Source organism: Oncorhynchus mykiss, chromosome 2 (assembly GCF_013265735.2).
Source record: "Oncorhynchus mykiss isolate Arlee chromosome 2, USDA_OmykA_1.1, whole genome shotgun sequence".
In the NCBI taxonomy this organism is placed as follows: Eukaryota; Metazoa; Chordata; class Actinopteri; order Salmoniformes; family Salmonidae; genus Oncorhynchus; species Oncorhynchus mykiss.
Window position 1 is genome coordinate 97,509,078 of NC_048566.1, and position 144,179 is coordinate 97,653,256.

At 44.9% G+C, this 144,179-nt stretch overlaps 3 protein-coding genes, 1 long non-coding RNA gene, 1 other non-coding gene and 5 pseudogenes across 14 annotated transcripts in view; 6 read left to right on the forward strand and 4 right to left on the reverse strand.

Moving 5' to 3' along the window:
- The first annotated feature begins 19,629 nt into the window (after positions 1-19,629).
- Positions 19,630-87,246, forward strand: LOC110500611 (LHFPL tetraspan subfamily member 3 protein). Of its 5 annotated transcripts, none has more exons than XM_036960168.1 (5): positions 19,630-20,401; positions 20,500-21,388; positions 81,454-81,690; positions 84,814-84,842; positions 86,633-87,246. In XM_036960168.1, exons 2-4 carry the CDS (start codon positions 20,956-20,958, stop codon positions 84,828-84,830), a joined length of 687 nt encoding a protein of 228 aa, XP_036816063.1. In that variant the 5' UTR covers positions 19,630-20,401; positions 20,500-20,955; the 3' UTR covers positions 84,831-84,842; positions 86,633-87,246. The 5 variants fall into 5 exon arrangements, with proteins under 5 accessions (XP_036816063.1, XP_036816058.1, XP_036816065.1 ...); XM_036960163.1 differs by having other exon boundaries at positions 19,630-19,914; positions 20,139-21,388; XM_036960170.1 differs by having other exon boundaries at positions 19,630-19,914.
- An 8,824-nt stretch (positions 87,247-96,070) lies between these two features.
- On the forward strand, positions 96,071-97,578 carry LOC110533938. The gene is made up of 2 exons (XR_002475063.2): positions 96,071-96,345; positions 96,506-97,578. It is a non-coding gene; the product is annotated as an uncharacterized LOC110533938 (long non-coding RNA).
- A 13,901-nt stretch (positions 97,579-111,479) lies between these two features.
- On the forward strand, positions 111,480-111,588 carry LOC118944222 (annotated as a pseudogene).
- Positions 111,589-112,928: 1,340 nt separating this feature from the next.
- LOC118944190 lies at positions 112,929-113,107 on the reverse strand (annotated as a pseudogene).
- A 3,596-nt stretch (positions 113,108-116,703) lies between these two features.
- Positions 116,704-116,820, reverse strand: LOC118944213 (annotated as a pseudogene).
- A 2,379-nt stretch (positions 116,821-119,199) lies between these two features.
- Positions 119,200-119,413, forward strand: LOC118944205 (annotated as a pseudogene).
- Positions 119,414-124,563: 5,150 nt separating this feature from the next.
- LOC110512361 (E3 ubiquitin/ISG15 ligase TRIM25) overlaps positions 124,564-144,179 on the forward strand; it is a 42,983-nt gene continuing 23,367 nt past the window's right edge. Inside the window, exons 1-7 of one of the 6 annotated variants that reach the window (XM_036960305.1) lie at positions 124,576-125,260; positions 126,018-126,943; positions 127,178-127,313; positions 127,533-127,628; positions 130,149-130,308; positions 130,439-130,510; positions 130,808-131,518. In XM_036960305.1, coding sequence (XP_036816200.1) covers positions 126,477-126,943; positions 127,178-127,313; positions 127,533-127,628; positions 130,149-130,166 — 717 coding nt within the window. In that variant the 5' untranslated portion in view covers positions 124,576-125,260; positions 126,018-126,476 and the 3' untranslated portion in view covers positions 130,167-130,308; positions 130,439-130,510; positions 130,808-131,518. Of the gene's footprint in view, positions 125,261-126,017; positions 126,944-127,177; positions 127,314-127,532; positions 127,629-130,148; positions 130,309-130,438; positions 130,511-130,807; positions 131,519-144,179 lie in introns of those variants that run through there. The other 5 variants (XM_036960309.1, XM_036960296.1, XM_036960310.1 and 2 more) reach the window with 5 other exon arrangements.
- On the forward strand, positions 137,338-137,436 carry LOC118944214 (annotated as a pseudogene).
- Positions 138,784-138,971, reverse strand: LOC118944196. Its single transcript, XR_005039512.1, has one exon. It is a non-coding gene; the product is annotated as a U2 spliceosomal RNA (small nuclear RNA).
- LOC118943865 overlaps positions 143,129-144,179 on the reverse strand; it is a 37,627-nt gene continuing 36,576 nt past the window's right edge. The window contains exon 2 of the mRNA XM_036960269.1: positions 143,129-143,528. Coding sequence (XP_036816164.1) covers positions 143,489-143,528 — 40 coding nt within the window. The 3' untranslated portion in view covers positions 143,129-143,488. The remainder of the gene's footprint in view (positions 143,529-144,179) is intronic.

Genomic DNA, 144,179 nt, shown 5'->3' on the forward strand with positions numbered 1-144,179 from the left:
GCAGGGGTTGCCCTTTTGGGACTATTCTATTAGTTCCATTTTGCCATGCAAGCTCAATCTTACGGTACTATTTGAATATTTCAACCTTGTCTGTTGTCTCCATCCTTTGTCTCATTGCTGTGAACCCAGTCTGTCTGTAATACCTGGGTTTCTGTCTGTTATACCTGGGTTTCTGTCTGTTGTACCTGGGTTTATGTCTGTTATACCTGGGTTTCTGTCTGTTGTACCTGGGTTTCTGTCTGTTATACCTGGGTTTCTGTCTGTTATACCTGGGTTTCTGTCTGTTATACCTGGGTTTCTGTCTGTTATACCTGGGTTTCTGTCTGTTATACCTGGGTTTCTGTCTGTAATACCTGGGTTTCTGTCTGTTATACCTGGGTTTCTGTCTGTTATACCTGGGTTTCTGTCTGTAATACCTGGGTTTCTGTCTGTTATACCTGGGTTTCTGTCTGTTATACCTGGGTTTCTGTCTGTAATACCTGGGTTTCTGTCTGTTATACCTGGGTTTCTGTCTGTTATACCTGGGTTTCTGTCTGTAATACCTGGGTTTCTGTCTGTAATACCTGGGTTTCTGTCTGTTATACCTGGGTTTCTGTCTGTAATACCTGGGTTTCTGTTTGTTATACCTGGGTTTCTGTCTGTAATACCTGGGTTTCTGTCTGTAATACCTGGGTTTCTGTCTGTTATACCTGGGTTTCTGTCTGTTATACCTGGGTTTCTGTCTGTTATACCTGGGTTTCTGTCTGTTGTACCTGGGTTTCTGTCTGTTATACCTGGGTTTCTGTCTGTTATACCTGGGTTTCTGTCTGTTATACCTGGGTTTCTGTCTGTTATACCTGGGTTTCTGTCTGTTATACCTGGGTTTCTGTCTGTTATACCTGGGTTTCTGTCTGTTATACCTGGGTTTCTGTCTGTAATACCTGGGTTTCTGTCTGTTATACCTGGGTTTCTGTCTGTTATACCTGGGTTTCTGTCTGTAATACCTGGGTTTCTGTCTGTAATACCTGGGTTTCTGTCTGTTATACCTGGGTTTCTGTCTGTAATACCTGGGTTTCTGTCTGTTATACCTGGGTTTCTGTCTGTAATACCTGGGTTTCTGTCTGTAATACCTGGGTTTCTGTCTGTTATACATGGGTTTCTGTCTGTAATACCTGGGTTTCTGTCTGTTATACCTGGGTTTCTGTCTGTAACACCTGGGTTTCTGTCTGTTATACCTGGGTTTCTGTCTGTAATACCTGGGTTTCTGTCTGTAATACCTGGGTTTCTGTCTGTAACACCTGGGTTTCTGTCTGTTATACCTGGGTTTCTGTCTGTTATACCTGGGTTTCTGTCTGTAATACCTGGGTTTCTGTCTGTAACACCTGGGTTTCTGTCTGTTATACCTGGGTTTCTGTCTGTTATACCTGGGTTTCTGTCTGTTATACCTGGGTTTCTGTCTGTTATACCTGGGTTTCTGTCTGTTATACCTGGGTTTCTGTCTGTAATACCTGGGTTTCTGTCTGTAACACCTGGGTTTCTGTCTGTTATACCTGGGTTTCTGTCTGTTATACCTGGGTTTCTGTCTGTTATACCTGGGTTTCTGTCTGTAATACCTGGGTTTCTGTCTGTTATACCTGGGTTTCTGTCTGTAATACCAAATGAAATCAAATCAAATGTATTTATATAGCCCTTCGTACATCAGCTGATATCTCAAAGTGCTGTGCAGAAACCCAGCCTAAAACCCCAAACAGCAAGCAATGCAGGTGTAGAAGCACGGGTCCCTGGGTTTCTGTCTGTAATTCCTGGGTTTCTGTCTGATATACCTGGGTTTCTGTCTGTAATACCTGGGTTTCTGTCTGTAATACCTGGGTTTCTGTCTGATATACCTGGGTTTCTGTCTGTTATACCTGGGTTTCTGTCTGTAACACCTGGGTTTCTGTCTGTAACACCTGGGTTTCTGTCTGTAATACCTGGGTTTCTGTCTGATTAGACCACTTTTCCTTAAACCTTGCTCCTATTCCTAGCAAGCTGTAGTGGGACAATCCCAGAAGTTGAATGAAGCCTGTCTCTTCAAGACAAAACAGCGGTGTAAGTTACTGACACGGCAGCTCTCTCTCTCCAGGAAGAAGGTTTCGTGCAAGACACAACATGGTTTAGACTAAAACAACATGGTTTAGACTACAACAACATGATTTAAAGTACACCTTTTCTATCGGTTTAAACCACAATTCCATTAATCATTCACTAAACCCTAAACCTCAACTAAATCTTCTAATGAATAATGTGGAAATTGAGCAGGTTGAGGAGACTAAACATCTCAGAGGAACCCTGGATTGTAAACTGTCATAGTCAAAACATGCTGCTAAGATCTCTTCACAAGCCCCAAGTCCAGAACAGACTACGGGAGGCGCACAGTACTACATAGAGACATGACTACATGGAACTCTATTCCACAGTACTACATAGAGACATGACTACATGGAACTCTATTCCACAGTAATACATAGAGCCATGACTACATGGAACTCTATTCCACAGTACTACATAGAGCCATGACTACATGGAACTCTATTCCACAGTACTACATAGAGCCATGACTACATGGAACTCTATTCCACAGTACTACATAGAGTCATGACTACATGGAACTCTATTCCACAGTACTACATAGAGCCATGACTACATGGAACTCTATTCCACAGTACTACATAGAGCCATGACTACATGGAACTCTATTCCACAGTACTACATAGAGACATGACTACATGGAACTCTATTCCACAGTACTACATAGAGACATGACTACATGGAACTCTATTCCACAGTACTACATAGAGACATGACTACATGGAACTCTATTCCACAGTACTACATAGAGCCATGACTACATGGAACTCTATTCCACAGTACTACATAGAGCCATGACTACATGGAACTCTATTCCACAGTACTACATAGAGCCATGACTACATGGAACTCTATTCCACAGTACTACATAGAGACATGACTACATGGAGCTCTATTCCACAGTACTACATAGAGACATGACTACATGGAACTCTATTCCACAGTACTACATAGAGCCATGACTACATGGAACTCTATTCCACAGTACTACATAGAGCCATGACAACATGGAACTCTATTCCACAGTACTACATAGAGCCATGACTACATGGAACTCTATTCCACAGTACTACATAGAGACATGACTACATGGAACTCTATTCCACAGTACTACATAGAGCCATGACTACATGGAACTCAATTCCACAGTACTACATAGAGCCGTGATTACATGGAACTCTATGCCTTGGCTAATGGGGATCCATAATAAACCCCAGGAAGAGTAGCTGCTGCCTTGGCGGGAACTAATGGGGATCCCTAATAAACCCCAGGAAGAGTAGCTGCTGCATTGGCTAATGGGGATCCCTAATAAACCTCAGGAAGAGTAGCTGCTGCCTTGGCTTATGGGGATCCATAATAAACCCCAGGAATAGTAGCTGCTGCCTTGGCTAATGGGGATCCCTAACAAACCCCAGGAATAGTAGCTGCTGCCTTGGCTAATGGGGATCCCTAATAAACCTCAGGAAGAGTAGCTGCTGCCTTGGCTTATGGGGATCCCTAATAAACCCCAGGAACAGTAGCTGCTGCCTTGGCTAATGGGGATCCCTAATAAACCCCAGGAACAGTAGCTGCTGCCTTGGCTAATGGGGATCGCTAATAAACCCCAGGAATAGTAGCTGCTGCCTTGGCTAATGGGGATCCCTAATTAAAACACAGATACATTTCATTCAGCTACTGACTGCAACACCAAAGCGGTGTTACTTTGTCTAGTTGCTGATGTTCTAAGAATTCTGATGTTCTATGAGAATGTGTCTGTGACATCATAATATACTCATGATGACACTGTGTTCCTCTGTAATTACTTACCTGATGTTTAGTTTATTTATTTAAAATGATGGACTGTCCCTGTTTGGAAATGTATCATTGTTGTATTTGTATTTTCTTTCACCTTTATTTAACCAGGTAGGCAAGTTAAGAACAAGTTCTCATTTACAATTGCGACCTGGCCAAGATAAAGCAAAGCAGTTCGACACATTCAACGACACAGATTTACACATGGAGTAAAACAAACATACAGTCAATAATGATGTGAGCAAATGAGGTGAGATAAGGGAGGTAAAGGCAAAAAAAGGCCATGGTGGCAAAGTAAATACAATATAGCAAGTAAAACACTGGAATGGTAGATTTGCAGTGGAAGAATGTGCAAAGTAGAAATAAAAATAATGGGGTGCAAAGGAGCAAAATAAATAAATAAATACAGTAGGGGGAGAGGTAGTTCTTTGAGTTAAATTATAGATGTGCTATGTACAGGTGCAGTAATCTGTGAGCTGCTCTGACAGCTGGTGCTTAAAGCTAGTGAGGGAGATAAGTGTTTCCAGTTTCGGAGATTTTTGTAGTTTGTTCCAGTCATTGGCAGCAGAGAACTGGAAGAAGAGGCGGCCAAAGGAAGAATTGGTTTTGGGGGTGACCAGTGAGATACACCTGCTGGTTCTAAATTTCTTGAATGTGGCTTATTTAAGATGGTGAGGAAGGCTTTATTTTTATTTTTTATGATTATAGTATTAAAATAAATATATATATATTATAGTGTTATCGTTGTAAATAAAGTGTTAGTATCTATGTATCAAATCCAGACAGTAAAATAAGAATCTCTAGATGATATGTCCTTTACTGGTCCTTAATCCAGAACATTCTCCAAGGTGGAGCTTGGGCTCTCTCTAGTGTGAGTCTTATACTGCCCCTAACTGGCGAACTAGGAGTACTGCACCTTTGTTAACAGAGCCTTCATAACAGGAGCAATAGCACCATCTAGAGAATCATTTGGGAGACTAGTTCCAGCACACAGTAACCCTTTGAGAGAGAGAGAGAGAGAGAGAGAGAGAGACAGAGACAGAGAGACTGAGGAAACAGAGAGACTGAGGAGGCAGAGAGAGAGAGAGACTGAGGAGACAGAGAGAGAGAGAGAGAGAGAGAGAGAGAGAGAGAGAGAGAGAGAGAGAGAGAGAGGAGACAGAGAGACTGAGGAGACAGAGAGAGAGAGAGAGACTGAGGAGACAGAGAGACAGAGAGAGAGAGAGAGACTGAGGAGACAGAGAGAGACAGAGAGAGGGAGAGAGAGAGAGAGAGAGAGTGACAGAGAGAGAGAGAGAGGGAGAGAGAGAGAGAGACAGAGAGACAGAGAGACAGAGAGAGAGAGAGAGACTGAGGAGACAGAGAGAGACAGAGAAAGAGAAAGAGAGAGAGACTGAGGAGACAGAGAGGGGAAACCTACACTGCTGCCCCCACTAGAGAATTAGATCTAATCAAAGTGTAGCATCATTCACTAAACACAGCACTCCAGTGTCTGCACAGAGATGACAGCACATGATCAACGTCACTTTGAGAGGCAGTAGCATCCTACACACTTCCCTAAGTCAGAAGTGGGATGGTAGGGGGGGTAGAAACCACAATGCTGTACAGGCTGTACTATCCTTCACCATACCATCACAATCACTCACAATATGTGCTGGGGTACACTGTGCAGATAATGACAATTTCGTTTTAGTACGTAGGTCTGCTTTTATTGTCATAATTCTTGCCCTGGAGGCAGAACAGAGTGATTGAGGTTTAAAATCAGATAGTGGAGCTAGTGACCAGGAATGCCTCCAGAACAAGATTAAACCACTAACCTTTAATACTGTCAGCTCTGTGATCTTTCTCCTGACACGTTAGTGGTTTAAGGTTCGGAAACAAGACGCCGCTGTGAATGTGAAAATTCCATACTCACAGAAACATCACTGCTGTTGAGGGTGAACAACTCCTGTACCCCCAGGTGGATGGCCCCTGGTGAAAGATCAGGTAACAGATTCTGCTTCATGGTCTGACATCAACATAACTAATCCGCACTTGTTGATATGGGGTCTAATATGTTTTTTTCAAAATACCTACCACATAGAGAGGCATGGATGGTCGATTATAGATTTTCTTTTTACATACATTTTAACCGATGTCATTACCATCAATCAAAATGGGGCCAGTGCCTTTGGCGTAGGCTAGCGAATTGTCGCCACCATTTGGTTCAGTTTGGTATAGCCTTTCCAACAAGGACAAGGTTTCCCTCGGGTTTGTTAAAACCCTTAACTAGGACTTAAGTCCTTTCCTAGTTACATCAAAAACACACAAAATGACAAAGAAATTCTAAGACCAAGGACAGATTATAATGACTAAGATAAACCTACTTACTCCGTTAGTCCATTTCGAAGTTCCCCTTTCATCATCAATGTAAGACCGAAGCAAAAACACATCGAACACAACATGCCTAACTAGTCAAATATCACCTGGCATGAGAGGCAAGTCAATAATGGCAGAAAAGAAAAGAGGCCTCACGGTAGCCAAAGATGTAATATCTCATAATATACAGTACCAGTATACCTACTCAATTAAGTTTTTATTTTACTATATTTTCTACATTGTAGAATAATAGTGAAGACATAAACACCATGAAATGACACATATGGAATCATGTAGTAACCAAAAAAGTGTTAAACTAATCAAAATGTGTTTTATACTTGAGATTCTTCAAAGTAGCCACCCCCCCCCTTTGCCTCGATGACAGCTTTGCACACTCTTGGCATTCTCTTAACCAGATTCACCTGGAATGCTTTTCCAACAGTCTTGAAGGACTTCCCACATATGCTGAGCAGTGCCCACTCCTACTATTTTAAAGTCAACAGCCTTCTGTCCCTGCTCTGGATGGAACGGGCCATCTTCATCTGAAACGTGGGAGTGGGCAGATTTCCTCGTCCTTCTCGACCAGCCGAGATTTTGGGCAGCTCCGTGGTAATAAATGTGACCGTTCCTGGTACAAAAACAATGTCTTATCCCGGATCTCGAGTAAATTACATTACTAAGCTGCACCCGAATGTACTACGTCAGGACATGGAAAAAGATTCTATTGTAGTCCATGTGGGTTTAAATGACATTATGAAGGGCAACTCTGAACAGTTGAAACTGGATTTGGGTTGGCGCCCCCCCCCCCCCCCCCCCCCCCCCTTGGGCTGTGCCGTGGCGGAGATCTTTGTGGGCTATACTCGGCCTTGTCTCAGGATGGTAAGTTGGTGGTTGAAGATATCCCTCTAGTGTGGGGGCTGTGCTTTGGCAAAGTGGGTGGGGTTATATCCTTCCTGTTTGGCCCTGTCCGGGGGTGTCCTCTGATGGGGCCACAGTGTCTCCTGACCCCTCCTGTCTCAGCCTCCAGTATTTATGCTGCAGTAGTTTATGTGTCGGAGGGCTAGGGTCAGTTTGTTATATCTGGAGTACTTCTCCTGTCTTATTCGGTGTCCTGTGTGAATTTAAGTGTGCTCTCTCTAATTCTCTCTTTCTTTCTCTCTCTCGGAGGACCTGAGCCCTGGGACCATGCCTCAGGACTACCTGACATGATGACTCCTTGCTGTCCCCAGTCCACCTGGCCGTGCTGCTGCTCCAGTTTCAACTGTTCTGCCTTATTATTATTGGACCATGCTGGTCATTTATGAACATTTGAACATCTTGGCCATGTTCTGTTATAATCTCCACCCGGCACAGCCAGAAGAGGACTGGCCACCCCACATAGCCTGGTTCCTCTCTAGGTTCCTTCCTAGGTTTTGGCCTTTCTAGGGAGTTTTTCCTGGCCACCGTGCTTCTACACCTGCGTTGCTTGCTGTTTGGGGTTTTAGGCTGGGTTTCTGTACAGCACTTTGAGATATCAGCTGATGTACGAAGGGCTATATAAATAAATTGGATTTTGATTTGATTTTAAAGAGCTGATTGACTCTCTGCTAGACACTAATAAAAGAAAACATTATATCTGGCCCTGGGCCTTTTCTGAATCTACTGGGCACTAATAAAGACCCATTATATCTGGCCCTGGGCCCTCTCTGAATCTACTAGACACTAATAAAGACCCATTATATCTGGCCCTGGGCCCTCTCTGAATCTACTAGACACTAATAAAGACCCATTATATCTGGCCCTGGGCCCTCTCTGAATCTACTAGACACTAATAAAGACCCATTATATCTGGCCCTTGGCCCTCTCTGAAACGTGGCCTCTCTGAAACGTGGCCTTGAAGGATGTAGCATGATTCTTTCTCTTCACAACTGGCTACGTGATTATTGCAGCTCAATGAGTGTAACCTTTGTTGACAATTTCAATACATTTTGGAAACAAAACACGTTTTTATAAGGAGGATGGGATCCACCCAAAATCATTTGGGTCCCTGGATCCTTTCACAGCATTATAAGGCTGCGTTGAGACAATGACTTATCAATGACCCAAGCACAGCTCAACTAATACCTACCATTGTGACGCTGAGCTGTCATAATGCTTCAACAAATGTACATTATCCCAGGGGCGTAGGCAGACACAATGTAAGTAACCTAATTTATGTCCCTCTTACTGCCCTGAATGCCTCTGCTAAATCCTACAGCTATTGTATGCAGTAATCATGTGTCTATGAACCAGAGTTATACTGTTAGTACTGAGGTGGTGTGCCCTAGGAGGAAGTCTACTGTGTGCAACTCACCCTGCACTAACATAAATAACATCAGCATGTCTACTTCTGCTAAGATTCCCAGTAAAGCAATGAAAACAAGTAAGCATCTCATAAAAGTGCTCAAATTAGCCCACGTTAACACATATAGCTTAAGAAACAATGTTCATGAAATCAATAATTTGCTAGTAACAGATGACGTTCATATTCTGACTATCCCTGAAACTCACTTAGATAATACTTTTTGATTATACAGTGGTAGCAATACATGGTTATAACATCTACAGAAAAGACAGAAATTCCAAAGGTGGAGGTGTTGCTGTTTTATATTATGTTATATATACATATATATATAACATAATATAAAACATATATATATATAAGTTATATGTTAGACTGTAAACTCTCCTTCCAGACTCACATTAAGCATCTCCAATCCAAAATTAAATCTAGAATCGGCTTCCTATTTCATAACAAAGCATCCTTCACTCATGCTGCCAAACATACCCTCGTAAAACTGACCATCCTATTGATCCTCGACTTCGGCGATGTCATTTATAAAATAGCCTCCAACACTCTACTCAACAAATTGGATGCAGTCTATCACAGTGCCATCCGTTTTGTCACCAACGCCCCATATACTACCCACCACTGCGACCTGTATTATTTCCTTACCTCCCTAATCTTACCTCATTTGCACACACTGTATATAGACCTTTCTATTGTGTTATTGACCTTATGTTTGTTTATTCCATGTGTAACTCCGTGTTGTTGTTTGTGTCGCACTGCTTTGCTTCATCTTGGACAGGTCGCAGTTGTAAATGAGAACTTGTTCTCAACTAGCCTACCTGTTTAAATAAAGGTAAAATAAATAAAAATGTTAATAAAAAAAGCAGGAATTCCCCAGGGTAGCTGTCTAGGCCCCTTAGTTTTTTCAAGCTTTACTAACGACATGCCACTGTCTTTGAGTAAAGCCAGTGTGTCTATGTCGGCGGACACCCATGCATACCCCACAAGACATGCCACCAGAGGTCTCTTCACAGTCCCCAAGTCCAAAACTGACTATGGGAGGAGCACAGTACTACATAGAGCCATGACTACATGGAACTCTATTCCACATCAAGTAACTGAAGTAAGCAGTAAAATTTGACTTAAAAAACATATACAAATACACCTTACGGAACAGCGGGGACTGTGAAGTAACACAAACATAGGTGCAAACACATACATATACGCGCACTATACACATAAGTACACATGGATTTTGCTGAGTAGATATGTGGTAGTGGTGGAGTAGGGTCCTGAGGGCTCACAGGTGTGAAATAATGTATGTGATATCAACAGAGAATGTATTGTAATGTTTTTAAAATTGTATAACTGCCTTAATTTCTCTCACTAGGCAGTAGTGGGCCTTTATGGATCTCACTAGGCAGTAGTGGGCCTTTATGGATCTCACTAGGCAGTAGTGGGCCTTTATTGATCTCACTAGGCAGTAGTGGGCCTTTATGGATCTCACTAGGCAGTAGTGGGCCTTTATGGATCTCACTAGGCAGTAGGGGGCCTTTATGGATCTCACTAGGCAGTAGGGGGCCTTTATGGATCTCACTAGGCAGTAGTGGGCCTTTATGGATCTCACTAGGCAGTAGGGGGCCTTTATGGATCTCACTAGGCAGTAGGGGGCCTTTATGGATCTCACTAGGCAGTAGTGGGCCTTTATGGATCTCACTAGGCAGTAGGGGGCCTTTATGGATCTCACTAGGCAGTAGTGGGCCTTTATGGATCTCAAATTGGGCAGTCTGTTTACATTAGCCTCTACAGAATACATCACACTGTAACTAGTTATCATGGGTGGACCTAGGCTAGACTGTGGTAATGCGGTTCTCCCTCTCGTTTGGACTGTAGATATTTTGTGGACTGGCCATAATAATGGTCCAATGAAACAATGTGAAAAGTATCAGATAATTCCAGCAGCTGGCATAAGTGTCTTTTTACATTGTTTATCTCTTCCTACACTACTAGATCAAAAGTATGTGGACACCTGCTCATCGAACATCTCACTCCAAAATCATGGGGATTAATATGGAGTTGGTCCCTCCTTTGCTGCTATAACAGCCTCCACTCTTCTGGGAAGGATTTCCACTAGAAATGGGAACATTGCTGCAGGGACTTGCTTCCATTCAGCCACAAGAGCATAGGCGACTAGAGAGGTCGGGCACTGATGTTGGGTGATGTTGGGTGATTAGGCCTGGCTGGAAGTTGGCGTTCCAATTCAAGTTGGCGTTCCAATTCATCCCATGGGTGTTTCGATGGGGCTGAGGTCAGGGCTGTGTGCAGGCCAGTCGAGTTCTTCCACACTGACCTTGACAAACCATTTCTGTATGGACCTCAATTACTGCACTGGGCCTTGTCATGCTGAAACAGGAAAGGGCCTTCCCCATATTTTCCATGTTTTTTCCACAAAGTTGGAAGCACAGATTCATCTAGAATGTCACTGTAGCGTTAAGATTTCCCTTCCCTGGAACTAAGGGGCCTAGCCCGAACCATGAAAAACAGCCCCGGGCCCTTATTCCTCCTCCACCAAACTTTACAGTTGGCACTGTAGTGTTCTCCTGGCATCAACCAAACTCAGATGCATCCGTTGGACTGCCAGATGGCGAAGCGTGATTCATCGCTCCAGACAATGCATTACCACTGCTCTGGAGTCCAATGTCGGCGAGCTTTACACCACTCCAGCCGACGCTTGGCGTTACATATGGTGATCATAGGCTTGTGTGCGGCTGCTCGGCCATGGAAACCCATTTCATGAAGTTGCCAACGAACAGTTCTTGTGCTGACGTTGCTTCCAGAGGCAGTTTGAAACTCGGTAGTGAGTGTTGCAACCGAGGAAATACCATTTTTACCGTTACGCGCTTCAGCACTCAGCGCTTGTGTGGACTTCACGACCGAGTCGTTGTTTTTTTTTTGTTTTTTTTTTTATTATTTATTGAATATTCAAAACATACAGTCAATATACTTGCAGTGAAGCCGCTCAACAACTACATCATACCAGTCATCCAACAGATTCCCATTCAGAGCGACACACAGAAGCATCCAGGGTCAATGCCCTGCTCCAGGGCACGTTGACAGATCTCCCACCAGGCCAAAAAACGTGACCCGAACCCTCCAAGATCCCCCCCACAGTTCCCCAATAGCTGTCCCTCAACCATTCGAGACCCCTCCCACAGAACCCCCCCCCCCCCCCCCAGGAATCAAAATAAAATGAAAAATCGAATTAATTCCATTCCCCACCCCCAAGAAACCCCCAATGCACCAACAACCAAGAGAACTAAAGAGAAAAAAGGAAAAGACAGAAACAGCAAACAACAATGCAAACTAAAATATAATAATAATACATTTAAAACAAAGGACATCAAGAACAACTGAAATCATAACAGCAATGCCAACTGTATATGTTTGTGTGCATGTCTGGTACTATTACATGTATGTGTGTGTTCTTGCATGTGTTTATTTGAATGAGAGTGTGTGTATATGCATGTGTACAAACACCTGCACGGCCTCAGCCTCAGGCAAACCGGCATTAGATTGTGTCGAGGAACAGATTTGGGGAAGGGTACCAAAACATTTCTGCGGCATTGAAGGTCCCCAACAACACAGTGGCATCATTCTTAAATGGAAGAAGTTTGGAACCAGCAAAACTCTTCCTTGAGATGGCCGCCCGGCCAAACTGATCAATTTGGGGAGAAGGGCTTTGGTCAGGGAGGTGATCAAGAACGCGATGGTCACTCTGACGGAGCTCTAGCGTTCCTCTGTGGATATGGGAGAACCTTCCAGAAGGACAACCATCTCTACACCACTCCACCAATCAGGCCTTAATGGTAGAGTGGCAAGACGGAAGCCACTCCTCAGTAAAAGGCACATGAAATCCCGCTTGGAGTTTGCCAAAGGCCACCTAAAGGACTATCAGACCATGTGAAATAAGATTCTTTAGCCTGAATGCCAAGCATCACATCTGGAGGAAACCTGGCATCATCCCTACGGTGAAGCGTGGTGGTGGCAGCAGCATCGTGCTGTGGGGATGTTTTTCAGGGACTGGGAGACTAGTCAGGACCAGTGGTGACCTGTCATTCAGGGCAGGTGGGGCAGCTAGAAAGCTCAGTGCTTTCTGTCGTGGTCTGGTAGCCAGCTGAAAATATGTATCGTAGGGGTTGGTAATGTTCTCTAGTTGCGCCGTCATTGGTTCAGTGTTCTGTCACTCGTGGGGACTCTACGTCACCGAAAAATCTACGGGAAGAGCTTGAAAAATTCAAGACCCTTGGGCGCTGCCATAGAGTTTCATTAGAAGTGCCCATCCAAGAAGGCTCATGATCATTGGCCACAGATAAAAATGATGTTAAATCACGTTATACAGTGCCTTGCGAAAGTATTCGGCCCCCTTGAACTTTGCGACCTTTTGCCACATTTCAGGCTTCAAACATAAAGATATAAAACTGTATTTTTTTGTGAAGAATCAACAACAAGTGGGACACAATCATGAAGTGGAACGACATTTATTGGATATTTCAAACTTTTTTAACAAATCAAAAACTGAAAAATTGGGCGTGCAAAATTATTCAGCCCCTTTACTTTCAGTGCAGCAAACTCTCTCCAGAAGTTCAGTGAGGATCTCTGAATGATCCAATGTTGACCTAAATGACTAATGATGATAAATACAATCCACCTGTGTGTAATCAAGTCTCCGTATAAATGCACCTGCACTGTGATAGTCTCAGAGGTCCGTTAAAAGCGCAGAGAGCATCATGAGCTCGAGCTGTTTTGCAAGGAGGAATGGGAAAAAATTTCAGTCTCTCGATGTGCAAAACTGATAGAGACATACCCCAAGCGACTTACAGCTGTAATCGCAGCAAAAGGTGGCGCTACAAAGTATTAACTTAAGGGGGCTGAATAATTTTGCACGCCCAATTTTTCAGTTTTTGATTTGTTAAAAAAGTTTGAAATATCCAATAAATGTCGTTCCACTTCATGATTGTGTCCCACTTGTTGTTGATTCTTCACAAAAAAATACAGTTTTATATCTTTATGTTTGAAGCCGGAAATGCGGCAAAAGGTCGCAAAGTTCAAGGGGGCCGAATACTTTCGCAAGGCACTGTATCTACCGTAGCTTTGATTGGACTGATCATGTCAACATCATACTTTCAAAATCTTAGCTAGCAAGCGAGCAGTCATCATCATGAATCAAGTCAACAATCTACTGGCAAATGATTTTTAATCCTTGTCATCTGAAGAGAAATTATGAAGAGAAATTATAGATAAACGTATCAGTGCTCATCGGTCAATGGACATAAACATTACAGAACAAGTTGGAAATTGCAAATTCAACAATGAGTGGTTTGGAAGGAATCTGTGGCTAACTGCAAGCATTGCAAAGCAATCACTAGTCTGCTATTCAGTGGAGTGGGTGTGTGGTCCAAGTCTGGGTTAAAGGGTTTATTTTCCAAGTTTTAAAGGATAAACATTCAACATTGGCCATGCTGTCAATCCAGCATGACTTCTGCCGCGCTCAAACAACTGGAAACTAGGAACAGGGAAACCTCAGATTTCAGTGAGTTCAAGACAACTGGGAACTCTGAAAAAGAACAAACTCAGACTGTGAAAATACGTGTTGAACAGTCATTCAACTCGGAATTGCAATTCGAAAATGCTGGCCTCTCTCTAGAGCTCCGACTTGAAGATCACTGATGTCATCATGATTCGAACCTTGTTTTTTTTTCCAGATTCCCAGTTGTCTTGAAAGCACCATAAATCCAGAGAAAGACAGAATTTGATGACAAAGTTTAATGACAAAATTTGCCCACGAAGGATTTGCCGCACCACCTTCCTGTTCAAGTGAGCACGGCACAACAAGGTGAGTCCAAAAATGTCTTGTATGCTGCTGCATTAATGATGTATTATGCTTACTAAACTGTTAGTAGCCTCACCCTAATAATTTGGTCATTTTTCCACTCATTATTTAGCCTACTGTTCTGACTTGGTGGTGCACATGTAACCTATAGCCTGTTTTAGATAAATGTCATCATTTAATATTTTAAGAGCTTTCATTGTCTGCTTATATGCCTGCTTTATTTATCCCACAGTTCTGACTTGGTGTACAGGGAGAATACTGTAAGAACGGCCCATGTTCTGAATTCTGTCGCTGTACATTTCAAATAACTGTATTGACTACATCCGCTCGCTCATTAATGTCTTAATCGAAATTACTGATTGCCTGAGTCCAAAAATGTCTTGTATGCTGCTGCATTAATGATGTATTATGCTTACTAAACTGTTAGTAGCCTCACCCTAATAATTTGGTCATTTTTCCACTCATTATTTAGCCTACTGTTCTGACTTGGTGGTGCACATGTAACCTATAGCCTGTTTTAGATAAATGTCATCATTTAATATTTTAAGAGCTTTCATTGTCTGCTTATATGCCTGCTTTATTTATCCCACAGTTCTGACTTGGTGTACAGGGAGAATACTGTAAGAACGGCCCATGTTCTGAATTCTGTCGCTGTACATTTCAAATAACTGTATTGACTACATCCGCTCGCTCATTAATGTCTTAATCGAAATTACTGATTGCCTCTTATCCACTCATCATTCCCTTATGCCATAGTTTGTACATCTCAATTGCCAGTAGAAACCACATTTGTTTAAGCAAGTCAGCCGTATCAGCTATGTTTTTTTTAAAAAGGCAATAAATGAGGCTGAAAAAACTGTTGCCAGACAAGGCTCCGCTGATAGCCAGGTGTAGCAGTGGTAAGGTGTTGGGACTCTGCTGTTGGGACAGCTTTATGTAGGCACTAACAGTTTGTGGGCACCGTTTGTCACCGTTATAGTGCAATTAATGTATTGTTTAGTATTGTGTTGTGTAGCTTTTTTAAAAATGTATTTCACCTTTATTTGTGTTGCTTTGTGTTGTGTAGTGGATTTGCTGGCATGCATCAACAACAACAAAAATAATGTGTTTACCCCACCAAGATTTACATGCTAAAATTGCCACTGGTCAGGATCAAAGGAAAGATGAATGGAGCAAAGTACAGAGAGATCTTCATGAAAACCTGCTCCAGAGCGCTCAGGACCTCAGACTGGCTGTAATCGCTGCCAAAGGTGCTTCAACAAAAGTACTGAGTACAGGGTCTGAATACTTATGTAAATGTGATATATCTGTTTTCAAGGATGATCAATGGATACAGGTAGAACCTGAGCTCAATTTTGAGTCACAATTCCTTTGACCTCATGACTTGGGTTTTTGCTCTGACATGCATTGTCAACTGTGATACCTTATGTAGACAGGTGTGTGCCTTTCCAAATCATGTCCAAACAATTTAATTTACCACAGGTGGACTCCAATCAAGTTGTAGAAACATCTCAAGGATAATCAATGGAAACAGGATGCACCTGAGCTCAATTTCGAGCCTCATAGCAAAGGGTCTGAATACTTATTTAAATAAGGTATTTCAGTTTTTTTTTCTCTAAAAAAAATATTTTTGCTTTATCATTATGGGGTATCGTGTTTAGATTGATGAGTGTGGGGAAAAATAATAAATTATATTTATTTTAGAATAAGACTGTAACGTAACAAAATGTGGAAAATGTCAAGGGGTCTGAATACTTTCCAAATGCCAGTGGTGGGAAAAGTACCCAACTGTCAAACTGTAGTAAACGTAAAGACACATTAATGTGAAGTTACTCAAGTGAAAGTTACCCAGTAAAATACTACTTGTGAAAAAGTCTAGAAGTAGTTGGTTTTAAATATACTTAAGTATCAAAAGTAGAAGTAAAAAGTATAAATCATCTCAAATTCCTTATATTAAGCAAAGCAGACGACGTCATTTTCTTGTTTAAAAAAAATGTACGGATAGCCAGGGGCACACTCCAACACTCAGATATTATTACAGACAGCCAGGGGCACACTCCAACACTCAGACATTATTACAGACAGCCAGGGGCAGACTCCAACACTCACACATTATTACAGACAGCCAGGGGCACACTCCAACACTCAGACATTATTACAGACAGCCAGGGGCAGACTCCAACACTCACACATTATTACAGACAGCCAGGGGCACACTCCAACACTCAGACATTATTACAGACAGCCAGGGGCACACTCCAACACTCAGACATTATTACAGACAGCCAGGGGCACACTCCAACACTCAGACATTATTACAGACAGCCAGGGGTACACTCAAACACTCAGACATTATTACAGACAGCCAGGGGCACACTCCAACACTCAGACATTATTACAGACAGCCAGGGGTACACTCCAACACTCAGACATTATTACAGACAGCCAGGGGTACACTCCAACACTCAGACATTATTACAGACAGCCAGGGGCACACTCCAACACTCACACATTATTACAGACAGCCAGGGGCAGACTCCAACACTCACACATTATTACAGACAGCCAGGGGCACACTCCAACACTCACACATTATTACAGACAGCCAGGGGCACACTCCAACACTCAGACATTATTACAGACAGCCAGGGGCAGACTCCAACACTCAGACATTATTACAGACAGCCAGGGGCACACTCCAACACTCAGACATTATTACAGACAGCCAGGGGTACACTCCAACACTCAGACATTATTACAGACAGCCAGGGGTACACTCCAACACTCAGACATTATTACAGACAGCCAGGGGCAGACTCCAACACTCACACATTATTAAAGACAGCCAGGGGCACACTCCAACACTCAGACATTATTACAGACAGCCAGGGGCAGACTCCAACACTCACACATTATTACAGACAGCCAGGGGCACACTCCAACACTCACACATTATTACAGACAGCCAGGGGCACACTCCAACACTCACACATTATTACAGACAGCCAGGGGCACACTCCAACACTCAGACATTATTACAGACAGCCAGGGGCACACTCCAACACTCACACATTATTACAGACAGCCAGGGGTACACTCCAACACTCAGACATTATTACAGACAGCCAGGGGCACACTCCAACACTCACACATTATTACAGACAGCCAGGGGCAGACTCCAACACTCACACATTATTACAGACAGCCAGGGGCACACTCCAACACTCAGACATTATTACAGACAGCCAGGGGCACACTCCAACACTCACACATTATTACAGACAGCCAGGGGCAGACTCCAACACTCACACATTATTACAGACAGCCAGGGGCAGACTCCAACACTCAGACATTATTACAGACAGCCAGGGGTACACTCCAACACTCAGACATTATTACAGACAGCCAGGGGCACACTCCAACACACACATTATTACAGACAGCCAGGGGCAGACTCCAACACTCACACATTATTACAGACAGCCAGGGGCACACTCCAACACTCAGACATTATTACAGACAGCCAGGGGCACACTCCAACACTCAGACATTATTACAGACAGCCAGGGGCACACTCCAACACTCAGACATTATTACAGACAGCCAGGGGCAGACTCCAACACTCAGACATTATTACAGACAGCCAGGGGCACACTCCAACACTCAGACATTATTACAGACAGCCAGGGGCACACTCCAACACTCACACATTATTTACAAAAGATGCATTTGTGTTTAGTGAGACCATAGGCAGTAGGGATGGCCACGTGTGCTCTTGATAAGTGCGTCAATTTCACAATTTTCCTGTCCTGCTAAGCGTTCAAAATGTAACGAGTACTTTTGGGTTGTCAGGGGAAAATGTATGAAGTAAAAAGTACAATATTTTCTTTAGAAATGTAGTGAAGCAAAAGTAAAAGTTGTCAAAAATATAAATAGTAAAGTACAGACAACCCCCCAAAAAAACGACTTACTTTAAAGTATTTTTTACTTAAGTACTTTAAACCACTGCCAAATACACTGTACATGGCTCTTCATTCAGCACCACGGAGAGCGCCAATCCTGTGCCTTAAAACACAGCATTAAACCCCCAAATCCATCAAATATTGTGTTTATACGTGTAATAATACCAGAGCAGCAGTTCTATATTAGCTACTCTGGTTCCATGGCTTAGTCCCAAACGGCACCCTAATTCTCTATATATAGTGCACTGCGTTTGATCAGATCCTTACCGGCCCCAGGTCAAACGTAGTGCACTATGTAGGTAACAATGTACCATTTGGGACACATTAGTGATCCGGGCTAAACCCTGGGTGATGAGTCATAATGGTGATGATGTAACAGGGGGCTAGTTTGTCAGAACCCTGTTTTATCCAGATTCAAATTATCCTCATCCTGTGTTGTGGATGCCCCCCCCATTCAAATGATCCTCTTCCTGTGTTTTGGATGCCCCCCCCCCCAATCCTCATCCTGTGTTGTGGATGCCCCCCCCCCCCCCCCATTCAAATGATCCTCTTCCTGTGTTGTGGATGCCCTCCCCCCCCCCCCCCCCCCCCATCCTCTTCCTGTGTTGTGGATGCCGATGCCCCCCCCCCCCCCCCCCATCCTCTTCCTGTGTTGTGGATGGATGCCCCCCCCCCCATCCTCTTCCTGTGTTGTGGATGCCGATGCCCCCCCCCCCCCATCCTCTTCCTGTGTTGTGGATGGATGCCCCCCCCCCATCCTCTTCCTGTGTAGTGGATGCCCCCCCCCCCCCCCTAAAAGCTTGTGGATGAAAGATTTTACAGTGACAATCACTGACCCAATTGTGTATGTTTACCACATCACTATGTGCAAAACCAATATGGGTTTGTGTGGGCTACTGCACAAACGATATAGTATTGTCTCTGTTGTATTCATACATGGTGAAATGTAGGTATGTTTGTTACATGTGAAGGTACTTTCTTTTTGAAGATTAAAGTTGCAGTCATCCAAACACAATATGGCCACACAGGTGAATAAGTCGCTCCAGTAATAATGGCCAATGATGTCTGTTTCATTCTAGTAAATTGGTATGTGGGAAGGTGCCTGTTTCCTCGTGCACCAGCATACTTGAATGTCCTTCCTCATCTAATCTGACATCCTCCTGTGAGGCGTTCAGTCCTGCACGACAGGTAGTCTACCATCTTTAACTCAGTCATAGAGACCGAGTGACCGGGAGAGGCGCGCCGCGTGCACTAACCGGACCACTGAATCTGAGAGGCCATTTTCGCCCCGACCGAGCCGCGTGAGCATTTGAAATTTGTTTTGCGATTATTGTACAGCCTCCATTTCGACGCGCAAGCTGTCAAGCGCAGATCATGTGATTGCGAGGATGTGGGCTTGTCTTGTCGTCCGGATCTGTCCGTAACCTACAGACGGTACCAAAGCCAGAACGCGAGGTTGTGGGATTGATGCAGCAGTGTTTGGACGGCTAGTCACGAATGTAGGGCTACACATCTCTTTGAAATTAATTGCTTGGATAGAATGTAACAGGCTATATTTAAACACCTCATGGGGCAGACAGATGCAATGTTGTTATAGGTTGAGAGAACTGAACATCGTCAGCGTTGACAAGCACACTGTCCGCTTCATCTGGTGCGGTTATTGAATCGTGTCTCTCCTCTTTTCACTCCTCCTCTCTTCCTCTTCTCCTCTCCTTTCTTTCAGCATCACTGACAGAGGCTGCTGATGCTGCCGTAGCTCGTGAAAATATTATCCTTAGCAAAATACCGGGACAGGGCTGTGTGTAATTTATCCCGGGCTAGATGCTGTGAATTATCTCGCAGGATTGTGATTTGGGTTTACGGGAGGGAATGCATCATAGACATTGTGTTTCGTTTGCTCCGGTTTGATTCTGTCGCTGTCGTCTACGTTGTTTAGGAAATTGGAGGCATAGCCTATTGCAGTCACTGCTGTTCTGTAAGCTATTGGTAGGCCAAAAAAATGTATATCGATTTAAATTTGATAATTTGTGAAATGTCATGTGTAATATCCGAATGACAATCTGATATTTGCTGTGTTTTTCAAGGAGGTATTCCGGGGACATACGCAAGTGACACGTGCCCAGAGAGCGATGTGTCTGACAGACCGGCATTCGTAGCCTACGAGAGAGGTGGGAGGGAATTATTTCTCACAGACACTAGTTCAGGAGTCGCCAAGTTCTCAGAGTTATCAGTTAGGCTAAATATAGGAGCGAGCTTGCAGATAAACGTTTTGACTATCCAGTGTATGCACCAGCATCGGGATGCGACGTCATGAGTTGAATATGCTGGCCAGATGTTGCCTTTGATGTGATTCATTCAATCTAGGCTAGGCCTACTGTTGGGTGCTTTTAACAGCAGAAATAACTACGGACTCCTGCATTTCTCAACTAATTAATTAGTCAGTTAATTATCCCTCCCGTTGCTTGTCTACCTAATTTAAATAAGCATATCTAGGCTACTTCATAATACCCGGACTGGGATACAACACAAACTGTGCTACAATGATTCCCGGATCGGCCGCGTCGATGCTCCCATCCATGTCGACGGATGACATTAAACTATACCAGCATAACTACGTCCGCAACTCCCGTGCCATCGGACTCCTGTGGGCCATTTTCACCATCCTGTTCGCCATCTTGAACGTGGTGATCTTCAGCCAGCCCTATTGGATCGGAGACGGCGTGGACACCCCTCAGGCCGGCTACTTCGGCCTCTTCCACTTCTGCACCGGGGACGGAATCCAGAGAGAGCTCGACTGCACAGGGACCTTCACAGAGTTCGCTCAGATCCCTTCCACCGCGTTCAAGGCCGCGTCGTTCTTCGTAGGAATGTCGATGATGTTGGTGATGGCTTGCATCGCTTCCTTCACTCTCTTCTTCCTGTTCTCCACCACCACCGTCTATAAGATCTGCGGCTGGATGCAGGGGGCCTCGGGTAAGTGATGACTGCCACTAGGACCTAGGCAGCTTGTTTTGAGTAATGTCTTGGAAGTAGGCCTAAACCTTCCCCACTGCATGGTTGGTGTATAGCCTTTTAGGTTAACTGTAGGACTACAAATGAACGGAATATGATCTATTACTTTTTACCTGGCCAGGTTAAGTGATCAAAAGTTAATACATATATTGTCATATTTCGTATTTGAGTTTTATTAGGGATTCCCATTAGCTGCTGCCAAGGTGTGCTGAAAGTCTGTCGTCAGTTCGTTTACTGTAAAATAGCATTGTATTTGGTCAAACTTTTTTTCCCCCAAAATATTACAAAGGTTTGGTAACAGGTTGATTGGTCGGGCTATTTGAGCCAGCAATGGGGACTTTACTATTCTTAGGTAGCGGAATGACTTTAGCTTCCCTCCAGGCCTGAGGGCACACACTTTCGTGTAGGCTTAAATTGAAGATCTGGCGAATAGGAGTGGCAATATATAATCCTCAGTAATTTTCCATCCAAGTTGTCAGACACCGTTGGCTAGTCATTGTTGATAGACGATCATTTTTTTCACCTCTTCCACACTCACTTTACGGAATTCAAAATTACAACGCTTGTCTTTCGTCATTTGGTCTGATATACTTAGATGTGTGGTGTCAATAATCAGTTTATTTTAGGGATCCTGAGTGGCACAGCGGTCTAAGACACTGATATCACAGAGCTAGAGGCGCGACTGCAGACCCGGGTTCGATCCCGGGCTGTATCGCAACCGGCCATGATCGGTAGTCTGATCACTAGGGCGGCGCCCAATTGGCCCAGAGTGTTGGGGTAGGCCGTCATTGTAAATCAGATGGATTTCTTAACGGACTTGCCTAGTTAAATAAAGACATCCAATAAAAAATAGTATCAGTGGTTGTTGCCGGCATGTCATGCCTAAGTTCGCCGGAAATCTGTAAAGTAGTTGGCAATATCAGAGGGTTTTGTGATGAATGAGCCATCTGATTCAAATGAATGATGGAGCTGAGTTTGCCTTTTTGCCCAAAACTTCATTTAAGGTGCTCCAAAGCTTTTTACTATCATTCTTTATGTCATTGATCTTTGTTTCATGGTGTGGTTTCTTCTTCCTCTTATTCAGATTAGTCACATGATTTCTCAATTTGCAGTACGTTTGCCAATCGGTTGTGCCGCCAGACTTATTTGCCATTCCTTTTGCCTCATCCCTCTCAACCATACCATTTTTCCATTTCTCATCAATCCTCAGGGGATTTAACAGTTTTTACAGTCATTTTCTTAATGGGTGCATGCTTATTAATAACTGGGATAAACAATTTCATAAATGTGTCAAGTGCAGGGTCTGGTTGCTCCTCATTACACACCACAGACCAACACATATTCTTTACATCATCAGCATAGGAATCACTACAGAACGTATTGTATGACCTTATTCACTATAATAGGCCCAGCCTTTGGAACTTTGGTTTAACTAGATATGGCTACTATATTGTGATCACTACATCCTATCAATTTGTATACTGGTTTAAAGCAAATGTCTGTGGTATTAGTAAAGATGGGATCGATACATGTTGATGATTTCATTCTTGTGCTGTTTGTAACTTCCCTGGTAGGTTGACTGATAACCTGAACCAGGTTGCAGGCATTGGTTACAGTTTGAAGCTTTTTCCTGAAAGCCAGTCAATATTTAAATCACCCAGAAAATATACCTCTGTTGATATAACATACATTATCAAGCATTTCACACGTTATCCAGATACTGTGTTAGCACTTGGTGGTCTATAGCAGCTTCCCACCAGAATGGGCTTTAGGTGAGGCAGATGAACCTGTAGCCATATTACTTCAACAGTATTTTAACATGAGATCGTCTCTAAGCTCTACAGTAATGTGGTTCTAAATATAAACAGCAACACCTCCACCTTTGGCATTTCTGTCTTTGCTGTAAACCTTGTATTGCTACTACTGTATAATCAAAAGTATTATCTAAATGAGTTTCAGAGATCAGTCAGAATATGAATGTCATCTGTTGCAAGCAAATTATTTAAATCACCCGGAAAAATATACCTACTTTTTAATATCAGTGTCTTAAATGCATGGTTCAAGTCAAGTGTTTGGTTTTAATTTTCCATGTTTCCCCTTGAAAGAAAGTGTTAGGAGTGCCCACTCCTGTCATAATCGGCAACGCTGGTTAGGAGCTGTCTAGTGTAATGCCAGCTGTAAGGTGGCAGACAGGTAGTGCTGAATGAATGGCCTTAAATAACAGTTGGTGCTGTCCATGGTGCTGAAATGACAGCTGTGTCACTTGCCTCCAGTCAATGGTGTTGAATGCATGGCCGTGCAGTTTGGCGCTGTCCACGGTGCTGAAATGACAGCTGTGTCACTTGCCTCCTGTCAATGGTGTTGAATGCATGGCCGTGCAGTTTGGCTCTGTCCACGGTGCTGAAATGACAGCTGTGTCACTTGCCTCCTGTCAATGGTGTTGAATGCATGGCCGAGCAGTTTGGTGCTGTCCACGGTGCTGAAATGACAGCTGTGTCACTTACCTCCTGTCAATGGTGTTGAATGCATGGCCGAGCAGTTTGGTGCTGTCCATTGGTGCTGAACCAATATGTTGCAATTCTGTTGTCGTGTCAGTTGACGCTGTCCGTGGTGCTGAAGAGACAGCAACGAAAGTATGGTATGTAAGTGAGGAGTTTGGAAAGTCATGTCAGCTGACGCTGTCTGTGGTGCTGAATTGGACTATTGGGGGGGGGGGGGGTCATGTTGTTGTCACAGGTGTATAAAGGTAAACCAGAACAAAAGAAGAAGATGTCTGGACATATCGCAGCATTATGAACATACAGTAGTGGGAGAGAAGAGAGAGAGAACTCTTCAGCTATATCTCAGGATCAGCTTTGTCTCTTGAAATAAAAAAATAAAAAATGGGTTTTGAACACTACACTTTTTTTCTCAGCTTTGTTCATTACGCAGCTATTTAGCCAGTAAAACTGACTCATTCTGATTGGCTCCACAGCGTGAACGCAATTACACAACCCCATGCCAGGCTTCCTTCCCTTCAATTGAACTCAATACTGGCAGGAGTCACCTGATTGAACATGAATACTAAATGGCTTACAGCGATCATTACCAGAACAGCCTTAGTACTTCCCACTGGCACAACAGTATAGCTACTTAAGCTATGTTCCAAATGGCAACTTGTTCCCTTTATAGTGCACTACTTTAGACCAGCAGCCCATGGGGCTCTATATAGGAATAAGGGTATGATTTGGGACTCACCCGTAGAGATGATTGTACACCATCAACATATCATTCCTTAGCATTGTAATGCTAATATGATACATTCTAAAAGTCGATTTTCTAGAACCCTCTATATCAGAGAAGATTCCATTCCTGGAATCTTCCATCTTCTCTTTCAAATCAATCTACACATGTAAACATTGCATCACAGACCGCAGCTGCTTCTATTTGGCCCTGTTCCTTTTCACACACACACACACACACACACACACACACACACACACACACACACACACACACACACACACACACACACACACACACACACACACACACACACACACACACACACACACACACACACACACACACACACGATGGTGAATGAGAGAACAGGCCTTTTCACCTCCATTACATTTAGCTCAAGGTTAAGTTGGGTTAGGTTGGGTCAGGTTAGGTTGGGTTAGGTAAGGTTAGATTGGGTCAGGTTAGGTTGGGTTAGGTTAGATTGGGTCAGGTTAGGTTGGGTCAGGTTGGGTTGGGTCAGGTTAGGTTGGGTTGGGTTAGGTTAGGTTAGGTTAGGTTAGGTTAGGTTAGATTGGGTCAGGTTAGGTTGGGTTAGGTTGGGTTGGGTTAGGTTAGGTTGGGTTGGGTTAGGTTGGGTTGGGTTGGGTTGGATTAGGTCAGGTTGGGTTGGGTTGGATTAGATTAGGTCAGGTTGGGTTGTGTTTGGTCAGGTTGGGTTGTGTTTGGTCAGGTTGGGTTGGGTTGGGTTAGATTAGGTCAGGTTGGGTTGGGTTAGATTAGGTCAGGTTGGGTTGGGTCAGGTTTGGTTAGATTAGGTCAGGTTTGGTTTGGTTTGGTTAGATTAGGTCAGGTTGGGTTAGGTTAGGTCAGGTTGGGTTGGGTTAGATTAGGTCAGGTTGGGTTGGGTTAGGTCAGGTTGGGTTGGGTTAGATTAGGTCAGGATTGGTTGGGTTAGGTTAGGTCAGGTTGGGTTGGGTTAGATTAGGTCAGGTTGGGTTGGGTTAGGTCAGGTTAGGTTGGGTTAGATTAGGTCAGGTTCGGTTAGATTAGATTAGGTCAGGTTGGGTTAGGTTAGGTCAGGTTGGGTTGGGTTGGGTTAGATTAGGTCAGGTGGGGTTGGGTTAGGTTAGGTCAGGTTGGGTTGGGTTAGAGTAGGTTGGGTTAGGTCAGGTTGGGTTGGGTTATATTAGGTTGGGTTATATTAGGTCAGGTTGGGTTAGATTAGGTCAGGTTAGGTTAGGTCGGGTTGGATTAGGTCAGGTCGGGTTAGATTAGGTCAGGTTGGGTTGGGTTAGATTAGGTCAGGTTTGGTTTGGTTCGGTTAGATTAGGTCAGGTTGGGTTAGATTAGGTCAGGTTTGGTTCGGTTAGATTAGATGAGGTCAGGTTGGGTTAGGTCAGGTTGGGTTGGATTAGGTCAGGTTGGGTTGGATTAGGTCAGGTTGGGTTGGGTTAGATTAGGTCAGGTAGGGTTGGGTTAGATTAGGTCAGGTTGGGTTAGGTCAGGTACGGTTAGATTAGGTCAGGTTTGGTTTGGTTAGATTAGGTCAGGTTGGGTTAGGTTAGGTCAGGTTGGGTTAGATTAGGTCAGGTTGGGCTAGGTCAGGTTGGGTTGGGTTAGATTAGGTCAGGATTGGTTGGGTTAGGTTAGGTCAGGTTGGGTTAGGTCAGGTTGGGTTGGGTTAGATTAGGTCAGGTTTGTTTGCTTTAGATTAGGTTGGGTCAGGTTTGGTTGTATTAGGTCAGGTTAGGTTGGGTTGGGTTAGGTTAGGTTGGGTTGGGTTAGGTTGGGTTGGGTTGGGTTGGATTAGGTCAGGTTGGGTTGGGTTGGATTAGATTAGGTCAGGTTGGGTTGTGTTTGGTCAGGTTGGGTTGTGTTTGGTCAGGTTGGGTTGGGTTGGGTTAGATTAGGTCAGGTTGGGTTGGGTTAGATTAGGTCAGGTTGGGTTGGGTCAGGTTTGGTTAGATTAGGTCAGGTTTGGTTTGGTTTGGTTAGATTAGGTCAGGTTGGGTTAGGTTAGGTCAGGTTGGGTTGGGTTAGATTAGGTCAGGTTGGGTTGGGTTAGGTCAGGTTGGGTTGGGTTAGATTAGGTCAGGATTGGTTGGGTTAGGTTAGGTCAGGTTGGGTTGGGTTAGATTAGGTCAGGTTGGGTTGGGTTAGGTCAGGTTGGGTTGGGTTAGATTAGGTTAGGTTCGGTTAGATTAGATTAGGTCAGGTTGGGTTAGGTTAGGTCAGGTTGGGTTGGGTTGGATTAGATTAGGTCAGGTGGGGTTGGGTTAGGTTAGGTCAGGTTGGGTTGGGTTAGAGTAGGTTGGGTTAGGTCAGGTTGGGTTGGGTTATATTAGGTTGGGTTATATTAGGTCAGGTTGGGTTAGATTAGGTCAGGTTAGGTCGGGTTGGGTTGGATTAGGTCAGGTCGGGTTAGATTAGGTCAGGTTGGGTTGGGTTAGATTAGGTCAGGTTTGGTTTGGTTCGGTTAGATTAGGTCAGGTTGGGTTAGATTAGGTCTGGTTTGGTTCGGTTAGATTAGATTAGGTCAGGTTGGGTTAGGTCAGGTTGGGTTGGATTAGGTCAGGTTGGGTTGGATTAGGTCAGGTTGGGTTGGGTTAGATTAGGTCAGGTAGGGTTGGGTTAGATTAGGTCAGGTTGGGTTAGGTCAGGTACGGTTAGATTAGGTCAGGTTTGGTTTGGTTAGATTAGGTCAGGTTGGGTTAGGTTAGGTCAGGTTGGGTTAGATTAGGTCAGTTTGGGCTAGGTCAGGTTGGGTTGGGTTAGATTAGGTCAGGATTGGTTGGGTTAGGTTAGGTCAGGTTGGGTTAGGTCAGGTTGGGTTGGGTTAGATTAGGTCAGGTTTGTTTGCTTTAGATTAGGTTGGGTCAGGTTTGGTTGTATTAGGTCAGGTTGGGTTGGGTTAGATTGGGTCAGGTTTGGTTCGGGTAGATTAGGGCAGGTTGAGTTAGATTAGGTCAGGTTGGGTTGGATTAGGTCAGGTTGGGTTAGATTAGGTTGGGTTGGGTTAGGTCAGGTTTGGTTTGGTTAGATTAGGTCAGGTTGTGTTTGGGTTAGGTTAGGTCAGGTTGGGTAGGGTTAGATTAGGTTGGGTTGGGTTAGATTAGGTCAGGTTTGTTTGCTCTAGATTAGGTTGGGTCAGGTTTGGTTATTTTAGGTCAGGTTGGGTTGGGTTAGATTGGCTCAGGTTTGGTTCGGGTAGATTAGGGCAGATTGAGTTAGGTTAGGTCAGGTTGGGTTGGATTAGGTCAGGTTGGGTTAGATTAGGTTGGGTTAGGTCAGGTTTGGTTAGATTAGGTCAGGTTGGGTTTGGGTTAGGTTAGGTCAGGTTGGGTAGGGTTAGATTAGGTCAGGTTCGGTTAGATTAGGTCAGGTTGGGTTAGGTCAGGTTTGGTTAGATTAGGTCAGGTTGGGTTAGGTTAGATCATGTTGGGTTGGGTTAGATTGGGTCAGGTTGGGTTAGGTTAGGTCGGGTTGGGTTGGGTTAGATTAGGTCAGGTTTGGTTTGGTTAGATTAGGTCAGGTTTGGTTTGGTTAGATTAGGTCAGGTTGGGTTTGGGTTAGGTTAGGTCAGGTTGGGTAGGTTTAGATTAGGTTGGGTTGGGTTAGATTAGGTCAGGTTTGTTTGCTTTAGATTAGGTTGTGTCAGGTTTGGTTATATTAGGTCAGGTTGGGTTGGGTTAGATTGGCTCAGGTTTGGTTCGGGTAGATTAGGGCAGGTTGAGTTAGGTTAGGTCAGGTTGGGTTGGATTAGGTCAGGTTGGATTAGGTTGGGTTGGGTTAGGTCAGGTTTGGTTTGGTTAGATTAGGTCAGGTTGGGTTTGGGTTAGGTTAGGTCAGGTTGGGTAGGGTTAGATTAGGTTGGGTTGGGTTAGATTAGGTCAGGTTTGTTTGCTTTAGATTAGGTTGGGTCAGGTTTGGTTATATTAGGTCAGGTTGGGTTGGGTTAGATTGGCTCAGGTTTGGTTCGGGTAGATTAGGGCAGGTTGAGTTAGGTTAGGTCAGGTTGGGTTGGATTAGGTCAGGTTGGTGTAGATTAGGTTGGGTTGGGTTAGGTCAGGTTGGGTTTGGGTTAGGTTAGGTTAGGTCATGTTGGGTTGGGTTAGATTGGGTCAGGTTGGGTTAGGTTAGGTTGGGTTGGGTTGGGTTAGATTAGGTCAGGTTTGGTTAGATCAGGTTTGGTCAGGTCAGGTTGGGTTTGATTAGGTCAGGTTGGGTTGGGTTAGATTAGGTCAGGTTTGGTTGAGTTAGGTTGGGTTAGATTAAGTCAGGTTGGGTTGGGTTAGGTCAGGTTGGTTGGGTTGGGTTAGGTCAGGTTTGGTTTGGTTAGATTAGGTCAGGTTGGGTTTGGGTTAGGTTAGGTCAGGTTGGGTAGGGTTAGATTAGGTTGGGTTGGGTTAGATTAGGTCAGGTTTGTTTGCTTTAGATTAGGTTGGGTCAGGTTTGGTTATATTACGTCAGGTTGGGTTGGGTTAGATTGGCTCAGGTTTGGTTCGGGTAGATTATTGCAGGTTGAGTTAGGTTAGGTCAGGTTGGGTTGGATTAGGTCAGGTTGGGTTAGATTAGGTTGGGTTGGGTTAGGTCTGGTTTGGTTTGGTTAGATTAGGTCAGGTTGGGTTTGGGTTAGGTTAGGTCAGGTTGGGTAGGGTTAGATTAGGTTGGGTTGGTTAGATTCGGTCAGGTTTGTTTGCTTTAGATTAGGTTGGGTCAGGTTTGGTTATATTAGGTCAGGTTGGGTTGGGTTAGATTGGGTCAGATTTGGTTTGCGTAGATTACGGCAGGTTGAGTTAGGTTAGGTCAGGTCGGGTTGGATTAAGTCAGGTTGGGTTAGGTCAGGTTTGGTTAGATTAGGTCAGGTTGGGTTTGGGTTAGGTTAGGTTAGGTCAGGTTGGGTAGGGTTAGATTAGGTCAGGTTCGGTTAGATTGGTTCTGGTTGGGTTAGGTCAGGTTTGGTTAGATTAGGTCAGGTTGGGTTAGGTTAGATCATGTTGGGTTGGGTTAGATTGGGTCAGGTTGGGTTAGGTTAGGTCGGGTTGGGTTGGGTTAGATTAGGTCAGGTTTGGTTAGATCATGTTTGGTCAGGTCAGGTTGGGTTTGATTAGGTCAGGTTGGGTTGGGTTAGATTAGGTCAGGTTTGATTAGGTCAGTTTGGGTTGGATTGGGTTAGATTAGGTCAGTTTTGGTTAGATTTGGTCAGGTTGGTTTGGGTTAGGTTAGGTCAGGTTGGGTTAGATTAGGTCAGGTTGCATTGGGTTAGATTAGGTCATGTCGGGTTCGGTTAGATTAGATTAGGTCAGGTTGTGTTGGGTTAGGTGAGGTTGGGTTGGGTTTGGTTGGGTTAGGTTCGGTCAGGTCGGGTTGGGTTAGATTAGGTAGGTTGGGTTAGGTTTGGTTGGGTTAGGTTATTTCAGGTCAGGTCGTATTGGGTTAGATTAGGTCAGGTTGGGTTAGATTAGGTCAGGTTTGGTTGGGGTAGGTTAGGTTAGGTCAGGTCGTATTGGGTTAGATTACGTCAGGTTTGGTTGGGTTAGGTTGGGTTGGGTTAGATTAAGTCAGGTTGGGTTGGGTTAGGTCAGGTTGGTTGGGTTTGGTTAGATTAGGTCAGGTTGGGTTAGATTAGGTCAGGTTTGGTTAAATTAGGTCAGGTCGGGTTGTGTTAGATTAGGACAGGTTGTTTTAGATTAGGTCAGGTTTGGTTTGGGTTAGGTCAGGTCGGGTTGTGTTAGATTAGGACAGGTTGTGTTAGATTAGGTCAGGTTTGGTTTTGGTTAGGTCAGGTCGGGTTGGGTTAGATTAGGTCAGGTTGGGTTGGGTTAGATTAGGTCAGTTTTCGTTGGGTTAGATTAGGTCAGGTTGGGTTGGTTTAGGTCAGGTTTGGTTATATCAGGTCTGGTTTTGTTAGGTTGGGTCAGGTCGGGTTAGATTAGGTCAGGTTGGGTTAGATTATGTCAGGTTGGGTTAGATTAGGTCAGGTTGGATTAGTTCGGTCAGGTTGGGTTAGATTATGTCAGGTTGGGTTAGATTAGGTCAGTTGGGTTAGATTAGGTCAGGTTGGGTTAGATTAGGTCAGGTTGGGTTAGATTAGGTCAGGTTGGGTTAGATTAGGTCAGGTTTGGTTGGGTTAGGTTGGGTCAGGTTGGGTTACATTAGGTCAGGTTGGTGTACATTAGGTCAGGTTGGGTTACATTAGGTGTGGTTTGGTTACATTAGGTGTGGTTTGGTTGGGTTACATTAGGTCAGGTTTGGTTACATTAGGTGTGGTTTGGTTGGGTTACATTAGGTCAGGTTGGGTTACATTAGGTCAGGTTGGGTTACATTAGGTCAGGTTGGGTTACATTAGGTGTGGTCAGGTTGGGTTACATTAGGTCAGGTTGGGTTACATTAGGTCAGGTTGGGTTACATTAGGTCAGGTTGGGTTACATTAGGTAAGGTTTGGTTGGATTACATTAGGTCAGGTTGGATTACATTAGGTCAGGTTTGGTTGGGTTACATTAGGTCAGGTTTGGTTGGATTACATTAGGTCAGGTTGGGTTACATTAGGTCAGGTTTGGTTGGATTACATTAGGTCAGGTTGGGTTACATTAGGTGTGGTTTGGTTGGGTTACATTAGGTGTGGTTTGGTTGGGTTACATTAGGTCAGGTTGGGTTACATTAGGTGTGGTCAGGTTGGGTTACATTAGGTCAGGTTGGGTTACATTAGGTGTGGTCAGGTTGGGTTACATTAGGTCAGGTTGGGTTACATTAGGTGTGGTTTGGTTGGGTTACATTAGGTGTGGTCAGGTTGGGTTACATTAGGTGTGGTCAGGTTGGGTTACATTAGGTCAGGTTGGGTTACATTAGGTCAGGTTGGGTTACATTAGGTCAGGTTGGGTTACAATAGGTGTGGTTTGGTTGGGTTACATTAGGTCAGGTTGGGTTACATTAGGTCAGGTTGGGTTACATTAGGTCAGGTTGGGTTACATTAGGTCAGGTTGGGTTACATTAGGTCAGGTTGGGTTTCATTAGGTCAGGTTGGGTTACATTAGGTCAGGTTGGGTTACATTAGGTCAGGTTGGGTTACATTAGGTCAGGTTGGGTTACATTAGGTCAGGTTGGGTTACATTAGGTCAGGTTGGGTTACATTAGGTCAGGTTGGGTTACATTAGGTCAGGTTGGGTTATATTAGGTCAGGTTGGGTTACATTAGGTCAGGTTGGGTTACATTAGGTCAGGTTGGGTTACATTAGGTCAGGTTGGGTTACATTAGGTCAGGTTGGGTTACATTAGGTCAGGTTGGGTTACATTAGGTCAGGTTGGGTTACATTAGGTCAGGTTGGGTTATATTAGGTCAGGTTGGGTTACATTAGGTCAGGTTGGGTTACATTAGGTGTGGTTTGGTTACATTAGGTGTGGTTTGGCTGGTGTAGTTTGGTGGAAATCATCCATCCGTTATTATGTAGAATTGATGTTGAATAATAACAAACTACATTTGTCAATCTGACTCCATGGTTACATGAATACATACAGCAAGCCCTGTGTGTCTCTGGAGGATCTAGTCTTGCATCACCTCTCAGTATGACTATAGTAAACATGTATCTATCTTACACTGTAATGCAATTATTAAAGAGGCTAGATACGAATAGCTAATCCTGGCGACCCAATGTTTTACGATTCATTTATTGAGGCAAGCAGTTTAGGGATGTCAAATTGGTACCCAAAGCATGTGCTCTGTGTATAGTGGAATTAACAACTATCAATAGACCTAGGAAATTACAGGCATGTAGTCAATCAAATAATTACTCTGTAAAAAGAGGAATGCATTTACTCAATTAAACTAATAGAATTTATTAGTCACGAAATAATTGACACTCAAACAATTCCGGTGTGCATTATATGCCTGATACATTCCAGAATAACACAGAGTGACTGTTACCAACAGGCTGATTTAAACGTGGTTACACGTGTCTTCAGAATAATGTCTAAGAGAAAACACAGTGTGTGTCTTATACACACAGGAGCTTGGTAGCAAGTTCTCAAAGTATCAGCCTTTTCACCGCCGGTTCACCAAATTCAAGCAACCCCCCCCCCCCCCCGCCCCCCCCCCCCCCCCCCCCCGACCCCCCGACCCCTGACCCCGACAGGCGGGAACATCACACCCAGATTCTAATCTAATCAACTCAATGTGAATGTTCTGACCAGACAGCAGGAATGTGTTTGATAAACCAGTCAACCCAACACACAGTTTCAATCCAGACAGCAGGAATGTGTTTGATAAACCAGTCAACCCAACACACAGTTTCAATCCAGACAGCAGGAATGTGTTTGATAAACCAGTCAACCCAACACACAGTTTCAATCCAGACAGCAGGAATGTGTTTGATAAACCAGTCAACCCAACACACAGTTTCAATCCAGACAGCAGGAATGTGTTTGATAAACCAGTCAACCCAACACACAGTTTCAATCCAGACAGCAGGAATGTGTTTGATAAACCAGTCAACCCAACACACAGTTTCAATCCAGACAGCAGGAATGTGTTTGATAACCCAGTCAACCCAACACACAGTTTCAATCCAGACAGCAGGAATGTGTTTGATAAACCAGTCAACCCAACACACAGTTTCAATCCAGACAGCAGGAATGTGTTTGATAAACCAGTCAACCCAACACACAGTTTCAATCCAGACAGCAGGAATGTGTTTGATAAACCAGTCAACCCAACACACAGTTTCAATCCAGACAGCAGGAATGTGTTTGATAAACCAGTCAACCCAACACACAGTTTCAATCCAGACAGCAGGAATGTGTTTGATAAACCAGTCAACCCAACACACAGTTTCAATCCAGACAGCAGGAATGTGTTTGATAAACCAGTCAACCCAACACAATCTGGACACTGTAAAAAAAATACATCAACCATAAAACACACAATGCAATAAAGACATCAAAATGTGCAGCTCCTTATAAACTCTTGAAACAAAACAAACATGACAATTTAATTGTCAAACAGTAACACAAATCATTACAGGTGATTATAGAAGACCAGTAATACAACCTTCTCAGATATGCCAAGAATATAGCAAGGTCATGCATGTTGGCTCACTATACTATATATGGCTGGTGTCAGTATAATGTACATAGCTTTCTACTGCATAAACATTTCTAGTAATCCCATGAAGACTCATCCATTTGCCTTTGGTCAGAGGGTGAGTGAGTCACTTTGAGCAATTCTTGTGTCTGTGTGTGGTTATGTGTGTCTGTGCATGGTTGTGTGTGTCTGTGTATGGTTGTGTGTGGTTGTGTGTGTCTGTGTGTGGTTGCGTGTGGTTGCGTGTGGTTGTGTGTGTCTGTGTGTGGTTGTGTGTGTCTGTGTGTGGTTGTGTGTGGTTGTGTGTGTCTAAATCAAATCAAATCAAATGTATTTATATAGCCCTTCTTACATCAGCTGATATCTCAAAGTGCTGTACAGACACCCAGGCTAAAACCCCAAACAGCAAGCAATGCAGGTAGGCCAGAACCAAGGAAGAAACCTAGAGAGGAACCAGGCTATGAGGGGTGGCCAGTCATCTTCTGGCTGTGCCGGGTGTCTGTGTGTGGTAGTGTGTGGTTGTATGTGTAGTGTGTGTGTGTGTGTGTGTGTGTGTGTGTGTGTGTGTGTGTATGTAGGTCTGGGCGATATGACCTAAAAATGATATCTCCATTTTTTCAAACTTATGGACGATTGATAATATGAATTTGAAAAGTATTCAGATCCCTTGATTTTTTTCCACATTTTGTTACGTTACAGCCTTATTTTAAAATGGTTCAAATTATTTTGTTTTCCTCATTAATATAAACACAAGTTTAACAAAAAGCACCAAAAGGTGGACTCAAATGAAGTTGTAGAAACATCTTAAGGATGATCAATGGAAACAGGAAGCACCTGAGCTCAATTTAGAGTCTCATAGCAAAGGGTCTGAATAAGGTATTTATGTTTTTAATTTTTGAATACACTTGGAAACATTTCTAAAAAACCTGTTTTTGCTTTGTCTGTATGGGTTATTGTGATGTCATTATGGGGTATTGTGATGTCATTATGGGGTATTGTGATGTCATTATGGGGTATTGTGATGTCATTATGGGGTATTGTGATGTCATTATGGGGTATTGTGATGTCATTATGGGGTACTGTGTGTAGATTGTTGCGGATTTGTATTTATTTAATCAATTTTAGAATAAGGCTGTAATGCATGTGAATGTGTGTCAGTTAACAGTCTGAGTATCTCACTGGATCTCGGAGGAGCATTTCTCTCTCGGTTGAAAGGGCAGCAAGAGAGGCTGCCAGGAAAACCCAGGGGAAACAAAGGCTGCGTCTTTAATCAGCGAGTAAAAAACACCAAGAGACATTATAGAAGGAGCTACTCAAAAATGTCCGCCATCCACAGGAGGTTGGTGGCACCTTAATTAGGGAGGATGTGCTGGTGGAATAGGTGGAAATATATCAAACACATGGTTTCCATGGCCTGCTGTGGACCTGTACTGACTTGTGTTTCCATGGCCTGCTATAGACCTGTACTGACTTGTGTTTCCATGGCCTGCTATAGACCTGTACTGACTTGTGTTTCCATGGCCTGCTATAGACCTGTACTGACTTGTGTTTCCATGGCCTGCTATAGACCTGTACTGACTTGTGTTTCCATGGCCTGATATAGACCTGTACTGACTTGTGTTTCCATGGCCTGCTGTAGACCTGTACTGACTTGTGTTTCCATGGCCTGCTATAGACCTGTACTGACTTGTGTTTCCATGGCCTGCTATAGACCTGTACCGACTTGTGTTTCCATGGCCTGCTATAGACCTGTACTGACTTGTGTTTCCATGGCCTGCTATAGACCTGTACTGACTTGTGTTTCCATGGCCTGCTATAGACCTGTACTGACTTGTGTTTCCATGGCCTGCTATAGACCTGTACTGACTTGTGTTTCCATGGCCTGCTATAGACCTGTACTGACTTGTGTTTCCATGGCCTGCTGTAGACCTGTACTGACTTGTGTTTCCATGGCCTGCTATAGACCTGTACTGACTTGTGTTTCCATGGCCTGCTATAGACCTGTACTGACTTGTGTTTCCATGGCCTGCTGTGGACCTGTACTGACTGGTGTTTCCATGGCCTGCTATAGCCCTGTACTGACTTGTGTTTCCATGGCCTGCTGTGGACCTGTACTGACTTGTGTTTCCATGGCCTGCTATAGACCTGTACTGACTTGTGTTTCCATGGCCTGCTATAGCCCTGTACTGACTGGTGTTTCCATGGCCTGCTATAGACTGACTGGTGTTTCCATGGCCTGCTATAGACCTGTACTGACTTGTGTTTCCATGGCCTGCTGTGGACCTGTACTGACTTGTGTTTCCATGGCCTGCTGTAGACCTGTACTGACTGGTGTTTCCATGGCCTGCTATAGACCTGTACTGACTTGTGTTTCCATGGCCTGCTATAGCCCTGTACTGACTGGTGTTTCCATGGCCTGCTATAGACCTGTACTGACTTGTGTTTCCATGGCCTGCTATAGACCTGTACTGACTTGTGTTTCCATGGCCTGCTATAGACCTGTACTGACTTGTGTTTCCATGGCCTGCTATAGACCTGTACTGACTTGTGTTTCCATGGCCTGCTATAGACCTGTACTGACTTGTGTTTCCATGGCCTGCTATAGCCCTGTACTGACTGGTGTTTCCATGGCCTGCTATTGACTGACTGGTGTTTCCATTGCCTGATATAGACTGACTTGTGTTTCCATGGCCTGCTATAGACCTGTACTGACTTGTGTTTCCATGGCCTGCTATAGCCCTGTACTGACTGGTGTTTCCATGGCCTGCTATAGACCTGTACTGACTTGTGTTTCCATGGCCTGCTATAGACCTGTACTGACTTGTGTTTCCATGGCCTGCTGTAGACCTGTACTGACTTGTGTTTCCATGGCCTGCTATAGCCCTGTACTGACTGGTGTTTCCATGGCCTGCTATTGACTGACTGGTGTTTCCATTGCCTGATATAGACTGACTTGTGTTTCCATGGCCTGCTATAGACCTGTACTGACTTGTGTTTCCATGGCCTGCTATAGACCTGTACTGACTTGTGTTTCCATGGCCTGCTGTAGACCTGTACTGACTTGTGTTTCCATGGCCTGCTATAGACCTGTACCGACTTGTGTTTCCATGGCCTGCTATAGACCTGTACTGACTTGTGTTTCCATGGCCTGCTATAGACCTGTACTGACTTGTGTTTCCATGGCCTGCTATAGACCTGTACTGACTTGTGTTTCCATGGCCTGCTATAGACCTGTACTGACTTGTGTTTCCATGGCCTGCTATAGACCTGTACTGACTTGTGTTTCCATGGCCTGCTATAGACCTGTACTGACTTGTGTTTCCATGGCCTGCTATAGACCTGTACCGACTTGTGTTTCCATGGCCTGATATAGACCTGTACTGACTTGTGTTTCCATGGCCTGCTATAGACCTGTACTGACTTGTGTTTCCATGGCCTGATATAGCCCTGTACTGACTTGTGTTTCCATGTGTTTGATGCCATTCCATTTGCTCCATTCTTCCCATTATTATGAGCCATCCTCCTCTGAGCAGCCTCCTCTGGGCAGCCTCCTCTGGGCAGCCTCCTCTGAGCAGCTTCCTCTGAGCAGCCTCCTCTGGGCAGCCTCCTCTGGGCAGCCTCCTCTGAGCTGCCTCCTCTGAGCTGCCTCCTCTGAGCTGCCTCCTCTGAGCTGCCTCCTCTGAGCAGCCTCCTCTGAGCAGCCTCCACTGAGCAGCCTCCTCTGCACACGTTTCTTGCAGAGGCGCTGAGGACATAGGCGCTCCTCTTCGGCAGTGTTCCATGGTATACTGAAACGTCAGTCATTTTTCGGTACTAGAATCTGTGTTACTTTCGGTACTTCTGTCAAATGTGTCCCACTGATCAAGCCTGTCCATCAGCACAGCCAATCCCTTATTATAGTGCAGCCTGCCTGCTCCACTAACTCAATGCTAGTCTAGGAGTCTGGGCTGCATCATGTTAACTCCACTAACACACTGCTAGCCTGGGAGTCTGGGCTGTATCATGTTAGCTCCACTAACTCACTGCTAGTCTGGGAGTCTGGGCTTCATCATGTTAACTCCACTAACTCACTGCTAGCCTGGGAGTCTGGGCTTCATCATGTTAGCTCCACTAACTCACTGCTAGCCTGGGAGTCTGGGCTGTATCATGTTAGCTCCACTAACTCACTGCTAGTCTGGGAGTCTGGGCTTCATCATGTTAACCCCACTAACTCACTGCTAGCCTGGGAGGCTGGGCTTCATCATGTTAGCTCCACTAACTCACTGCTAGTCTAGGAGTTTGGGCTGCATCATGTTAGCTTCACTAACTCACTGCTAGCCTGTACTGGGAGTCTGGGCTGTATCATGTTAGCTCCACTAACTCACTGCTAGTCTAGGAGTTTGGGCTTCATCATGTTAACTCCACTAACTCACTGCTAGTCTAGGAGTCTGGGCTGCATCATGTTAACTCCACTAACTCACTGCTAGCCTGGGAGTCTGGGCTGCATCATGTTAGCTCCACTAACTCACTGCTAGTCTGGGAGTTTGGGCTGCATCATGTTAGCTCCACTAACTCACTGCTAGCCTGTACTGGGAGTCTGGGCTGTATCATGTTAGCTCCACTAACTCACTGCTAGCCTTAGGGTCTGGGCTGTATCATGTTAGCTCCACTAACTCACTGCTAGCCTGGGAGTCTGGGCTGCATCATGCTAGCTCCACTAACTCACTGCTAGTCTATGAGTTTGGGCTTCATCATGTTAGCTCCACTAACTCACTGCTAGCCTGGGAGTCTGGGCTTCATCATGTTAGCTCCACTAACTCACTGCTAGTCTAGGAGTCTGGGCTGTATCATGTTAGCTCCACTAACTCACTGCTAGCCTGGGGGTCTGGGCTGTATCATGTTAGCTCCACTAACTCACTGCTAGCCTGGGAGTCTGGGTTGCATCATGTTAGCTCCACTAACTCACTGCTAGCCTGGGGGTCTGGGCTGTATCATGTTAGCTCCACTAACTCACTGCTAGCCTGGGAGTCTGGGCTGTATCATGTTAGCTCCACTAACTCACTGCTAGCCTGGGAGTCTGGGCTGCATCATGTCAGCTCCACTAACTCACTGCTAGCCTGGGAGTCTGGGCTGCATCATGTTAGCTCCGCTAACTCACTGCTAGCCTGTACTGGGAGTCTGGGCTGCATCATGTTAGCTCCGCTAACTCAGGGGTAGAGAGAGAAAGAGAGTGGTAGAGGGGTAGAGAGTGGTAGAGGGGTAGAGATTGGTAGAGGGGTAGAGGGAAAGAGAGTGGTAGAGGGTTAGATGGGGAGAGGGGTAGAGAGGGGGAGAGGGTTAGAGAGTGGTTGAGGGTTAGAGAGGGGAGAGGGGGAGAGAGGTAGAGAGGGTTAGAGAGGGGTAGAGAGTGGTAGAGAGTGGTAGAGGGTTAGAGAGTGGTAGAGGGTTAGAGACGGGTAGAGAGTGGTAGACGGGTAAGAGAGATGCTCCAGAGATCCATTTCCATTTCATCCACCAGTTGATGCTGATATGGCTATGGAGTTGGTAAGTGTGGAGTGTGTGTGGTGTGTGGACGGCCATGTGCATGCCTAAGTGTGTTTGTGGATTAGCATGCAGAAAGCAGGGTTGTGACTCCCGTTGATTTGATTGAAACAGGTTGAAGGTCAGAACAGACAGTTTCAGGCAGCACTAGACGATTTAAGAAGGAACTCCTGCAGAGAATACAGATTGCTTTTGCAATTATCCCCAAACTTCTCTTCCTTTCCATCTCTCGTTTTACTTAGCGACTAAATTCTCCTACTTGAGCAGGGGCTTTGTGTGCTTCAGATTTGGGGTTCTTCTGTAGTCAGAGCAGTGTCATGGTACTTCATAACTTCAACATTTCTCCTTTACCTTAGTGCCTGTGTCTCACTTCTGATTCACAGTCAAAATGATTCAAAACACAAAGCATGTTATTCAACCAGTGAATCAGATCAGGGAGATCTATGTTTTAATGGTATGTTATGTACAGGAGTAGACAGACACCCATCGAATAAAGCTTTCTACCTACTTCAGGTATCTCTCTCTCTATCTCCTTCTCTCATCCTCTCAATCTTTTCTGTATCCCCCCCCCCTCTCTCTCTGTGTCTTTCTCTACCTCCTCTCTCTCTCTTTCTCTCTCTCTCTCTCAATTCAATTCAAGGGGCTTTATTGGCATGGGAAACGTGTGTTAACATTGCCAAAGCAAGTGAAGTAGATAATATACAAAAGTGAAATAAACAATAAAAATGAACAGTAAACATTACACTCACAGAAGTTCCAAAAGTTTTCACAGAAGTTCTCTCTCCTGCTCTGTATAATGCTGTCTCTCTATAATAATAATGATCTCTCTCTGAGTCTCTATAATGCCCTCAGTCTGAGTCTCTATAATGCTCTCTGTCTGAGTCTCTTTAATGCTCTCTCTCTGAGTCTCTATAATGCTCTCTCTCTGAGTCTCTATAATGTTCTCTCTCTGAGTCTCTATAAGGCTCTCTCTCTGAGTCTCTATTAGGCTCTCTCTCTGAGTCTCAATAAGGCTCTCTCTCTGAGTCTCTATAAGGCTCTCTCTCTGAGTCTCTATAATGCTCTCTCTCTGAGTCTCTATAATGTTCTCTCTCTGAGTCTCTATAAGGCTCTCTCTCTGAGTCTCTATAAGGCTCTCTCTCTGAGTCTCTATTAGGCTCTCTCTCTCTGAGTCTCTATAAGGCTCTCTCTCTGAGTCTCTATAAGGCTCTCTCTCTGAGTCTCTATAAGGCTCTCTCTATGAGTCTCTATAAGGCTCTCTCTCTCTGAGTCTCTACAAGGCTCTCTCTCTGAGTCTCTATAAGGCTCTCTCTCTGAGTCTCTATTAGGCTCTCTCTCTCTGAGTCTCTATAAGGCTCTCTCTCTGAGTCTCTATAAGGCTCTCTCTCTGAGTCTCTATAAGGCTCTCTCTCTCTGAGTCTCTACAAGGCTCTCTCTCTGAGTCTCTATAAGGCTCTCTCTCTGAGTCTCTATAAGGCTATCTCTCTGAGTCTCTATAAGGCTCTCTCTCTGAGTCTCTATAAGGCTCTCTCTCTCTGAGTCTCTACAAGGCTCTCTCTCTGAGTCTCTACAAGGCTCTCTCTCTGAGTCTCTATAAGGCTCTCTCTCTGAGTCTCTATAAGGCTCTCTCTCTGAGTGTCTATAAGGCTCTCTCTCTGAGTCTCTACAAGGCTCTCTCTCTGAGTCTCTACAAGGCTCTCTCTCTGAGTCTCTATAAGGCTCTCTCTCTGAGTCTCTATTAGGCTCTCTCTCTCTGAGTCTCTATAAGGCTCTCTCTCTGAGTCTCTATAAGGCTCTCTCTCTGAGTCTCTATAAGGCTCTCTCTATGAGTCTCTATAAGGCTCTCTCTCTCTGAGTCTCTACAAGGCTCTCTCTCTGAGTCTCTATAAGGCTCTCTCTCTGAGTCTCTATTAGGCTCTCTCTCTCTGAGTCTCTATAAGGCTCTCTCTCTGAGTCTCTATAAGGCTCTCTCTCTGAGTCTCTATAAGGCTCTCTCTCTCTGAGTCTCTACAAGGCTCTCTCTCTGAGTCTCTATAAGGCTCTCTCTCTGAGTCTCTATAAGGCTATCTCTCTGAGTCTCTATAAGGCTCTCTCTCTGAGTCTCTATAAGGCTCTCTCTCTCTGAGTCTCTACAAGGCTCTCTCTCTGAGTCTCTATAAGGCTCTCTCTCTGAGTCTCTATAAGGCTCTCTCTCTGAGTGTCTATAAGGCTCTCTCTCTGAGTCTCTACAAGGCTCTCTCTCTGAGTCTCTACAAGGCTCTCTCTCTGAGTCTCTATAAGGCTCTCTCTCTGAGTCTCTACAAGGCTCTCTCTCTGAGTCTCTATAAGGCTCTCTCTCTCTGAGTCTCTACAAGGCTCTCTCTCTGAGTCTCTATAAGGCTCTCTCTCTGAGTCTCTACAAGGCTCTCTCTCTGTGCAAATAGTTCAAGTACAAAATAAATAAACATAAATATACGTTGTATTTGAAATGGTGTTTGTTCTTCACTGGTTGCCCTTTTCTTGTGGCAACAGGTCACACATCTTGCTGCTGTGATGGCACACTGTGGTATTTCACCCAGTAGATATGGGAGTTTTTCAAAATGTGATTTGTTTTCGAATTCTTTGTTGATCTGTGTAATCTGAGGGAAATATGTGTCTCTAATACGGTTATGCATTTGGCAGGATAGGAAGTGCAGCTCAGTTTCCACCTCATTTTGTGGGCAGTGTGCACATAGCCTGTCTTCTTCTCTTGAGAGCCATGTCTGCCTACGGCGGCCTTTCTCAATAGCAAGGCTATGCTCACTGAGTCTGTACATAGTCAAAGCTTTCCTTAATTTTGGGTCAGTCACAGTGGTCAGGTATTCTGTCGCTGTGTACTCTCTGTGTAGGGCCAAACAGCATTCTAGTTTGCTCTGTTTTTTTGTCAATTCTTTCTAATGTGTCAAGTAATTATCTTTTTGTTTTCTCATGATTTGATTGGGTCTAATTGTGTTGCTGTCCTGGGCTCTGTGGGGTGTGTTTGTGAACAGAGCCACAGGACCAGCTTGCTTATTTAGGGGACTCTTCTCCAGGTTCATCTCTCTGTGGGTGATGGCTTTGTTATGGAAGGTTTGGGAATCGCTTCCTTTTAGGTGGTTGTAGAATTTAACAGATATTTTCTGGATTTTGATCATTAGCGGGTATCGGCCTGATTCTGCTCTGCATGCATTATTTGGTGTTTTACATGGTACACAGAGGATATTTTTTTGCAGAATTCTGCATGCAGTCTCAATTTGGTGTTTGTCCCATTTTGTGAAATCTTGGTTGGTGAGCGGACCCCAGACCTCACAACCATAAAGGGCGATGGGTTCTATAACTGATTCAAGTATTTCATTCAGGTATCCCACCACCAGATGGGATGGCGTATCGCTGCAGAATGCTGTGGTAACCATGCTGGTTAAGTGGGCCTTAAATTCTAAATAAATCACAGACAGTGTCACCAGTAAAGCACCATCACACCACCTCCTCCAAGCTTCACTGTGGGAACCACACATGTGGAGATCATCTGTTCACCTAATCTGCGTCTCACAAAGACACGGCGGTTGGAACCAAACATTTTACATTTGGACTCATCAGACCAAAGGACAGATTTCCACCAGTCTGATGTCCATTTCTCATGTTTCTTGGCCCAAGCAAGTCTCTTCTTATTGGTGTCCTTTAGTAGTGGTTTCTTTGCAGCAATTCAACCATGAAGGCCCGATTCACACAGTCTCCTCTGAACAGTTGATTTTGAGATGTGTCTGTTACTTGAACTCTGAAGAAATGTATTTGGGCTGCAATCTGTGTAGAAGATGTAGGTGCTGCTGTCCTCCTTGGTTGGGGACAGAGGCCCCAGATCATCAGCAAACCGCAGACATTTGACATCAGATCCTAGTAGGGTGAGGCCGGGTGCTGCAGACTGTTGAGGTGCCCTCGCCAATTCGTTGAAATATATGTTGAAGAGGGTGGGGTTTAAGCTGCATCCCTGTGCAGTTAACTCTAATGAACTTATCCTCTGCAGCAGAGGGAACTCTGGGTCACACTCCAGCTCCCCTGCTCTCCATCTCCCCTGCTCTCCAGCGACCCTGCGACCCTGCTCCCCTGCTATCCAGCTCCCCTGCTATCCAGCTCCCCTGCTCCCCTGCTCCCCAGCTCCCCTACTCCCCACCTCCCCTACTCTCCAGCTCCCCTGCTATCCAGCTCCCCTGCTATCCAGCTCCCCTGCTCCCCTGCTCCCCAGCTCCCCTACTCTCCAGCTCCCCTACTCTCCAGCTCCCCTACTCTCCAGCTCCCCTACTCTCCAGCTCCCCTACTCTCCAGCTCCCCTACTCTCCAGCTTCCCTACTCTCCAGCTCCCCTGCTCCCCAGCTCCCCTACTCTCCAGCTCCCCTACTCTCCAGCTCCCCTACTCTCCAGCTCCCCTACTCTCCAGCTCCCCTACGCTCCAGCTCCCCTACGCTCCAGCTCTCCTACGCTCCAGCTCTCCTTACACCCAGCCCTCTGGTCCACAATGTTTCCCCTCTCTAAGAAATCAAAGGGTTCTCCTTTGCTCCTCACTGCAGCACTGCAGCCCTGCTGGGTTAGACAATCACCATGCTCTATTGAAAGAGGCCTGGCCATCCCCATCCTCTGTGGATTGAGGTGGTATACCGGGGCGGGGCTGAAGACGCATCTGAACCAGTTTATATATATATATATATATATATATATATATATATATATATATATATATATATATATATATATATATATATATATATATATATAGTGAGAGAGAGTGAGAGAGAGAATGCAGAAATACACTATGGAAAAAGAACGAACAGCACGTCAGAAATCAGCTCAGTGTAATTGAAGAATCCATAGACTAACTACTTCTGGGATAATTGGAAAACACTAAACAAACAACACAAAGAATTATCTACCCAAAAATGGAGATGTATGGACAAACCACTTCTCCAATCTTTTGGGCTCTATAACAAAGAACAAATAGCAAAAACATATACAGTTGAAGTCAGAAGTTTACATACACCTTAGCCACCTCAGTTTTTCACAGTTCTTGACATTTTATCCTTCCCTGTCTTAGGTAATTTAGGATCACCACTTTATTTTAAGAATGTGAAATGTCAGAATAATAGCAGAGAATGATTTATTTCAGCTTTTGTTTATTTCATCAAATTCCCAGTGGGTCAGAAGTTTACATACACTCATTTATAATTTGTTAGCATTGCCTTTTAATTGTTGCTTCAATATATCCATTTTCCTCTCTCATGATGCCATCTATTTTGTGAAGTGCACCAGTCCCTCCTGCAGCAAAGCACCCCCACAACATGATGCTGCCACCCCCATGCTTCACGGTTGGGATGGTGTTCTTCGACTTGCAAGCCTCCCCCTTTTTCCTCCACACATAACGATGGTCATTATGGCCAAACAGTTCTATTTTTGTTTTGTCAAACCAGAGGACATTTCTACAAAAAGTACAATCTTTGTCCCCATGTGCAGTTGCAAACCGTAGTCTGTCTTTTTTAGGGTGGTTTTGGAGCAGTGGCTTCTTCCTTGCTGAGCGGCCTTTCATGTTATGTCGATATAGGACTCGTTTTACTGTGGATAGATACTTGTATACCTGTTTCCTCCAGCATCTTCACAAGGTCCTTTGCTGTTGTTCTGGGATTGATTTTCACTTTTAGCACCAAAGTACGTTCATCTCTAGGAGACAGAACACGTATATTTTGCCCTTCACAAAATATATGGCATCATGAGGCGGGAAAATTACGTGGATATATTGAAGCAATATCTCAAGACATCAGTCAGGAAGTTAAAGCTTGGTCGCAAATGGGTCTTCCAAATGAACAATGACCTCAAGAATACTTCCAAAGTTGTGGCGAAATGGCTTAAGGACAACAATGTCAAGGTATTGGAGTAGCCATCACAAAGCCCTGACCTCAATCCTATAGAAATTGTCTGGGCAGAACTGAAATAGCATGCGAGCAAGGAGGCCTACAAACCTGACTCAGTTACACCAGCTCTGTCAGGAGGAATGGGACAAAATTCACCCAATTTATTGTGGGAAGCTTGTGGAAGGCTGCCCGAGACGTTTGACCCAAGTTAAACAATTTAAAGGCAATGCTACCAACTACTAATTGAGTGCATGTAAACTTCTGACCCACTGGGAATGTGATGAAAGAAATAAAAGCTGAAATAAATCACTCTGCTATTCTCTCTGACATTTCACATTCTTAAAATAAAGTGGTGATCCTAAATTACCTAAAACAGGGATTTTTTTACTAGGATTAAATGTCAGGAATTGTGAAAAACTGAGTTTAAATGTATTTGGCTAAGGTGTATGTAAACTTCCGACTTCAACTGTATATATAATTATACGTCCAAAAATGGATGGAGCAACTACAGATTGCACTTTAAGTCTATCAAAAGTGTGTCCAGTAGTACTATGGATGTTTTAATTTATTTATCAGCATTGTTGGGCTAGACTTAGAACATTGAGATATTAAATATATGATAGATCAGACGCATAGTATATAAAGGAGTGAGAAGTTAATGGTTCTATGTGGAAAGACAGAGTGGCTGTGGACGAGAGGGTGTCACAGGAGTGCGATAGGTGATACGAGAGGACATCTGTGGATTAGGCAAAGGAGGGGTTGAGGTCAGGAGGTCAGGTCAGATCCCCTGAAGGGAGAAATAATGGTTATATTATTCTGTTACCCTCTTCCTGTCGAACCATAAGATGTTAGGATTGGAGAGAAGGAGAAGTGTCCAAAGTGGAGTATATATACTTGTGATAGTGGGAACGTGTCTTTGTGTGAATTACAGCTGTAACGACCCTTTGGAAAGAATTAAACTTAATTAAAAGAATTAAACTTAGCTGGTGTCCGTGAGTTGTTTACTTTGAAAAATTAGAACCTAACAGCATAAATTCGAATGAGCAATAAAAGCCTCACTTTTATTCTATAGGCTGGGATCCTCACTATGCAGCTGTTATTCTATAGGCTGGGATCCTCACTATGCAGCTGTTATTCTATAGGCTCGGATCCACACTATGCAGCTGTTATTCTATAGGCTGGGATCCACACTATGCAGCTGTTATTCTATAGGCCCCGATCCTCACTATGCAGCTGTTACTCTATAGGCCCCGATCCTCACTATGCAGCTGTTATTCTATAGGCTGGGATCCTCACTATGCAGCTGTTATTCTATAGGCCCCAATCCTCACTATGCAGCTGTTATTCTATAGGCTGGGATCCTCACTATGCATCTGTTATTCTATAGGCTGGGATCCTCACTATGCAGCTGTTATTCCATAGGCTGGGATCCTCACTATGCAGCTGTTATTCTATAGGCTGGGATCCTCACAATGTAGCTGTTATTCTATAGGCTGGGATCCTCACTATGCAGCTGTTATTCCATAGGCTGGGATCCTCACTATGCAGCTGTTATTCTATAGGCTGGGATCCTCACTATACAGCTGTTATTCCATAGGCTGGGATCCTCACTATGCAGCTGTTATTCTATAGGCTGGGATCCTCACTATGCAGCTGCTATTCTATAGGCTGGGATCCTTACTATGCAGCTGTTATTCCATAGGCTGGGATCCTCACTATGCAGCTGTTATTCTATGGGCCCTGATCCTCACTATACAGATGTTATTCTATAGGCTGGGATCCTCACTATGCAGCTGTTATTCTATAGGCTGGGATCCACACTATACAGCTGTTATTCTATAGGCTGGGATCCTCACTATGCAGCTGTTATTCTATAGGCTGGGATCCTCACTATGCAGCTGTTATTCTATAGGCTGGGATCCACACTATACAGCTGTTATTCTATAGGCCCCGATCCTCACTATACAGCTGTTATTCTATAGGCTGGGATCCACACTATACAGCTGTTATTCTATAGGCTGGGATCCTCACTATGCAGCTGTTATTCTATAGGCTGGGATCCACACTGTTATTCTATAGGCTGGGATCCTCACTATGCAGCTGTTATTCTATAGGCTGGGATCCTCACTATGCAGCTGTTATTCTATAGGCTGGGATCCTCACTATGCAGCTGTTATTCTATAGGCCCCGATCCTCACTATACAGCTGTTATTCTATAGGCTGGGATCCTCACTATACAGCTGTTATTCTATAGGCTGGGATCCTCACTATACAGCTGTTATTCTATGGGCTGGGATCCTTACTATGCAGCTGTTATTCTATAGGCTGGGATCCTCACTATGCAGCTGTTATTCTATAGGCTGGGATCCTCACTATGCAGCTGTTATTCTATAGGCCCCGATCCTCACTATGCAGCTGTTACTCTATAGGCCCCGATCCTCACTATACAGCTGTTATTCTATAGGCTGGGATCCTCACTATGCAGCTGTTATTCTATAGGCTGGGATCCTCACTATGCAGCTGTTATTCTATAGGCCCCGATCCTCACTATGCAGCTGTTACTCTATAGGCCCCGATCCTCACTATACAGCTGTTATTCTATAGGCTGGGATCCTCACTATGCAGCTGTTATTCTATAGGCTGGGATCCACACTATACAGCTGTTATTCTATAGGCTGGGATCCTCACTATGCAGCTGTTATTCTATAGGCTGGGATCCTCACTATGCAGCTGTTATTCTATAGGCTGGGATCCACACTATACAGCTGTTATTCTATAGGCCCCGATCCTCACTATACAGCTGTTATTCTATAGGCTGGGATCCACACTATACAGCTGTTATTCTATAGGCTGGGATCCTCACTATGCAGCTGTTATTCTATAGGCTGGAATCCACACTGTTATTCTATAGGCTGGGATCCTTACTATGCAGCTGTTATTCTATAGGCTGGGATCCTCACTATGCAGCTGTTATTCTATAGGCTGGGATCCTCACTATGCAGCTGTTATTCTATAGGCTGGGATCCTCACTATACAGCTGTTATTCTATAGGCTGGGATCCTCACTATACAGCTGTTATTCTATAGGCTGGGATCCTTACTATGCAGCTGTTATTCTATAGGCTGGGATCCTCACTATGCAGCTGTTATTCTATAGGCTGGGATCCTCACTATGCAGCTGTTATTCTATAGGCTGGGATCCTCACTATGCAGCTGTTATTCTATAGGCTGGGATCCACACTATACAGCTGTTATTCTATAGGCCCCGATCCTCACTATACAGCTGTTATTCTATAGGCTGGGATCCACACTATACAGCTGTTATTCTATAGGCTGGGATCCTCACTATGCAGCTGTTATTCTATAGGCTGGGATCCACACTGTTATTCTATAGGCTGGGATCCTTACTATGCAGCTGTTATTCAATAGGCTGGGATCCTCACTATGCAGCTGTTATTCTATAGGCTGGGATCCTCACTATGCAGCTGTTATTCTATAGGCTGGGATCCTCACTATACAGCTGTTATTCTATAGGCTGGGATCCTCACTATACAGCTGTTATTCTATAGGCTGGGATCCTTACTATGCAGCTGTTATTCTATAGGCTGGGATCCTCACTATGCAGCTGTTATTCTATAGGCTGGGATCCTCACTATGCAGCTGTTATTCTATAGGCCCCGATCCTCACTATGCAGCTGTTACTCTATAGGCCCCGATCCTCACTATACAGCTGTTATTCTATAGGCTGGGATCCTCACTATGCAGCTGTTATTCTATAGGCTGGGATCCTCACTATGCAGCTGTTATTCTATAGGCCCCGATCCTCACTATGCAGCTGTTACTCTATAGGCCCCGATCCTCACTATACAGCTGTTATTCTATAGGCTGGGATCCTCACTATGCAGCTGTTATTCTATAGGCTGGGATCCACACTATACAGCTGTTATTCTATAGGCTGAGATCCTCACTATGCAGCTGTTATTCTATAGGCTGGGATCCTCACTATGCAGCTGTTATTCTATAGGCTGGGATCCTCACTATGCAGCTGTTATTCTATAGGCTGCGATCCTCACTATACAGCTGTTAATCTATAGGCTGGGATCCTCACTATGCAGCTGTTATTCTATAGGCTGGGATCCTCACTATGCAGCTGTTATTCTATAGGCCCCGATCCTCACTATGCAGCTGTTATTCTATAGGCTGGGATCCTCACTATACAGCTGTTATTCTATAGGCTGGGATCCTCACTATGCAGCTGTTATTCTATAGGCTGGGATCCTCACTATACAGCTGTTATTCTATAGGCTGGGATCCTCACTATGCAGCTGTTATTCTATAGGCTGGGATCCTCACTATGCAGCTGTTATTCTATAGGCTGGGATCCTCACTATACAGCTGTTATTCTATAGGCTGGGATCCTCACTATACAGCTGTTATTCTATAGGCTGGGATCCTCACTATGCAGCTGTTATTCTATAGGCTGGGATCCTCACTATGCAGCTGTTATTCTATAGGCCCCGATCCTCACTATACAGCTGTTATTCTATAGGCTGGGATCCTCACTATGCAGCTGTTATTCTATAGGCTGGGATCCTCACTATACAGCTGTTATTCTATAGGCCCCGATCCTCACTATGCAGCTGTTATTCTATAGGCTGGGATCCACACTATGCAGCTGTTATTCTATAGGCTGGGATCCTCACTATGCAGCTGTTATTCTATAGGCCCCGATCCTCACTATACAGCTGTTATTCTATAGGCTGGGATCCTCACTATGTAGCTGTTATTCTATAGGCTGGGATCCACACTATGCAGCTGTTATTCTATAGGCCCCGATCCTCACTATGCAGCTGTTGCAAGAGCGCATTTTTCACTGGCTGTCCACTGGTTTCAAAAACAATGATTGATAGGCAGTTTAAACTTCTCGAATTCAACCAATTATTGGGTTCAAATACACATTTAGATTTGTGAACAGCCGTCCAGAACAACCACAATCAATACGCTGTGTAGATATCAATAATAAGTGATATCCGTATCGCCATAGACGATACCACTGTTGTCAGCCTTTCCTCCAAGCGTTTATTCATGTTGGATAATCTTTGGATGCCGACAGTCGCGCCATTGGAAGACACAGCTTGGACTGTAGCCAACAAAAAACCTATTCCTGCTCTTTTCCCGCGATCCATCAAACACATTTGGTGTTTCATCATAGTGTGGTCTCTGACATCATAGTGTGGTCTCTGACATCATAGTGTGGTCTCTGACATTATAGTGTGGTCTCTGACATCATAGTGTGGTCTCTGACATCATAGTGTGGTCTCTGACATTATAGTGTGGTCTCTGAGATCATAGTGTGGTCTCTGACATCATAGTGTGGTCTCTGACATCATAGTGTGGTCTCTGACATCATAGTGTGGTCTCTGACATCATAGTGGTCTCTGACATCATAGTGTGGTCTCTGACATCATAGTGTGGTCTCTGAGATCATAGTGTGGTCTCTGACATCATAGTGTGGTCTCTGACATCATAGTGTGGTCTCTGAGATCATAGTGTGGTCTCTGAGATCATAGTGTGGTCTCTGACATCATAGTGTGGTCTCTGACATCATAGTGTGGTCTCTGACATCATAGTGTGGTCTCTGACATCATAGTGTGGTCTCTGACATCATAGTGTGGTCTCTGAGATCATAGTGTGGTCTCTGACATCATAGTGTGGTCTCTGAGATCATAGTGTGGTCTCTGAGATCATAGTGTGGTCTCTGACATCATAGTGGTCTCTGACATCATAGTGTGGTCTCTGACATCATAGTGTGGTCTCTGACATCATAGTGTGGTCTCTGACATCATAGTGGTCTCTGACATCATAGTGTGGTCTCTGACATCATAGTGTGGTCTCTGACATCATAGTGTGGTCTCTGACATCATAGTGTGGTCTCTGACATCATAGTGTGGTCTCTGAGATCATAGTGGTCTCTGACATCATAGTGTGGTCTCTGACATCATAGTGTGGTCTCTGACATCATAGTGTGGTCTCTGAGATCATAGTGTGGTCTCTGACATCATAGTGGTCTCTGACATCATAGTGTGGTCTCTGACATCATAGTGTGGTCTCTGACATCATAGTGTGGTCTCTGAGATCATAGTGTGGTCTCTGACATCATAGTGTGGTCTCTGACATCATAGTGGTCTCTGAGATCATAGTGTGGTCTCTGACATCATAGTGTGGTCTCTGACATCATAGTGTGGTCTCTGACATCATAGTGTGGTCTCTGACATCATAGTGTGGTCTCTGACATCATAGTGTGGTCTCTGACATCATAGTGTGGTCTCTGACATCATAGTGTGGTCTCTGACATCATAGTGGTCTCTGACATCATAGTGTGGTCTCTGACATCATAGTGTGGTCTCTGACATCATAGTGTGGTCTCTGACATCATAGTGTGGTCTCTGACATCATAGTGTGGTCTCTGACATCATAGTGGTCTCTGACATCATAGTGTGGTCTCTGACATCATAGTGTGGTCTCTGACATCATAGTGTGGTCTCTGACATCATAGTGTGGTCTCTGACATCATAGTGTGGTCTCTGACATCATAGTGTGGTCTCTGACATCATAGTGTGGTCTCTGACATCATAGTGTGGTCTCTGACATCATAGTGTGGTCTCTGAGATCATAGTGTGGTCTCTGAGATCATAGTGGTCTCTGACATCATAGTGTGGTCTCTGAGATCATAGTGTGGTCTCTGACATCATAGTGTGGTCTCTGACATCATAGTGTGGTCTCTGACATCATAGTGTGGTCTCTGACATCATAGTGTGGTCTCTGACATCATAGTGTGGTCTCTGACATCATAGTGTGGTCTCTGACATCATAGTGTGGTCTCTGAGATCATAGTGTGGTCTCTGAGATCATAGTGGTCTCTGACATCATAGTGTGGTCTCTGACATCATAGTGTGGTCTCTGACATCATAGTGTGGTCTCTGACATCATAGTGTGGTCTCTGACATCATAGTGTGGTCTCTGACATCATAGTGTTGTCTCTGACATCATAGTGTGGTCTCTGACATCATAGTGTGGTCTCTGACATCATAGTGTGGTCTCTGACATCATAGTGTGGTCTCTGATATCATAGTGTGGTCTCTGACATCATAGTGTGGTCTCTGACATCATAGTGTGGTCTCTGACATCATAGTGGTCTTTGACATCATAGTGGTCTCTGACTTGTGATCAGACTTGCTCAGGTGAAACAAACTTAAACTTGCGGCTTTTTTCAATGCTGGTTTGAATGTCATTGAAAAAACAGAGAGGTGTCAAAGATTTTTTTTTTTTTCCCGCAAACATCCTTTCTGAATTTAACAGTAATCCTTGAAGTAATCATCTACTTTTTTCTTCTCTTCTGTCATAACGTGTTGCCCAAGAAGGTTAAATAAAGTAGTGCTCACCAGAATAATGTCTTACATCAATAGAATGAATGCAGTCATCTAGTTAATAACACCGGTAAAGTTGTCTGTTTCAATTTTTTAGGGACCGGGAGAAATCGCATGAACTCCTAAACTTTGCAAAGATTGGTCCTGTGCAAAATGTTTAATGTCATCAGTTTGACCGGTTTAAAGGAAATGAAAAGCTGAGAAAACGATGAAACACATTTCTGATAAGACTTCGGTTCATCTTGGGTGCATATTTTATGTGGTTGAAATACTGTCTTTGAAAAAGAAAAAGGAGAGTCTCACACTCTAGGAGCCCAGATGCAATAATTGAATAACCTACGTTTCGAAATAATACTGAATGCTGAAAAAAATGAATCGTATTATATTACACTACATGTGAGAGGTTATTACAGTGGTTGCTCCACTAAAAGTTTAGTGATTAGGTTGCGGGACTTAGAGGTCATTTGTGGTTTAGTACGGTACCCTGCGTCACCACTTCATTGCTCCAGACCACCACAAGGGGGAGTTAGAGTACTGATTATGCTTTTGGGTCGCTACTGTGTCTCTAACTGACAATGAATGGGCGACATAAACCTCAATAGAAACTGATAATTGTGCACGACTTCAGTATTACTTACTAAAACTGTTATTACACTAAGGTTTTTATTATTTTATTTTGTTAAGATAATTTTGCTCTTACTGTAGTAGTGTAGACCACTCCTGACCGGTCACATTGTACAGCACCATGTCCCTCTGCATAGCAGTGCAACCTGTGTTGCTACAGATGCTGGTTCTATACCTGTATTGTAAACTAAAACAACATCAGATATAGAAACACCATGTCCCTAGTTAAGCATCGGATATAGAAACACCATGTCCCTAGTTTAACATCAGATATGGAAACACCATGTCCCTAGTTTAACATCAGCCCTAGCTATAGAAACACCATGTCCCTAGTATAACATCAGATATGGAAACACCATGTCCCTAGTATAACATCAGATATAGAAACACCATGTCCCTAGTTTAACATCAGATATGGAAACACCATGTCCCTAGTTTAACATCAGCCCTAGCTATAGAAACACCATGTCCCTAGTATAACATCAGATATGGAAACACCATGTCCCTAGTTTAACATCAGCCCTAACTATAGAAACACCATGTCCCTAGTTTAACATCAGATATGGAAACACCATGTCCCTAGTTTAACATCAGATATAGAAACACCATGTCCCTAGTTTAACATCAGATATAGAAACACCATGTCCCTAGTTTAACATCAGCTATAGAAACACCATGTCCCTAGTTTAACATCAGATATAGAAACACCATGTCCCTAGTATAACATCAGATATAGAAACACCATGTCCCTAGTTTGACATCAGCTATAGAAACACCATGTCCCTAGTTTAATATCAGATATAGAAACACCATGTCCCTAGTTTAACATCAGATATAGAAACACCATGTCCCTAGTTTAACATCAGATATGGAAACACCATGTCCCTAGTTTAACATCAGATATAGAAACACCATGTCCCTAGTTTAACATCAGATATAGAAACACCATGTCCCTAGTTTAACATTAGCCCTAACTATAGAAACACCATGTCCCTAGTTTAACATCAGCCCTAACTATAGAAACACCATGTCCCTAGTATAACATCAGCCCTAACTATAGAAACACCATGTCCCTAGTTTAACATCAGCCCTAACTATAGAAACACCATGTCCCTAGTATAACATCAGCCCTAACTATAGAAACACCATGTCCCTAGTTTAACATCAGCCCTAACTATAGAAACACCATGTCCCTAGTTTAACATCAGCCCTAACTATAGAAACACCATGTCCCTAGTATAACATCAGATATAGAAACACCATGTCCCTAGTTTAACATCAGATATAGAAACACCATGTCCCTAGTTTAACATCAGATATAGAAACATCATGTCCCTAGTTTAACATCAGCTATGGAAACACCATGTCCCTAGTTTAACATCAGATATAGAAACACCATGTCCCTAGTTTAACATCAGATATGGAAACACCATGTCCCTAGTTTAACATTAGCCCTAACTATAGAAACACCATGTCCCTAGTTTAACATCAGCCCTAACTATAGAAACACCATGTCCCTAGTTTAACATCAGATATAGAAACACCATGTCCCTAGTTTAACATCAGATATAGAAACACCATGTCCCTAGTTTAACATCAGATATAGAAACACCATGTCCCTAGTTTAACATCAGATATAGAAACATCATGTCCCTAGTTTAACATCAGCTATGGAAACACCATGTCCCTAGTTTAATATCAGATATAGAAACACCATGTCCCTAGTTTAATATCAGATATAGAAACACCATGTCCCTAGTTTAACATCAGATATAGAAACATCATGTCCCTAGTTTAACATCAGCTATGGAAACACCATGTCCCTAGTTTAACATCAGATATAGAAACATCATGTCCCTAGTTTAACATCAGCTATGGAAACACCATGTCCCTAGTTTAACATCAGATATGGAAACACCATGTCCCTAGTTTAACATCAGATATGGAAACACCATCTCCCTAGTTTAACATCAGATATAGAAACATGTCCCTAGTTTAACATCAGATATAGAAACACCATGTCCCTAGTTTAACATCAGCTATGGAAACACCATGTCCCTAGTATAACATCAGATATAGAAACACCATGTCCCTAGTTTAACATCAGATATAGAAACACCATGTCCCTAGTTTAACATCAGCTATGGAAACACCATGTCCCTAGTATAACATCAGCTATAGAAACACCATGTCCCTAGTTTAACATCAGCTATAGAAACACCATGTCCCTAGTTTAACATCAGCTATAGAAACACCATGTCCCTAGTTTAATATCAGATATGGAAACACCATGTCCCTAGTTTAACATCAGATATGGAAACACCATGTCCCTAGTTTAACATCAGATATGGAAACACCATCTCCCTAGTTTAACATCAGATATAGAAACACCATGTCCCTAGTTTAACATCAGATACAGAAACACCATGTCCCTAGTTTAACATCAGATACAGAAACACCATGTCCCTAGTTTAACATCAGCTATAGAAACACCATGTCCCTAGTTTAACATTAGCCCTAACTATAGAAACACCATGTCCCTAGTATAACATCAGATATAGAAACACCATGTCCCTAGTTTAACATCAGAGATAGAAACACCATGTCCCTAGTTTAACATCAGATATAGAAACACCATGTCCCTAGTTTAACATCAGAGATAGAAACACCATGTCCCTAGTTTAACATCAGAGATAGAAACACCATGTCCCTAGTTTAACATCAGATATAGAAACACCATGTCCCTAGTTTAACATCAGCCCTAGATATGGAAACACCATGTCCCTAGTTTAACATCAGATAAAGAAACACCATGTCCCTAGTTTAACATCAGCCCTAACTATGGAAACACCATGTCCCTAGTTTAACATCAGCTATAGAAACACCATGTCCCTAGTTTAACATCAGCCCTAACTATAGAAACACCATGTCCCTAGTTTAACATCAGATATAGACACACCACGTCCCTAGTTTAACATCAGATATGGAAACACCATGTCCCTAGTTTAACATCAGATATGGAAACACCATGTCCCTAGTTTAACATCAGCCCTAACTATAGAAACACCATGTCCCTAGTTTAACATCAGATATAGACACACCACGTCCCTAGTATAACATCAGATATGGAAACACCATGTCCCTAGTTTAACATCAGCTATAGAAACACCATCTCCCTAGTTTAACATCAGATATGGAAACACCATGTCCCTAGTTTAACATCAGCTATAGAAACACCATGTCCCTAGTTTAACATCAGATATGGAAACACCATGTCCCTAGTTTAACATCAGCTATAGAAACACCATGTCCCTAGTTTAACATCAGCTATAGAAACACCATGTCCCTAGTATAACATCAGATATAGAAACACCATGTCCCTAGTTTAACATCAGATATAGAAACACCATGTCCCTAGTTTAACATCAGATATAGAAACACCATGTCCCTAGTTTAACATCAGCTATAGAAACACCATGTCCCTAGTTTAACATCAGATATGGAAACACCATGTCCCTAGTTTAACATCAGCTATAGAAACACCATGTCCCTAGTTTAACATCAGATATGGAAACACCATGTCCCTAGTTTAACATCAGCTATAGAAACACCATGTCCCTAGTTTAACATCAGATACAGAAACACCATGTCCCTAGTTTAACATCAGATATAGAAACACCATGTCCCTAGTTTAACATCAGCCCTAACTATAGAAACACCATGTCCCTAGTTTAACATCAGATATGGAAACACCATGTCCCTAGTTTAACATTAGCCCTAACTATAGAAACACCATGTCCCTAGTATAACATCAGATATGGAAACACCATGTCCCTAGTTTAACATCAGATATAGAAACACCATGTCCCTAGTTTAACATCAGCTATAGAAACACCATGTCCCTAGTTTAACATCAGCTATTGAAACACCATGTCCCTAGTATAACATCATGGTGTATGCATTTTGTTCCAGTAGAAAAACAGCTTTAGATCCCCAAGGCAAAAAAGTATTTAGTCAGCCACCAATTGTGCAAGTTCTCCCACTTAAAAAGATGAGAGAGGCCTGTAATTTTCATCATAGGTACACTTCAACTATGACAGACAAAATGAGAGAAAAAAATCCAGAAAATCACATTGTAGGATTTTTAATGGATTTATTTGCAAATTATGGTAGAACATAAGTATTTGGTCACCTACAAACAAGCAAGATTTCTGGCTCTCACAGACCTGTACCACCTTCTTTAAGAGGCTCCTCTGTCCTCCACTCGTTACCTGTATTAATGGCACCTGTTTGAACTTGTTGTCAGTATAAAAGACACCTGTCCACAACCTCAAACAGTCACACTCCAAACTCCACTATGGCCAAGACCAAAGAGCTGTCAAAGGACACCAGAAACAAAATTGTAGACCTGCACCAGGCTGGGAAGACTGAATCTGCTATAGGTAAGCAGCTTGGTTTGAAGAAATCAACTGTGGGAGCAATTATTAGGAAATGGAAGACATACAAGACCACTGATAATCTCCCTCGATCTGGGGCTCCACGCAAGATCTCACCCCGTGGGGTCAAAATGATCACAAGAACGGTGAGAAAAAAATCCCAGAACCACACGGGGGGACCTAGTGAATGACTCGTCGTGTTTGGAGGACAAAGAATGCTGAGTTGCATCCAAAGAACACCATACCTACTGTAAAGCATGGGGGTGCTTTGGGGCTGTTTTTCTGCAAAGGGACCAGGACGACAGATCCGTGTAAAGGAAAGAATGAATGGGGCCATGTATCGTGAGAATTTGAGTGAAAACCTCCTTCCATCAGCAAGGGGATTGAAGATGAAACGTGGCTGGGTCTTTCAGAATGACAATGATCCCAAACACACCGCCCGGGCCACGAAGGAGTGGCTTCCTAAAAAGCATTTCAAGGTCCTGGAGTGGCCTAGCCAGTCTCCAGATCTCAACCCCATAGAAAATATTTGGAGGGAGTTGAAAGTCCGTGTTGCCCAGCAACAGCCCCAAAACATCACTGCTCTAGAGGAGATCTGCATGGAGGAATGGGCCAAAATACCAGCAACAGTGTGTGAAAACCTTGTGAAGACTTACAGAAAATGTTTGACCTCTGTCATTGCCAACAAAGGGTATATAACAAAGTATTGAGATAAACCTTTGTTATTGACCAAATACTTATTTTCCACCATAATTTGCAAAGAAATTCATAGATTTTTTTTTTCATTTTGTCTGTCATAGTTGAAGTGTACCTATGATGAAAATTACAGGCCTCTCTCATCTTTTTAAGTGGGAGAACTTGCACAATTGGTGGCTGACTAAATACTTTTTTGCCCCACTGTAATGTAAACTTCCGACTTCAACTGTATATGTTTGTGATCCCTGAGGGAATTGAACCCATGACCTTGGTGTCACTGGTACATCCATGCTCTTACCAATAGAGTCACACAGCTCCCGGTACCCAGCACCAGCTCCCACTCCCCCACAGTCTAGGGCACCATGAAGCCTCTGGGATGTTACTCATCCAGTCATCTTCTAGAACCAGACTCATGGAGGCCAGTACCTGCAGGTCCTAGACTGGCCATTCCATGCCAGACACCAGGAGGGGGCAAAGGGACTCACAGTGTCTGGAGGACACAGCACATTTTCAACAGTCTAGAGAGCAAAGCTCCTAGGGATGCGCCATAGTTCCCATACCAGGGAGGAAACTCATACCTAATGAACCACAACTAGTGAGCAACTACACATATGTATGAAGTAATGCAAAATGTCCACAGGGCTCAACATTCAAATCTGTACAATTATTTTGTCATCCAGAGAAATGTTTTGTTTTTACCTTTAAATACTATCCTGACGGCCTTCAGGCGTTTCATACACCGGCGAATACGTGTGTTCCTAGGGACACTGTCTTCTACGGAAACATGCTAATTTATTTACCAGCACAGAGACGTTGTGTCACCGCCAGACGTGACTGATTATGTTAAACACAACGGCGCGGCGGTTCCATTTTGTACAAAGACAACGAGCATCGATGTAATGGCAGTCCATATGCAGTGAGAGGTGTGTGTGTGGGTGTGTGTGTGTGTGTGTGTGGGTGTCTGTACGTGTGTGTGTGTGTGTACGTGTGTCTGTACGTGTGTGTGGGTGTGTGTGTGTGTGCGTACGTGTGTGGGTGTGTGTGTGTGTGTGTGTACGTGTGTGTGGGTGTGTGTGTGTGTGTGCGTACGTGTGTGTGTGTGTGTACGTGTGTGTGGGTGTGTGTGTGTGTGGGTGTGTGTGTGTGTGTGTGTACGTGTGTGTGTGCGTACGTGTGTGTCGGTTTGTCACAGCTCTTTAAACAGAGAGCGCTGCATAAAATGTGCTCCACAAAGGCCAGTGGGATCTGTGCTATGATATAATCCCATTTCATGGCTTCCTTAGATGTGCTGCTGTAAATGATGCAGAGAGTACTGAGAGAGAGAGAGAGAGAGAGAGAGAGAGAGAGAGAGAGAGAGAGAGAGAGAGAGAGAGAGAGAGAGAGAGAGAGAGAGAGAGAGAGAGAGAGAGAGAGAGAGAGAGAGAGAGAGAGAGAGAGAGAGAGAGAGAGAGAGAGAGAGAGAGAGAGAGAGAGAGAGAGAGAGAGAGAGAGAGAGAGAGAGAGAGAATTGTAAATACAACCCATATTTCTGCTTATTTATTTTCCCTTTTTAACTTTAACTATTTGCACATCGTTACCACGCTGTATATATACATAATATGACATTTGTAATGTCTTTATTCTTTTGGAACTTCTATGAGTGTAATGTGTACTGTTCATTTTTATTGTTTATTTCAATTTTGTATATTATCTACCTCACTTGCTATGGCAATGTTAACATATGTTTCCCATGCCAATAAAGCCCTTGAATTGAATTGAATTGAGAGAGAGACAGAGGCAGAGAAAGACAGAGAGAGTTGAGTCTTAAATAATCTTTATCGGGTCTGGGAGCCCACAACACAATAAACACTCAAACAAAACCATAGTTAAACATCAATTAAAAACACAACTCCAATTCCTCCTCCACAGTAACTAAACACAACAGCCTCTGAATACCCCATATACTCAAAAACAGATCAATATTGTTGACAAGTTTATGATATGGCAAACTCAACCCTTAGTCTCGCTGCCAACATTCCCTCCAGCATTCCCACCACATCCACAGACCCCTGTCCCTGAATACTGTTCTTTTGGGTCTTCCATATCGCTAATTTAGCTGCCCCGAACACAAAATTAAGCAAAATAACTACACCCCTTCGACTAAACATGTACTTTAGCCCAAATATAAACAGTTGGGAAGAGAAAACCTCTCCCAAAGCTAAGAACCAAGAATTAATCAGGTCAATCATCCCGACCAGCCTGGGACACTGTAAAAACATATGTGCCAGAGTTTCAGACTCAGCACAGAATGGACACCCCTCCTCAACTGTCGGATCCAGGTGTACCAGATGCATATTGGACAACCCTCCCCAACAGGAGGATCCAGGTGTACAAGATGCATATTGGACACCCCTCTCCAACAGTAGGATCCAGGTGTACCAGATGCATATTGGACACCCCTCTCCAACAGGAGGATCCAGGTGTACCAGATGCATATTGGACACCCCTCCCCAACAGTAGGGTCCAGGTGTACCAGATGCATATTGGACAACCCTCCCCAACAGGAGGATCCAGGTGTACAAGATGCATATTGGACACCCCTCTCCAACAGTAGGATCCAGGTGTACCAGATGCATATTGGACACCCCTCCCCAACAGGAGGATCCAGATGTACCAGATGCATATTGGACAACCCTCCACCAACAGTAGGATCCAGGTGTACCAGATGCATATTGGACACCCCTCCACCAACAGTAGGATCCAGGCGTACCATATGCATATTGGTGGCTATAGCTCCATGTATTATCCTCCATTGGAGGTCAGCTGTCCTCTTTTCAATAGGCAGTTTGTATAATGATCGCCAACATCCTTTTGGGGATGCACCTGGACCAAACACACCCACCCACCTCTTTGATTTGACCCCTTCCAGGGAAGAGCCATGGGACACTTTTATAAAATATTTTGTACATGGCCTTCTTTCCCACCTCCGGGGTATCGAAGGAAAGCAGCATCCCCACGTCCTCCTCGAATACCCCCATCGCAGCACTAACAATCAGTGCAGGGAACACATAATCCAGACCCTACTTCCACCGATCAGAATTGGAAGTGTCAGTCACATACTGCAGATGAAGTACTGGCAAGGAATCACAGACCTCATCAACGACCTTCCTCAGTAGGCGAGATGATCGGATTCCCGCTCTTTCTCCCAGCTCCTCCAACGGTCTGCTCCTGCTCCGCATCAGATGACCCAGCTCTGTACACCCCACGCCTAACAGGCATGAACGTAGGCTAGCTGAACCCAAAACACGGGACTGGATGGCAGTGTTGTGAAAAAGAGGCTCTTCAAAAAGCCACATCCCTGGTGGCGTGCCGGCCTTACGGGACTTGACAAGAACTCTCCAAGCCTGCATAACAGACTCATAAAATGGAGTCAGGCCAGACAAATCACCCCCTCCAGCTTTAAGAGGAAAAGATGTTTGTCTAAGCCCAAACAGCCCGCTCTCCTCATCAATGTGTAGGCTGTGTCGACCCAGCTAGAACAGTCCCTCTACAACAGTCTCTGGGCTGCTAGAACCGTCCCTGTACAACAGTCTCTGGGCTGCTAGAACCGTCCCTGTACAACAGTCACTGGGCTGCTAGAACCGTCCCTGTACAACAGTCTCTGGGCTGCTAGAACTCTGGGCTGCTTTAATCCAGTGTTGTCCAGACCAGAAGAAATTGACAAAGGTCCTCTGAAGCTCTTGTATCAGACCCCCCTCCAGTGGCTGTAAAATCATTAGTCTATTCCACAGGGTAGAGGCGGCAAGATTATTATCTACCAGTACCCTTCCCCTATAAGACAGCTGGGGCAGCACCCATTTCCATCCTGACAGTCTGGCACACACTTTCTCCACTACACCCTCCCAGTTCTTTATCTGAAATACATCCAAAGTCTTCATCCCATCTCTGCCCCACTGAAACCCCCCTGGTAACCATGGAGTGGACCCCATCTGAAGCCCCCCTGGTGACCGTGGAGCGGACCCCATCTGAATCCCCCCTGGTAACCGTGGAGCGGACCCCGTCTGAAGCCCCCCTGGTAACCGTAGAGCGGACCCAGTCTGAAGCCCCCCAGGTAACCGTAGAGCGGACCCAGTCTGAAGCCCCCCAGGTAACCGTGGAGCGGACCGCGTCTAAAGCCCCCCTGGTAACCGTGGAGCAGACCCCGTCTGAAGCTCCCCTGGTAACCGTGGAGCAGACCCCGTCTGAAGCTCCCCTGGTAACCGTGGAGCAGACCCCGTCTGAAGCCCCCCTGGTAACCGTGGAGCAGACCCCGTCTGAAGCCCCCCTGGTAACCGTGGAGCAGACCCCGTCTGAAGCCCCCCTGGTAACCGTGGAGCAGACCCCGTCTGAAGCTGACCTGCCCACAGTGATTCACTCTTTTCCCAATTGACTCTAGCTGAGGAGGCCCCCTCATACACCATTAGAGCGTTTGAGAGAACCTTAACATCCTCACCCCCTGTAATAAAAACTATCACATCATCTGCAGATGGTGCTATCATGGGACCCTTCATTACTCCTGGAACAGAGAAACCAGTAAGCCTCGCTCTTAAAAAAACAAAGCATTGGTTCAATCGCCAGACTATATAACTGCCCTGAAATTGGGCATCCCTGCCTGATTCCCCTTTGGACGGGGATGGGGCAACTCAAACCACCCCACACCTTCACCATACATGAGGCCCCAGTATACAGTAAACTCATCCAAGACATGAAAACATCCCAAAAGCCAAAGACTTTCATTGTCTTGAACAAGTACTGGTGGTCCACACGATCAAAAGCCTTCTCCTGATCCAACGAAAGTAAACCCACATTTACATCAGACAGTTGACAAATGTCTAAAACATCTCTTATTAGAAACAAGTCATCAACTATAGAGCGGTCAGGTACACAGTCAGACTGGTCCTTGTGGACCAACAGCCCCAGATACTCTTTCAACCTGTTTGAGAGACATTTAGATACAATTTTATATTCTGCACACAGCAATGCAACAGGTCGCCAATTTTTTTTATAAGAACCAAATCCCCTTTTTTGGCAACAGTGAAAGCACCGCACGTTGACAGGATACAGGAAGAGAACCCTCATGAAAAGATTCACACACCACTTCATGAAAAATCCTCCCCAATAGACAACGAAAAGTGCTTATAAAGCTCAGATGGTAAACCGTCGATGCCAGGGGCTCGGCCTGTTGAGAGTTGCATAACTGCAGTGGATAGCTCCTGCAGAGTAATGTCAGAGTCCAAAACAGCTCTCTGTTCAGGGCCCAATTGAGGAAGACCGTGTAACAACTGTTCAGTACACAGAGAATCACAATCCTCCGCCTTATGGAAGGCAGAGTAAAAATCCACCGCATGTTGGCGCATTTCACTGTCATCTGTGGTCACCTTCCCATCAGGGAGACGAAGAGTGACCATCTGTTTACGTTGCAATGTCGACTGTCCGAGGTTTCTTTTTTTAAAGCGCTAGGAGCATCCATATCCTTGAGGGAAGCGAAATGAGACCTAATCAAGGCACCCGTCATTCTTTAGTGTCGAAAGTACCTCAGTTCATGTCTCTTGTCCTGTAAGTTCATGACTAGTCCGGGGTCGTTCTGAATGAGCAACTTCAAGTCAATAGATTTGATTGCCTGTTCAAGGGCGTTGATAGTCTCTTTAAGTTGAATATGAGACAGAGCAGTATACTGTTGACAAGACACACGTATTTGGGCCTTCCCAACCTCCCACCATTGTCTCAAGGACTCAAAATTCCCTTTTGTAACTCTCCATTTTTCCCAAAACAACAAAAAACCTTTCACAAAACTGGACATTATGTAACAACTTAACATTAAAATACCAGTAGGGTGATGACCTTCATGGACAAGTGAACATCAACAGTAACATTATGGTGATCAGAGAAACCCACAGGAGTAATATCACACCTTCCAACCCTTCTACAGTAGTGTTCAGATACATACCACCTGTCTAACCTTCCAACCCTACTACAGTAGTGATCAGATACATACAACCTGTCTAACCTTCAAACCCTACTACAGTAGAGATCAGATACATACAACCTGTCTAACCTTCAAACCCTACTACAGTAGAGATCAGATACATACAACCTGTCTAACCTTCCAACCCTTCTACAGTAGTGTTCAGATACATACCACCTGTCTAACCTTCCAACCCTACTACAGTAGTGATCAGATACATACAACCTGTCTAACCTTCCAACCCTACTGCAGTAGTGATCAGATACATACAACCTGTCTAACCTTCCAACCCTACTACGGTAGAGATCAGATACATACAACCTGTCTAACCTTCCAACCCTTCTACAGTAGTGATCAGATACATACAACCTGTCTAACCTTCCAACCCTACTACAGTAGTGATCAGATACATACAACCTGTCTAACCTTCCAACCCTACTACAGTAGTGATCAGATTCATACAACCTGACTACAGTAGTGATCAGATATATACAACCTGTCTAACCTTCCAACCCTACTACAGTAGTGATCAGATACATACAACCTGTCTAACTTTCCAACCCTACTACAGTAGTGATCAGATACATACCACCTGTCTAACCTTCCAACCCTACTACAGTAGTGATCAGATTACATACAACCTGTCTAACTTTCCAACCCTACTACAGTAGTGATCAGATACATACAACCTGTCTAACCTTCCAACCCTACTACAGTAGTGATCAGATTACATACAACCTGTCTAACCTTCCAACCCTACTACAGTAGTGATCAGATACATATCACCTGTCTAACCTTGCTGCACTGACACGACCTTCATTAACTTTTAGCCATGTGTACTGCCTAACTTTTTAATTCCTAACTCTCCACACATCAGAAAACTCAAACTCAGTTAATAGGCCAGACAGACAAGTAGCTGACCGCAGGTGAGGTTCTTCAGCAATGCGATCAACAGTAAAATCCACTGTACAGTTCCAGTCCACCCCTAAAACCACAGCTGACCTCACAAACTTATCAACATCCCAAAATAATCTGCCAATTTGACAGATTTCCCAAAAGTCTGATCCAGAAATCCATTTACCTCCTCTAGATTGTAAAATGAGTCGTCACCAGCTGCTGTCATATCAGTAGAGATATCCATATCCTTCTCCTGATCCTCCTCAGCGGAGGCCACAGACCCCTGACAGCCCTCTACCACATTCCTCTCAACACTCTCCACTTGCACCCCATCACTCGTAGTGGGCATCTCCTCCACTACCTGGGAGACTAGCCCCACCTGAACCCCCTCCTGTACCCCATTACTCGTAGTGGGCATCTCCTCCACTACCTGGGAGACTAGCCCCACCTGAACCCCCTCCTGTACCCCATTACTCGTAGTGGGCATCTCCTCCACTACCTGGGAGACTAGCCCCACCTGAACCCCCTCCTGTACCCCATTACTCGTAGTGGGCATCTCCTCCACTACCTGGGAGACTAGCCCCACCTGAACCCCCTCCTGTACCCCATTACTCGTAGTGGGCATCTCCTCCACTACCTTAGAGACAAGCTCCACATGAATTTTTCTGCTGCATAACATTTCCCTCTAATACAAGTTGCAACTCCGAGACCTCAACACGGACGACTTGTTCCTCAGCAACAGGTGAGCAACAGGCTGCTCTACCGCTGTCGGCCCACCTCTCGCTACATCAGTGGGCCCAGGCGTTACGAGGCCCACCTCTCCCTACATCAGTGGGCCCAGGCGTTACGAGGCCCACCTCTCCCTACATCAGTGGGCCCAGGCGTTATGAGGCCCACCTCTCCCTACATCAGTGGGCCCAGGCGTTACGAGGCCCACCTCTCCCTACATCAGTGGGCCCAGGCGTTACGAGGCCCACCTCTCCCTACATCAGTGGGCCCAGGCGTTACGAGGCCCACCTCTCCCTACATCAGTGGGCCCAGGCGTTACGAGGCCCACCTCTCCCTACATCAGTGGGCCCAGGCGTTACGAGGCCCACCTCTCCCTACATCAGTGGGCCCAGGCGTTACGAGGCCCACCTCTCCCTACATCAGTGGGCCCAGGCGTTACGAGGCCCACCTCTCCCTACATCAGTGGGCCCAGGAGTTACGAGGCCCACCTCTCCCTACATCAGTGGGCCCAGGAGTTACGAGGCCCACCTCTCCCTACATCAGTGGGCCCAGGCGTTACGAGGCCCACCTCTCCCTACATCAGTAGGCCCAGGCCTTACGAGGACCACCTGCCCCCCCCCCTCTACCTTTTCGGGCAAGCATGTCGCTTATGGCCAACATCATCACACTCAAAACACCGTTGACTACCCGTACTAGCATAAGCCATGTACAGTCTATTGTCATACTTGATTGTAAACGATAACTCTTAAGTCTGCTCCGGTGAGTCCAAAAACATAAACACCTGTCGCCGAAACGACATAACCTGTTTCAACGCCGGGTGTTTGCAACCCAACGGGACAATCTTAATTGAACTTGAGAACTTCCCAAACCGCAATAACTCGTGCTCCAATAGCTCATTGGGAATAAACGGCGGTACATTGCGTAACTTGAATAAACACTCCTATAAGAAGTACGCCATGCTCAACCATCCGATCAACCAGACTCTCTTCTTTAAGAAAAAACACCACCTCTTTATTCATCCGTGACGCATAAGCAACATTTTCATGTCCTACCTTCTCTCCTACGGCGACCAGAAACTCCTCCACAGTGACAGTAGCTTCAGTAACACACCTAAAGCCGTGCCGAAGTGACAGGGACGGCGTCCCCATGTGGGTCGCCATCCCCGCCAAACCCAGGGTAATTTCGTCACGAAAAACAATATACTTAGTTATACCACAACAACCAAATAAAAATAATTCTAACCTTAATCGTGCATACGACCAAAAGAAGGAAACGTAAAAGAAAAACCAAGATATCTAACTCTACACAACACTCGCACTCACTCACACAATTCCCAGCATGCACCAAACACTCCCAGCATGCAGCGAGAGAGAGAGAGAGAGAGAGAGAGAGAGAGATGCTTACACACATAGATGCAGACCAGTGAACAGACATGAGCACACACGCAAACACATGCATGCGACCAGTCATACAGACATACAAATGTGAGCGTGCAGGCACTCATGCACAAGCATGCACAGTGATTGCACACACAGACATGCATGCACATGCACACACTCACGACTAATACACATGTATTTAGGCACTCACCCTCACAGGCATAGTGCACCCTCAGGCATACTGCGCACTCAGGCATACTGCATACCCAGGCATACTGCACCCTCAGGTATACTGCACCCTCAAGCATACTGCACCTTCAGGCATAGTGCACCCTCAGGCATACTGCACCCTCAGGTATACTGCACCCTCAAGCATACTGCACCTTCAGGCATAGTGCACCCTCAGGCATACTGCACCCTCAGGCATACTGCATACCCAGGCATACTGCACCCTCAGGCATACTGCATCCTCAGGTATACTGCGCCATCAAGCATACTGCACACACCCCATCTCACCGAGACCTATAATATAATCATCCATGCTCTAATACTAAAACAAACACACTTACACATGGAACCACGCCTCTATCACAGCCATGCAACCACGCCTCTATCACAGCCATGGAACCACGCCTCTATCAGAGCCATGCAACCACGCCTCTATCACAGCCATGCAACCACGCCTCTATCACAGCCATGCAACCACGCCTCTATCACAGCCATGGAACCACACCTCTATCAGAGCCATGCAACCACGCCTCTATCACAGCCATGCAACCACGCCTCTATCACAGCCATGCAACCACGCCTCTATCACAGCCATGCAACCACGCCTCTATCACAGCCATGGAACCACGCCTCTATCAGAGCCATGCAACCACGCCTCTATCACAGCCATGCAACCACTCCTCTATCACAGCCATGCAACCACGCCTCTATCACAGCCATGCAACCACGCCTCTATCAGAGCCATGCAACCACGCCTCTATCACAGCCATGCAACCACGCCTCTATCACAGCCATGCAACCACGCCTCTATCACAGCCATGCAACCACGCCTCTATCAGAGCCATGCAACCACGCCTCTATCAGAGCCATGCAACCACGCCTCTATCAGAGCCATGCAACCACGCCTCTATCACAGCCATGCAACCACGCCTCTATCACAGCCATGCAACCACGCCTCTATCACAGCCATGGAACCACGCCTCTATCAGAGCCATGCAACCACGCCTCTATCAGAGCCATGCAACCATGCCTCTATCAGAGCCATGCAACCACGCCTCTATCAGAGCCATGCAACCACGCCTCTATCAGAGCCATGCAACCACGCCTCTATCAGAGCCATGCAACCACGCCTCTATCACAGCCATGGAACACCTGACAGACACAGAGTGGAAATGCAAACATACGATTTACATTAACAAGAGAGCTCTGCTCTCCATGTTGTGCTGCCTGCGATGTGACACTCTTGAGCAATGGACTGACTTCTATCGCTGTGTCTAAGGAATTCTATTAATATCTGAGACCCTTGGTGCTTTCAGTCCAAGTCACATGTTGCCCACTGGGTACTGTCCTCTCGTCTCTGAATGACACTGCATGTTTTAAAAGGATTCGTCCCTTTAGACAACATGAAACGACATGACAAACAACTCCCCATCTGTTGTCTTGCTTTCAAACATCCCTCCATCTCTGGTTGTCCTCCCTTCCCATCTCTCTCTGTCTCTCTCTCCATCCTTCTCTGGTTGTCCTCCCTTCCCATCTCTTTCTGTCTCTCTCTCCACCCTTCTCTGGTTGTCCTCCCTTCCCATCCCTCTCTCTCTCTCCATGCTTCTCTGGTTGTCCTCCCTTCCCAACCCTCTCTCTCTCTCTCTCGCTCTCTCTCTCTCTCTCTCTATCCTTCTCTCTTTCTCCATCCCTCTCTCTCTCTCCATCCCTCTCTCTCTCTCTCTCAATCCCTCTCTCTCTCTCTCTCCATCCCTCTCTTTCTCTCTCTCTCTCTATCCTTCTCTATCTCTCCATCCCTCTCTCTCTCTCCATCCTTCTCTTTCTCTCTCTCCATCCCTCTCTTTCTCTCTCTCCATACCTCTTTCTCTCTCTATCTCCATCCCTCTCTTTCTCTCTCTCTCTCTCTCTCTCTCTCCATCCCCCTCTCTCTCCCTTTCTCTCTCTCTCGCCATCCCTCTCTCTCTCTCTCCATCCTTCTCTCTCTCTCCATCCCTCTCTCTCATTCCTCCCTCTCTCTCTATCCTTCTCTCTCTCCATCCCTCTCTCTCAATTTCAATTCAATTCAATTCAAGGGCTTTATTGGCATGGGAAACATGTGTTAACATTGCCAAAGCAAGTGAGGTAGACAACATACAAAGTTAATATATAAAGTGAAAAACAACAAAAATTAACAGTAAACATTACACATACAGAGGTTTCAAAACAGTAAAGACATTACAAATGTCATATTATATATATATATACAGTGTTTTAACAATGTACAAATGGTTAAAGGACACAAGATAAAATAAATAAGCATAAATATGGGTTGTATTTACAATGGTGTGTGTTCTTCACTGGTTGCCCTTTTCTCGTGGCAACAGGTCACAAATCTTGCTGCTGTGATGGCACACTGTGGAATTTCACCCAGTAGATATGGGAGTTTTTCAAATTTGGATTTGTTTTCGAATTCTTTGTGGATCTGTGTAATCTGAGGGAAATATGTCTCTCTAATATGGTCATACATTGGGCAGGAGGTTAGGAAGTGCAGCTCAGTTTCCACCTCATTTTGTGGGCAGTGAGCACATAGCCTGTCTTCTCTTGAGAGCCATGTCTGCCTACGGCGGCCTTTCTCAATAGCAAGGCTATGCTCACTGAGTCTGTACATAGTCAAAGCTTTCCTTAATTTTGGGTCAGTCACAGTGGTCAGGTATTCTGCCACTGTGTACTCTCTGTTTAGGGCCAAATAGCATTCTAGTTTGCTCTGTTTTTTTGAAAATTCTTTCCAATGTGTCAAGTAATTATCTTTTTGTTTTCTCATGATTTGGTTGGGTCTAATTGTGCTGTTGTCCTGGGGCTCTGTAGGGTGTGTTTGTGTTTGTGAACAGAGCCCCAGGACCAGCTTGCTTAGGGGACTCTTCTCCAGGTTCATCTCTCTGTAGGTGATGGCTTTGTTATGGAAGGTTTGTGAATCACTTCCTTTTAGGTGGTTGTAGAATTTAACGGCTCTTTTCTGGATTTTGATCATTAGTGGGTATCGGCCTAATTCTGCTCTGCATGCATTATTTGGTGTTCAACGTTGTACACGGAGGATATTTTTGCAGAATTCTGCGTGCAGAGTCTCAATTTGGTGTTTGTCCCATTTTGTGAAGTCTTGGTTGGTGAGCGGACCCCAGACCTCACAACCATAAAGGGCAATGGGCTCTATGACTGATTCAAGTATTTTTTAGCCAAATCCTAATTGGTATGTTGAAATGTATGTATATTTATATTTATGTATATATTTATGTATATATGTATATATTTATATTTATATTCTCTCTCTCTCTCCATCCCTCTCTCTCTCTCTCCATCCCTCTCTCTCTCTCTCTCTCTCCATCACGCTCTCTCTCTCCATCCCTCTCTCTCTCTCCATCCCTCTCCCTCTCTCCATCCCTCTCCCTCTCTCTCTCGCCATCCCTCTCTCTCTCGCCATCCCTCTCTCTCTCCATCCCTCTCTCTCTCTCCATCCCTCTCTCTCTCCATCCATCCCTCTCTCTCTCCATCCCTCTCTCTCTCCATCCCTCTCTCTCTCATCTCTCTCCATCCCTCTCTCTCCATCCCCCTCTCTCTCTCTCCATCACTCTCTCCCTCTCTCTCCATCCCTCTCTCTCTCCATCCCTGTCTCTCTCTCTATCCCTCTCTACCCATCCCTCTCTCTCCATCTCTCTCTCTCTCTCTCTCTCATCTCTCCCTCTCTCTCCATCCCCCTCTCTCTCTCTCCATCCCTCTCTCTCTCTCTCCATCCCTGTCTCTCTCTCCATCCCTCTCTCTCCATCCCTCTCTCCCTCTCTCTCCATCCCCCCCTCTCTCTCTCCATCCCTCTCTCTCTCCATCACTCTCTCTCTCTCTCCATCCCTCTCTCTCTCTCTCCATCCTTCTCTCTCTCTCCATCCCTTTCTCTCTCCATCCCTTTCTCTCTCCATCCTTCTCTCTCTCCATCTCTCTCTCTCCATCCCTCTCTCTCCATCCTTCTCTCTCTCTCCATCCTTCTCTCTCTCTCCATCCCTTTCTCTCTCCATCCTTCTCTCTCTCTCTCTCCATCCCGCTCTGTCACTTTTCCCATCCATCAGAGATCCCTACTATGGTCCTCCTCCCTTCTTCCCATTTGACACCACAGTTATACAAGATCTTTTTAGTCAACAGAGTTTGGCTTTCCAATTCCAGTTTTCCGAAGAATCCCTTTATCCACAGTTAAACGTAAATAAATAAATGTTCCCAAAAAAATATATGCACGGTTGCAACGATGTGCAAATAACTAAAGTACAAAAGGGAAAATAAAGAAACATAAATATGGTTATCAAAAAGAAAGGAGGATTAATTAAAAATGCCTTTATTTGTATGGCATGTTCAATAGAAACAAAGTATTAAAACTCTGACACATTTGGGCTGCATGGCCTTCGTCAGGTGGTACGATAAACATAAATATGGGTTGTATTCACAATGGTGTTAGTTCTTCACTGGCCGCCCTTTTCTAGATATGGGAGTTTAACAAAATTGGGTTTGTTTTCAAATTCTTTGTGGGTCTGTATAAACTGAGGGAAATATGTGTCTCTAATATGGTCATACATTGGGCAGGAGGTTAGGAAGTGCAGCTCAGTTTCCACCTCATTTTGTGGGCAGTGTGCACATAGCCTGTCTTCTCTTGAGAGCCATGTATGCCTACGGCGGCCTTTCTCAACAGCAAGGCTGTGCTCACTGAGTCTGTACATAGTCAAAGCTTTCCTTAAGTTTGAGTCAGTCACAGGGGTCAGGTATTCTGCCACTGTGTACTCTCTGTTTAGGATCAAATAGCATTCTAGTTTGCTCTGTTTTTTGTTAATTCTTTCCAATGTGTCATTTTGATTGCTCATGATTTGGTTGGGTCTAATTGTGTTGCTGTCCTGGGGCTCTGTGGGTTCTGTTTGTGTTTGTGAACAGAGCCCCAGGACCAGCTTGCTTGGGGGACTCTTCTCCAGGTTCATCTCTCTGTAGGTGATGGCTTTGTTATGGAAGGTTTGGGAATCACTTCCTTCTAGGTGGTTGTAGAATTGAATGGCACTTTTTGGGATTTTGATAATTAGCGGGTATCGGCCTATTTCTGCTCTGAATACATTATTTGTTGTTTTACATGGTATACAGAGGACATTTTAGCAGAATTCTGCTTGCAAAATCTCAATTTGGTGTTTGTCCCATTTTGTGAATTCTTGGTAGGTGAGCGATAGATACACCAGAACGCTCTCCTTCCAACCATCTGATGCAGTAGATAGATACACCAGACCTCTCTTATTGACCTCTGAAACTGTGTGTAGATGTGTTTTGACTGGCTAGAGCCAGAGGTACTGGGAGGAGAGGAGAAGAGAGGATGAAACAAAGAGAATATCTCTTCTGTTGTTTTATTCTGTTTGGTATGCAGTTAGACTGTAGCTCTGCAGTAGCATATAGCTCTGCTCTGTCTCTCTCCTTCCTCTCTATCTCTGTCTGTCGCTATCTTCTCTCTCTCTCCTTCCTCTCTATGTCTGTCTGTCGCTATCTTCTCTCTCTCTCCTTCCTCTCTATGTCTGTCTGTCGCTATCTTCTCTCTCTCTCCCTCTCTCTCTCTCTATGCTCTCTCTCCTTCCTTTCTATCTTTGTCTGTCGCTATCTTCTCTCTCTCCCTCTCTCTGCTCTCTCCTTCCTCTCTATCTCTGTCTGTCGCTATCTTCTCTCTCTCCCTCCTCCTGATGTCTTTCAGGAATATTAAAGACCGCAACATTACTGTAACAAGCCGCAGTGTGTGTGTGTGTGTGTGTGTGTGTGTGCACCCCCCCTGGGTAGCTGGGTAGTTCAGTAGCTCCTTTCCCTCTTCTGTAGAACCACAACCATTGTGAGAGGAAGGGGAGGAGGGGAAGGAGAGGGGAGGGGAAGGGAAGGAGAGGAGGGGAAGGAGAGGAGAGGAGAGGAGGGAAAGGAGAGGAGAGGAGAGGAGGGGAAGGAGAGGATGGGAAGGAGAGGAGGGGAAGGAGAAGGGAAGGGAAGCAGAGGAGAGGAGAGGGGAAGGGAAGGAGAGGAGAGGAAGGGGAGGAGGGGAAGGAGAGGGGAGGGAAAGGGAAGGAGAGGAGGGGAAGGAGAGGATGGGAAGGAGAGGAGGGGAAGGAGAGGACGAAGGAGAGGACGAAGGAGAGGAGGGGAAAGAGAGGATGAAGGAGAGGAGGGGAAGGAGAGGAGTGGAAGGAGAGGAGAGGAAGGAGAGGATGGGAAGGAGAGGAGGGGAAGGAGAGGATGAAGGAGAGGAGGGAAAGGAGAGGATGAAGGAGAGGAGGGGAAGGAGTGAAGGGGAAGGAGAGAAGGGGAAGGAGGGGAAGGAGAGAAGGGGAAGGAGAGGAGAGGAGGGGAAGGAGAGAAGGGGAAGGAGAGGAGGGGAAGGAGGGGAGGAGGGGAAGGCATTAATACACATCCCCATTCACACTGTATCATAAAGACATTAATACACGAACAGTGTCAGGGGATGTGAAAGAAGTTGTGACAAAAGTTTTGGGGGTGAGGAAGTGGAGGAACGTGTTCTATTATTCATGTAGAAATGCTTTCTGGGTAATTTCACCTCCTTATTCTACTGCCGCAGAGTCACCTCGCACACACATACACACCCCTCAGAGAAGAACCTCATTCAAATTGAAGATGAGGAAAATTCTTCCCCCTAGGCGGAAACCAAACCGCGATTGAGAAGCAGCTACTAAATATTGAAGAGGGAGAGGCGAAGGGGCAACAGCCAAAGTCAAAGCTGTGTGTGTGTGTGTGTGTGTGTGTGTGTGTGTGTGTGTGTGTGTGTGTGTGTGTGTGTGTGTGTGTGTGTGTGTGTGTGTGTGTGTGTGTGTGTGTGTGTGTGTGTGTGTGCGTGTGTGTGCGGAGTTGTAGAGAGGGGGCTATGAATAAGAACTAATGTAGCAAAACAAGACACTAACATGCTGGCTCAGTCCTAACTGTCACTTCACTGTCCATCATAGAAGATAGAAGATAGACTACAGGGCCTTGGAAGAATGATTTCCTACCATCAACCTCCTGTTACTCTTAGCTTCTGGCGCATCTTTTTAGCCTTGTTGTTTCTGCTGCCTCTGATGTTGTTTGTAGTTGTTTTCTCTGCTATTTCCTTGCAAGCTTGCTGTTACGTTTACACCGGGAGTCAGGAAACAGGTATAGAAGGTCAGTTTCATAACAATAAATGCAGATTAACAAAACATGAGAAGAGTACAGAACGTGAATCAAAAGCAATACTACCTAGTGACTGATGGCTACTGAAATGAAGGGAGAGTAATCAAGGAATTAATGATGTTCAGGTGTGGGTGATGATGAGGACCAGGTGTGGGTGATGATGAGGACCAGGTGTTGGTGAGGATGAGGACCAGGTGTGTGTGATGATGAGGACCAGGTGTGTGTAATGATGATGACCAGGTGTGGGTGATGATGAGGACCAGGTGTGGGTGATGATGAGGACCAGGTGTGTGTAATGATGAGGATCAGGTGTGTGTGATGATGAGGACCAGGTGTGTGTAATGATGATGACCAGGTGTGTGTGATGATGAGGACCAGGTGTGTGTAATGATGATGACCAGGTGTGGGTGATGATGAGGACCAGGTGTGTGTAATGAAGAGGACCAGGTGTGTGTAATGAAGAGGACCAGGTGTGTGTAATGAAGAGGACCAGGTGTTGGTGAGGATGAGGACCAGGTGTGTGTAATGATGAGGACCAGGTGTGTGTAATGAAGAGGACCAGGTATGTGTAATGAAGAGGACCAGGTGTGTGTAATGATGAGGACCAGGTGTGTGTAATGAAGAGGGCCAGGTGTGTGTAATGAAGAGGACCAGGTGTGTGTAATGATGAGGACCAGGTGTGTGTAATGAAGAGGACCAGGTGTGTGTAATGATGAGGACCAGGTATGTGTAATGATGAGGACCAGGTGTGGGTGATGATGAGGACCAGGTGTGGGTGATGATGAGGACCAGGTGTGGGTGATGATGAGGAACAGGTGTGTGTAATGATGGGAACCAGGTGTGTGTAATGATGAGGACCAGGTGTGTGTAATGATGAGGACCAGGTGTGTGTAATGAAGAGGACCAGGTGCGTGTAATGATGAGGATCAGGTGTGGGTGATGATGAGGACCAGGTGTGTGTAATGATGAGGACCAGGTGTGTGTAATGATGAGGACCAGGTGTGGGTGATGATGAGGACCAGGTGTGGGTGATGATGAGGACCAGGTGTGGGTGATGATGAGGAACAGGTGTGTGTAATGATGGGAACCAGGTGTGTGTAATGATGAGGACCAGGTGTGTGTAATGATGAGGACCAGGTGTGTGTAATGAAGAGGACCGGGTGTGGGTAATGAAGAGTACCAGGTGTGGGTGATGATGAGGACCGGGTGTTGGTGATGATGAGGACCGGGTGTGGGTGATGATGAGGACCAGGTGTGGGTAATGAAGAGGTCCAGGTGTGGGTGATGACGAGGACCAGGTGTGGGTGATGACGAGGACCAGGTGTGGGTGATGACGAGGACCAGGTGTGTGTAATGATGAGGACCAGGTGTGGGTAATGATGAGGACCAGGTGTGTGTAATGATGAGGACCAGGTGTGTGTAATGATGAGGACCAGGTGTGTGTAATGATGAGGACCAGGTGTTGGTGATGATGAGGACCAGGTGTTGGTGATGATGAGGACAAGGTGTGGGTGATGATGAGGACCAGGTGTGTGTAATGATGAGGACCAGGTGTTGGTGATGATGAGGACCAGGTGTGGATGATGATGAGGACCAGGTGTGTGTAATGATGAGGACCAGGTGTGTGTAATGATGAGGACCAGGTGCGTGTAATGATGAGGATCAGGTGTGGGTGATGATGAGGACCAGGTGTGTGTAATGATGAGGACCAGGTGCGTGTAATGATGAGGACCAGGTGCGTGTAATGATGAGGATCAGGTGTGGGTGATGATGAGGACCAGGTGTGTGTAATGATGAGGACCAGGTGTGTGTAATGATGAGGACCAGGTGTGTGTAATGATGAGGACCAGGTGTGGGTAATGATTGTTGCCAGGAGCAGGGGGTAGTAAACTGGAGAGGGAGAGAGAGAGAGAGAGAGAGAGAGAGAGAGAGAGAGAGAGAGAGAGAGAGAGAGAGAGAGAGAGAGAGAGAATAAATCAGCTCAATGTAATTAAAGAATCCATAGACTCTAACCACTTCTGGGATTATTGGAAAACACTAAACAAACAACAACACAAAGGGTTATCTATCCAAAATGGAGATTCTCCAATCACTTCTCCAATCTTTTTGGCTCTTTAACAAAGAACACACAGCAAAAACATATACATTATCAAATACCAGCTACCAGAAACCACTGGATTCTCAAAGTAAAGTGAATGAACTCCAGGAGAAAATACAAAACCTCCCCAAAAACCCTGTGGTGTTGATGGTATCCTAAATATACAGACCACGGATTCTGATTGGCTAAACATAAACTCTTTAACATCGTCCTTAGCTCTGGCATCTTCCCCAATATTTGGAACCAATGACTGATCACCCTAATTCACAAAGTGGATATGTGTGGGGTATGCATCAGCAGCAACCTTGGGAAAATCCTCTGCGTTATCATTAACTGCAGACTCTTACATTTCCTCAGTGAACACAGTGTTCGCAGAGAGACAGAGAGAGAGAGAGAGAGAGAGAGAGAGAGAGAGAGAGAGAGAGAGAGAGAGACAGAGAGAGAGAGAGAGAGAGAGAGACAGAGAAAGAGACAGAGAGAGAGAGACAGAGAGAGAGAGAGAGACAGAGAGAGACAGAGAGAGAGTCCTTTACCATTTGTACATTGTTAAAACACTGTATATATATAATATGACATTTGTAATGTCTTTATTGTTTTGAAATTTCTGTATGTGTAATGTTTACTGTTAATTGTTATTGTTTATTTCACTTTATATATTATCTACCTCACTTGCTTTGGCAATGTTAACACATGTTTCCCATGCCAATAAAGCCCCTTGAATTGAATTGAATTGAATTGAGAGGGAGGGAGGGAGGGAGGGAGGGAGGGAGGGAGAGAGAGAGAGAGAGAGAGAGAGAGAGAGAGAGAGAGAGAGAGAGAGAGAGAGAGAGAGAGAGAGAGAGAGAGACAGAGAGAGAGAGAGAGAGACAGAGAGAGAGACAGAGAGAGAGAGAGAGACAGACAGACCGCTCGCCAACCAATAATTCACAAAATGGGACAAAACACCAAATTGAGACTCTGCATGCAGAATTCTGCAAGAATATCCTCCGTGTACAATGTAAAACACCAAATAATGCATGCAGAGCAGAATTAGGCCGATACCCACTAATTATCAAAATCCAGAAAAGAGCCATTCAATTCTAAAACCACCTAAAAGGAAGCGATTCCCAAACCTTCCATGATAAAGCCATCACCTACAGAGAGATGAACCTGGAGAAGAGTCCCCTAAGCAAGCTGGTCCTGGGGCTCTGTTCACAAACACACCCCACAGAGCCCAGGACAGCAGCACAATTAGACCCAACCAAATCATGAGAAAACAAAAAGATAATTACTTGACACATTGGAAAGAATTAACAAAAAAACAGAGCAAACTAGAATGCTATTTGGCCCTAAACAGGGAGTACACAGCGGCAGAATACCTGACCACTGTGACTGACCCAAAATTAAGGAAAGCTTTGACTACGTACAGACTCAGTGAGCATAGCCTTGCTATTGAGAAAGGCCGCCGTAGGCAGACCTCTCAAGATAATACAGGCTATGTGCTCACTGCCCACAAAATGAGATAGAAACTGAGCTACACATCCTAACCTCCTGTCAAATGTATGACCATATTAGAGACACATATTTCCCTCAGATTACACAGATCCACAAAGAATTCAAAAACAAACCTGATTTTGATAAACTCCCATATCTACTGGGTGAAATCCCACAGTGTGCCATCACAGCAGCAAGATTTGTGACCTGTTGCCACAAGAAAAGGTCAACCAGTGAAGAACAAACACCATTGTAAATACAACCCATATTTATGCTTATTTATTTTATCTTGTGTCCTTTAACCATTTTTACATTGTTACAAGACCGTATATATATATATAATATGACATTTGTAATGTCTTTTTTCTTTTGGAACTTCTGTATGTGTAATGTTTACTGTTAAATTTGACTATAGGAGGTGATGGAAGACTATGGAAGACTATAGGAGACTATAGAAGACTATAGAAGACTATAGGAGACTATATGAGGTGATGGAAGACTATAGAAGACTATAGGAGACTATATGAGGTGATGGAAGACTATAGAAGACTAAAGAAGACTATAGGAGACTATAGAAGACTATAGGAGGTGATGGAAGACTATGGAAGACTATAAGAGACTATAGAAGACTATAGGAGACTATAGAAGACTAAAGAAGACTATATGAGACTATAGAAGACTATAGGAGACTATAGAAGACTATAGGAGGTGATGGAAGACTATGGAAGACTATAGGAGACTATAGAATACGATAGAAGACTATAGGAGACTATATGAGGTGATGGAAGACTATAGAAGACTAAAGAAGACTATAGGAGACTAAAGAAGACTATAGGAGACTAAAGAAGACTATAGGAGACTATAGAAGACTATAGGATGTGATGGAAGACTATGGAAGACTATAAGAGACTATAGAAGACTATAGGAGACTATAGGAGACTATAGAAGACTAAATAAGACTATAGGAGACTATAGAAGACTATAGGAGGTGATGGAAGACTATGGAAGACTATAGGAGACTTTAGAAGACTATAGAAGACTATAGGAGACTATAGGAGACTATAGGAGACTATAGAAGACTATAGAAGACTATAGCAGACTAGGAGGTGATGGAAGACTATAGGAGACTATAGGAGACTATAGGAGACTATAGAAGACTATAGCAGACTAGGAGGTGATGGAAGAATATAGGAGACTAAATGAGACTATAGGAGACTATAGGACGTGATGGATGACTATAGGAGTCTATATGAGGTGATGGAAGACTATAGAAGACTATAGGAGACTATATGAGGTGATGGAAGACTATAGAAGACTAAAGAAGACTATAGAAGACTATAGGAGACTATAGGAGACTATAGAAGACTATAGCAGACTAGGAGTTGATGGAAGAATATAGGAGACTAAATGAGACTATAGGAGACTATAGGACGTGATGGATGACTATAGGAGTCTATAGGAGGGGACGGAAGTCTATATGAGACTATAGGAGGGGAGGGAAGACTATAGAAGACTATAGGAGACTATAGGAGGTGATGGATGACCATAGGAGACTATAGGAGGGGATGGTAGACTATAGGAGACTATAGGAGGGGATGAAGACTATAGGAGACTATAGGAGGGGATGAAGACTATAGGAGACTATAGCAGACTATAGGAGGGGACGGAAGACTATATGAGACTATAGGATAGGAGGGAAGACTATAGAAGACTATAGGAGACAATAGGAGGTGATGGAAGACTATAGAAGACTATAGGAGGCAATAGGAGACTATAGGAGGGGAAGGAAGACCATAGGAGACTATAGGAGGGGATGGAAGACTATAGGAAGTGGTGGAAGACTATAGGAGACTATAGGAGGTGATGGAAGACTATAGGAGACTATAGGAGGTTATGGAAGACTATAGGAGACTATAGGAGGTGATGAAGACTATAGAAGACTATAGGAGACAATAGGAGACTATAGAAGACTATAGCAGACTAGGAGGTGATGGAAGAATATAGGAGACTAAATGAGACTATAGGAGACTATAGGACGTGATGGATGACTATAGGAGTCTATAGGAGGGGACGGAAGTCTATATGAGACTATAGGAGGGGAGGGAAGACTATAGAAGACTATAGGAGACTATAGGAGGTGATGGATGACCATAGGAGACTATAGGAGGGGATGGTAGACTATAGGAGACTATAGGAGGGGATGAAGACTATAGGAGACTATAGGAGGGGATGAAGACTATAGGAGACTATAGCAGACTATAGGAGGGGACGGAAGACTATATGAGACTATAGGAGGGGAGGGAAGACTATAGAAGACTATAGGAGACAATAGGAGGTGATGGAAGACTATAGAAGACTATAGGAGGCAATAGGAGACTATAGGAGGGGATGGAAGACCATAGGAGACTATAGGAGGGGATGGAAGACTATAGGAAGTGGTGGAAGACTATAGGAGACTATAGGAGGTGATGGAAGACTATAGGAGACTATAGGAGGTGATGGAAGACTATAGGAGACTATAGGAGGTGATGAAGACTATAGAAGACTATAGGAGACAATAGGAGACTACAGGAGGGGATGGAAGACCATAGGAGACTATAGGAGGGGATGGGAGACTATAGGAGGTGATGGAAGACTATAGGAGGTGATGGAAGACTATAGGAGACTATAGGAGGTGATGGAAGACTATAGGAGGTGATGAAGACTATAGAAGACTATAGGAGACAATAGGAGGGGATGGAAGAATATAGGAGGTGATGGAAGAATTTAGGATGTGATGAGAGACTATAGAAGACTCTAGGAGGTGATGAAAGACTATAGGAGACTATATAAGACTATAGGAGGTGATGGAAGTATATATGAGACTATAGAAGAATATAGGAGGTGATGGAAGAATATAGGAGACAATATGAGACTATAGGAGGTGATGGGGGACTATAGAAGACTATAGGAGGTGATGGAAGACTATATGAGACTATAGGAGGTGATTGAAGACTATAGAAGACTATAGAAGGGGATGGAAGGTCAAAGAGTTAGAAAGCTTGAAATAACATCTTTCTCTCTCTCCATTATTTTCCCATACCTTCCTTATCCCACTACTTTCCCTCGCTACCCCTACTCTTCCTCCTCTCCTCTCCCTCCTCCTCCTCTCCTTCCTCCAGGTGTATGTCTGGTGATGGGCTGTATAATCTACCCTGACGGCTGGGACAGTGACGAGGTGCGGAGGATGTGTGGGGAGCAGACGGACAAGTACAGCCTGGGAGCGTGCTCCATGCGCTGGGCTTACATCCTGGCTATCATGGGGGTTCTGAATGCCCTCATGCTCTCCTTCCTGGCTTTTGTACTGGGCAACAGACAGGACGGACTCATGACCGAGGAACTACTGGCTGAGAGCAAGGGTGAGACTGGAGAGCATTCCATTAGGACCTGTATACACTTTTGTCTCTCTCTCTCGCTCGCTCTCTCTCTCTCTCCCTCTCTCTATTAACTTGATATGGTCTTGATCCATAGTGTTAGGTAACCAGCCAGATAAAGGTGGAGCAGCACAACACGCACAACAGCACACACAGTTCACTTTTGTTTATTGTCTATATCCATTTGCTTTGGCAATGTTAACATATGCTTCCCATGCCAATAAAGCCCTTTGAATTGACACACACACACTCGTGTGAGGACCAGTAGCACAGATTGAAAACATTAAACAGTGAAATACTTCACTTGTCTGCTGAATGTTGAGATCGAGGAGCCATCAAGTCACCGACAGAGTTGACAAGTCACCGACAGAGTTGACAAGTCACCGACAGAGTTGACAAGTCACCGACAGAGTTGACAAGTCACCGACAGAGTTGACAAGTCACCGACAGAGTTGACAAGTCACCGACAGAGTTGACAAGTCTCTGACAGAGTTGACAAGACACTGACAGAGTCGACAAGTCACTGACAGAGTCGACAAGTCACCGACAGAGTTGACAAGTCACCGACAGAGTCGACAAGTCACCGACAGAGTCGACAAGTCACCGACAGAGTTGACAAGTCACTGACAGAGTCGACAAGTCACTGACAGAGTTGACAAGTCACTGACAGAGTTGACAAGTCACTGACAGAGTTGACAAGTCACTGACAACAGTCAAGTCAATAACATGACATTTGTAATGTTGGAATGTTGGAACGTTGGAACGTCTGTGAGTGTAATGTTGTAATGTTGGAACGTTGGAATGTTGTAATGTTGGAACGTTGGAATGTTGGAATGTTGGAACGTCTGTGAGTGTAATGTTGTAATGTTGTAATGTTGGAACGTTGTAACGTTGTAATGTTGTAATGTTGGAACGTCTGTGAGTGTAATGTTGTAATGTTGTAATGTTGGAACGTTGGAATGTTGGAATGTTGGAACGTTGGAACGTTGTAATGTTGGAACGTCTGTGAGTGTAATGTTGTAATGTTGGAACGTTGGAATGTTGTAAAGTTGTAATGTTGGAACGTTGGAATGTTGTTATGTTGGAACGTCTGTGAGTGTAATGTTGTAATGTTGAAACGTTGTAATGTTGTAATGTTGGAACGTTGGAATGTTGGAATGTTGTAATGTTGGAACGTCTGTGAGTGTAATGTTGTAATGTTGTAATGTTGGAACGTTGGAATGTTGGAACGTTGGAACGTTGTAATGTTGGAACGTCTGTGAGTGTAATGTTGTAATGTTGTAATGTTGGAACGTTGGAACGTTGGAATGTTGTAATGTTGGAACGTTGGAATGTTGTAATGTTGGAACGTCTGTGAGTGTAATGTTATAATGTTGTAATGTTGTAATGTTGGAACGTTGGAATGTTGTGATGTTGGAACGTCTGTGAGTGTAATGTTGTAATGTTGGAACGTCTGTGAGTGTAATGTTGTAATGTTGTAATGTTGGAACGTTGGAATGTTGGAATGTTGGAACGTCTGTGAGTGTAATGTTGTAATGTTGTAACGTTGGAATGTTGGAACGTTGGAATGTTGTAATGTTGGAACGTCTGTGAGTGTAATGTTGTAATGTAATGTTGTAATGTTGTAATGTTGGAACGTTGGAACGTTGTAATGTTGGAACGTCTGTGAGTGTAATGTTGTAATGTTGTAATGTTGGAACGTTGTAATGTTGGAACGTTGGAATGTTGGAATGTTGGAACGTCTGTGAGTGTAATGTTGTAATGTTGGAACGTCTGTGAGTGTAATGTTGTAATGTTGTAATGTTGGAACGTTGTAATGTTGGAACGTTGGAATGTTGGAATGTTGGAACGTCTGTGAGTGTAATGTTGTAATGTTGTAATGTTGTAACGTTGGAATGTTGGAATGTTGGAACGTTGGAATGTTGGAATGTTGGAACGTCTGTGAGTGTAATGTTTACTGTACAGTTTTTGTTGTTTATTTCACTTTTGTTTATTATCTACCTCACTGGCTTTGACAATGTTAACATATGTTTCCCATGCCAATAAAGCCCTTCAGTGGAATTTAATTGAGTGAACATGAGAGGGTGTCCAGGGAGGAGAGAACAAGAGAGGGGAGGTAGAGATAAGAGAACAGAGAGAGGGGAAAAAGGGATGACATAAGAGAGAGAGAGAGAGAACAGAGAGAACAGAGAGAGGGGAAAAGGGATGACATAAGAGGAGAGAGAGAGAGAGAGAGAGAGAGAGGGGAAAGGGAAAGACAAGAGGAGAGAAAGAAAAATAGTAGATAAGACAAAGGTAGAAAGAAGAGGAGATGGAGAGGAGGTGAGACAGAAAGAGAGAAAGAGAGACAGACAGACTGATGTTGCAGCAGATGCATAACTTGCAGCCAGGGGTCCAGGGGTCCAGGGGTCCAGGGGTCCAGGGAACCAGGGGTCCAGGGGTCCAGGGGTCCAGGGGTCTTTTGAATGGGGGGATGGAGAAAAATGTAGGGATGGATGACAAATGGATGATTGCTCAGCTCACTGTTATCCTGTCTCAATGAAAACCATCCACCTCTCAAACACACGCTACCATGAATACCAGAAGACTGCACTGGTCCAGAATGACACGCCTGCTGGTTGTCATTGGTACTACACACATAGAACTTCACATCCCATAATATACAATAGGTTGTTACACATTTTGTGTCTTTGATGATTCAACACAAATCCAGGAATATTAACTAATAACTATGAACCTATCTCCTCCCTCCCCATCCCCCCCCTCTCTCTCTGCCCACCCCCTTCTCTCTGCCTGCCCCATCTCCCCCTCCCTCTCTCTGCCCACCCCATCTCCCCTTCCCTCTCTCTGCCCACCCCATCTCCCCCTCCCTCTCTCTGCCCACCCCATCTCCCCACCCCCTCTCTCTGCCCGCTCCATCTCCCCACCCCCTCTCTCTGCCCGCCCCCATCTCCCCCTCTTTCTGCCTGCCCCCATCACCCCCATCTCCCCCTCCCTCCCCGCACCCATCACCCCCATCTCCCCCTCCTTCCCCACCACCCCCATCTCCCCCTCCCTCCCCACCACCCCCATCTCCCCACCCCCCCTCCCTCTCTCCTTCTCACATAGAAGCTGGGAATGCCTAAAACAACCCATAGGTGAGTGATGAAATACAGTCAAACTGGCTTCCTTGACAAAACAGGCCGATTCAAACAAAACTCTTGTGCCTGAAACATGTGTCTGTGATGTGGCTGAAACATGTGTCTGTGATGTGGCTGAAACATGTGTCTGTGATGTGGCTGAAACATGTGTCTGTGATGTGGCTGAAACATGTGTCTGTGATGTGGCTGAAACATGTGTCTGTGATGTGGCTGAAACATGTGTCTGTGATGTGCCTGAAACATGTGTCTGCTAATGTGGCTGAAACATGTGTCTGCTAATGTGCCTGAAACATGTGTCTGCTAATGTGCCTGAAACATGTGTCTGCTAATGTGCCTGAAACATGTGTCTGTGATGTGGCTGAAACATGTGTCTGCTAATGTGCCTGAAACATGTGTCTGTGATGTGCCTGAAACATGTGTCTGTGATGTGGCTGAAACATGTGTCTGTGATGTGGCTGAAACATGAGTCTGTGATGTGGCTGAAACATGTGTCTGCTAATGTGGCTGAAACATGTGTCTGCTAATGTGCCTGAAACATGTGTCTGCTAATGTGGCTGAAACATGTGTCTGTGATGTGCCTGAAACATGTGTCTGTGATGTGGCTGAAACATGTGTCTGCTAATGTGGCTGAAACATGTGTCTGCTAATGTGCCTGAAACATGTGTCTGTGATGTGGCTGAAACATGTGTCTGTGATGGGGCTGAAACATGTGTCTGTGATGTGCCTGAAACATGTGTCTGCTAATGTGCCTGAAACATGTGTCTGTGATGTGGCTGAAACATGTGTCTGTGATGTGGCTGAAACATGTGTCTGTTATGTGGCTGAAACATGTGTCTGTGATGTGAATTATTCAGTGTGCGTCTCTTTAGTATGTGTAAAATGGTCATGTCCTATTTAATGTCATATCAGGTTTGGCCTGGAAATGTAGTACGTGTCCTCGCTGTGCTATTATGGTAAATGGGTCGTACATTTTCATCGTCAGAGCATATATCCCCTTGCATGTCCCCTTTTCCCCCCTCTCTCTCGCTCTCTCCATCTCTCTCTTTCTGTCACTCTCTCTCTTTCTGTCACCCTCTCTCTCTCCATCTCTCTCCGGTCTCTGTCTCTCTCTTCCTGTCACCCTCTCTCTCTCCATCTCTCTCCGGTTTCTGCCTCTCTCTTTCTCTCACTCTCTCTTTCTCTCACCCTCTCTTTCTCTCTCTCTCTCTCCAGTCTCTCTCTTTCTCTCACCCTCTCTTTCTCTCTCTCCATCTCTCTCCGGTCTCTGTTTCTCTCTTTCTCTCTCTCCTGTCTCTGTCTCTCTCTTTCTCTCACCCTCTCTTTCTCTCTCTCCAGTCTCTGTCTTTCTCTTTCTCTCACCCTCTCTCTCTCCATCTCTCTCCGGTCTCTGTCTTTCTCTTTATCTCACCCTCTCTCTCTCCATCTCTCTCCGGTCTCTGTCGTTCTCTCTCTCTCACCCTCTCTCTCTCCATCTCTCTCCGGTCTCTGTCTTTCTCTTTCTCTCACCTTCTCTCTCTCCATCTCTCTCCGGTCTCTGTCTTTCTCTTTCTCTCACCCTCTCTCTCATCATCCCTCTCCGGTCTCTGTCTTTCTCTCTCTCTCACCCTCTCTCTCTCCATCTCTCTCCGGTTTCTGTCTTTCTCTCTCTCTCCATCTCTCTCCGGTTTCTGTCTTTCTCTCTCTCTCACCCTCTCTCTCCATCTCTCTCCGGTCTCTGTCTCTCTCTTTCTCTCACCCTCTCTCTCTCTCTATCTTTTTTTATCCAATCCCCTCTCTCTCTCTCTCAGGTGTCTGCGTTTCCTAGTGTGTATGTGTAACTTTCATCATCACGCTCCAGAGTTTTACCCATCATCCCCCAGAAGAGGACGACACTGGCACACCATGGCTGTGTGAGAGAGAGAAGAGAGAGATCGAGAGGAGAAGAGAGTAAAAGAGAAAGAGAGGTGGACAATGAGTGAGCGAAACAGACAGGAGAGAGGGAGAGAAATGCTATGTAGCCAGATGCCTCCCATTCATTCACACATGTACTGTATTCTAGTTCTCACCTTCTAGTCTATGCTGGATCTGCCAATGATATGTACATCTCTATTATATTGGCCCTGCTCACAGTCCTACAGTCTCTCTACCTCCACACTATTCCACTATCACTGAACCCCTAGGAACCCCAGCAGAGACAAGACAATCTTCACACAGCCGATCATCGACCAAGACGGGGACAGAGACTGACCAACAGAAAACGTATGGATTATCTGCAAGAATATGGATGAAGAAGACTGGGTTGAATTATTGTTCTTGAAATCACGTATTGTAGTGAGAGAAAACACACACACACACACACACTCAGACACACACTCAGACACACACACACACACACACACACACTCAGACACACACTCAGACACATACTCAGACACACACACACACTCACACTCAGACACACACTCAGACACACACTCAGACACACACACACACACACTCAGACACACACACACACACACACACACTCAGACACACACACACACAGACACACACACACTCAGACACACACACACACACACACACACACTCAGACACACACTCACACACTCAGACACACACACACTCACACACACACACACACACACACTCTCTCACACACTCAGACACACACTCAGACACACACACACACACACACTCAGACACACACACTCAGACACACACACACAGACACACACACACTCAGACACACACACACACACACACACTCAGACACACACACACACACACACACTCACACACTCAGACACACACTCACACACTCAGACACACACTCACACACTCAGACACACACACACACACACACACACTCTCTCACACACTCAGACACACACTCAGACACACACACACACACTCAGACACACACACTCAGACACACACACACAGACACACACACACTCACACACTCAGACACACACTCACACACTCAGACACACACTCACACACTCAGACACACACACACACACACACACAGACACACACACACACACACAGACACACACACACACTCAGACACACTATCACACTCAGACACACTATCACACTCAGACACACACACACACACTCTCACACACTCAGACACACACACACACTCAGACACACACACAGACACACACACACACACACACACAGACACACACACACACACTCATGTAGACAGTCACATTTGAAAGCGTACAGTGCATTCGGAAAGTTTTCAGACCCCTTGACTTTCCACATTTTGTTACGTTACAGAATTATGCTACATTTTCTTTTCCCCTCATCAATCTACACACAATACCCCATAATGACATCACAATACCCCATAATGACATCACAATACCCCATAATGACATCACAATACCCCATAATGACAAAGCAAAAACAGTAAGTATTCAACCATTTGCTATGAGACTGGAAATTGAGCTCAGGTGAATCCTGTTTCCATTGATAACCCTTGAGATGTTTCTAGAACTTGATTGGAGTCCACCTGTGGTAAAGTCAATGGATTGGACAATATTTGGAAAGGCACACACCTGTCTATATATGGTCCCACAGTTGACAGTGCATGTCAGACCAAAAATCAAGCCATGAGGTCGAAGGAATTGTCCGTAGAGCTCTGAGACAGGATTGTGTCGAGGCACCAAAACATGCAGCATTGAAGGTCCCCAAGAACACAGTGGCCTCCATCATTCTGAAATGGAAGAAGTTTGGTATGTCCTTGAGTGACCCAGCCAGAGCCCAGACTTGAACCCAATCAAACATCTCTGAAAAGAGACCTGAAAATAGCTGTGCAGCAACACTCCCCATCCAACCTGACAGAGCTTGAGAGGATCTGCAGAGAAAAATGGGAGAAACTCCCCAAATACACGTGTTTCAAGCTTGTAGCGTCATACCCAAGAAGACTCGAGGCTTTAATCGCTGCCAAAGTAGTGAGGAAAGGGTCTGAATACTGATGTAAATGTAATATTTCAGTTTTGTATTTTTTTTTGTTATAAATTTGCAAACTTTTCTAACAACCTGTTTTGGCTATGTCATTATGGGGCATTGTGATGTCATTATGAGGTATTGTGATGTCATTATGGGGCATTGTGTGTAGATTTATGAGGGACAAAAATGATTGAATCCATTTTTAGAATAAAGCTGTAACGTAACAAAATGTGGGAAAAGTCAAGGGGTCTGAATACTTCCTGAATGTGCTGTATACATTGCATCCTTAGACACTGACCTTGTAATAAATCCCTAATGCTAACACATTAAGCAACACTAGATACTGTATATTCGTGTCATTTCCTGATTATGTGTTTATGTTTTACTTGTGAAAAGAAGGAAATCACCTAATTCTCATGTGATATTGGGTGTCTTATAACATAATGGGTGAACTCTTACAAACAAAACATCCTCCTTATCCGCCCACCCCCCCCCCCCCCCCCCCCCCCCCCTTCCTCAATAACCCTCTTTACCAGAACACTGTTGTCTAACGTGAGTTGCTACGGTTACTGTGTATAGATATTCACCGGAGAGAGAAAAAAAAATGGAAGTTTTACAAAGTTTGTTGGGGTGTAAACATGTATATTCTAAAATATCAAAGAAGCACTAATGTAGGAATTCATTTTGTAACTCCATTGCAAGCGTATGCTCAGCTCGATTTACACAGTACTTCATGAACTTGTGTCTCAATATTTTGTAGTTTATGGTATGGTATATTCTTCTTCACTGTGATGGGGTGAATGAATGACTGTACGTCTCCTTTGTATCTTGTAGCTGAGGGGTGAATGTGTGTGTGAATGAGTGTGTGTATGGGATATGTGTCTGTCCACACGTCACTGTGTGTGTGTTTAATGCACCTTTTTAGTGTACCAACACACTGGCCTCATCTCTCTCTCTCTCTCTCTCTCTCTCTCTCTCTCTCTATGTGTTTATCATTCATTATGGGGACATACTGCATACTAAGTGTGTAGAGGGTCATATATAATAATCTATTAATTGATTGGTTGAAAAATTGATAAGGCCTGATGAGGTAATTCTAGTCCTATACCTCCATCGTGAGTTAGGAGGAGGAAGAGGAGGAGGTGTGGTGAGCTTTAGTGTTAATACTGGAGAAAGGCCTGTCCCAGTCTCCTCTCTATATGTACCACTAATGTAAATGTAAATATCAAAACAGATACCAAACATTAAGAAACTATAAGGAAGAGAACGGTAACCGCAATGAAATAAATAAAGAAGAATATACGAGTATGATTAATAAAGGTTTTCACGTTAGAACAACGGTGTGTGTCCTGTGTTTTTATCTCATTGGTTTGGTGGTCCCTCTGTTATAGGCCAGGATTCAATCCCACCACTATTTGTCAACAATGCCGTTTTTTTTTTTTTTTTTTTGGCAATGTTTGCGCTTTTGCGGAGACAAATTTCACGGGAAACTCTGCATATGTCCACTCAATCAGAGATGACCTTCTTTTTTTTTCACATTGACATTTAGGTTCGATCGGTTTGAATCCTGGCCATGGACTGTATTAAATAAAAGTAGTCCAGTACTGGGCCCTTGGTATCTAGTTGTCCAGTACTGGGCCCTTGGTATCTAGTTGTCCAGTACTGGGCCCTTGGTATCTAGTTGTCCAGTACTGGGCCCTTGGTATCTAGTTGTCCAGTACTGGGCCCTTGGTATCTAGTTGTCCAGTACTGGGCCCTTGGTATCTAGTTGTCCAGTACTGGGCCCTTGGTATCTAGTTGTCCAGTACTGGGCCCTTGGTATCTAGTTGTCCAGTACTGGGCCCTTGGTATCTAGTTGTCCAGTACTGGGCCCTTGGTATCTAGTTGTCCAGTACTGGGCCCTTGGTATCTAGTTGTCCAGTACTGGGCCCTTGGTATCTAGTTGTCCAGTACTGGGCCCTTGGTATCTAGTTGTCCAGTACTGGGCCCTTGGTATCTAGTTGTCCAGTACTGGGCCCTTGGTATCTAGTTGTCCAGTACTGGGCCTTTGGTATCTAGTTGTCCAGTACTGGGCCCTTGGTATCTAGTTGTCCAGTACTGGGCCCTTGGTATCTAGTTGTCCAGTACTGGGCCCTTGGTATCTAGTTGTCCAGTACTGGGCCCTTGGTATCTAGTTGTCCAGTACTGGGCCCTTGGTATCTAGTTGTCCAGTACTGGGCCCTTGGTATCTAGTTGTCCAGTACTGGGCCCTTGGTATCTAGTTGTCCAGTACTGGGCCCTTGGTATCTAGTTGTCCAGTACTGGGCCCTTGGTATCTAGTTGTCCAGTACTGGGCCCTTGGTATCTAGTTGTCCAGTACTGGGCCCTTGGTATCTAGTTGTCCAGTACTGGGCCCTTGGTATCTAGTTGTCCAGTACTGGGCCCTTGGTATCTAGTTGTCCAGTACTGGGCCTTTGGTATCTAGTTGTCCAGTACTGGGCCCTTGGTATCTAGTTGTCCAGTACTGGGCCCTTGGTATCTAGTTGTCCAGTACTGGGCCCTTGGTATCTAGTTGTCCAGTACTGGGCCCTTGGTATCTAGTTGTCCAGTACTGGGCCTTTGGTATCTAGTTGTCCAGTACTGGGCCCTTGGTATCTAGTTGTCCAGTACTGGGCCCTTGGTATCTAATTGTCCAGTACTGGGCCCTTGGTATCTAGTTGTCCAGTACTGGGCCCTTGGTATCTAGTTGTCCAGTACTGGGCCCTTGGTATCTAGTTCGGCTATGAAAAAAGCCAACTGACATTTACTCCTGAGCTGCTGACCTGTTGCACCCTCAACAACTACTGTGATTATTATTATTTGACCCTGCTGGTCATCTATGAACATTTGAACATCTTGGCCATGTTCTGTTATAATCTCCACCCGGCACAGCCAGAAGAGGATTGGCCACCCCTCATAGCCTGGTTCCTCTCTTGGTTTCTTCCTAGGTTTTGGTCTTTCTAGGGAGTTTTTCCTTGCCACCGTGCTTCTACACCTGCATTGCTTACTGTTTGGGGTTTTAGGCTGGATTTCTGGACAGCACTTTGAGATATCAGCTGATGTAAGAAGGGCTTTATAAATACATTTGATTTGATTAGTTAGAGAAGCTGAAGAACTGGATTAACATGACAGAGACATGCAAGTATACAGGTTTCTTACCCTATTTGCATCAAGTCCCCGATTCCGACCCAAGTTAAGCGTAAATAAATTGTAACGTTATTCCTATCTATGCACTTTTCTATCTATTCGTATTCTGACCTTGAACATGAGAATAGAATGCTATTCACCCACTATTGGCTCGGGGTGGAGGTGTGTCTACAGATAAACCATGACTGACCTTGACTTGAATCATGACTGACCTTGACTTAAACCACGACTGGCCTTGACTTAATTCTTGGAACTCTGGGGTCGGTATTTTATTATTGGATAAAAAAACATTCCCGTTTTAAGCGCGATATTTTGTCACGAAAAGATGCTCAACTATGCATATAATTGACAGCTTTGGAAAGAAAACACTCTGACGTTTCCAAAACTGCAAAGATATTGTCTGTGAGTGCCACAGAACTGATGCTACAGGCGAAACCAAGATGAAATTTCAAACAGGAAGTGCCCCAGATTTTGAATGCGCTGTGTCCCAATGAGCTTAGACTTTCTGTCGTTTCCCCATAGTGTCGACAGCATTGTGACGTATTTGTAGGCATATCATTGGAAGATTGACCATTTTACACTACATATACCAGGTGGTCGCTTGGTGTCCTCCGTCGCAATTATTGCGTAATCTCCAGCTGCGTGTATTTTTCCGTTTGCTTCTGAGGAGAAACCCAACTGCCACAAATGATTTATCATCAAATAGATATGTGAAAAACACCTTGAGGATTGATTCTAAACAATGTTTGCCATGTTTCTGTCGATATTATGGAGTTAATTTGGTAAAAAGTTTGGCGTTGTAGAGACTGCATTTTCAGATTTTTTTCTTAGCCAAACGTGATGAACAAAACGGAGCGATTTCTCCTACACAAATAATATTTTGGGAAAAAATGAACATTTGCTATCTAACTGAGAGTCTCCTCATTGAAAACATCCAAAGTTCTTCAAATGATTTTGTTTGAATGCTTTTCTTGTTTTTGTGAAAATGTTGCCTGCTGAATGCTAGGCTTAATGCTATGCTATCAATACTCTTACACAAATGCTTGTGTAGCTATGGTTGAAAAGCATATTTTGAAAATCTGAGATGACAGTGTTGTTAACAAAAGGCTAAGCTTGTGAGTGAATATATTTATTTCATTTCATTTGCGATTTTCATGAATAGTTAACGTTGCGTTATGGTAATGAGCTTGAGGCTATGATTACGCTCCCGGATACGGGTTTGCTCGACGCTAGAGGTTAAACCACGACTGACCTTGACTTAAACCACGACTGACCTTGACTTAAACCACGACTGACCTTGACTTAAACCACGACTGACCTTGACTTAAACCACGACTGACCTTGACTTAAACCACAACTGACCTTGACTTAAACCAAGACTGACCTTGACTTCATTCCCTTATACTTCCACCACCTTTAAGGAAATCATGAATAAGGTTGAGCCAACCTGAATAAGGTTGAGCGAACCTGAATAAGGTTGAGCGACCCTGAATAAAGTTGAGCGAACCTGAATAAATTAGAACAAACCTGAATAAGGTTGAGTGAACCTGAATAAGGTTGAGAGAACCTGAATAAAGTTGAGCGAACCTGAATAAGGTTGAGCGAACCTGAATAAGGTTGAGCGAACCTGAATAAGATTGAGCGAACCTGAATAACGTTGAGCGAATTTGAATAAAGTTGAGCGAACCTGAATAAGGTTGAGTGAACCTGAATAAGGTTGAGCGAACCTGAATAAGGTTGAGCGAACCTGAATAAGGTTGAGCGACCCTGAATAAAGTTGAGCGAACCTGAATAAATTAGAACGAACCTGAATAAGGTTGAGCGAACCTGAAGAAGGTTGAGAGAACCTGAATAAAGTTGAGCGAACCTGAATAAGGTTGAGCGAACCTGAATAAGATTGAGCGAACCTGAATAAGATTGAGCGAACCTGAATAAGGTCGAGCGAGCTTGAATAAGGTAGAACGAACCTGAATAAGGTTGAGCGAACTTGAATAAGGTTGAGCGACCCTGAATAAAGTTGAGCGAACCTGAATAAATTAGAACGAACCTGAATAAGGTTGAGTGAACCTGAATAAGGTTGAGCGAATTTGAATAAGGTAGAACGAACCTGAATAAGGTTGAGCGAACTTGAATAAGGTTGAGCGACCCTGAATAAAGTTGAGCGAACCTGAATAAATTAGAACGAACCTGAATAAGGTTGAGCGAACCTGAATAAGGTTGAGAGAACCTGAATAAAGTTGAGCGAACCTGAATAAGGATGAGCGAACCTGAATAAGATTGAGCGAACCTGAATAAGATTGAGCGAACCTGAATAAGGTCGAGCGAGCTTGAATAAGGTCGAGCGAGCTTGAATAAGGTAGAACGAACCTGAATAAGGTTGAGCGAACCTGAATAAATTAGAACGAACCTGAATAAGATTGAGCGAACCTGAATAAGGTCGAGCGAGCTTGAATAAGGTAGAACGAACCTGAATAAGGTTGAGCGAACCTGAATAAATTAGAACGAACCTGAATAAGATTGAGCGAACCTGAATAAGGTCGAGCGAGCCTGAATAAAGTCAAGCGAACCTTCCGGTTCCAAGTGGAAAAGGCATCTACTTTCTTTTTTAAAATTGAAATAACAGCATTCTCCATTCACTGGCATTTCTAAATGGATAAGGGCCTGTTTTGCATGTTTTTTTTTTACATTATATCATACAGTACATATAATAATGTCACATATCAGTTTGCAAACAATATAAAAAATAATAATATATATTTTTTAAATACGTATCGCAGGGGTTGGTAATGTTCTCTAGTTGTGCGGTGATTGGCTCAGTGTTCTGTCACTCTTGGGGACATTACGTCACCCCCAAATCTAAGGGTAGAGCTAGATAGTTCAAGCCCCTTGGGTGCTGCCATAGAGTTACATTCGTAGTGCCCACCCAAGAAGGCTCAAGGTCATTGGCCACAGATAAAATGATGTCAAATCACAATATATCTACACTAGTAGCTTTGATTGGACTGATCATGTCAACATCATACTTTCAAAATCTTAGCTAGTAAGCGAGCAGTCATCATCATGAATCAAGTCAACAATCTACTGGCAAATGCTTTTTAATCCTTGTCATATGAAGAGAAATAATGTTGGGGAATTATAGATAAAATGTATCAGTGCTCATTGGCTATTGGACATAAACATTACACAACAAGTTGAAAATCTGAAATTTAGCAATGAGTGGTTTGGAAGGAATCGTTGGCTAACTGTAAGCATTGCAAAGCAATCACCAGTCTGCTATTCAGTGGAGTGGGTGTGTGGTCCAAGTCTGGGTTTAAGGGTCTATTTTCCAAGTTTAAAAGGATAAACATTCAACATCATGTCAAACCAGCATGATATCTGCCGCGTTCAAAACAATTGGAAACATGGAAAATGGGAACTCTGACTTCAGTGACTTTAAGACAACTGGGAACTCTGGGAAAAAATTCAAGCTCCAACTGGGAAAATACGTTTTGAAATGTCATCCAACTCAGAATTGCAAGTCAGGAACTCGGGTCTCTTTCTAGAGCTCCAACCTGAAGATCACGTCATCAAGATTCAACCTTGTTTTTTTTCAGAGTTCCCCGTTGTCTTGAAAGCACCATAAATCCAGAGAATGACAGACTTTCATGAAACATTTTGCCCACGAAGAAGCCCCATGCCACCTTCCTGCACAACTGTGAGTCCAAAAATGTATTGTATGCTGCTGCATAAATTATGTAATATGCCAGGGAGATATGTATACTGTAGATAAGAAAGTAATACTAAGTGTATGTTGTGTAGTATGCTGTTAGTAGGCCATGTGCTTCACCCTAATAATTTCATCTACTGTTATGACTTGGTGGTGCACATGTAGTCTATAGCCTGTTTTAGAGAAATGTAATCATTAAATATTGTAAGAGCATTCATTGTCTGCTTATATGCCCCCTTTATTTATTCAAAGGTTCTGACTTGGTGTACAGGGAGAATACTGTAAGAACGGCCCATGTTCTGAATTCTGTTGCTGTACTTTTCAAAAGTGCTGAACAAATAGTTATATTGACTACGTCAGTCCTAGCTTCCTCATTAATGTCTTACGCCTCGTGTACACTAGCACACAGTGCCGTTCGGTGAAACACAGCTTCCCGTTCATTTTCAATGGAAGCAAAGCGGTGAGAAGCGGAGAAGACGGGATCGTTGGGCAACACGAACGTGGCATGGGAGTCAGTGAAAAAGTTCAATATTTCCCAACTTTATGCAAATCACCAGTCGCGACCGCTAGGCGATGACCTATCATATCGAGTGGTTCCCATGACGAATTTGACACTATGCGACCCAAGGCTGGAGACTTTCTTTAGCAGAGATGGCTGACAAAAATACCAGGTTGGAAGCAAATGTAAGTAATTATAATTTCATAACGAATCATGCAAAAAACTGTACAGTTGAGAGGAATATGTTAGTTAATGGCAAACGAATATGCATATTTTTTTGTCATAAAGTTAACTTGTGTTGTGAAATGAGAATGAAATTGTACTTATGGTTGTTTAATGTTTTAGGGACTCCTGAAACAACCAGCTACCCAGGCTGTCGTCTTGTGAAACAGTGGATGTAAAGAATCTAGCTAGCTAAAGCGTTTCCTGCCAATTTAATGGACAATTTTGTAAGCTCGCCTTGCTGATATTTGCCATGCAGCTGAAGTAACGCGGCTAGCTAACTACTTTCTTGCTTATTGTGCAGCGGAGGATAACAATACCTGTATGCCTATGGATGTGTAGCTAGCTATCTACCTGATCTGTGCATGGACCCAAACGTTTGGTATACATATTAGTTCAGAACCTAGCTATGAACCTGGGCTATCCTAGCAAGTTGTGTCAACTTCAAAACAGTCTGAATGACATTAATGAAGCCTATGGATTGAGTAGAATATAATATAACTTTGTGCCATGCATACAAGTCATATATACATGCAGTTATTACCATGCATGAGATCCCCACATTGTAGCCTGTACATTTAATATATTCACTGATCATGTACTCTACCTTGGCAAATAAAGGTGTGGTTCGGGTATGAATGTCTGTGAGATTCTTTTTCAGTCATATCCAATACCAGGAGTATCAAATTCCAGTCTTTGTATGATGCTGTGTCTGCATGTATGTATTACAATTATACCCTTCAACAGTTTTTACCAATCCTGGTCCTGGGACACATTGTAACTATGCAATAGACTAGAAACATGATTTAACTAATTAAAGGCTGATTTGTAATTTGTATATACATAAATATAATTTTAAAAACAGTACACTGTAGCAGTACACTGCATACAGGTATTGTTACTTCCTATGCATCATGTAAATACTCTAAAACTGGTTGATCTCGATATCTAATTTCCTTCACCTGCATTGATCTGATAATGTCACGACATCCACCAAAGTTGTTCCCTCTCCTTGTTCGGGCGGCGTTCGGTTCCCATCTCATAATTATGTTCCTTATTTAACCCTCTGGTTTCCCTTTCTGTTTGTGCGTGATTGTCTTTCGTGTGTTGGATTTCGATCCTGTTTTGTCCTTGTTTGATAACGGGATTTTTGTTACGTTCTTGGATTCAGTAAATACAGTGTTTATTTACTCTTACCTGTGTCCTGCGCCTGACTCCTTTGCTATCTTCTAGATAGACTCTGACAGAATCACACACCTCATACATGGAGTCAGCAGGTGCAGCCAGCCCTCCGCTTCAAATGGAGGAGCGCGTTCAGCAGCAAACCATGGACCGATGGGAGAGGGGTTTTTCCTGTGAACCCTGTGTCGTCTCCTCAGGTTCCACCACTACCTACCGTGATGTCCGCCTCTCCATCATCAGGATCCGGTGGGATTCAGCTCTCGCTCCCGAGGGCGTATGATTTTCCTTAGGTGTCACTACGGTGGAAAGTCCAAACCAGGTCTCCACCATGCACATTCCCCCAAATATGCCGATTTGGCACTCGCCATCTGTAAAAAGAAGGCGACTCAATTACCACCCCATCAACAGGGGGATTGTGCGATAGATCTCTTGGTAGAAGCTGCACTTCCCAGGAGTCACGTGTATCCTCTGTCACAGGAGGAGACGGCGGCTATGGAGACATATGTCACTGAATCTCTGGGACAGGGATACATTCAGCCTTCCATCTCACCTGTCTCCTCGAGTTTCTTTTTTGTGAAGAAGAAGGATGGAGGTTTGCGTCCGTGTATTGATTATCGAGGTTTGAATAAGATCACGGTAAAATACAGTTACCTGATACCGCTCATAGCCAGTATGACCGAGTCATTACACAGGGCGCGCTTCTTCACAAAATTGGACCTCAGGAGCGCTAACAACCTGGTGCGGGAGATGAGTGGAAGACAGCATTTAGCACCACTTCTGGGCATTATGAGTACCTCGTCATGCCGTACGGGTTAATGAATGCTCCATCAGTCTTCCAATCCTTCGTAGATGAGATTTTCAAGGACCTGCACGGGCAGGGTGTAGTGGTGTATATAGATGACATTCTAATATACTCCGCTACACGCGCCGAGCATGTGTCCCTGGTACGCAGGGTGCTTGGTAGACTGTTGGAACATGACCTGTACGTCAAGGCTGAGAAAAGTCTGTTCTTCCAACAGTCCGTCCCCTTCCTAGGGTACTGCTTTTCCGCATCAGGGGTAGAGATGAAGAATGACTGCATTAAGGCCGTGTGTAATTGGCCAACTCCCACCACGGTAAAGGAGGTGCAGCGGTTTTTAGGGTTTGCCAACTACTACCAGAGGTTTATCCGGGGTTTTGATCAGGTAGCGGCTCCCATTACCTCACTGCTGAAGAGGGGACCGGTGCAACTGCAGTGGTCGACTGGGGCGGACAGGGCTTTTGGTCACCTGAAGGCTCTGTTTACCTCAGCTCCCGTACTGGCTCATCCTGATCCCTCCTTAGCGTTCATAGTAGAGGTGGACACGTCCGAGGCAGGGATAGGGGCTGTGCTGTCTCAGCGCTCGGGTACGCCACCAAAGCTCCGCCCCTGTGCATTCTTTTCGAAGAAGCTCAGCCCAGCGGAGCGAAACTATGATGTGGGGGACCGGGAGTTGTTGGCTGTTGTCAAGGCTCTGAAAGCGTGGAGACATTGGCTTGAGGGGGCCAGACACCCTTTTCTCATTTGGGCTGACCACCGCAATCTGGAGTACATTCAAGCAGCGAGGAGACTGAACCCTCGCCAGGCAAGGTGGGCCATGTTTGTCACCCGCTTTTCTTTCACCCTCTCCTACAGACCAGTATCCCAGAATGTTAAGGCAGACGCACTGTCCCGGATGTATGACACAGAGGAGTGGTCCGCAGATCCCGCTGCCATTATTCCAGCTTCTTGCCTGGTGGCACGGGTGGTATGGGAGGTGGACGCGGACATGGAACGGGCGTCACGTTCAGAGCCCACTCCTACCCAGTGTCCGGTTGGGCGTAAGTATGTTCCGTTCGATGTCCGCAATCGTTTGATCTGTTGGGCCCACACTTCACCCTCCTCTAGTCATCCTGGCATCGGCCGGACAGCGCGCTGTCTTGCTGGGAAGTACTGGTGGCTCACGTTAGCCAAGGACGTGAGGGTTTATGTGTCCTCCTGTTCGGTGTGCGCACAGTGCAAGGCACCTAGGCACCTGCCCAGAGGGAAATTACAACCCCTTCCCGTTCCACAACGACCGTGGTCACACCTTTCGGTGGATTTCCTGATGGATCTTCCACCCTCGCGGGGTAACACCACGATCCTAGTCGTTGTGGATCGGTTTTCTAATTCCTTCCTTTGCCCGGTCTCCCTACGGCCCTACAGACTGCATAGGCCCTATTCACCCACATATTCCGGCACTATGGGGTGCCTGAGGATATAGTTTCTGATCGGGGTACCCAATTTGCGTCTAAAGTCTGGAGGGCGCTTATGGAGTGCCTGGGGGTCTCGGTCAGCCTTACCTCAGGTTTTCACCCCGAGAGCAACGGGCAGGTGGAAAGAGTCAACCAGGAGGTGGGTAGGTTTCTGCGGTCCTATTGCCAGGACCGGCCGGGGGAGTGGGCGGTGTTTCTCCCCTGGGCAGAGATGGCTCAAAACTCCCTCCGCCACTCCTCCACTAACCTGTCACCTTTTCAGTGTGTGCTAGGTTACCAGCCGGTCCTGGCACCATGGCATCAGAGCCAGATCGAGGCTCCTGCGGTGGATGAATGGTTTCGGCACTCGGAGGAGACATGGAACGCTGCCCTTGTGCTTGGCCATCAAGCGGCAGAAGATGAGTGCCGACCGTCACCTCAGTGAGGCCCCGGAGTATGCACCGGGGGACCGGGTCTGGCTCTCGACCCGAAACCTGCCCCTTCACCTGCCCTGCCGGAAGCTGGGTTCGCGGTCTATGGGGCCATTCAAAGTCCTGAGGAGACTGAACGAGGTTTGCTATAGGTTATAGCTCCCCCTGATTACCGTATTAACCCCTCATTCCATGTGTCTCTCCTCAGGCCGGTGGTGGCTGGTCCGCTCCAGCAGTCTGAGGTGCGGGAGGTTACTCCACCCCTTCTGGATATCGAGGGGGCCCCGGCATGGACTCAAGACGTCGGGCGAGAGTACCTCGTGAAGTGGGACGGGTACGGCCCAGAGGAGAGATGCTGGGTACCAGTGGGGGACATCCTGGACCCATTGTTACTCCAGGAATTTCACCGACTCCATCCGGATCGCCCTGCGTCTCGTCCCCCGGGTCATCCCAGAGGCCGGTGTCGGCGCACTGCTGGAGCCGCACGTCAAGGGAGGGGTACTGTCAAGACTTCCACCAAAGTTGTTCCCTCCTTGTTCGGGCGGCGTTCGGTGGTCAACGTCACCGGCTTTCTTGCTGCCACCGATCCATGTTTAATTTTTCCTTTTGTTTTGTCTGTTTATACACCTGGTTCCCATCTCATAATTATGTTCCTTATTTAACCCTCTAGTTTCCATTTATGTTTGTGCGTCTGACTCCTTCGCTATTTTCTAGATAGACTCTGACAGATAAACACAGGATAGGTGTAGTATTTCATCAAACGATAGACTTAATTTCAACCAGTAGAGAATGTGAAACACTTTATTGAAAGAAGTTAATAATCCAAGTGTTAACAATACATAATACATGCACTATAAATATTATAATTGTAATTTTATATTATAAACAAGTTCAATCTGTACTTCAATGCACATCTGGTGTGCATTAACAAAAACAGAGGAAGAAAGAGGAGGTGGGGAGAGAGGTAAGAACAGAGGATGGGAGGGAGAGGTGTAAAAGACAGGAAGGGAAAGAGGTAAGAACAGAGGAAGAAAGAGGGGAGGGAGAGAGGTAAGAACCGAGGATGGGAGGGAGAGGTGTAAAAGACAGAAAGGGAAAGAGGTAAGAACAGAGGAAGAAAGAGGTGTAAAAGACAGAAAGGGAAAGAGGTAAGAACAGAGGAAGAAAGAGGGGAGGGAGAGAGGTAAGAACAGAGGATGGGAGGGAGAGGTGTAAAAGACAGGAAGGGAAAGAGGTAAGAACAGAGGAAGAAAGAGGGGAGGGAGAGAGGTAAGAACAGAGGATGGGAGGGAGAGGTGTAAAAGACAGAAAGGGAAAGAGGTAAGAACAGAGGAAGAAAGAGGTGTAAAAGACAGAAAGGGAAAGAGGTAAGAACAGAGGAAGAAAGAGGTGTAAAAGACAAAGGGAAAGAGGTAAGAACAGAGGAGCAGGGAAGACAGCATATGATTAATGAACCACAGTGCTACCCTAATATTCTCTTAGTTCCCAACAATTACATAATAATGTCTGTCTCTAGTGGTGTCTCCTAACCAGCCTTGGGCTCCCAGTCGGCCCAAAGGTTATCTTAAGAGCGGGTGAGGTGGCGATGATGGGACTGGGGTTTGGCATCCTCTCTCACATCAAAACATACCTGCAGACGAGACAGATGGAGGGAGAAAGAGAGAGAGAGCATGTTTAAACCTTGTTTTTATTTTTTATTCTAACATTGTTAGTCATCATAATAATCAGAAGGTGAAATGCAAAACTGACCTTGGATCATTAACTCTGGGACTACTGCATCTCTCTGTATTTCAATGTAAAGCATCTCTTTAATAATACTTCCTGTATAATATAAACTGACCTGGGATCATTAACTCTGGGACTACTACATCTCTCTGTATTTCAATGTAAAGCATCTCTTTAATAATACTTCCTGTATAATATAAACTGACATGGGATCATTAACTCTGTTACTACTGCATCTCTATCTGTATTTCAATGTAAAGCATCTCTTTACAAATGACCGCTCACCTCTGATCATGCCTTGCCCTCTATGTAGCCAGTTCAGATGCGGGAGGGGTTGAATTGAATTTATTTTAGGTAACAGACATATACAAGAAAATGTACAATGTGGACGTAGAGGATATCACTTGAAAGTATTCATTAAAATGTTTGTTTCCATGGTGGTTCTCGATGGTAATAACAATATTGTAATAACAATAACACATATAATGATTAAAAGACAAAATTACAAACAACCATCAATACATTCATTTATATTGGCATCCTAAAAAGTGGCTCTATTCACAGCACTTAATCCCTAACCTTAAAAATCAACCATATTCATTTCACATTAAAACAATTTATTAATTGCACATCATACCGATCCTTCAAATAAATACACCTCACCAGCAGTAGGGGCACAAGGGGCAGTGGGGTGGTTTCTCTGACTTAGACAACCTTGTACAAATGAAAACCTTTGGCTGATTTTTAAAACTATTTTTTTGCTTGCTTGATCTTCAACGGAAGGCTATTCCATAGACAAATGCCTGTATGGAAAAACGTGCTCCTCACAGTACTATTTACTCTCTGGGTTTTACAAGACATAACACTAGCTCTGGTATTGTGACTGTGTTGATTATACCTGATAACATTATGTGGGTCCTACGGGGGGGGGGGACATTCAGCATATACCTGATAACATTATGTAGGTCCTACGGGGGGGGGGGGGACATTCAGCATATACCTGATAACATTATGTAGGTCCTACGGGGGGGGGGACATTCAGCATATACCTGATAACATTATGTAGGTCCTACGGGGGGGGGGGGACGGGACATTCAGCATATACCTGATAACATTATGTAGGTCCTACGGGGGGGGGGGGGGGGGGGGGACATTCAGCATATACCTGATAACATTATGTAGGTCCTACGGGGGGGGGGGGGGGGGACATTCAGCATATACCTGATAACATTATGTAGGTCCTACGGGGGGGACATTCAGCATATACCTGATAACATTATGTAGGTCCTACGGGGGGGGGGGGGGGGGGACATTCAGCATATACCTGATAACATTATGTAGGTCCTAGGGGGAACATTCAGCATATACCTGATAACATTATGTGGGTCCTACGGGGGGGGGGGGACATTCAGCATATACCTGATAACATTATGTGGGTCCTAGGGAAGATATTCAGCATATACCTGATAACATTATGTGGGTCCTAGGGAAGATATTCAGCATATACCTGATAACATTATGTAGGTCCTACGGGGGGGGGGGGGGACATTCAGCATATACCTGATAACATTATGTAGGTCCTAGGGAAGATATTCAGCATATACCTGATAACATTATGTGGGTCCTAGGGAAGATATTCAGCATATACCTGATAACATTATGTGGGTCCTAGGGAAGATATTCAGCATATACCTGATAACATTATGTGGGTCCTAGGGGGAACATTCAGCATATACCTGATAACATTATGTGGGTCCTAGGGAAGATATTCAGCATATACCTGATAACATTATGTGGGTCCTAGGGAAGATATTCAGCATATACCTGATAACATTATGTGGGTCCTAGGGAAGATATTCAGCATATACCTGATAACATTATGTGGGTCCTAGGGAAGACATTCAGCATATACCTGATAACATTATGTGGGTCCTAGGGAAGATATTCAGCATATACCTGATAACATTATGTGGGTCCTAGGGGGAACATTCAGCATATACCTGATAACATTATGTGGGTCCTAGGGAAGATATTCAGCATATACCTGATAACATTATGTGGGTCCTAGGGAAGATATTCAGCATATACCTGATAACATTATGTGGGTCCTAGGGGGAAGATATTCAGCATATACCTGATAACATTATGTGGGTCCTAGGGGGGGGGGGGGGACATTCAGCATATACCTGATAACATTATGTGGGTCCTAGGGAAGATATTCAGCATATACCTGATAACATTATGTAGGTCCTAGGGAAGATATTCAGCATATACCTGATAACATTATTTGGGTCCTAGGGAAGATATTCAGCATATACCTGATAACATTATTTTGCATGACCTGCATTCTCTTTTTCAGCTTTTTTGATAGCCCACTATACCAAGCAGCGCAGGCATATGCAAAATGACACTGAATCAAGGTTGAGACAAGCGGTTTCTTAACTTTGATGTTAAAATATCTAGTGTTACGATAGAAATGTTAATTTGTTCGACCATTTTAGAAAGAATTTTAGCAGCAATCAGGTCTTCAGAAAGGGATTGATCTCGGGACACAGCAAGAGAAGTTACACATGTTTGAGATTCAATCTCCTTGCCTGCACAGTTCCCCTTTATCTTGTCAGCCCTATAAGCAATCTATGTTTTGTTCCAAACAAAATCGATTCGGTTTTTCACAAATGCAGTGACAATTTGTTGTCAGTCAACCAATCTCTAACAAAATGCAATTCCTCTCCGATTGAAACAGTCATTTTCTGTGCCCACTGCTGATACATCGACTATCTCGTCTCTAGATTGCACCCATCATCCCTGCTTGTGTCCAGTATCCCAATGTTTGGCACCGCATTTAAAGGGCAAACAAGCGAAATGTGACTTTGATACTGTACAGCTTCATCATACAACAAGGGGTTTGATAGCTCCACACTTGATGTGAACGAACAAACCACAAATGTCGCAAGCCAACCCTTTTTTTTATGATTCCTCACGGTTTTACCATAGTGTGGGCATAGTTGTTGAGCTTGTTTTGTGGTGTTTGGGCCAGGACAGGGGTTTTACATCGCCACAGAGTAGCAGGCTGAAGGTAGTAACACGCGGCGTGTTAGGGTCTCAGCGGCGTTTCCTGTGTACCTCTACCGAGCGGCTCAGCTGTTCACCTGAACGCCAAAACAAAACTTCTGGCTAGAGACATAATAGTGGTGAACGCGTACTCTCTTGTTCACCGACACAGCTGATATAACCTAGAGGAGAGAGGGATGAAGGGGAGAGAGGGATGAAGAGGAGAGGAGAGAGGGATGAAGGGGAGAGAGGGATGAATGGGAGAGAGGGATGAAGAGGAGAGAGGGATGAAGGGGAGAGAGGGATGAAGAGGAGAGAGGGATGAAGAGGAGAGAGGGATGAAGGGGAGAGAGGGATGAAGGGGAGAGAGGGATGAAGGGGAGAGAGGGATGAAGTGAAGAGAGGGATGAAGTGAAGAGAGGGATGAAGTGAAGTGAGGGATGAAGTGAAGAGAGGGATGAAGTGAAGAGAGGGATGAAGTGAAGAGGGATGAAGGGGAGAGAGGGATGAAGTGAAGGAAAGAGACTTTTTATTTTTTATTTAACTAGGCAAGTCAGTTAAGGTTACTAGTCAGTTACGGTTACTAGTCCAACGCTCTAACCACCAGGCTACCCTGCCGGCCCTTATTGAGAAAATAAGGTAGTTAAATAGACAGTCAACATGAATCTGTGTGTGTGGCCTCACCTGGTGTCCACACTAAGTGGTTGCGGACTTTAGGCTTGAAAACATGCACAGACACACGAGGACAAACAATACAACATAGTTATAGAAATAATAAAGTGTCTTACTATTCTCCATGGTCGGTCCTCTGGCCTATTCTCCATGGTCGGTCCTCTGGCCTATTCTCCATGGTTGGTCCTCTGGCCTAATCTCCATGGTTGGTCCTCTGGCCTAATCTCCATGGTTGGTCCTCTGGCCTAATCTCCATGGTTGGTCCTCTGGCCTAATCTCCATGGTTGGTCCTCTGGCCTAATCTCCATGGTTGACCCTCTGGCCTATTCTCCATGGTTGGTCCTCTGGCCTAATCTCCATGGTTGGTCCTCTGGCCTAATCTCCATGGTTGGTCCTCTGGCCTAATCTCCATGGTTGACCCTCTGGCCTATTCTCCATGGTTGGTCCTCTGGCCTAATCTCCATGGTTGGTCCTCTGGCCTAATCTCCATGGTCGGTCCTCTTGCCTATTCTCCATGGTCGACCCTCTGGCCTATTCTCCATGGTTGGCCCTCTGGCCTATTCTCCATGGTTGGCCCTCTGGCCTATTCTCCATGGTTGGCCCTCTGGCCTATTCTCCATGGTTGGTCCTCTGGCCTATTCTCCATGGTTGGTCCTCTGGCCTATTCTCCATGGTTGGTCCTCTTGCCTAATCTCCATGGTTGGTCCTCTGGCCTATTCTCCATGGTTGGTCCTCTTACCTATTCTCCATGGTTGGCCCTCTGGCCTATTCTCCATGGTTGGTCCTCTGGCCTATTCTCCATGGTTGGCCCTCTGGCCTATTCTCCATGGTTGGTCCTCTGGCCTATTCTCCATGGTTGGTCCTCTGGCCTATTCTCCATGGTTGGCCCTCTTGCCTAATCTCCATGGTTGGTCCTCTGGCCTATTCTCCATGGTTGGTCCTCTGGCCTATTCTCCATGGTTGGTCCTCTGGCCTATTCTCCATGGTTGGCCCTCTTGCCTATTCTCCATGGTTGGTCCTCTGGCCTATTCTCCATGGTCGGTCCTCTGGCCTATTCTCCATGGTCGGCCCTCTGGCCTATTCTCCATGGTCGGTCCTCTGGCCTATTCTCCATGGTCGGTCCTCTGGCCTATTCTCCATGGTCGGTCCTCTGGCCTATTCTCCATGGTCGGTCCTCTGGCCTATTCTCCATGGTTGGTCCTCTTACCTAATCTCCATGGTTGGTCCTCTGGCCTATTCTCCATGGTTAGCCCTCTTGCCTATTCTCCATGGTTGGCCCTCTTGCCTATTCTCCATGGTTGGTCCTCTTGCCTATTCTCCATGGTCGGTCCTCTGGCCTATTCTCCATGGTTGGCCCTCTGGCCTATTCTCCATGGTCGGTCCTCTGGCCTATTCTCCATGGTCGGTCCTCTGGCCTATTCTCCATGGTTGGTCCTCTTGCCTATTCTCCATGGTTGGCCCTCTTACCTATTCTCCATGGTTGGCCCTCTGGCCTATTCTCCATGGTCGGTCCTCTGGCCTATTCTCCATGGTCGGTCCTCTGGCCTATTCTCCATGGTTGACCCTCTTGCCTATTCTCCATGGTTGGTCCTCTTGCCTATTCTCCATGGTTGGCCCTCTTGCCTATTCTCCATGGTTGGCCCTCTGGCCTATTCTCCATGGTTGACCCTCTGGCCTATTCTCCATGGTTGACCCTCTGGCCTATTCTCCATGGTTGACCCTCTGGCCTATTCTCCATGGTTGGTCCTCTGGCCTAATCTCCATGGTTGGTCCTCTGGCCTATTCTCCATGGTCGGTCCTCTGGCCTATTCTCCATGGTTGACCCTCTGGCCTATTCTCCATGGTTGACCCTCTGGCCTAATCTCCATGGTTGGTCCTCTGGCCTAATCTCCATGGTTGGCCCTCTTGCCTATTCTTTGAAGGTGGAAGAAGCCACAGTTATACACCTGAGGCTGCTTACTGCACAACACAATCCATCAATCAGATTGATATATGAGTGGGTAGGTGTGGGTTACAGGGTGTCTAACAGTTCTACATTTTTTTCAAATTGGGACTTAAAATAACCTGTTCTGTTTTTGTACAGACGTCACACCCTTACCTGAACAACACCCTTACCTGAGAAATTGAAAGAAACTGGGAAGTGAATAACTGCAGTTGACATAGTCAAGTAAATGGAAGAATAGTCTTATTGCAATGTGAATGACTCTTAAAAGAGCCTTTGGTTGTGCGTAGTGTAGTCTATGGTGTTGCCAGGAAACAGCACCCTCTTCAAAGAAGTAGGAGGTGAAGATCTCCCGTACACGGATTGCCTCCCCATGCTGTGTTGTTGGACCCCATCCTTGAAACATCCTGCAGAGCAGCAGACTCCTCCTCTGGCACACTGCGGCGAGCTGCAGATCCCCTCCTGGTCCTCGTGTCCATCCTCATGAAGTTATGCCGGACACAGGTAGCCTGCACACACCTGAATTCCCGCAGGAGACAGTCCCAGATTACCCTGGTCACCCGACCTTGCAGTGCCCTGGTCACCCCACCTTGCAGTGCCCTGGTCACCCCACCTTGCAGTGCCCTGGTCACCCCACCTTGCAGTGCCCTGGTCACCCCACCTTGCAGTGCCCTGGTCACCCCACCTTGCAGTGCCCTGGTCACCCCACCTTGCAGTGCCCTGGTCACCCCACCTTGCAGTGCCCTGGTCACCCCACCTTGCAGTGCCCTGGTCATCCAACCTTGCAGTGCCCTGGTCACCCCACCTTGCAGTGCCCTGGTCACCCCACCTTGTAGTGCCCTGGTCACCCCACCTTGCAGTGCCCTGGTCACCCCACCTTGCAGTGCCCTGGTCACCCCACCTTGCAGTGCCCTGGTCACCCCACCTTGCAGTGCCCTGGTCACCCCACCTTGCAGTGCCCTGGTCACCCCACCTTGCAGTGCCCTGGTCACCCCACCTTGCAGTGCCCTACACGGTAACTGTAGGCAACCGTTTTTAAGTCATCTCCAGTTATAAGGTATCTGTAGGAATATGGAAGATAATGTCATTGTTAGACTTTAACATCACCGGGGTCATTGTGGATTACTAAAGTATAATATCCCTGATAACAAATCATGACAACATTGGATAGACAGATGCATGTAAACACACATGTGCATGTTTAGCATGTGACAACAGCAGGATCACATCAATGATAGCATCACATATGTGTGCCCCTTTGAGACCCCAGGACCAGGACTGAGAGCCACTGCTCTTTACTGGCACCTCTTCATCTGTAGACAGGCTTTCACAGCTCTCTGTATCTGCGGAGAGAAAAACCTCACAACAAACGTACTTCATTATACTCAAATTAGACCACACTGAATATTATGTTGCTATTATCTCCATCCTCACTTCTAGGGACAGGAACTACACAAGTACCTGCCCTATCCAGAATAATCTACTCTCTCTCTGCGATCTAATAGGGGTGTCAGTGGGCTGACTGTGAACGCTCTGAGAGACTCTGGGTTGAGGTCAGTGATAAAGTAGTCTACAGTACTACTGACAAGAGATGAGCTATAGGTGTACCTACCGTAGGAGTCTCCTCGAAGCCTACCATTGACTATGTACATACCCAGGATGCAACAGAGCTATAGGTGTACCTACCGTAGGAGTCTCCTCAAAGCCTACCATTGACTATGTACATGCCCAGGATGCAACAGAGCTATAGGTGTACCTACCATTGGAGTCTCCTCAAAGCCTACCATTGACTATGTACATACCCAGCGGTTGACTGAGCTGCAGGAGTTGTGACCCGTTTTTGTCGGTTATGGTGTCGTATTTGTGCCTAAGGGGGTATATGGGGGAGGGAATGCTGCAACCTCCAGGTAGATGTTTGTCCCCCTGTGTGCTGAGGGTGTCAGGTTCTTATCCAGTTATGGCATTTAGGTCGCCACAGACTAGTACATGTCCCTGTGCCTGGAAATGATTGATTTCCCCCTCCAGGAGGGAGAAGCTGTCTTCATTAAAGTATGGGCGATTCTAGTGGGGGGATATAGGTAGCACACAGGAGGACATTTTTCTCTGTTGAGATAATTTCCTTTAGAATTTCTAGCCAAATGTAAAATGTTCCTGTTCCTCTGCTCCAGCAGTCTGTTCCTCTCCTCCAGCAGTCTGTTCCTCTCCTCCAGCAGTCTGTTCCTCTCCTCCAGCAGTCTGTTCCTCTCCTCCAGCAGTCTGTTCCTCTCCTCCAGCAGTCTGTTCCTCTCCTCCAGCAGTCTGTTCCTCTCCTCCAGCAGTCTGTTCCTCTCCTCCAGCAGTCTGTTCCTCTCCTCCAGCAGTCTGTTCCTCTCCTCCAGCAGTCTGTTCCTCTCCACCTTCAGCTCTCCGGGTCTGGTTGAGGGGTTGTTGTTGAGCTGGACTGTTTTTTGTGCGGACTCTCAATCTCCTCTCGCTCACTCTCTCGTTCATATTATGGGGACATACAGGGTACTAAGTGTGTAGAGGGTCATATATAATAATCTATTGATTGATGAATTGATTGGTTGATTGATTGATAAGGCCTGATGATGTTATTCTAGTCCTATACCTCCATCGTGAGTTAGGAGGAGGAAGAGGAGGAGGTGTGGTGAGCTTTAGTGTTAATACTGGAGAAAGGCCTGTCCCAGTCTCCTCTCTATATGTACCACTAATGTAAATGTAAATATCAAAACAGATACCAAACATTAAGAAACTATAAGGAAGAGAAGAGTAACTGCAATGAAATAAACCAGAGACCTGTGGAAAGAAGCCCCCTGATCTCCTCGTGTCTGCCAGCAGGGGAGGACACCACGCCTCAGCTCAGGACACCACGCCTCAGCTCAGGACACCACGCCTCAGCTCAGGACACCACGCCTCAGCTCAGGACACCACGCCTCAGCTCAGGACACCACGCCTCAGCTCAGGACACCACGCCTCAGCTCAGGACACCACGCCTCAGCTCAGGACACCACGCCTCAGCTCAGGACACCACGCCTCAGCTCAGGACACCACGCCTCAGCTCAGGACACCACGCCTCAGCTCAGGACACCACGCCTCAGCTCAGGACACCACGCCTCAGCTCAGGACACCACGCCTCAGCTCAGGACACCACGCCTCAGCTCAGGACACAACGCCTCAGCTCAGGACACAACACCTCAGCTCAGGACACAACACCTCAGCTCAGGACACAACACCTCAGCTCAGGACACAACACCTCAGCTCCTGCTGTAACGGGTGGACCGAAGGCCGATTCCACCAACCTCACGTGTCTGAAGGACGCACTGTGGTCCTCTGACAACTTGTTGGTAGGGAAACGCATGGAGAACATCCATCAGACAGTGGCCTTGATAGCTACGGAAGCCCTGAGGTGGTATGGACAAAATAGAGCCTCAACCCCAGACAAAGTATCACCCACAACATCTAAGGTCCCGGCCTGACAGTGCTGCAACGCCTAGGGGAGGGATCTCTTCTGGGCCCTGAAGGATGGGGCGGAGTTGATTCGGAAGAGCAGGAGGAGGCAAGTTTGATAAGGACTCACCTCGTTCCTGCACAAAGGAGAGAAGACCTCTTTTTTAATAAAGGGACTTTTAAACCGTTTACATGTCTTTAAAAGGTATACTCTTGTTTGAATTATAATGTGCACATTTGAAATGGCTTTTACAGATTGGATATGTTTAAAAGTGCTTATTTCTTAGGGTGTTTTAATAACATGTACTTTTAACATATAATGTTTCAATGCAGTTTTCTATGCATATTATCTCGTTTTAAAGCGTACAAATGATTATGTTAAAAGTATGAGCTATTAAGAAACCCTGCGACAATAACCATTTTTCCAAAATAAAATAAATCTGTTCTTATCAGTTTAATATCTGATATGTCCTCTATCTGGGGACAATATATGAAATGGATTTTTCCACGGTCAAGTAGGTTATACATAACTGTGCCATTATTCAGAATTCTGATTGTGTGCCGTCATGATTCGCTTGTATGACATTTGGAGCCCCAAGCTACAGGCTTCTGTAGGGCTAAACCTGCTGAGCTGAAAACATGCGATTTAGAAGGGTTCGATTATACGCCCAGGCTTTTATTTTACAATTAGTATCAGCAACGATCTGGAGCCGTCTGTCAGTAATACCCACATACATTTATTTTAGCGATCATTTTGGACATGTAGCCTATTGTAATCATTATGGAACTTATGTAGCAGGTTAAACCTGGAGCCTGGCGCACGGTTCGCGACGACTGGACTGTTGTCATACAGTTCCACGATTAGTGAGAATGAAAGTAGATTTGTAGGATTATAGTTCAACCACTATTGGACACTTTTTCTCCACATACCAATATTTCATGGATGGAACTTGAATTCTGACAACTTTCAGTATGAAACAAAGCAGTGCATGTTTTATTCATCGATATACAGTATTTTGTGAGTAGATAGATGCTCTCCAACCCAATAGGCCTATCAGTATTTTATGTGCATGATATGAAGTTTGCTGTAGTGACTGACTAAGCCTAATTTTAAAAGTGTGCCTCAAAAGTGCCATGTTTGCAAAAGTGTATTATGCGAAGCACACATTTAGTTAGGCAGCCAGGACCGTAGGACGCATTGTCGGTCTAGCTCTCACTGCAGTCCAGTGCCATGGACATCTTTGAAGTTTGGCCTCTAGTAATTTAGGAGGGCAACTTTATAAAGGCCTCCCTACAATGACCTTATCATGCAAGGCTCTACAGACAGATTTAAAAAAATATATAGACTATTTTTATTTCATACATTATTTGTGTTGATGATGTACTATGTAATGAAGTCGAGTGGTTCAACATTAAAATGCATTTTGATTGAACACATAGCTTGAACAAGGCGACGGTCGGTGGAAGTCTGGCGCCACCAAGTGGACAATTATTTTACCTGAGATATTTTGTAAAATATCAAATGTTATGTCAATATTGTTATCTGCAAATGGTTTCCCACACCCCTATTTGATAGATTTTTATTCCAGTTTAGCAGTAAATCTGGTTTTAACTCAATAAGGATTTGTCTCGTTTCGTTGGTGCAAGTAAGAACAGGTGTTTTCTGGAAGTTTTGTTGCATTTCCTTTGAAAACAGCTCATCTGTATTTTTGTACATCATTTTATACACATACAAACGGCATAAAAGCGTCAGGGCCGAGTGGCTTCACCACTTTCTAGGCATCATTGACAGACTTGCTCAAACGTAATGATTCTAATAAAACTAACATCCGGTTAACTTCGTCCAATTTATATTTACAACGGAAGGGGGTGCACCGTTCCTGGAGGTACTGCAATACCAGGTCGATGCGTGGAGTGGACGGAGCAAGCCCCTATTCCATCTCCCTATTCCAAAAATCAATTTAATATATGGTCCCCAGATAGGGGACGTATCAGATATTAAACTGATAAGAACAGATTTTTCTTTTCTTTTGGAAAAGTTTTATTGATACATTTCCTTTAAAAACAGCTCATACATTTTTTACATCATTGACACATAAAAACGGCAACAAAGCATAAAACACAGCATTTGAAAGTTACATTTAAATTTTTTTTTTTTTTTTTCTTTTGGAAAAGTTTTATTGACACATTTCCTTCAAAAACAGCTCATACATTTTTTACATCATTGATACATAAAAACGGCAACAAAGCATAAAACACAGCATTTGAAAGTTACATTTAAATTTGTTAAAAAGTACATGTTGTTAAAACCAATGAAAACAACCATGGATAAAAGTACTTTCCTTGTAAAAACATCAAATCTGTAAAAGCCATTTAAAATGTGTACTAATGATCTAACAAAGGTAAAACATTTTTAAGACATGAAAAACCATGTTAAAAAGTCACTTTGTTAAAAGGCTGTCTTCAGTCCCTTGTACAGGAGGGGGGGTGAGTCTTTATCAAGCTCACCTCATCCTGCTCTTCTGAATAGATCATCGTCCCGTCCTTCGGGGCCCAGAGGAGATCCCTCCCCTAGGCGCATCGCCCTAGGCGCCGCAGCGCTGTCAGGCCGTGGCCGCCGGGACCTAGGGTGTTGTGGGGGACCCTTCGCCTGGGGTCGAGGCCCCCTTCCTTCCGTACCACCCCAGGGCTTCCGTGGCTACCATGGCCACTGCCTGGGGGGTGGTCTCTACGTTTTTCGCTACCAGCAGGTTACGGGAGGACCACAGTGCTTCCTTCAGGCACGTGAGGGTGGGCCAGAGCTTGGTGAAGGCCTTCGATGGAATGGGCCTTCGGCCCACCCCATACAGCACGAGCTGAGGTGTTAGGTCCTCCCCTGCTGGCAGACACGAGGTGATCAGGGGGCCTGCTTCCTTCCACAGGTCCCTGGCGGCTCTGCACTCCCAGAGCATGTGCCTCACCGACTCTTCTTGGCCGCAGCCTGGTCGGGGGCACGCGGATGTCCTCGCCATGCCCCGTGAGTGCATAACGGCCCTGACCGGGAGGATCTCGTGGGCGACCATCCAGGACAGGTCCCGATGCCGATTCAGGAGAGCAGGATGGGCCACGTTGCGCCAAACCGTTGTGGGCTCACCTATAGCGAGCCCGCGCACTGGACACACTGGTTCCCGATCCTGCACAAGAGAGAGAAGAGAGCGGTGTTTTGTTAAAACCGTGACTGTTTCTTTTTCCAGTTTAAAATGTCTTAAAAACTTCTGGAGCTGGACGTAGTGCGGGGGTAGCAGGAAAGAGACTGGGGCTCGCAGGTCGACTGGGATCAGCCTCAGAGTCCTGAGGTAAGATCCCAGCCAGAACCGTGCGAGGGCCTGGGTCTTGTTGTTGACCGGGGAGGTGGCAAGAGTCAGATGTAACGCTGTGTAGCGGCTGCCCAGGAACAAGTAGAGGTCAGGCAAGCCTTTCCCCCCCCTGGACCTGGGCCTCTTGACCACCTCCCTCCTCAGCCTCTCCCACTTGCATCCCCACAGGAAGTAAAACAGCGTCCGCTCCAGGTCTAAAATTCTCCTTCGAGGGGGGATAAAAACAGAACTGATTAATAAAAGCACAGGTAAAATCACAGCTTTAATGATTAAAACCTTGCCCTCAAAAGTCAGCTGTCGTAGTCCCCAAAAACCCAGTCTCTGTCTTACCGTCCCCAGGATTCCGCTCCAGTTACCGCTCCCTCCTCCCCCCCGGTCAAACTTTACCCCCAGTACCCTTATGTCCGTCAGTTTAACTGTCAGAGGTAGTCTGGTCAAGTCTGGGTCTGCCCACGGTCCGAAGAATTGGGCCTCTGTCTTGTCTCTGTTCAGTCTCGCCCCAGAGGCTCGTCCGTACCAGTCAGTCCTGTCCAGAGTCCTGTCGACAGATAAAAGGTCGGTACATAAAATGTTGACGTCGTCCATGTAAAAGACGCACTTGGCGGTCATCCCCCCACTCCCCGGGATACCCACCCCACTGATCCCTTGGTCCCTTCTCAAGACCTGTGCCAGTGGTTCAATACAGGCCACGAACAGAAGGGGAGATAACGGACAGCCCTGACGGACGCCGCAGTGTACTCCCACTGCTTTTGACAGATGCCCATTTACAAGGATTTTGCTGGTGATGTCCCCGTACAGCAGTCCCACCCAAGCTAAGAACCTGTCCGGGAAACCCATTTTTTGCAGTACCTTAAAGAGGTACTGGTGCGAGACCCGATCAAAGGCTTTTTCAAAATCTAAATTTAGGACTACAAGCCGCATGTTTCTGTCTCTCGCATAACAGATGGCATCTCGGATCAGTATCAGGCTGTCCGTGATCTTCCTTCCGGGCACGGCACAGGTTTGGTCCGGGTGGATCACCTCCCCTAAAACAGAAGACATTCTGAGTGTTAAAACCTTGGTAAAAAGTTTACAATCAAAGTTTAAAAGGGTAATCGGTCTCCAGTTTTTCAGGTCCGTCCTGTCGTTTTTCTTATGTAAAAGAGTCACGATCCCCACTCTAAAACTGTCGGGTAGTCTGTCGAGGTGTTCGAAGTCAGTAAAAACAGTCAGAAGTTCGTCGGCTAAAACATCCCAAAAGGTCAGATAAAACTCCAAAGGGAGGCCGTCCTCCCCCGGTGATTTACCCCTCTTAAAACGTTTCAGTCCTTGGTCGATTTCTGTCCTCGTCAGGTCTTTTTTCAGGTCGTCTGTATTGGGTAAGGTCTTGTCGATGTATGTTAAAAGGTCCCCCATTGTTCCCTCGCACACATCTTTTACCCCAAACAGTTCCCCATAAAAGTCCTCGACCACTTCCTTTATTCCCTCTGTGTCTGTTTTTAAAACCCCGTCCTTGTTTCTCAATCCTGTCATAATCCTACCCTTACTAATTATTTTCTTAAAAAAGTACCTAGTGCACTTCTCCCCCTCTTCTAATTCCCTTTCCTTGCTTCTTAAAATAACCCCCTTGCATCTCTGTTCTGCTAAAAGTGCCATTTCCTTCTTTACTTCTTTAATTTCTTGGTTAAAATCAAGGCCCTGTTGGCATAGGTTAAAATACCTTTCCAGTCGCTTTTGCAGTCCCACCATGCGTCTATCTTTTTCTCTGCTTTTTTCCTTTCCTATCTCTCTAAAGAAGGTCCTTGTCCTTTCCTTCACCATTTCCCACCACTGTGCTCGCGTGTCAAAGAAGTCCTGTAGCGTCTGCCACTGGCTGAACTGCTCTCTGTACTGACTAACTACTCTATCATCTTCTAGAAGGGAGCAGTTCAGTTTCCAGGGCCCTCTTCCCACAGTCACACCCGAAGATAGTGAAAGGGTGCACGTCAGCATTACGTGGTCTGAGAAGAAAGCAGGGGTTATTCTAGCATCAGTTGGGGGACAGTCCCGGGTAAACAGATAATCAATGCGAGAGGCTCTGGTGCCATCACCACTGGTCCAGGTGAAGCCCTCCTCTCTTGGATGCAGGGTTTTAAAACAGTCAGTCAGTTTAAAATCCCTGCACAGCACTTGCAATAAAACACTTGACCTGTCTACCTTAAAATCCCCTCCTGCCCCTCTCCTGTCTGCTCTGCTTAAAACACAATTAAAATCCCCACCCACCACTAGAGGATCCCTCCCTAGCATGTGGGACTGCAGGTCCTCTAAAAGTGCACACCGGTCATGTTTATCGTTAAAACCATACACGTTTAGCACGTTAAAATCCCTCACTGATAAGAACAGATACTACACTTGATCTTAGCCAAAAGGCCGAGAAGCGATACCGCAATGCTTTCGGGAGGAAGGTGCCGTTCTCAGACACGTTAAATCCGGTAAAGGTTACACCTAAATGAGCGCTGTACACTTTACAACAAATATCAAAGATGATGCTATTTAAATAAAATGGTGGCATAGACTGGGAGTTGATCAACGTCGGGAAAAGACACTTTTCACTGTTACAATGTAACACATTGGTAGGTTCCAAAATGACGTGGACATCCGCCCTCCAATCTGAAACGAGACAAATCCTTATTGAGTTCAAACCAGTTTTACAGCTAAATTGGAATAAGAATCTAGCAAATAGGGGTTGGAGAAATAATTAATATTGACATAACATGTTATCTTTTATATAATATCTCAGGAAGCGTTGATGCCACAAGGGAACTAAAATAATTGTCCACTTGGTGGCGCCAGACTTCCACCGACCGTCGCCTCTCCTATGTGGTCAATCAAAACGCATTTGAATGTTGAACCACTTTAAAAATATATTTAACTAGGCAAGTCAATTCAGAACAAATTCTTATTTTCAATGACGGCCTAGGAACAGTGGATTAACTGCCTTGTTCAGGGGGCAGAACAATAGATTTGTACCTTGTCAGCTCAGGGATTTGATCCAGCAACCTCTCAGTTACTGGCCCAATGCTCTTACTAGGCTATTTGCCTCCCCAGTTGACTTCAATACATACACCATCAACGCAAAAATAGCCTGTGTATTTTTAAATCTGTCTGTAGAGCCTTGCATGATAAGGTCATTGTAGGGAGGCCTTTATAAAGTTGCCCTCCTAAATTACTAGAGGCCAAACTTCAAAGATGTCCATGGCACTGGACTGCAGTGAGAGCTAGACCGACAATGCGTCCTACGGAGTGGTCCCGGCCTATGGTCCTGGCTGCCTAACTAAATGTGTGCTCAGCATAATACACTTTTGTAAACATGGCTCTGTTGAGGCATACTTTTACAATTAAGCTTAGTCGGTCACTACAGCAAACTTCATATCATGCACTTAAATTGCCATTACGCAGAAAATACTTCATATTGATGAATAAAAACTACACTGGTTTGATTCATCCTGAAAGTTAGGTTTAGGCTACTACATGATACTGTCCTTGTACCCATCATGAGGTTGCTACAACCTAGCCTATGAATGAAAGTTTACAATGTAGGTGAACACAGGTTGAGAGACTTTTGAGTAATCAAGATGACAGACATTATTGACACATTCAATACCGCCTTGTTCAATCTTGCCTTCATCTAGCTGATCTAGAGTGTAATCATTAGTCCAACATTTGCAAATGAGAGTTTCCATTGGACAAATTCAGGTATGTTTATCCCCGTTTGGTTCCGTTTGCTTTCGCTTTAAGAAACGTTTTTCAACAGAATCAACAGAATGAATACACACCCCTGATCACACGCAAACACAGATAATTTTCAAAACAGCACGATCCCTTTGATCGTGGGATAATTCCTTCTGGCACCTACGTGCTCTCCTCCTCTCACCTTTAACCTTCACTTGTGGACTTCAGTGCACAACACATAAGCTGTCTGTGACCAGGCGAAAAAAAACCTTACCAAGCCAAACCTTCATATCATAACCACTAACTGCTACACACAGCCTACAATAGAGTACCACAGTATGAGTCATAATACCCATAACACCTAGCGGTCAAACAGGGAAATGGTTCCAAGTATTTTGGCAGAAATTCTCCCCCCACTTCTAATTTACTTCATTTTGTGGCTAGAGTCAAATACTTTCTGTGGCACATATCTGAGTCAAATACTTTCTATACTACAAACGTCACGTCAGAATAGGCAACCCGAAAGGAATAATTGATGTATGTGTGTTACATTAAACATAGATGAGGGAGTAAAATGTTGGCAAGCAATAAACATTTCAGAAACCCCAACTACTAGTCGAATAAGATGATGAATTTTGATGATGAATTATGGCAAAGAGAAGAAAACTGCAGAGATACAGTGAGGCAAAAAAGTATTTAGTCAGCCACCAATTGTGCAAGTTCTCCCACTTATTTTCCACCATAATTTGCAAATAAATTCATTAAAAAATCCTACAATGTGATTTTCTGGATTTTTTCTCTCTCATTTTGTCTGTCATAGTTGAAGTGTACCTGTGATGAAAATTACAGGCCTCTCATCTTTTTAAGTGGGAGAACTTGCACAATTGGTGGCGGACAAAATACTTTTTTGCCCCACTGTATATTGACTATGATAGCTGATATGAATGGTGAGTTGATCATCACATCAACGTTTATTCGTCACATGCACAGGATACAGGGTAGGGTGTAAACGGTACAGTGAAGTGTTTACGTGCATCATATAAACATTACAATACAATACGCCCGGAAACAACCTATTACAGTTTCTCAATCGTCTACAAGCATTTTTCTTGGAACAAGGTTGTCGAGTTTTTAGAACAGAGTCCATAAGACACAGAGCTGTTGCAAAACAGTAAATGGATTTTCAAAATGTAGACCATATATTAAAGGGATTTTTGGAATAGGGAGATGGAATAGGGGCTTGCTCCGTCCACTCCACACATCGACCTGGTATTGCAGTACCTCCAGGAACGGTGCACCCCCTGCCGTTGTAAAGGAAAAGTAGACCAAGTTAACCGGGTGGTTCTTTTATTAGAATCATGATGGATATTACATTTGAGGTAGTTAACTAGTGACTCCCCATCCCACAAGAGGGAGAGTAATTATCGACTGACACTAATTAGCATAACGCAACGGACATAAATTTCCCTAGAAAATATTAATATTCATGAAAATCACAAGTGAAATATATTGAGACACAGCGTAGCCTTTTGTTAATCACCCGGTCATCTCAGATTTTCAAAATATGCTTTACAGCCAAAGATAGGACAAGCATTTGTGTAAGTTTATCGATAGCCTAGCATAGCATTTTGTCCAGCTAGCAGCAGGTAACTTGGTCACGGAAATCAGAAAAGCAATCAAATTAAATCGTTTACCTTTGATGAGCTTCGGATGTTTTCACTAAGGAGACTCCCAGTTAGATAGAAAATGTTCCTTTTTTCCAAAAAGATTATTTTTGTAGGAGAAATAGCTCCGTTTTTTCTTCATGTTTGGCTGAGAAATCGCCCGGCAATTGCGGTCACTGAAAACGCCGAAAAATATTACAAATTAGCTCCATAATATCGACAGAAACATGGAAAACGTTGTTTATAATCAATCCTCAAGGTGTTTTTCAAATATCTATTCGATAATATATCCACCGGGACAATTCGTTTTTCAGTAGGACAGATTGGAGTAATGGCTACCTCTGTATTTTACCCGAGAGTCACTCTGGCAGCATCAGGTGACCACTTGCGCAATGTAGCCGCTAAATGCGTAAAACTACGTCACAATGCTGTAGACACCTTGGTGAATACGGAGAAAAAGTAATCTGGTTGATAGCCCATTCACTGCTCAATACGGACGGACGCATTGGAACGCAGCGCTTTCAAAACATGAGGCACTTCCGGATTGGATTTTTCTCAGGCTTTCGCCTGCAACATCAGTTCTGTTTTACTCACAGACAATATTTTTACAGTTTTGGAAACTTTAGAGTGTTTTCTATCCTAAGCTGTCAATTATATGCATATTCTAGCATCTTGTCCTGACAAAATATCCCGTTTACTACGGGAACGTTATTTTTCCAAAAATGAAAATAGTCAATGTCAATGATGACTAGATAGTGTTGGTCAAGTCAGTCACCTATTCTATTGACTATGACAGCTGATATGAATGGTGAGTTGATCATCAAATCAACATTTATTTGTCACGTGCACAGGATACAGGGTGTAAACGGTACAGTGAAATGATTACTTGCAAGCTCTCCTAAACAAAAATATCCACAAATAGCTAAGTAATAAAGTTGTTAAAAAAATAAAATGGCTGATTGGAAATATATACACAATAACAATATACAGTATTAACTCTGTAATGTGTGTAAGTTATGTACTGGTGTCTTTACCTGTATGAGTGGCAGTCCATGTTATCTGATGTACAGTGGGGAGAACAAGTATTTGATACACTGACGATTTTTCAGGTTTTCCTACTTTAAAAAAATTACAGGCCTCTACATGCTTTGTACACTTCAACTGTGAAAGACAGAATCTAAAACAAAAATCCAGAAAATCACATTGTATGATTTGTAAGTAATTCATTTGCATTTTATTGCATGACATAAGTATTTGATCACCTACCAACCAGTAAGAATTCCGGATCTCACAGACCTGTTAGTTTTCCTTTAAGAAGCCCTCCTGTTCTCCACTCATTACCTGTATTAACTGCACCTGTTTGAACTTGTTACCTGTATAAAAGACACCTGTCCACACACTCAATCAAACAGACTCTAACCTCTCCACAATGGCCAAGACCAGATAGCTGTGTAAGGACATCAGGGTTAAATTGTAGACCTGCACAAGGCTGGGATGGGCTACAGGACAATAGGCAAGCAGCTTGGTGAGAAGGCAACAACTGTTGGCGCAATTATTAGAAAAATGGAAGAAGTTCAAGATGACGGTCAATCACCCTCGGTCTGGGGCTCCATGCAAGATCTCACCTAGTGGGGCATCAACGATCATGAGGAAAGTGAGGGATCAGCCCCAAACTACACGGCAGGACCTGGTCTGAGCTGGGACCACAGTCTCAAAGAAAACCATCAGTAACACACTATGCAGTCATGGATTAAAATCCTGCAGCACACGCAAGGTCCCCCTGCTCAAGCCAGCGCATGTCCAGGCCCGTCTGAAGTTTGCCAATGTCCATCTGGATGATCCAGAGCAGGAATGGGAGAAGGTCATGTGGTCTGATGAGACAAAAATATATATTTTTGGTCTAAACTCCACTCGCCGTGTTTGGATGAAGAAGGATGAGTACAACCCCAAGAACATCATCCCAACCGTGAAGCATGGAGGTGGAAACATCATTCTTTGGGGATGCTTTTCTGCAAAGGGGACAGGACGACTGCACTGTATTGAGGGGAGGATGGATTGGGCCATGTATCGCGAGATCTTGGCCAACAACCTCCTTCCCTCAGTAAGAGCATTGAAGATGGGTCATGGCTGTGTCTTCCAGCATGACAACGACCCGAAACACACAGCCAGGGCAACTAAGGAGCGGCTCCGTAAGAAGCATCTCAAGGTCCTGGAGTGGCCTAGCCAGTCTCCAGACCTGAACCCAATAGAAAATCTTTGGAGGGAGCTGAAAGTCCGTATTGCCCAGCGACAGCCCCGAAACCTGAAGGATCTGGAGGAGTGGAGGAGTCTGTATGGAGGAGTGGGCCAAAATCCCTGCTGCAGTGTGTGCAAACTTGGTCAAGAACTACAGGAAACATATGATCTCTGTAATTGCAAACAAAGGCTTCTGTACCAAATATTAAGTTCTGCTTTTCTGATGTATCAAGTACTTATGTCATGCAATAAAATGCAAATTAATTACTTCAAAATCATACAATGTGATATTCTGGATTGTTTTAGATTCCGTTTCTCACAGTTGAAGTGTACTTATGATAAAAATTAGACCTCTACATGCTTTTTTTTTTTTTACACTAGAAGCTGTCAATCTCTATTTAAATATTTCTGTAAAGCCAATATTGAAAGACATTTCAATTTGCGTGATGTTTCTTTCCTTGTTTTATATTTAGAACATTCACATTGTAATGAAACAGGCAGGGAGCAGGTCTCGAACCCTCGACCTTCTAGCCCGAAGTCCAGCGCGCTATCGACTGTGACGCAAAAGAAATGCTCGGGCGGCAGAGTCCGATATCCTCGCTTATAAACCCAGGGTCGTTACAATGTTCTGTCAGATCCAATTTGTAAGAGGTGGTGTGGTTGAAACCCTCTGCCATTATAACACTTTATTAATGCTCCCTGACTTAACATGCCAGTATGGGACTCACCTATGAGTTAGTCTGGCTAACACAAAGTCCTGTTGTTGTTGTTGAGAGAACCAACCAATGTGTCGGCTCCAATTCTGAGCAAATGCTGCCTTTTTTACAAAAGGCCTCCTGTCCAGACCAGTGTGTCACACCACTAAAATAACGTGTCTTAAAACATGGAAGGCGGTCGGGAGGAGGCAAGATCAGGTCAAATCAAATCAAATTTATATATATAGCCCTTCGTACATCTGCTGATATCTCAAAGTGCTGTACAGAAACCCAGCCTAAAACCCCAAACAGCAAGCAATGCAGGTGTAGAAGCACGGTGGCTAGGAAAAACTCCCTAGAAAGGCCAAAACCTAGGAAGAAACCTAGAGAGGAACCAGGCTATGTGGGGTGGCCAGTCCTCTTCTGGCTGTGCCGGGTGGAGATTATAACAGAACATGGCCAAGATGTTCAAATGTTCATAAATGACCAGCATGGTCGAATAATAATAAGGCAGAACAGTTTAAACTGGAGCAGCAGCACGGTCAGGTGGACTGGGGACAGCAAGGAGTCATCATGTCAGGTAGTCCTGGGGCATGGTCCTAGGGCTCAGGTCCTCCGAGAGAGAGAAAGAAAGAGAGAAGGAGAGAATTAGAGAACGCACACTTAGATTCACACAGGACACCGAATAGGAGAGGAGAAGTACTCCAGATATAACAAACTGACCCTAGCCCCCCGACACATAAACTACTGCAGCATAAATACTGGAGGCTGAGACAGGATGGTGGGTGGGTGGGTCCATTCTAGCCAATAAGAGGGCAACAATAGACACAACTCTGCATATAAACTGTTTTAGAAAAAAAGAAAAGTGTCCGTGACAGACACTTCAAAACGTGGCCTGCTATAGGACAGACACTTCAAAACGAGGCCTGCTATAGGACAGACACTTCAAAACGGGGCCTGCTATAGGACAGACACTTCAAAACACGGCCTGCTATAGGACAGACACTTCAAAACGAGGCCTGCTATAGGACAGACACTTCAAAACGAGGCCTGCTATAGGACAGACACTTCAAAACGGGGCCTGCTATAGGACAGACACTTCAAAACACGGCCTGCTATAGGACAGACACTTCAAAACACGGCCTGCTATAGGACAGACACTTCAAAACGCGACCTGCTATTGGACAGACACTTCAAAACACGGCCTGCTATAGGACAGACACTTCACGACGTGGCCTGCTATAGGACAGACACTTCACGACGTGGCCTGCTATAGGACAGACACTTCAAAACGTGGCCTGCTATAGGACAGACACTTCAAAACGTGGCCTGCTATAGGACAGACACTTCAAAACGTGGCCTGCTATAGGACAGACACTTCAAAACGTGGCCTGCTATAGGACAGACACTTCAAAACGTGGCCTGCTATATAGGACAGACACTTCAAAACGTGGCCTGCTATAGGACAAGACACTTCAAAACGTGGCCTGCTATAGGACAAGACACTTCAAAACGTGGCCTGTTATTGGATAGACACTTCAAAACGTGGCCTGCTATAGGACAGACACTTCAAAACGTGGCCTGCTATAGGACAGACACTTCAAAACGTGGCCTGCTATTGGACAAGACACTTCAAAACGTGGCCTGCTATAGGACAGACACTTCAAAACGTGGCCTGCTATTGGATAGGCACTTCAAAACGTGGCCTGCTATAGGACAGACACTTCAAAACGCGACCTATCTGTTTCTACACGTACTACTGCACGTCTGAGCTCCAGAAGCCCAGGCCACTTTGGAGAATTTAAACTATGAGTGAAACACAGAACACGTATTGGAATTGTTTAGTAAACCAGATGAAGAAATAATTGAAAGGTTAGAGTAGACCTATGTTCAGAGATTAACTTCCACAATCTATGTTAAAATGGTGAGAGGCCAGTATGATTTTAACCCCTTGGGTACCTTACAATCACAGCCATCCTGAAACTGCCGGGTAGGGCAACAGGTACGCATGCTTTTTCCTCGTGTGTATGTTTTCTTCAAATGATGACACTAGTGCAGACCTCTGCGTAGTTTGATCTGTCGACCTAACGAGCTACATGTATTTGGGTCAGAGGAGACATTGTTTTCCTGTACCTTTAAGAGTGGGGCGCAGTGTGCAGGACTACACTGGGGACGTAATTCAAACACTTGGCTCCTCCTAATTTTACGGTTTCGTTTCCTGGAGGTCGAGCCTGTCGTGTTGTTGACAAAAAAAACGTAACAAATATCGTTTTTTACTGGGCAAAATGGGTCAGTCGTTGCCGACCCCGGACTGCGAGCCCTCGGTGTGTCCTTTGTGCCACGGTATATGTCGGAATCCGACTGCGCTGAGATGCAAACATATTTTCTGCTACTGCTGTATACAGGAGTTATGGAGTGGTTCGCCCACCGGTCCATACTACTGCCCCGAATGCAAGGAGGAGTACAAGACATTACCGGTGGGGTTCAAGAGAGACACTACCGCAAGTCCGTGGCGACATGAAGCGCCTGCACATACACGCACCAGCTCAGCCACAGGTAACTTCCCGAATTCACCAGACACTTCTGCCCATGCGCAATTAGGCTGGGGACAACGATACAGGGGTTTATTCATTACGCCGAGTCTGTTACAAAACGTTTTGCAACACAAACCGTTTATTTCAAACGGAAAACCTTTTGCAACGAAAACGAGAATTTAATATTGGACCAATTCTGATAGGTCCCTCCACGCTTCATTCCGTTTGCTGTTTGGTTCATAACGGTAAACGGTTTCCCGTTCCAAGACGTAATAAATACACCCCAGGTTCGCTGACTAGTCATGGGAACGAACATTTCCAAAGTTAGGCTACTGCTGGGGAAGATGTACCTGTGTTATGGTACTAGGCCTACAGTTTAAAACAATAACACATCGTTAACACATTGTTTTCATATGGTGGTGATGACTTGGCTATGATAGAAACATTAACAACAATATTACGCTATATTGACTGACGCACACGAGTAACGACACAGGTCAAAGTCTACTGAAGTCCATTGACTTGCCTTAAAATCAATCGACCTTATTCTATCTTAAAATAATATGATATTTATGATATTTCCCATCATTTTGTAACTCTGCATCATTGGGAAGGGCTTGTAAAGCAAGCATTTCGCTTAAAGTCTACACCTGTTGTATTCTGTGCAGTGACAAATACAATTAGATTTGATTTAGCTAGGTTTGTGTCCTTTTGATGTAACCTAAGTAGGCCTAATCACTACTAATGTATTTGTGTTATGTATGTTGTGTTGGGTATAGAAGGCAGAGCCAATGAAGAGGATGTCATTGAGATAAATTCGGCGGGCTGGACCCTTGGGAAGAGAGCCTCCATCTCTCAATCCAAGCGTCTGTTAGGGAAGAGACCAGCCAGTTCTTCTGTCCCAGGAGGCCATTTTCACGACAACAAGAGACAAGCCACTGGCAGCTCCTCTTCCTCCCACTCCAGGGGAAGGTCTGGTGACCGTAAGAGACCCGCCACTTCCTCTTCCTCCTCTTCAGCCAATCAGAACACGTCGTCTGACGTCATTCTCCTTAGCAACCAAACCGCCTAGTACTGCGTCCGTCGCCGTCAGAGGTCCGGACCTGACACGTGATAGGTCTAGGTCCCCTAGGAGAGACCCACCCATTGAGCTGGATGAACCCCCTGCTGCAACAGAACCTCTTACAAGAGAACCACTGAATGACCCTAGAAAATCACCTGAAGCAGCAGCAGGTCACATGACCAACACATCGCCAAGAAGAATCACCACCGTTGAGCTGGACCCACCTCCACCCCCTGCAAGAGATCCGTACACACCCGCCAAGAATCCTGCTGAAACGACCATAACAACCCATTTACGTTTAGTCACCCCTACGAAGGAGAAGCCTGTTGAAGCTGAGCGGGAGCCTCTTCCAGAGATCTCCAACAGATCTGGTCCAATCGGCACCTCCACCTCTCCTACCCGTGCTGCCAACAACCTGTCCCCTGGACGTACCAACCTGTCCCCCAGCCTGGCTCGTCAAACCTCTAGGGAGACCTTCCTACCCTGCCACTATTGCCCCAGCCAGGGCTCTCTCCCTGCGGTGAAGACCTGCCTGGTGTGTGGAGCCTCCATGTGCTCCGACCACCTCCGGCCTCACCTGGAGTCCCCTGTCTTCCAGAGCCACACCCTGGTACCCCCTGTGGAGGACACCTCACCCTGGAGGTAAAGTTTCACTCTTATTTTGGGGAGAATCTCAATTGAATTTCCTTTTCTGAGCTGCACAAAGTTAAATTCCTAACAACTTTGGACGGTATTTTCAGTAAAGTCTTGAATTCCTGTAAATACTTTGTGTTTCAACGTTTCATTTAAAGTTGACGATTGTTTTATTTAATTTATTATATGACAAATCATTAAACAACTGGCAGCAAGCTGAAGTATAACTTACATGGTCATCAGGTGCCCGGAACACCAGGAGATGAACCGAATCTACTGCCGTCAGTGTAGTGTGTGTGTCTGTACCGTGTGTACCGTGATCGGGTCGCACCGGGACCACGCTTGCGTCAGCATCAGAGAGGCCGAGAGGGAGCTGAGGGTGAGAAACAGAGGAGTGTTTACCAAACACACATACCAACACACCACAAAAATACCTGATCACATCCCAGCTGTATGAGCCGTAGTATTAATGTTGTCTAAGGATCGTTAGTGGTGAATAAACATATCACACGCGTTATAGTATAAATACGTGTTCCAGAGAGCTAAAGCATGTTTTCTATTGACGGCAGGATGACGGCACTGTGTTTTTGTCTTGCAGGGGAACCTGAAACAGGAGATGAAGAAGATGCAGGGAGCGGAACAGTCTTTAATCAGCAGAGTGACTGAGATGACAGAGAAGAAACAGAGATTCCAGGTAAGAAGGACAGGACCTAAGTTGGACCAGGTATTTTTTTTTTTTAGGTCTGACCTGACGCAAAAGCCTAATAATGTACACACCCTGTATCCCTCTAAATCAAATGTTACAGTTCACCTTACAGTGAAATGCTGAATACAACAGGTGTAGTAGACCTTACAGTGAAATGCTGAATACAACAGGTGTAGGTAGACCTTACAGTGAAATGCTGAATACAACAGGTGTAGTAGATCTTACAGTGTAATGCTGAATACAACAGGTGTAGTAGACCTTACAGTGAAATGCTGAATACAACAGGTGTAGTAGATCTTACAGTGTAATGCTGAATACAACAGGTGTAGTAGACCTTACAGTGTAATGCTGAATACAACAGGTGTAGTAGACCTCACAGTGAAATGCTGAATACAACAGGTGTAGTAGACCTTACAGTGAAATGTTTACAAGTCCTTAACCAACAATGCAGTTTTAAGAAAGTACCTACAAAAAGAGTGAGATAACAATAACAAATAATTAAAGCGCAGCAGTAAATGACAACAGCAGGGCTATATACAGGGTATTACGGTACAGAGCCAATGTGGAGGCTATATACAGTGGTACCGGTACAGAGCCAATGTGGAGGCTATATACAGGGTGTTACGGTACAGAGTCAATGTGGAGGCTATATACAAGGTATTACGGTACAGAGTCAATGTGGAGGTTATATACAGGGTATTACGGTACAGAGTCAATGTGGAGGCTATATACAGGGTATTACGGTACAGAGTCAATGTGGAGGCTATATACAGGGTATTACGGTACAGAGTCAATGTGGAGGCTATATACAGGGTATTACGGTACAGAGTCAATGTGGAGGCTATATACAGGGTATTACGGTACAGAGTCAATGTGGAGGCTATATACAGGGTATTACGGTACAGAGTCAATGTGGAGGCTATATACAGGGTATTACGGTACAGAGTCAATGTGGAGGCTATATACAGGGTATTACGGTACAGAGTCAATGTGGAGGCTATATACAGGGTATTACGGTACAGAGTCAATGTGGAGGCTATATACAGGGTATTACGGTACAGAGTCAATGTGTAGGCTATATACAGGGTATTACGGTACAGAGTCAATGTGGAGGTTATATACAGGGTGTTACGGTACAGAGTCAATGTGGAGACAATATACAAGGTATTACGGTACAGAGCCAATGTGGAGACTATATACAGGGTGTTACGGTACAGAGTCAATGTGAGGGGGCACCAGTGTCGAGATAATTGAGGTAATATATGGGAAGGCTCTTTCAGCATGAATACCCCCGTGCACAAAGCGAGGTCCATGCAGAAATGGTTAGTCGATCAGTGTGTTTAGAACTTGACTGCACAGAGACCTGACCTCAATCCCATCGAAAGCCTTCGGGATGAATGCTGACTGCGTGCCTAATCGCCCAACATCAGTGCCCGACATCACTAATGCTCTTGTGGCTGAATGGAATCAAGTCCCCCTGCAGCAATGTACCAACATCTAGTGGAAAGCCTTCCCAGAAGAGTTGAGGCTGTTATAGCAGCAATGTTCCAACATCTAGTGGAAAGTCTTCCCAGAAGAGTGGAGGCTGTTATAGCAGCAATGTTCCAACATCTAGTGGAAAGTCTTCCCAGAAGAGTGGAGGCTGTTATAGCAGCAATGTTCCGACATCTAGTGGAAAGCCTTCCCAGAAGAGTGGAGGCTGTTATAGCAGCAAAGGGGGGACCAACTGCATATTAAATGCCCATGATTTTAGAATGAGATGTTCGACAAGCAGGTGTCCACATACACTACATTACCAAAAGTATGTTGAATGACAAATATTTAAGGCTGACAGTCTACACATACAGTGCCTTGCGAAAGTATTCGGCTCCCTTGAACTTTGCGACCTTTTGCCACATTTCAGGCTTCAAACATAAAGATATAAAACTGTATTTTTTTTGTGAAGAATCAACAACAAGTGAGACACATGCTCTCTGCGCTTTTAACAGACCTCTGAGACTATCACAGTGCAGGTGCATTTATATGGAGACTTGATTACACACAGGTGGATTGTATTTATCATCATTAGTCATTTAGGTCAACATTGGATCATTCAGAGATCCTCACTGAACTTCTGGAGAGTTTGCTGCACTGAAAGTAAAGGGGCTGAATAATTTTGCAGGCCCAATTTTTCAGTTTTTGATTTGTTAAAAAAGTTTGAAATATCCAATAAATGTCGTTCCACTTCATGATTGTGTCCCACTTGTTGTTGATTCTTACAGTTTTACAGTTTTATATCTTTATGTTTGAAGCCTGAAATGTGGCAAAAGGTCGCAAAGTTCAAGGGGGCCGAATACTTTCGCAAGGCACTGTATTACAGATTCATAGAAAGCTTTACAGAGAATCTGCCATTTATATTGCAAAATGTCTGGTTTAAGCATCAAGAGTTTTAGACATTGTCAACACCAGTTGCCTGTGGAAAGCTTCATATCATTGGTGCTCAAATCATTTTTTTCCTTCTCAAATCAGGTGTCGTCAACAACGTAAAAGGAATTGATGCCATAAGCCCGTCTTCTAAAGATGAGTTCACAGAGTTTGAAAAGTTGTTAAGACAAGAAATCACCTTTTGAGACTTCAATACACTATTCCGGCTTCCTAGAGTCCTTGTTTCGAGACCTCTGTCTCTCATGTAAGTATTGATTTAATAATATACCGTTTGAAAAGTAACCGATGTTATTGGTCATGCATCTCAACGGTCAGTGGGGCTGTTCCTGTATTATATGAAATACTGTTTTAACTGTGCATCTCTTATGTTACAGTGGAGGTAGAGGACTTGAAGAAAGTCAGCAACTCCCACAGTCTTACTAAGTGAAAAACAGAAACAAGAAAAGGTTAGTGGGTTTATTATTATTTTCTTTTTCAAAATGACAAAAAAAAAGTTAAAAAAAAAAAATCTGTGACAAAACTGACATGCTTTATTTACAAATAAACCAAAAGCAAGCTTTTAAAATGGTTACATACAGAGACATTTATCACCAGTATCCATGGTCTACTTAGACCGGTATTCAGTCCGGGTCATGTTCATTAGGCATCAAACGGAAGAAAAGACTGAGGCGTGCCCTAATGGACATGATGATAAAATGAATTACTGTCATAAGACAAAACGAATCCGTCTTTATTTCCAACAGCAGCTGAATAAAGGGAAGAAGAAAAAGAAAGGTCTGGTTGCTGCCGGAGGGATGAAGTCCAAGATGAAGGATGACCTATCGGACTACGGAGAGTTCGATGGAGGTTACGCACAAGACTACGAGGACTTCATGTGACGTGACACCAACCCGATTTCTGCATCTCAAACGACACCCTGTTCCCTATGTAGAACCCTTTATATAGGGGATAGGGTGGCATTTAGTAGGGTTCCACTGTCTGTCCCCATTCCCCCTCCACTCTGCTCCACCCAGCCCCCTCAGAGCATGACCTATGACCTATTCTACTGCCCAGAGCCATCCAATGATAACCACCCTTATGTCGCCTGCCGCCAGCCGCACACAAACTCGATTCTGAAAAGAAGTGTTGAATGGTTTGACGAGGAACGTCTGATTTCAACAGGGTTGTTTCTCCACGTTAGAAATTCCTTCAACGATTCCTCGAAACTGACTGACCAATAAGACTGTGTTCTGGATACCAAAATGTTTCACCTCCCATAATGAGATGCGAAAACCCAGCATCAAACTTGTTTTTTTCCCCAATCCTAGAATGAATTTAATTTGATCTTTTAAAAGAAATGATCTGTCAAACAAAATGTAATTGTTACTGTTTGACGAAGGAAAATACATTTTGTGTTCCGTGCAAATCAGATTATTACTATTTTTCTCAAGTATAAATTAAATATGTTTTTTACTCAAAGGATGGCTATTGGCATTCTGAAATATAATACTACATTGTTATGTAAAGACTATAGTTCTCCAAATGTCAGTTCGGTGCTCTTCACATATTACACATATATATTGTGTATACCAGTTGAGAAAAGCAACATTGAGATGAACATGTTAGATAAATTCAGGACTCGGTTTGCATGGTCACAGTCTACAAATATATTTTTGGGGGGGTGAATTCCTAAATTCCGTGTTTCTAGAATGTTTAAAGATTGATTACTTCTAGTTGTAAGGAGGGTAATATCGCCCTGAACATTCTTCCCCCTACATTATTTACATTTTCTAGGAAAATAATACAAAATGTTACGATAAAGTAATTTAAGGCTAGGAAGTATTGAAGCCACACAAGTCAATGTGTGAACGGAGGCCCATATACTGCTGAAATGAATATGATGTAACCATAGTCTTAACTGTTCGTGTATTTTAATGGAGGAATGATGGCGCTGAAAATAATCTGTTATGTAGCATTTCAATAAATAGCCGTAGGGTCAAGTAGAAAACACGGCGCTGACCATTTCATCCTGGGCCTATGTTCACAAAACGTCTGAGTAGATACGCTGATCTAGAATCAGATGCTCCCCCCCTTCTTATTCATTATGATCAGAAAAAGACTAAACTGATCCTAGAGCAGCACTGCTACACTGAGAAACCCAGTATAATCGCTTCCACTGAGTTGAAGCAACAATCAGTCTAGGTCTCCTTGGCATAACTTTGCACGGCTTGTATCAAGTGAGGTGAGAAACAGACCAAATGTGTTTAGGAAAGAAGGTTGTACTGGGTTATTATCACTTGTTTTTATTTTTCACAGCACATTTTCAGGATTGGTAATGGAAATATAAACAATATTAAAGATTAAAGTTGTCTTATTTTATCCACCTAATTTAATAAAATCACTGTTTTAAAAAAGTAATTTTTTTTATGCATTTTAGAATTTGGATAATTTTGGCAAAACAAATATGAAGTATTTGAATGTTATTTATGGGTTGATCTGCTAATTGTGCCCAGAGCATAACGGGGAAGAGTGGTGAATGAGTTCCTTTAAAACAATGTCAGATCATCGATGTCATATCCACGATCAGATGAAAGAAAACAATAGGCTTGGCAGCACATCCTACTGGAAAAATAGCTATGATAGTTGTCACTGACTGTTGGTACCAATGAGCTATCGTGAGAATGATTGTCGAAAGGTCTCCACTTGAAAACTAAATAGATTCACTGTTGCTATCGAAGTCATTCTGAAGGGTAGATTTAACAGATGCAAATGATCCTGCTTTATCACTATTTAGGCCTGTAAACTGAGTGTACAAAACATTAGGAACACCTTCCTAATATTGAGTTGCACCCCCTTTTGCCCTCAGAACAGACTCAAATAAAGTATATTTGGGTACAAAAATAAAATCCAAATTAAAACAATAGCAGGGCATAACCAGTCATTATTATTCCTGGACTCTACAAGGTGTTGAAAGCGTTCCACAGGGATGCTGGTCCATGTTGACTCTACAAGGTGTTGAAAGCGTTCCACAGGGATGCTGGCCCCATGTTGACTCTACAAGGTGTTGAAGGCGTTCCACAGGGATGCTGGCCCATGTTGACTCCAATGCTTCCCACAGTTGTGTCAAGTTGGCTGGATGTCCTTTGGGTGGTGGACCATTCTTGATTCACAGGGGAGACTGTTGAGCGTGAAAAACCCAGCAACAGTTCTTGACACAAACCGGTGCACCTGGCATCTACTAACATACCCCTGTTCAAAGGCATATTTGTTGTCTTGCCCATTCACCCTCTGAATGAAACAAACCCAATCCATGTCTCCATTGTCTCAAAGCTTTAAAATCCTTCTTTAACCCGGTCTCCTCCCCTTCCTCTTTAACCCGGTCTCCTCCCCTTCATCTACACCGATCAAAGTGGATTTAACAAGAGACATCAATAAGGGGGTTATTAGGGTTAGGGTTAGCTTTCACCTGGATTCACCTGGTCAGTCTGTCATGGAAAGAGCATGGTTTTGTATGTACAGTGGGGCAAAAAAGTATTTAGTCAGCCACCAATTGTGCAAGTTCTCCCACTTAAAAAGATGAGGTCTGTAATTTTCATCATTGGTAGACTTCAACTATGACAGACAAAATTAGAAAAAAAATCCAGAAAATCACATTGTAGGATTTTTAATTATTTATTTGCAAATTATGGTGGAAAATAAGTATTTGGTCACCTACAAACAAGCAAGATTTCTGGCTCTCACAGACCTGTAACTTCTTCTTTAAGAGGCTCCTCTGTCCTCCACTCGTTACCTGTATTAATGGCACCTGTTTGAACTTGTTATCAGTATATAAGACACCTGTCCACAACCTCAAACAGTCACACTCCAAACTCCACTATGGCCAAGACCAAAGAGCTGTCAAAGGACACCAGAAACAAAATTGTAGACCTACACCAGGCTGGGAAGACTGAATCTGCAATAGGTAAGCAGCTTGGTTTGAAGAAATCAACTGTGGGAGCAATTATTAGTATATGGAAGACATACAAGACCACTGATAATCTCCCTCGATCTGGGGCTCCACGCAAAATCTCACCCCGTGGGGTCAAAATGATCAGATGAAACACAAAATATAACTTTTTGGTAAAAACTCAACTCGTAGTGTTTGGAGGACAAAGAATACCATACCTACTGTGAAGCATGGGGGTGGAAACATGCTTTGGGGCTGTTTTTCTGCAAAGGGACCAGGACAACTGATCCGTGTAAAGGAAAGAATGAATGGGGCCATGTATCGTGAGATTTTGAGTGAAAACCTTCCATCAGCAAGGGCATTGAAGATGAAACGTGGCTGGGTCTGTCAGCATGACAATGATCCCAAACACACCGCCCGGACAACGAAGGAGTGGCTTCGTTGCTCACTGAGAAGTGATCTGTGGTCACCACCTGCAGAACCACTCCTTTATTGGGGGTGTCTTGCTAATTGCCTATAATTTCCACCTGTTGTCTATTCCATTTGCACAACAGCATGTGAAATGTATTGTCAATCAGTGTTGCTTCCTAAGTGGACAGTTTGATTTCACAGAAGTATGATTGACTTGGAGTTACATTGTGTTGTTTAAGTGTTCCCTTTATTTTTTGATCAGTGTATAAAAAACAGAAGTATTCAGACCCTTTGCTATGAGACTCGAAATTAAGCTCAAGTGCCTCCTGTTTCCACTGATCATCCAGGTTGTAAGGCAACAAAATAGGAGAAATGCCAAGGGGGTGAATACTTTAGCACGCCACTGTGTACCTGCAACGTGGTACTCTCCTCAGACAGTCTGCTACACCTGCAACGTGGTACTCTCCTCTGAGACAGTCTGCTACACCTGCAACGTGGTACTCTCCTCTGAGACAGTCTGCTACACCTGCAACGTGGTACTCTCCTCTGAGACAGTCTGCTACACCTGCAACGTGGTACTCTCCTCTGAGACAGTCTGCTACACCTGCAACGTGGTACTCTCCTCTGAGACAGTCTGCTACACCTGCAACGTGGTACTCTCCTCTGAGACAGTCTGCTACACCTGCAACGTGGTACTCTCCTCTGAGACAGTCTGCTACACCTGCAACGTGGTACTCTCCTCTGAGACAGTCTGCTACACCTACATAAGAGAACCAGTAGAAAGTGAGAATAAAGCCTGGTCCAACAATGGGCTGGTTGTTCTCTGAACATCCTTCTGTAAAAAAATTGTGAAGAAATAGTTCAAGAAAGATTTTTTTTATTCACAAGCACTGGTACAGTAAAACAATGTCTGTCTTCATTCGGTCAATCCACTGACATCTTGGATGTCTCAGTTACAATCACATGCGTCTGAAACTTCACACGAGATACAACTAAGATGATAAAAATCAAGAGGATGTAGGCTGCTTCTCCATTCAATTAGAATTCTAAAAGGTTATTAGTAAGACAGAGAAAAATCAGATAAAAGCACAGCTTTGCAGGCCACAGCCTGTCTGAAAGCACAGCTTTGCAGGCCACAGCCTGTCTCAAAGCACAGCTTTGCAGGCCACAGCCTGTCTGAAAGCACAGCTTTGCAGGCCACAGCCTGTCTGAAAGCACAGCTTTGCAGGCCACAGCCTGTCTGAAAGCACAATTTTGCAGGCCACAGCCTGTCTGAAAGCACATCATCTATTATCCACTTCTATGTTTGGATGTTCAGGGAATACAAGAGGAATTATACTTAAAAGGTTGATTTAAATTGGTAGGTAAGTGATTGGGTATTGTTGGGCTCCCGAGTAGCGCAGCGGTCTAAGGCTAGAGGCGACACTCCAAACCCTGGTTTGATTCCAGGCTGTATCACAACCGGCCGTGATTAGGAGTCCCATACTGCGGCGCACAATTGGCCCAGTGTCGTCCGGGTTTTGCCCGGTCGGTAGGCTGTCATTGTAAATAAGAATTAGTTCTTAACTGACTTGCCTAGTTAAATAAATGAGTTGAGAGGAGGAAACAAAAGAAGAGGATGAAGAGGTTGGACGAAGATGAGGAAGAGGAGGTGTGGTGAGCTTTAGTGGTAATACTGGAGAAAGGCCTGATGAGGTTATTCTAGTCCTATACCTCCATCGTGAGTTAGGAGGAGGAAGAGGAGGAGGTGTGGTGAGCTTTAGTGTTAATACTGGAGAAAGGCCTGTCCCAGTCTCCTCTCTATATGTACCACTAATGTAAATGTAAATATCAAAACAGATACCAAACATTAAGAAACTATAAGGAAGAGAAGAGTAACTGCAATGAAATAAACCAGAGACCTGTGGAAAGAAGCCCCCTGATCTCCTCGTGTCTGCCAGCAGGGGAGGACACCACGCCTCAGCTCAGGACACCACGCCTCAGCTCAGGACACCACGCCTCAGCTCAGGACACCACGCCTCAGCTCAGGAGACCACGCCTCAGCTCAGGAGACCACGCCTCAGCTCAGGAGACCACGCCTCAGCTCAGGAGACCACGCCTCAGCTCAGGACACCACGCCTCAGCTCAGGACACCACGCCTCAGCTCAGGACACCACGCCTCAGCTCAGGACACCACGCCTCAGTTCAGGACACCACGCCTCAGCTCAGGACACAACGCCTCAGCTCAGGACACAACGCCTCAGCTCAGGACACAACGCCTCAGCTCAGGACACAACACCTCAGCTCAGGACACAACACCTCAGCTCAGGACACAACACCTCAGCTCCTGCTGTAACGGGTGGACCGAAGGCCGATTCCACCAAGCTCTGGCTCACCCTCACGTGTCTGAAGGACGCACTGTGGTCCTAACTTGTTGGTAGGGAAACGCATGGAGACCACCCATCAGACAGTGGCCTTGATAGCTACGGAAGCCCTGAGGTGGTATGGACAAAATAGAGCCTCAAACCCAGACAAAGTATCACCCACAACATCTAAGGTCCCGGCCTGACAGTGCTGCAGCGCCTAGGGGAGGGATCTCTTCTGGGCCCTGAAGGATGGGGCGGAGTTGATTCGGAAGAGCAGGAGGAGGCAAGTTTGATAAGGACTCACCTCGTTCCTGCACAAAGGAGAGAAGACCTCTTTTTTAATAAAGGGACTTTTAAACCGTTTACATGTCTTTAAAAAGGTATACTCTTGTTTGAATTATAATGTGCACATTTGAAATGGCTTTTACAGATTGGATATGTTTAAAAGTACTTCTTTCTTAGGGTGTTTTAATAACATGTACTTTTAACATATAATGTTTCAATGCAGTTTTTTATGCATATTATCTCGTTTTAAAGCGTACAAATGATTATGTTAAAAGTATGAGCTATTTTAAGAAACCCTGCGACAATAACCATTTTTCCAAAATAAAATAAATCTGTTCTTATCAGTTTAATATCTGATATGTCCTCTATCTGGGGACAATATATGAAATGGATTTTTCCACGGTCTAGTAGGTTATACATAACTGTGCCATTATTCAGAATTCTGATTGTGTGCCGTCATGATTCGCTTGTATGACATTTGGAGCCCCAAGCTACAGGCTTCTGTAGGGCTAAACCTGCCGAGCTGAAAACATGCGATTTAGAAGGGTTCGATTATACGCCCAGGCTTTTATTTTACAATTAGTATCAGCAACGATCTGGAGCCGTCTGTCAGTAATACCCACATACATTTATTTTAGCGATCATTTTGGACATGTAGCCTATTGTAATCATTATGGAACTTATGTAGCAGGTTAAACCTGGAGCCTGGCGCACGGTTCGCGACGACTGGACTGTTGTCATACAGTTCCACGATTAGTGAGAATGAAAGTAGATTTGTAGGATTATAGTTCAACCACTATTGGACACTTTTTCTCCACATACCAATATTTCATGGATGGAACTTGAATTATGACAACTTTCAGTATGAAACAAAGCAGTGCATGTTTTATTCATCGATACAGTATTTCGTGAGTAGATAGATGCTCTCCAACCCAATAGGCCTATTGGTATTTTATGTGCATGATATGAAGTTTGCTGTAGTGACTGACTAAGCCTAATTTTAAAAGTGTGCCTCAAAAGTGCCATGTTTGCTAAAGTGTATTATGCGAAGCACACATTTAGTTAGGCAGCCAGGACCGTAGGACGCATTGTCGGTCTAGCTCTCACTGCAGTCCAGTGCCATGGACATCTTTGAAGTTTGGCCTCTAGTAATTTAGGAGGGCAACTTTATAAAGGCCTCCCTACAATGACCTTATCATGCAAGGCTCTACAGACAGATTTAAAAAAATATATAGACTATTTTTATTTCATACATTATTTGTGTTGATGATGTACTATGTAATGAAGTCGAGTGGTTCAACATTAAAATGCATTTTGATTGAACACATAGCTTGAACAAGGCGACGGTCGGTGGAAGTCTGGCGCCACCAAGTGGACAATTATTTTACCTGAGATATTTTTTAAATATCAAATGTTATGTCAATATTGTTATCTGCAAATGGTTTCCCACACCCCTATTTGATAGATTTTTATTCCAGTTTAGCAGTAAATCTGGTTTTAACTCAATAAGGATTTGTCTCGTTTCGTTGGTGCAAGTAAGAACAGGTGTTTTCTGGAAGTTTTGTTGCATTTCCTTTGAAAACAGCTCATCTGTATTTTTGTACATCATTTTATACACATACAAACGGCATAAAAGCGTCAGGGCCGAGTGGCTTCACCACTTTCTAGGCATCATTGACAGACTTGCTCAAACGTAATGATTCTAATAAAACTAACATCCGGTTAACTTCGTCCAATTTATATTTACAACGGAAGGGGGTGCACCGTTCCTGGAGGTACTGCAATACCAGGTCGATGCGTGGAGTGGACGGAGCAAGCCCCTATTCCATCTCCCTATTCCAAAAATCAATTTAATATATGGTCCCCAGATAGGGGACGTATCAGATATTAAACTGATAAGAACAGATTTTTTTTTTTTTTTTTTTTTTTTGGAAAAGTTTTATTGATACATTTCCTTTAAAAACAGCTCATACATTTTTTACATCATTGATACACATAAAAACGGCAACAAAGCATAAAACACAGCATTTGAAAGTTACATTTAAATTTGTTAAAAAGTACATGTTGTTAAAACCAATGAAAACAACCATGGATAAAAGTACTTTCCTTGTAAAAACATCAAATCTGTAAAAGCCATTTAAAATGTGTACTAATGATCTAACAAAGGTAAAACATTTTTAAGACATGAAAAACCATGTTAAAAAGTCACTTTGTTAAAAGGCTGTCTTCAGTCCCTTGTACAGGAGGGGGGTGAGTCTTTATCAAGCTCACCTCATCCTGCTCTTCTGAATAGATCATCGTCCCGTCCTTCGGGGCCCAGAGGAGATCCCTCCCCTAGGCGCATCGCCCTAGGCGCCGCAGCGCTGTCAGGCCGTGGCCGCCGGGACCTAGGGTGTTGTGGGGGACCCTTCGCCTGGGGTCGAGGCCCCCTTCCTTCCGTACCACCCCAGGGCTTCCGTGGCTACCATGGCCACTGCCTGGGGGGTGGTCTCTACGTTTTTCGCTACCAGCAGGTTACGGGAGGACCACAGTGCTTCCTTCAGGCACGTGAGGGTGGGCCAGAGCTTGGTGAAGGCCTTCGATGGAATGGGCCTTCGGCCCACCCCATACAGCACGAGCTGAGGTGTTAGGTCCTCCCCTGCTGGCAGACACGAGGTGATCAGGGGGCCTGCTTCCTTCCACAGGTCCCTGGCGGCTCTGCACTCCCAGAGCATGTGCCTCACCGACTCTTCTTGGCCGCAGCCTGGTCGGGGGCACGCGGATGTCCTCGCCATGCCCCGTGAGTGCATAACGGCCCTGACCGGGAGGATCTCGTGGGCGACCATCCAGGACAGGTCCCGATGCCGATTCAGGAGAGCAGGATGGGCCACGTTGCGCCAAACCGTTGTGGGCTCACCTATAGCGAGCCCGCGCACTGGACACACTGGTTCCCGATCCTGCACAAGAGAGAGAAGAGAGCGGTGTTTTGTTAAAACCGTGACTGTTTCTTTTTCCAGTTTAAAATGTCTTAAAAACTTCTGGAGCTGGACGTAGTGCGGGGGTAGCAGGAAAGAGACTGGGGCTCGCAGGTCGACTGGGATCAGCCTCAGAGTCCTGAGGTAAGATCCCAGCCAGAACCGTGTGAGGGCCTGGGTCTTGTTGTTGACCGGGGAGGTGGCAAGAGTCAGATGTAACGCTGTGTAGCGGCTGCCCAGGAACAAGTAGAGGTCAGGCAAGCCTTTCCCCCCCTTGGACCTGGGCCTCTTGACCACCTCCCTCCTCAGCCTCTCCCACTTGCATCCCCACAGGAAGTAAAACAGCGTCCGCTCCAGGTCTAAAATGCTCCTTCGAGGGGGGATAAAAACAGAACTGATTAATAAAAGCACAGGTAAAATCACAGCTTTAATGATTAAAACCTTGCCCTCAAAAGTCAGCTGTCGTAGTCCCCAAAAACCCAGTCTCTGTCTTACCGTCCCCAGGATTCCGCTCCAGTTACCGCTCCCTCCTCCCCCCCGGTCAAACTTTACCCCCAGTACCCTTATGTCCGTCAGTTTAACTGTCAGAGGTAGTCTGGTCAAGTCTGGGTCTGCCCACGGTCCGAAGAATTGGGCCTCTGTCTTGTCTCTGTTCAGTCTCGCCCCAGAGGCTCGTCCGTACCAGTCAGTCCTGTCCAGAGTCCTGTCGACGGATAAAAGGTCGGTACATAAAATGTTGACGTCGTCCATGTAAAAGACGCACTTGGCGGTCATCCCCCCACTCCCCGGGATACCCACCCCACTGATCCCTTGGTCCCTTCTCAAGACCTGTGCCAGTGGTTCAATACAGGCCACGAACAGAAGGGGAGATAACGGACAGCCCTGACGGACGCCGCAGTGTACTCCCACTGCTTTTGACAGATGCCCATTTACAAGGATTTTGCTGGTGATGTCCCCGTACAGCAGTCCCACCCAAGCTAAGAACCTGTCCGGGAAACCCATTTTTTGCAGTACCTTAAAGAGGTACTGGTGCGAGACCCGATCAAAGGCTTTTTCAAAATCTAAATTTAGGACTACAAGCCGCATGTTTCTGTCTCTCGCATAACAGATGGCATCTCGGATCAGTATCAGGCTGTCCGTGATCTTCCTTCCGGGCACGGCACAGGTTTGGTCCGGGTGGATCACCTCCCCTAAAACAGAAGACATTCTGAGTGTTAAAACCTTGGTAAAAAGTTTACAATCAAAGTTTAAAAGGGTAATCGGTCTCCAGTTTTTCAGGTCCGTCCTGTCGTTTTTCTTATGTAAAAGAGTCACGATCCCCACTCTAAAACTGTCGGGTAGTCTGTCGAGGTGTTCGAAGTCAGTAAAAACAGTCAGAAGTTCGTCGGCTAAAACATCCCAAAAGGTCAGATAAAACTCCAAAGGGAGGCCGTCCTCCCCCGGTGATTTACCCCTCTTAAAACGTTTCAGTCCTTGGTCGATTTCTGTCCTCGTCAGGTCTTTTTTCAGGTCGTCTGTATTGGGTAAGGTCTTGTCGATGTATGTTAAAAGGTCCCCCATTGTTCCCTCGCACACATCTTTTACCCCAAACAGTTCCCCATAAAAGTCCTCGACCACTTCCTTTATTCCCTCTGTGTCTGTTTTTAAAACCCCGTCCTTGTTTCTCAATCCTGTCATAATCCTACCCTTACTAATTATTTTCTTAAAAAAGTACCTAGTGCACTTCTCCCCCTCTTCTAATTCCCTTTCCTTGCTTCTTAAAATAACCCCCTTGCTTCTCTGTTCTGCTAAAAGTGCCATTTCCTTCTTTACTTCTTTAATTTCTTGGTTAAAATCAAGGCCCTGTTGGCATAGGTTAAAATACCTTTCCAGTCGCTTTTGCAGTCCCACCATGCGTCTATCTTTTTCTCTGCTTTTTTCCTTTCCTATCTCTCTAAAGAAGGTCCTTGTCCTTTCCTTCACCATTTCCCACCACTGTGCTCGCGTGTCAAAGAAGTCCTGTAGCGTCTGCCACTGGCTGAACTGCTCTCTGTACTGACTAACTACTCTATCATCTTCTAGAAGGGAGCAGTTCAGTTTCCAGGGCCCTCTTCCCACAGTCACACCCGAAGATAGTGAAAGGGTGCACGTCAGCATTACGTGGTCTGAGAAGAAAGCAGGGGTTATTCTAGCATCAGTTGGGGGACAGTCCCGGGTAAACAGATAATCAATGCGAGAGGCTCTGGTGCCATCACCACTGGTCCAGGTGAAGCCCTCCTCTCTTGGATGCAGGGTTTTAAAACAGTCAGTCAGTTTAAAATCCCTGCACAGCACTTGCAATAAAACACTTGACCTGTCTACCTTAAAATCCCCTCCTGCCCCTCTCCTGTCTGCTCTGCTTAAAACACAATTAAAATCCCCACCCACCACTAGAGGATCCCTCCCTAGCATGTGGGACTGCAGGTCCTCTAAAAGTGCACACCGGTCATGTTTATCGTTAAAACCATACACGTTTAGCACGTTAAAATCCCTCACTGATAAGAACAGATTTTTTCTTTTGGAAAAGTTTTATTGACACATTTCCTTTAAAAACAGCTCATACATTTTTTACATCATTGATACACATAAAAACGGCAGCAAAGCATAAAACACAGCATTTGAAAGTTACATTTAAATTTGTTAAAAAGTACATGTTGTTAAAACCAATGAAAACAACCATGGATAAAAGTACTTTCCTTGTAAAAACATCAAATCTGTAAAGCCATTTAAAATGTGTACTAATGATCTAACAAAGGTAAAACATTTTTAAGACATGAAAAACCATGTTAAAAAGTCACTTTGTTAAAAGGCTGTCTTCAGTCCCTTGTACAGGAGGGGGGGTGAGTCTTTATCAAGCTCACCTCATCCTGCTCTTCTGAATAGATCATCGTCCCGTCCTTCGGGGCCCAGAGGAGATCCCTCCCCTAGGCGCATCGCCCTAGGCGCCGCAGCGCTGTCAGGCCGTGGCCGCCGGGACCTAGGGTGTTGTGGGGGACCCTTCGCCTGGGGTCGAGGCCCCCTTCCTTCCGTACCACCCCAGGGCTTCCGTGGCTACCATGGCCACTGCCTGGGGGGTGGTCTCTACGTTTTTCGCTACCAGCAGGTTACGGGAGGACCACAGTGCTTCCTTCAGGCACGTGAGGGTGGGCCAGAGCTTGGTGAAGGCCTTCGATGGAATGGGCCTTCGGCCCACCCCATACAGCACGAGCTGAGGTGTTAGGTCCTCCCCTGCTGGCAGACACGAGGTGATCAGGGGGCCTGCTTCCTTCCACAGGTCCCTGGCGGCTCTGCACTCCCAGAGCATGTGCCTCACCGACTCTTCTTGGCCGCAGCCTGGTCGGGGGCACGCGGATGTCCTCGCCATGCCCCGTGAGTGCATAACGGCCCTGACCGGGAGGATCTCGTGGGCGACCATCCAGGACAGGTCCCGATGCCGATTCAGGAGAGCAGGATGGGCCACGTTGCGCCAAACCGTTGTGGGCTCACCTATAGCGAGCCCGCGCACTGGACACACTGGTTCCCGATCCTGCACAAGAGAGAGAAGAGAGCGGTGTTTTGTTAAAACCGTGACTGTTTCTTTTTCCAGTTTAAAATGTCTTAAAAACTTCTGGAGCTGGGCGTAGTGCGGGGGTAGCAGGAAAGAGACTGGGGCTCGCAGGTCGACTGGGATCAGCCTCAGAGTCCTGAGGTAAGATCCCAGCCAGAACCGTGCGAGGGCCTGGGTCTTGTTGTTGACCGGGGAGGTGGCAAGAGTCAGATGTAACGCTGTGTAGCGGCTGCCCAGGAACAAGTAGAGGTCAGGCAAGCCTTTCCCCCCCTTGGACCTGGGCCTCTTGACCACCTCCCTCCTCAGCCTCTCCCACTTGCCTCCCCACAGGAAGTAAAACAGCGTCCGCTCCAGGTCTAAAATGCTCCTTCGAGGGGGGATAAAAACAGAACTGATTAATAAAAGCACAGGTAAAATCACAGCTTTAATGATTAAAACCTTGCCCTCAAAAGTCAGCTGTCGTAGTCCCCAAAAACCCAGTCTCTGTCTTACCGTCCCCAGGATTCCGCTCCAGTTACCGCTTCCTCCTCCCCCCCGGTCAAACTTTACCCCCAGTACCCTTATGTCCGTCAGTTTAACTGTCAGAGGTAGTCTGGTCAAGTCTGGGTCTGCCCACGGTCCGAAGAATTG

Bases quoted from the DNA above. Each gene is read 5' to 3' on its own strand.
- LOC110500611 (XM_036960160.1), top strand. From the start codon at position 20,956: ATGATTCCCGGATCGGCCGCGTCGATGCTCCCATCCATGTCGACGGAT. The intron at 21,389-81,453 runs GTAAGTGATGAC...TCCTTCCTCCAG, and splicing joins CTGGATGCAGGGGGCCTCGG to GTGTATGTCTGGTGATGGGC.